At 45.2% G+C, this 144,179-nt stretch overlaps 1 protein-coding gene across 1 annotated transcript; it reads right to left on the minus strand.

Annotated features, from left to right (window-relative positions):
* Positions 1 to 39,388: 39,388 nt before the first annotated feature.
* Positions 39,389 to 120,648, minus strand: LOC135368068 (baculoviral IAP repeat-containing protein 2-like). Its single transcript, XM_064601142.1, has 7 exons — positions 120,567 to 120,648; positions 116,247 to 116,465; positions 104,486 to 104,664; positions 98,425 to 98,671; positions 51,927 to 52,105; positions 43,886 to 44,129; positions 39,389 to 39,745 (listed from the first exon to the last, which is right to left on the minus strand). The coding sequence occupies exons 2-7, from the start codon at positions 116,449 to 116,451 to the stop codon at positions 39,576 to 39,578; spliced, it is 1,224 nt and encodes a 407-aa protein (XP_064457212.1). The 5' UTR covers positions 116,452 to 116,465; positions 120,567 to 120,648; the 3' UTR covers positions 39,389 to 39,575.
* Positions 120,649 to 144,179: the final 23,531 nt, after the last annotated feature.

A 144,179-nucleotide genomic window follows, 5' to 3' on the forward strand; every position in this document is an offset into this window, starting at 1 on the left:
TCGTCACGCTTTCCGCCATGAGGAGGAGTTTTTCCACTGTAATCGGGAGACGTGAGGACTGTCGCGCCATTTGTATTGCACCGGCCACCGAAAAAAGGTGTTCGACGCCACAGGAAGTGGCCGTTATGCCAAAGCAGACCTCGGTTAGACGACCCAGCTATCGACTGGTGTCGTGTTTCCAAAAGGTACAGACATCTTGCTTGTCATAGTTCTCCACACGATACTCGTCAAGCTGAGACGTATGCCCAACTTCAGGCACCAGGAACGCCGTTTCAAGGACACCGTAGATGCCGATGTCTGTGGAAAGGTCCACAGCGTGCGTCGACCGTGCTCGTAATTTCCCACTGCTCTTCTCTTCCCAATCTTTCGCGTCTTACAGTGAACACTAGTTACAGTTTATGTAAAAAAGGCTACCTCCATAGGTAGTTATCTTGCTTGATGACAATACACGCAGTGAAGACGCAGCATAAATGTTTTCTCGCCCTCACTAGAGCTGCGGATGTATTTTGATGTGGTCCTGTAGCCAATCGGGGACAGCGAAGTCACCCATGGTGTGGGGCTCGTCAACGCGTTCAGACATGATTCTTCACTGCAGCAGCAGCGCAACACCTGTTGCCAGCACAACCAGTGCCCAAAAGACCCACACCCGGGCTCGAACAGCTTCTCATTTTCTTTTTTTGCCATTACGATCTTTGATTTGCCTATTTTAGGCCCGAAAGCACAATCACAAGAGGAAATTCACGCCTTCCCTGCCTTTGCTGTGTGCAAGGTGCCATGTGCCAACAGCGCAACTGTATGGTGATCGCGTGAGTGCGATAATGCCTAGATATCACACGAAGGACCTTTGCCTGATATCGCGATCGCATTCATGCAACCACCCTCATGGTGATCGCAGCATGCGCGATCAATTCCCAAGCAGCAAAATGTACTGAAAGTCGAGTGCAATAGGGGTGGACAGGCTCGTGAAACTGAAGTACTCTGATAAAACGAATACCGACCACCCCTATTGCACTCGACTTTCAGTACATGCTGCTTGGGTTCATTCGTTCGACGTTGTGATTGCGATAAACAGTGGCGCGAGTATGAGTGCCCAAGCAGCACAATGTACTGAAAGTCGAGTGCAATAGGGGTGGGCGGTATGTGTCTTATCAATGTTCTTTAGTTTCACGAGTCTGTTCAAGGCCTTCCACCTACCCGTCCAACCCTATTGCACTCGACTTTCAGTACACTGTGCTGCTTGGGTGCGATCCAATATCGCGCTCATCGTGCAGAGCGATCACGCGCCATATCAGCCTGAGCGTGAGTCGCCTTCAGCCTCACGCTCTCCTTATCAGATGATAGTGATCGTGAGTTCTTTCGGGCCGAAATGCCGAGCTCTGGAACTAGGGATGGTGGAAAAATCTAGCGCGGTAAAGTGAAGTGCGCTCCGTATGGAATCGGCTCCGTGGTGCTGTGATCGTACAGGCGAGCAGCACGGACACATATGACGAAAAGCGTCGACTGATAACATCTGCGATTTTCTGCACGAGCACCTAATGTGGGTTTCTTTATTTTAAATATTTACAAGAGTACCTTGCTGGTATCTGCAGGCGTCATTTGCTGCGCGGTAGCGTCGTAAACGCCGATCACGGAGGAATCTGCGCTGTGTTATTATTTAAAACTGTCGGTTCTAGTTTAAATATGTCGAATTTTAAAATCCATCCAGCCTCAGCCGTTGCATTCCCACCAACGTTATGCCAACTAAAAGGACCGTGAAAACAAGGTTGATCAAACGTGATACGTATTTAATCTTCGCACAAATCTGTCATGTATAGTCATCATAATGAAAGACACATAAATGAATTGAATAATAATGAATAAAATAACCTTATTTTAAGATGATTAATGGGGAGTTTCATCGCCAGTGGCCATACTGTACCCCTTGCTGGTGGTTCTTTTTTTATTCCGTGTTAGCGCCGCGGAGCAACTGTGGCTATGAGCGTCGTAACAGAGGTGGATAGATGGGGAGAGGACTGAACAAATGCAATATTTATATAATAAGCCATTGCATTCCCTACGTACAGCCCCTTAATTTCAGGTACCTTGATGTATCGTGCTGTTCACCTTTGTTTCGGTTCAGGGAGTTTACAAAAACGTGCAAGTGGGCAGTAACATAAAAGGCTGTGAGACGGACTCTTCAGGATGGTTTATGATCCGACTGTGCCAAGATGCTTGAGCGCAACATGGATGTTACACGTAAGACTGTCTGTGAGACGCCCACGGTAACTGCCTTCATATTCTTCTTGGCTCGTTACACCAGTACAGAGGGCTGAAGTGTGCTCCGCAGATAACTTCTGCGGCTGTGTCCAGTGTATTCACTGGGATCACTTTTGCCTGTTTCCCACGGTAGTAGATGTGTAAAAAGAAGGACCCTCTCGTGAGAAACCAGAAATGAACTCCTGCTGACACTTCTTGTTGCGAAATCGCATCGATACCTAGCATGTTAAGCATTGTCCGCCTCTTTGCAACGCTGCGATATTGCACAAGGGACTGAAGATCAGTAGGCTCAAAGGCGTTGCCACAAATTGGGATAGAAACGCCATCTTCTTCGTTGTCGCCTGTGTCGTCTCGTCGATACCAAGACGTGACAAACGAGCTTTTTTTTCCTTGGCACAGTTGAATATTCTGCAGCTCGTTTCCCCTGCGGCGTTTTCTGGCGGGCTTCCTTGTATAGGTAACTCGGAAGACCAAGCAAGGCGGTCGGCACCCCGTCGTCAGTTAACGCAGGCTTCTCACGAGGAACTTCCTGTCCATCGACGACACGCACATAGTGCCGCAATATGAAGCGCGGCTGAAGGTGCCTCTCGCGCACGACCGATGTTTCTAAGAAGGGCTTATCGTTTCGGTGCAGGTTCCGTTCCCACTGCTTCCTTCGAGAGTCATCCTTCGGCACTCCAAAAAGAGATAATGTCCGCCCATCCTTTTCCCGAACGCCGGGGTATTCAGTGTTACACCCGGGCAGATAACAGTGCGTTTCATTCTTCTTTTTCTTTGTAACTATATCTTTGAAGCTGATGTTGATGTGACGAAAGATACACCTTACAATGTAATGTCTTGCAGGCAGCACGACTGCTAACGCGACATGAAAAACCTCCGAAGAATCGCAAAAGCATGCCGTCGCCACATGCACTGCTGGTAAACATCATCAGGATCCCTACTACAGCGTCTCTCGGCGGTCTACACTATTGGCTCAGGCCGGCTATGCGGATTGGCCCCCGATTTCTTGACTAACCCTATTTCTAGCTCACTGTTGTCGAGTGGAGTGCTGACACAGCTTTGTGCAAGGGATGCAATTCTACCTGCTTCGATTATCTTCCTTGTAATCATTCTTTCAATTCGGTGACGTTCCGTAACATTACGCTGTATCTAATTAATATTTGTGCTTCAGTTTCATAAGGCGCAGTGTTGTATTTCCTATTTTTGTAAAGCTATTCCCAAAACACTCAAGGACGCTGGTCGATTCGTATACCCTTCTTTGTTCTGTTAATCGGAGGAGCATCCCAGGCGTCTGGCGTCTTCGTGTTGTGTAGTCTTTCGTGTAGTCTGGTCACTTTTGGCATGGGAGTTCCTTTCTAAGAGCAAAAGTGGTTTTCCTCGAGCTTGAACCGTGTCAACAATATTTTTAGCGTCACCATATGTGGTCTGTGACTGTTTGTTCGTGAGGTATGGTTTCAGGAAAGTGTTTGACTGTCGTGTTAATTGTATACATTACTGTGTTCTGGTTCAGGGGGTAGTGATTTATATGATTGGCCCACATGTGTCACGAGGTCCGTGGCACGAACGAGACCTTGTAAGCCGCTACGTGACATCACGAAGAGAAGACCCAGAGCCGGAAGCCGACAGCCGAATCCAGGAACGAGAGTTAAACTAGTAGACGACCAGGAGAACGAGAGCGGGAGCCCAGGTGGTGGCCTGGAGCGAGGCAGACAACGGTGGCACACGAATGCCTGGAACGCAGCTTCAACCGAGAGGTTCGTCGCCGAAGTCATCTTCCACCAGCGCTGACCCAGGCAACTGAAGCTAAGGCTGGGAGCGCCCTGTTTTCGTGGCTGCCCAACGAGTGGCACCTCATGACGATGAGCGTCAGCTCGAGCAGACGAGGGCGGCAGCCGAACTCAAGGGATCCAGTCTCCCTGGAGTTTGGGTCCTTGGACAGCAGGGCGGTAAACTACCGCCGTACTACCGGTAGACTACTGTCGTAGCTACCGGTAGATGGATCGGTAGACTACTCTCGTAGCTACCGATCGACTCCGGTGGTGGACCAGCTAGGGAACCAGCCTTTGATGACTTTTCCAAGTTCCATAGTTGATTCAAACTGATATTTTACTAGGGAGGGTTACTAGGGAGGAAAAAAGCAGGATTATACACTTGGTTCAATGACTTGGTCTCATTGTGTTAACCCTGGCAACCTTCGCCCGTGGTTTTCTATTTCTCTTACAACAGATGGCGCTGGATCTGATCTACATGAAATTGCGTGAGCGACACCACAACCTTTGCTCTAAATAGAGTAACAACACGATCCTGATGGCTCTCACTTGGATTGCTCCTTCGGCTAGCGTTCGTCCCGTGTCATTAGGATTAATAATAATAATTAGGGGCTTACATCACGAGACAACTGAGATCATGAGCGACGCCACTGGGATTAATACTAAAGGGAAATGTTGCATTAGTCCATTCACATCAGCTTCGTTGCTGCTTCTCTCTTACTCCTGTGTTCAACGTATTAGTACGGTTTTGAACGCCGAGACCAGCAAACCACTGGTGTTCGACTCCCGCTACCGGCTGTGCGTGTGTGTGTTCCCCTGACGTTTCTCTACGAGTTTTCGTTTCTTTTTTTTTTACGTATTCTAAAATCTGTCCGCATGAAAGCCAACGAAGGTTCTTGGCTCCATACCATACTCCGATCCTTCAAGTGGCTACTCAAAATAGTATCCTCCTTTTATTGTTTTCAGGGGCGTCTTTTCGGGACACCGTGGCTTTAATGGCGGGCGGCACTTCCTTGGTGGCCAACATTTCACATTCGTGGAAGGGATAGTACGTCGCAGAATTTCTCACGAAGGTTACGTAGAATTTAACCTTATGAGGCGCAAATGTTCTTTCAACGTCGTGTTCCGACACCATCCCCGACACTTAAAACAAAATGATGTGTTGTAACTGCTTTTTGAGGAGTGCACCCTTGCCACATATATCACTCGCTTTGGAGCTTAATGAAGGGAGTGTGGAGAGACCACTTAACGAGGGTAATGGAGAGTAATTGTACACCCCAAAGGGAGTGACACATGTGGCAAGGGTGTACTCTCCAGTACTCTCTACTGAGTTACAACACACCCTTTATTTAAGTGTGTAGATGCACTCAAAGGATGCGATTCTTTTTTCCTGCTGTGCCATATGCTTTAGTAGTAAAATAAAGATGTCAGGTTCGAGTTCAGTTTGGACAGATGCAAACTTAGCGTATAAAGCGGGCATTGCATTCGTTCAAGTCCTCTGCATATCTCTTCTCAACAAGGACCTGTATACTCTTTCTTTCTGTACATGAATAAGCTGTCGCACTGCCAATGCAGTCAGTAGTAGCGTTCCCTCTAAATGCGCTCCTGAAACAAACCTGGAGTATATACGTTTGGAGGCATTTTTAGTGTTATCAAGAGGCGCGGCATACACTAGACAAATGTATCAAACGTACGATAAATTGTTGGGATCATGAACCCTATATAGTTTTGATGTCAAATACACAGGTTTTGAGATATCAGTGCACCAAATCAACACGTCATCAATCACAAATGTCACAAGGACCAGATGCAGTAGTGCAGCCTCACCTGGTGTGTGTGTTCTTGAGTGCTTTCAAGCCTGACGTCGACGCCTATACATTTGGTCCCTATTGACTCTTCCATCAGGTTTTAAAGAGGCTTACAAATATTCTCATCAACAACAACATATATGTTATCCTTTTGATGAAGTGTGGAGGTTTTCTACTCTAGGAGTCGAACGCTACCCCATAGCTATGGGGTCTAGTATGAGTGGTGACAATGATGAGTGATGACGATGAGAGATGACGGGAATGATCGGAGCGGCGATGGCGATGGCTGAGCGTGATCGTGATGGTGGGAATGTCCGAGAGCTATGCTGGGGTCATAATGAGTCCTTTAGGCCTCTCGCCTCAAAAAAGCCAAGTACATGACGTAAGGCCGCCCTGTTGTGGGCCGCGGTGTTCAAGGGCCGAGGATGGTCGACAAGTTGAAGGGGCGGCAGCCAAGGGTGGCAAGCTGTGGCTGCAGTGTACGCCTCTAGTTGATGTAGGTCCGGCAGCGGTGGAGTATGTGTTCTACGTTGGCAAGTTCACCACACTCGTTGCACTTAGGGCTAGCCTCACAGCCTGCTAGCGAGAGAACGGAGTGAAGGCCACTTTCAGATGTAGCCCGTGGATGAGCGACTTCAGAGGACGAGGAAGCTTTGCAGGCAGCCGGTATGACAGCGTTGGGTCTACACTTCCCAAAGAGGACCTAGTTGGAATGTCGTGTTGCCACTGTAGGGTAGACCAGGAATCGGACAAATGCCTGAGGAGGGATCTTATGTCTCCTCTCGAGAGTATAATAGGCATAGAAGGCCGTTGTTGGTGCGCAGCGGCAGCCGCAGCGTCGGCCCCTCAATGCACCAAATGGTGTTGGAGATTACATGAAGTATACTTGGATCGAGGATTCGAAGCTGTCTGAGCATTCAGCGTGAGAGCTGCCTCCTACGGCGCCCATCTGCATGTATACGATCTTTTGGCGTCTTTGAAAAGTAGCGATGGCGTGGAAGTCATGCGCTTCTTTTGGTTCACTTCAGTGGCGTATAGGGAGAGAAGCGGCCCCAGGGTGAAATCCTCCAGGATACGCGTATAGTTGGTAGTGCATTTACGAAGGTGAACGGTACGGTACATATGGTTGTTTTTCGGCTTTCTTTGTAACTATTTTGGGCGAGGGAACGTTATAAAAGTACGTAAGTACGGGAGTGCGGTGCTAGTTTCCGTCAGTTCCGCACCATTCACATTGGCATCCATTCTCGGCCCTGGGTCTAACCAGACTGACCATCGTCAAGTTCTTGAGTATTTCAAGATTTTTCTGTTGAGCCCGTGTTCAGAGCCTATGGATAACATCAGGATAGCTCTTTTTGTTGTTCTTGAGGCCGTGTATGGAGACAGTGACAGGCGGCGATGGCAACGTCCATGGAGGCACTTTGGGTGCCGTCGGGCCGACTATGAATTTGGGGGATTTGAGGTCTGAATGATGTCACAGCAGCATGAACCGCCGCGTTCCGTCTAGCGTGAAGCTTGCGAATCAGAGAGTGGCGGTTAGGATGGGCAACGTAGACGCAGGTAGTGGCGTGCAGTTTCCCGAGTTTGGAGAACCTCAATGGGGATGTCCCTGGCCTCAGCCAGTACTAGGGTTTCAGCGCCTCGTGGGACCCCGAGACATACCCGAAGGCTTTGCGCGAGCAAGGCTGGAATCCTTTGGATCAGTGTCTGAGGAAGTTCGTGCAGGACGAGAAGACTGTACGTCACTCAGCCAGCACGCTCGTGCTCGTGGACAGCAGCATGCTCGTGCGGCATGACGAGCTCCTTCTCGTCTCGCCCCCATCTCATACCTGCGGAGTGACGAATGGCGTTGACGCAGAGTTGGAATTTCTTTTCAATAACGTCTATGTGACGCTTCCACGACAAATTCCATGATAGAGTCACGCCGAGAAACTTGTGATGTGTCACCTGCTCCAGTGGGCTTCCACCAATATACAGGCAACATCAATGCAGGTCTTTGCGCGTGAAGGCTAGAACTGCGTTTTTCTCTACGGATATCTCCATTCCTGCCTGGAGTAAATAGAGGCGAATGGCATCTAACGTGCGCTGAAGACGCTGACGGAGTGCTGGACGGGAAGTGCATGGACCTCTGCAGCGCGCCGTGATGCCGTCCAGCATCGTCTGCAACATGCCTTAGACCCTGTTGTGGCGATCCTTGCTGACCATGGGTTGTCTGTCTCGCCGGCTAAGACAGTAGCTATGGCATTCACGCGCCGCTCCTTCACCAAATACCTTCTACTGCTAGCTGGCTCTGGACTGAACTACGTCTCGCATCATCGGTACCTAGGCATAATCCTTGATAGGGGACTAACATGGTCGCGGCAGATCAACTCCCTCTCTGCTAGCGCCCGCATCTGCTGTAATGTGCTCCGACACCTCTGTGGATCCGCATGGGGCCCGTCCTGTGCAGACCTCCATCGAGTCCATTGCTCCCTGTTGCTTGGCGTTATGCGCTATAGCCTGCCTGTCCTTTATGGCATCTCCCACACTCACGAGGGGGAGTTGCTAAATATTCAGGCCAGAAGCCTCCATCTCTGTTTGGGAGTGCCAAAGACAACGGAAACCTATTCTGTCTTGGCGAAGGCACGCGAGCCCTCGGTGCATATTCTTCGCGCCTTACACGCATACACACGCTATCATGCCCGCCATCCAGCCCATTACCTCTGTGACATTGCGCAACGTTATTCCACATTTGCATTCGCTCAATCTATTTGCCGTTTAGGAAGCAACATCTCCTCAACCTCAACCTCAGCCTTGCCCTCCTATGCGCCACCCATGTGGACGCTTCACTATCCCACTGTACTCCGGATCTTAGGGAAAAAAAGGTTGTGCCAACAGCTGTGGCCTGCCAACTGACCTTGCACCACATCTACAGTCACCGCCGGCATCGAACCCAATTATACATCGATGCTTCAGTTCCTCTAGTTGGGTCGTCTGCTGCCTTCTGCATCCCAGAGGATGGCGCTGAACACGGCTTCAAGCTCCCTCTCATGTCATCTGCTGAGGCTGAGGCATTCTCACTACTGACCGCGTTGAGATATGCCTCCTCGTTGGCGCCCAGGGCCTGAACGATCCTCACCGACAGTAAAGCGGCTCTTGAGGCGCTGGCCTCTTATTCTGCTGCAGCCTGCTGCAGTCATCAGTGACACCTACACCACGATCATCGCCCAGCACTCTGAACTTGTATCCCTGGGACACGGCGTGGTGTTCGAATGGATTCCGAGCCATGTCGGAATTTCAGGCACTGATCGTGCTGACGCTCTTGCTCGGCAAACCCACGACACTGAGTAACCAACTGTCCTTCCCCTTGCGCACTCTAGGTGCCAGCTGGAAATCCGCCGCTTCATTGCCAACCGCACACAGCTGCTTCTGCAAGAAGCTATACGAACGAATGCCTTCCTTAAATCCATTAACCCTTTAATGATAGATGCTGTGCCTGGCCACATCTCGCGCATCGAGGAATCGTTGCTTCATTGGCTGCGGCTGAATGTGGCACGAACTCCACTCCTCCTCTTTAAGATGAGTCTGCATCCATCGCCTCTTTGCCCCACGTGCCATGTAGAAGCTGACGTACCATGCATACTCCTTGACTGCCAGCGGTACGAAGATCACCGGTCGAGTCTCCAGCGCCGCCTTGCTCATCTAGGCTACCCAGAGCTCCCCCCCCTCCCGGTGGCGTATTTCCAAAACATATCGCGCACAGCCGGCGAGGCTCCTCCTCACCCTCTGCCAGGGTGTCGAACCGAAACGTTTTTCGTTCCGGTTTTCGTTCCGGTTACATCATAAACGATCCGGTACCGGTTCTGCTCCGGAGCAAAACAATAACGGTTCATACCGGTTTTTAACCGGTTCCGCTTCTGCTGGGAATATTCATCCCCTAAAAAAAATCAATGTTACAAAATGTAAACCCGTTTATTCCGCATACATGGTATTTAATATTAATAAACAGCTGTGAAATTGGTAGCTCCTGGTTCCTGTAGGTTGCTGTCTGTTCAAATGCGCTTTCTCCTTTCTTGAAGCACATGCTACAAACGGACTTGTTTGTCGTGATGCCATACGTAAAGTACTTTCTTGCTGGATTGGAGCGATCGCGTCCCATCCGAATGTCTGTGGCTACTGTCTAGCCAGCAAGCACCACCGCACGAGTAGGCCGCAAATCGGGATCACCTACACTCACAAACGCGCTCGACGGCTCCGTTTTATTTTCTTCGTGTCCTGTCCACAAAAGAGTTGCCACATCGCACGGGCTTGCCTTCGTGTATACGTAAATGTATTCAACTTAGCTGCTCTCCAACAAGGGACGCGTTGCGCGACATTACTGATAAAGAAGCCGTTATGCAGCCCCCTTGGGTCGCTGTTTAGTTGAGGAGAGTTTGCGGGGATCAAATTAAAACGAACACTACGGCACATTGCTAGAGAGTCACATGTACCTCTAAGTCTGTGTGCGTGCGCGAACGATAAACCATTACAAAGGGAGCCTAAGAGTCATAGTATACCGACATACATTCCACCGTAACCGTAACCCTCGTATAGTATCCATGACATGACTTCAGAGCACACGACGTCTGTTTCATTCGCCTATCCGTAGTCCAAACCGGCGAAGTTTTTTCTTGGACCGTGTGGTGAATCCGGCCACCACACATAGATGGCACCAGGCAAAACCTGTGTCTAGGTCAGATGTTAGCCTCACGCGCTGTGGGAGGGGCCTTGGCTTGGACAGATCAAAAACCGTGAGCGCGTGTGAGCGAGACCAGAGCCTGGAGCGGCTGGCCTCGGATACGGTGCTTGGAACGACTGGCTTAGGAGAACATTCTAGGTGTAAAGATTATGTGAGTTATTAAATATCACGTTTCTTCCTGTATTTTGACTTTGTCTCTGTGTCTCGCTTTCCACGGGAGTCGAATGGACGGGCTTTGCCCCCGAGAGTGGGAATAGGCTCCCACAACCGAAAACCGTTAAATATATTTTTCGGTTTCCCTCCTGAGCGAAAAAAACGTATACGGTTTCGATTCCGTTCCGGTTCGCACCAAAATAGCGGTTTTTTTTCGGTTTTCGGTTTCGGTTTTCGGTTCGCTCCGACACCCTGCCCTCTGCTGCGCCGGGATCACAAGGCGCATGCGCCTGTTCGCACGGTGATTCATGTGTTTGAGTGGCACGGCCGAGTGCATCCGAAAGATGAGAACACCTCTTGCTGTTTGTGCCGTTCTTTGTGGCATCGAAGCTATGGAATAGCTCGCGAATGAATAGTCAAGTTACGCGCTGATGCTGTAGCAACACGTGAATGGTGCACCTGTGGTGTAACACAGACCAAATCATTTCTGCAACGTTGCAGTTGACTTAATTCTTTGGCACACTTTGCACCATTCGAGCTGCATATATGCTGTTTCATGGTTTGCTATTTTGAACACATAATAAAGGGTCTATTCAAACGTTCCTGCAATGCACTTCTTTGTAGTCGTAGTGCAAGTTACAAAACAAATCAAGAGTTAAACTCACCAATATCACTCTTGCTGTCATATATGACACAGCTAATTGCGCGACATGTAATAAACGTCAGCGGCAAAACACGTTATAATGGCTGTCCATATCAACAGGCAGTGCAGTCAACCCACAATTTGCGAACCGTGAGCATTATATTATTGCTATCGAGGAATTCACGTTTGGAATAATTGCAAGAGTAGACATGCAGTAAAATAACACGAGATGCCCCTTAACATGTGATGATATGCATTTAATTTAGTCAGTTAACGTCTTTATATATATATATATATATATATATATATATATAGTTTCTAATGATGTTCTAAAATTGATTCGCCCTTGCCTGTCTTGCTCAATGTTAGTAGTGCAGCTCTACCTCTTCGTTCCTGTCGAAAGCTCAATTAAATTGTCCGAGGGCTACTAACTGTACTCTGGACACGATTCCACACAGATCCAGCTCTAACATGCTATTCATGAATCACATTGAGGGCTATCGTCAGAACTGTTTTCTTTTAGGGAAGACGCATCTTTTTCTCGTTTGCCCTTTTCGCTGTGCCCCTATTTCAAAGTGCTCCTCCAAAGTGACATATAACTGTTAGTGATGTAACTGATGGCATTCACCACCTTCATAAATCAAAGTAAGAAAAAGGTAGGACATTGATTGATTTGTAAAAGAAAAAAAATGGATCTGTTAGTCCCAGACTCCCAGGTAGGATATTTAAAACGGGCAGCAGCTCGTTGTGACAACAATTCATAAAATGCATAATTGGAAAAAAAAAAAGAGCGTGTTTTATGAAGAGTTACACACCAAAATAACGGAACGTTAGTACAATAGCACAAGATACAAAGGCTTCTGCAGTATCACATGGCAAAGTATTGACGGGGTAACACTTGATGTCCGCTGTCCGTTCGTGTTTGGTCATCCGACCTGTGCGAAGAGGGTTCGGTCTTCGGTGTCAGAATGTAGCATTGCTTAGTTTGTACGGAAAAGCTCTGTCAAGTGCGGCTAGAAAAAAAAAAGCACTAGACAACACCAACACACACACTGAGTTAACTGGTGCGTAAGTGCCAGATTAAGAAGTGATGCTATTACATTGAGCAAAAAAGATGGCAATAGGAGCGACGACATTTTCTGAAACGTAAGGTGAGCTGACACTCCGAAGAAGCGTGCACTATTGAGGGTTTTCATGCGTAATATTGCACAACAGAGGAAATTCATTATTATAAATACTATAAAACATTTGTAGCTGGTGACAAACAAAGAACACACGTGTTTGTTCATTGTTTAGACACAAGACCGTACATCCCCATTTTTTCCTAGCTTCAGTTATCATCGATAGCACCACATACAAAACCGTGTCCAACAAAAACATAAGCACAAGTCGGCACGAATCACCTTCAACTCGTCCATCGAGGGTTTGTCTCTTTCCTACATGACATGACCCAGTATTGTTCGATGATTGAGGTGTTTTCACCGGAAAAAGCAAAGATTTGGTGCGCAGAGGCAGACGAAGTCTACAAGTAATTCACGAAAAAGCCAATGAGTGCCAGCGCCAGGGGCTAGCACTTCGGCTTGTTTGTTTATCTGAGGCAGAGGAGTCGGATATCAGATACGCAGTCTACGCGAGGGCGTTAAAAAGCGCGCGGAATTTCTGTGAGCACTGCCGTTTACACTGCGCATGCGCGCGGGTCAAGCGTGGACGGCGGAGTTGTTGCTGCGCTGACGCGACCACTTGGCGTCGTCGTCTCCATGGTTACAAAGAGCATGCGCACTGCGGCAAGAGGAGCGATGTGCGAGAAGGAAGGCCGCGCTGGCTGTGCGCGACATGTTTTGGAAATACGCCTCCCGGTGCTACTTGGCCCTACTCAGCAGGCTGAAGTCACGTCTGCGCTGACACGATTCCTTCGGGAATCTGAATTTCTGGGCATGCTCTGATACGTCCCGTGCACACTGATTAGAGTAGGAGCTGTTTATTTTGTGTTGTTTTTCATAATTTTTTGTGTGTCAGTCGCATTATCCTCTTTTGTTTGCTTGATAACTTTTTCAGAATATCAAGCCTACACCGTGGCTAACTTTTCCCTTTTCTTTTTTCAGTTACTTCGCATTAAACATATCCCCCCTCCCGTTGCTGAAGCAACGAGCATAATGGCGACCAACGGTACATCAAAATTATCAACTTAACTAATGATATGCTTAAGAAGAACCCGTACGTCCGTGTAGGAAGTTAACTAATTCGATGAACTCGTTCAATTCTAATGACATTCCAGAATACGCACGGTATCGAAAACTATTGAAAGTGAAAACTGCAAGAAAATCTATAATGAACATTTATTCTCCACTGAGCAGGCCGTTGGCCGATGTTGCCGAAGGCTGGCCTGCTCGCCGGAGCCAATCGCCAAGTCCGAACCAGTCGTAGTCCTCCTCAAGTACCCGCGGACGCGGATGTAAAGTATGTTCCACTGCGCTCATACACCATGTTGCAAGGCCATTGGCCGAAACTGCGTGCGCGCTCCGATTGGTCTGCAAAGTTTACCAATTTTTTGCAATACAAAATTTTAGAATTTCTTCAAACTTTTTTGTCATATAGGCCCGGTGTTGCACTTTCAACGCAAAAAATATCCAACACCGCCGGTGCACTGTAAGCCGCAGTAAAAAATTGGGAAGTTGTAAAAATTCGACAAAATGCACATTTTTGACGGAAAAGTTCGGCGTGAGGAGGTCGGGATAGAAGCGTGATCAAGGTGTCATCCGATGCACCGTCTTCCTGACAAGACGTAGCAAAAAAATCCCAGAGATTGTTTTTGTTAAACTCAAATAATGAATTTTTAATTGAAGGTAACTTCTCAAACGTGTAATCGACAGCACGCGGTGGTGGTAAGAGCAGGGCCGGCAATAGGTGGGTGGGTGGGGGGGATAAGCCCCGCGCTTGCATATGCCCCGCACACGAAGCCCTCACCCAGGGATTACTTTTTTTTTTAAATATCAAGTATGCACTTAATCGTGTGAAACAGGCCCCGCGGTGTGCCTTTGCCTCAGGCCCCGCACACCCCTAGCACAGGCCCTGAGTAAGAGATAAGTAAAGACATGGATATAGGGGTGCATTCAGGCTTTATGGTACCATATGGTTGATTTTGGGCCGTGTGGCATCCGGTATCCGTCAGTCGAGTCGTTGACATGAGTAGAGTAATCACGACATGCACAGTGATCAAGTACTGCCTGCACTGAACACAAGCGGAGAATGCTTTAACCAGTAAGTTCCTGGTATGGTTCCTTTCATTTTTTTTGCATGTGCATGTTAACTCATTTCAGTATTCGAAACAGATCTCTTTAATTGTCCACTCCTTTTGCACGCATATAAAGCTTACTTAGTAGCTGTGATGTACGATCTTTTTGCTTTGTGCGCCAACAGTTGAGATGAACATATAAGAGAAAATTTTGCCAGTCACGGATGGTATCACTTTGGATACCGGATAAGCTACTTCCGGGCATTTCTGTTGTGTACAGAGCTATGATACTACATGTACTGCGTTATTCGGGTCAGGTCTAAGCGTTTCTTTCATAGTCATCTTGCATACGGGGGATGGTTACTTCAGAGGAACATGGGTGCGTGTACGAAGACATGCACATTTACACCGCTTGCCAAGTGAAGACTGACTTCAAGGAGATTTGGGACTTTTCGACTTGTTCCTTGGCTTAGATCTTGACTTTCGCAGTTCAACACACACACACACACACAAAAACGCTAACTTAACCCCTTGTTAAACCCGTGTTTCATGTTAACACCTTAAACCCGTTGTTTCATGGCAGTGATCAGAGTCCGATGAACAAGGAGAAAAGTCCCAGACCTTCCTGAAGTCATTTTTAAGGTCAGGCTTGTACACTAGACCTCACACGGCAAGCAGTATAAATGTGTCTGTTCTCGTACGCTCACCCATGTTTCTCTGAATTAACCATCCCCCGCATGAAAGATGACTAGCAAAGAAACGTTATACCTGACCTGAATAACCCAGTATCATAGCTCTGTACGCAATTGAAATCTCGGAAATAGCGTACCCGATATCATAAGTGACAGAACCCGTGACTGACAAAATTTTTCTCTTTTACGCACGTCTGAACTGCTGGCGCACAAAGCGAAAAGATCGTACGTCAGAGCTACTAAGTAAGTTTTATATACGTGCAAGAGGAGTGGACAGATAAAAGGTTCTGTTCCCAGTACTGGAATGAGTTTACACACATGCAAAAAATGAAAGGAACAATGACACATCCAACGAACCTACTGGTGAAAGCATTCTCCTCTTGTACAGGCAGTACTTGATCACTGTTCATGTCGTGATTACTCTAGTCATGTCAACGACTCGACTGACAGGTGCCGGATGCCACACGGACAAATATCAACCATATGGTAGCATGAAGACTGAATGGACAACTATCCCCATTCTTTACTTATCTCTCACTTAGCACCACTGCGAGCTGGCTAACAATTTTTGTTAGAGCGCAAGATGGGCAGCTTGATGAGCTCTCAGTGCCCAACCATCGGGTCTCGAAGGAAGCAAACACGTGTTTGCAACGATTATTTGCTCTTCAATAATGCGACTGCGTAGTGTTTTCTTTCCGCCTAGAGTTCTGTGAGTGAACCGCTGAGTTGTTCATTTGGTTCGATGCGTCGCAGTGCGTATACACGTTTGCGAAGTTACCTTCAATTAAAAATTATCATCTGGGTTAATAAAAATACCTAGATTTTCTGTGCTACGTCTTGCTACGAAGACGGTGCATCGAATGACACATTCATCACGCTTCTATCCTGACCTCCTCACACCGAATTTTTCGATAAAAAAAATGTGCATTTTGTCGAATTTTTACAACTCCCTCATTTTTTATTGCGGCTTACAGTGCACCGGTAGGGTTGGATTTTCTTGTATTGAAAGTTCAGCATGGGGGATATACGACAAAAAATGTTCAGAAGGAATTCTATAATTTTATATTGCAAAAAAAAGTAAACTTGCCAATAACTTTGCAAATTTCGTGCACGGCACAAACGTCGAGCCCGTCGAGTGCGATAGTGAAAACCGCTTCCATACAGTAAAATGAACTCTCCCTATCAAATAAGACGCTTTGTAACGTGCTCCGTGCCTTACGTGGGTCGTAATGCTTGCTTAAAACGACATAGGTTTTCGCCAAGCACTGCATCTTTGAGGGGCTCTGCACCCCATCAATTTCGTTAGCAAAGCCAAGCAAGACCAAAAGACCAAAAAATTCACATAAAATTCTAGGGGGGGTGTGTCTAGTGGCACCTCAGGATCACTTTGCGTGAAATGGCCCAACTGCAGAACCGGAATCCTTCATGAGTGGGATCGTGAAGAACAAGTTCGGGCGCCGTTAGATTTCGAGGACAGACAACAAAAACAGGACTACGTGCGGTTTCCGCTTTCTGGAATGTATGATGCACTGCAAGCAGTGAAGAAAGATACCCATCATGACATGGTAAGCACTCATGACACTGACTCGGTATTACGAGTTGAACAGTGTTCAGTTCGAATTTTGTCTCAGTGTGTCAGCAACGTAGTGGGCTTTGTACGCAAGGTGCACCCATGTATTAGACCTTTGAATCAGTGCATCAGTGAATAAGTGTTTCTTTTTGTAAAAAAACTCGCTTTAGTTATTTTGAATACCGAATAACGACAACAGACGTGAAATCCAGTAGAAGTTGATGGTAGCCAGGACCGCCCGAAAAACAGCCAAACATTGAGGCTCCTGATTGGCCGACTGGTTTTGCATAATATCCACCACGTTGCAATTTCATTGGTCGTGTGCTCAGTGTTGTGTGAATTATCTCAAAGTATGGGCTCTATGGGGAGCCGTTGGGGCCTGTCCGAAGTCCGAACAGGGCGTTGTAACACAACCCGTTTCTGTGCCGCACACCGTAGTGGTTCGTCCGCGTTGAAAATAGTTCGTGTTATTTCAAATGTTTGTGAACAAACCCCTAAAGGTTTCATGTGCCGTGCTAACCTCGTATTACGCCTCTTACTTTAAGCTATTGTTTCTGCGTTTCGTACAACATTCCACTGCACGTTGGTGGAGCGTTTGCACAGTCGCGAAGGGATTAGTCAGTCTGGTACGAAATGTCGGAGTGTTCGGTTATTCGCTGCGTCTTACAAGCCATTTGCGTCATTCGGGCTGCATTTTGAGTTTTTTTTTTTTCGTTTCTAAGGTATGTAGTTAATGTGTCAAGCATTCCCGCTGCTTCTACGTCGCTCCTCATGGTTTTGCCCCTGCTCGTAGGCTCCTGCTGCGCAGAGTACGTGTTACCGCCCGGGCTATGAGCAACGGTATGTAATGTATTTTGACGCCTACTCACACTGACATCTATGCTGGTCCAGCATCTTTTAGAATTCTATTTCTTGAATGTGATGTTTGTACGACGCAGGTGGGAGGATATATGTTTGTTGAAAAAAAAAGAGAGGAAAGGTTAGTCAGGCGTAGGCCGACTTGCTACGACGCTGCTCGTATAGGTGCGTCGGCATTTGTCAGCAAGTGGTCAAAACGGAATCTCACGGAAGTTGCATGGTGTTAATTTACATGCAAGAAACGCAAGCTGGACGGGCTATCGAGAATCACCTCCGAAACACAGAAGAGCAAAACAGAACTCTGTGCTTCCAGTTCTTTTGTTTTTCGTCAGGACTGTTCAGACATTGGGGACACATCCCAATCAATTTACTTTTACGATGAAGTAGTAATAGGTGGAGTCCAGGCTACATGGGGTCCAGTTAGCAATATGGACCCCTGAGCCCTGCGCGTATTTTTCCCTGCGCGGCTCGTGCGCGGAGGGTTGTCCAAGCGCTTATCGGAGGGGGGAGGGCTGCGTGAGCGCTTACTCGCTCACATTTTTCAGCCTGGGCCGACTTCTTTCGTCAGTTTTCAATCTGTGTCAATTTCAATCGTAATTTTTCCCCGCTACAACAGGTGTGCAGTAGGCTGTTTACATGCAAAGAAGGGTCATACACAAAAAGTACAAGTGAAAATATATTTATTAAAGTGATTAGTGTCAGGAATTATGTTATGACTCCGTGTGAAGGAGAAAAACGCAGCCAAAAAATCTGATGCAATAGCATTGAGGGCTATCATAATTTTTATTAGTGATAATCACGCAAGTTTTCAATTAAGCAGAAGGAGTAGCACATTTTAATAAAAGAAGATATTTTTAGTCAATACGATTACAATCAAAATTAAAAGTTTTATTATAAAAAGTCTAACATGACCACCATAGCGGAGTTTTAATTACAAAGTTCTAATATGTAACTTCATGCGCAACAGCTAATATTCCATTATGATACATTTAATCAAAGAATATATTTTTAATCAATATGACTACAATCAAAATTAAAACTTTTATTACAAAAAGTCTAACATTATTATACGTGACCACCATAGTGGAGCTTTAATTACAAGTGCCGATAGATGTAGTTAATTGCGGACAGCAGAGAACCTGGAAGACCATGGGACACGAATGACACGAACACAAGAGGAAATAAAATCTATAATACTACAAAGAAGATATTCTTAATCAAAACAACAGAGGAGGAGAATAATCTATCATTTTAACTATCATAAAATCATCCTCGTGACTTATCTAGTTGAACCCCATACAATTTTCATTCTAAGAGACACTACAAACCTTACTTTGTTTTATGAATTCAACACAGAAAATATATTAAAAATTGAACTTCAACACATAGCACGCTCCTAGCCAACAATCAGCTCTAATAATATCTGCCCTGATCTGTTGAAGACGGGAGGCGTACGCCGGTTTTGTTGCAGTTATGAACATTTTCGAGCGCAATAGGGAAGATTATTCCAACATTACACAATTAATAAATTTCTTATTAAGTAAACAGCATAGACATACGGAAATAATGAGAAACAAAACGATCAACAACTAATACAGAACCAAACATATGCACCAAAGCAAACAAGATGTACACAGAAGAAAATAATTGAAAAACAATCTATCAAAATGATAAACATGCATGGATGAATAGCAGAGAAACGCTTTGAACGATGCATCTGCCAACATGTAAACAACACACAGGAAAATAATAGCGAAACAAACTATCAAACATTACAATTTAAATTGAAATAATATATCTTTTGAACTATCATAAAATCAACCTTGCGAGCTAACAATATAGAATTTTCATCCTACTCAGGCACTATAAACATTACCTTGACAGAGCTATCCAAACGCGAAGCACAGCTATGCTTTACACAGTACAGCCAGACTCGAGACCTGGTGGGGTCACTCTCTCCCTCTATGCAACCCGGTGGGGCCACACTCTCCATCTATACAGCCCAAAACGAAGAACCTGTTGTCAATCTGTGGGATGGGGAAATCCCCTCTCTTTTTCACATTCTTTCCTTCAAAAGGAAATATTCTTAGGACTGGTGTACAGAGACGAATTTTTTATTGATCGCAAATAGACATTTGAATTATTCGACTCTCAAGGACACAATAAGAATTCGATCAAAAAACAATAGCACGCAAAAAAAATCTAAGAATAGACTTGTATGTCAGTGCAAAATGATTTTAGAGAAACATTATCTAAGCAAACGAGAAACTATTATCGGCGCAAACAATACTCAACCAAAACGAGAAACATTGCATTTAATGTATTTCAGATCAGACACAACTATCTGGCATTCATTATTCTCAACTCACAAAATATCAATCGAGTGAAAGGCAAGTTTATTCAGTGATAGAAACAATACTAATTCGAAAACGAGAAACAAATTTAATTACATAATTTCTTATGATAACTTTGCAACAGTAATTTCTACACGCAGAAGCCACAAACAACTCATCTGAAATGCAAAATTATTGTGTTTGCTACAGCGAAAATCAACGCACACAGCTAAAAAAAATACATTCCCAACTAGTAGAATATTTTTAATAATATCAATCGAGTGATCACCTGAAACAAAATCAAAAGCAGTAATTAACTTAGGCAAACATTTTTCGTAACCACGCAGCGCAAATATACATCACAGAAACACATCTTTTTCCTTCAGGACCCACTAGTGGAAATGAAGTGAGAGAGGGAAGCTGAGTTCCCGTACACTTTCGTTAAGGTTACGCCCGCAGGGAGTAGGGGAATCCAACAATGGTCTTGGTACACAATGTATAGTTGACAACCATAAACTTGCTCCTGCAAGTCAAGTTAGGGAAGGAGGGGCGCTAGCGCTGTCTTGTTCGTAGAATCATTGAAAGCACACATTTTTTCATTACACATCACATCTTTTTTTGTAAATTGACTTTCATAATTCTAACGTCAGGTATAACATTATAAACCTGATAATAAAATTTTAATAAATAAAATTAGCACCGATATGATTTAATTAAATGTCGAGGCACACTACAAAACAGAACAGACAATTGCTATACATTGAAGAGATGGACGGATTTTGTACTCGTTACCATACGTCGTGGGAGGACCTGATAAAACGTTGCTTCGAAAAGGAGGAGCCGCGAAACGATTCATTTATTGCTGCATTTCAATACGTCCTAGACATGGTCGTATTCGGAGATATGGTGCAAATTACGGAATTCAAGATGCGAGAACTTGTATGCCGAATCTACAATAGTTATAAACATATTTGCACGTCAACATCAGGAGGACCACTGGGATTGATGGTGGAGTTTTTGAGGTTCGCTAACGAAGAATTGAAATACACTAGACCAAACGTAATTGTAATCATTGCATTGCATTAATCAAGAAGCAATCAGATCAAATTATCATATACAAGCAGTCTATATCGCACGATTCATTACGGATTTGTTGAAATTGCACCTAACGGTTGAAATGGAAAGTACATAAAAAATCTTATCACGTGTTATATTCCACGAGAGCCTCTACACACTTGTTTTCTTCTATCAGTTCGCGCAATGATGTTGAATGAACAGAAGTTCAATATTGTCGTGCAAGGTCTGATGTATCATCACTTATTGAAAATCAACAAACATATCAATTGCGGTGGACCACCGGACGATTTTCATCTAATACTCTCTTGTACGCCATTCAAGATTCTTCATACAAAGAAAGGAAACATCAATAAGAGACTGTGCAAGTTCATCGCAACAAAGTGCAAGTTGTTGAAGCAATACAAACACGGCGACAACATATCACCTGCGTTAATAAACGCTGGATTCAAGCACCCAATAATCAGAATAAACTACTTGATGTCTTCAGAATTCATCTATCAAGACAACAAACGGAAACTTCAGAGTTTGGAATAGAATTGTAATTTATCGAAATAAACAAGTGTATAACTGAAATAATAAACTTATTCTTTGACATCATTGTAATGTATTCTACACATCGCAACGAAAACAGCTGATTGTTTAGATTGAAGATTGCTAAGGAGACGTTTATTGCACACTATGTACAAGGATCTTCGCATGGAATCAGCGCTGGCAATCAAAGAGATTTTACACGACCACACTCTATACAACACCGACACCCGAAGGAAAGAATTGTAGAAGAATCGCTAATTGAAATTTAGAGGTATGTTACATCAATCTTTGTTTACAAAGAGGATCACTAATATTTTGCGAAAGCTTATTTTATGAATTAAATTGCACAGTGTATATATTTTCTCAGACTATTGGACAGTTGACAATACTATATTGAAAGGAATCTATTATCAAATGACGCGAAGGCGGAGTCTACAATATGTCATTATGTCACAGCATATGAGGCACTACAAATAGGAAGAGCATACTTTAATTTTAGATTGTTTTAGCTCATAATGAAAAAAAACACAAACTCCAACACCAAAGGTTCTTGTTTAAATTTTCAAAGTCAAAACTGTACATTATTTCTTATTTTTTTTAATATATATATATATATATATATTAAAAAGCTGTCTATATAGTCACACATTGTATACAAGATATTTGTTTGTACATTAATTGATAAAATTTATCAGTTCACATTCCGGAGCAATGGCGACTGTCATACATCAGTAAGTGTTTAATTAAAATTTGAACTGCTGGTGCAATTTACGAACTGAGTTGCGGAAAGCGTAATTTCACAGCTTTAGCTGGCTCACTATGATACGCGAAGGTTTTAAGAACTCTTTCACGATGACAAAGAATTTAGTCGAGTGTATTGATGTTTTCTATATACTCTACAACGTAATGTGAATTCTCCACGATGTGGATAGTAAAAGTTACGAATATTTTTCGAACTAAATTTACTTAGTTCGATTTCAGATGAGTTGTTTGTGGCTTCTGCGTGTAGAAATTACTGTTGCAAAGTTATCATAAGAAATTATGTAATTAAATTTGTTTCTCGTTTTCGAATTAGTATTGTTTCTATCACTGAATAAACTTGCCTTTCACTCGATTGATATTTTGTGAGTTGAAAATAATGAATGCCATATAGTTGTGTCTGATCTGAAATACATTAAATGCAACGTTTCTCGTTTTGGTTGAGTATTGTTTGCGCAGATAATAGTTTCTCGTTTGCTTAGATAATGTTTCTCTAAAATCATTTTGCACTGACATACAAGTCTATTCTTAGACTTTTTTTGCGTGCTATTGTTTTTTGATAGAATTCTTATTGTGTTCTTGAGAGTCGAATAATTCCAATGTCTATTTGCGATCAATAAAAAATTCGTCTCTGTACACCAGTCCTAAGAATATTTCCTTTTGGAGGAAAGAATGTGAAAAAGAGAGGGGATTTCCCCACCCCACAGATTGACAACAGGTTCTTCGCTTTGGGCTGTATAGATGGAGAGTGTGACCCCACCGGGTTGCATAGAGGGAGAGAGTGACCCCACCGGGTCTCGAGTCTGGCTGTACTGTGTGAAGCATAGCTGTGCTTCGCGTTTGGATAGCTCTGTCAAGGTAATGTTTATAGTGCCTGAGTAGGATGAAAATTCTATATTGTTAGCTCGCAAGGTTGATTTTATGATAGTTCAAAAGATATATTATTTCAATTTAAATTGTAATGTTTGATAGTTTGTTTCGCTATTATTTTCCTGTGTGTTGTTTACATGTTGGCAGATGCAGCGTTCAAAGCGTTTCTCTGCTATTCATCCGTGCATGTTTATCGTTTTGATAGATTGTTTTTCAATTATTTTCTTCTGTGTACCTCTTGTTTGCTTTGGTGCATATGTTTGGTTCTGTATTAGTTGTTGATCGTTTTGTTTCTCATTATTTCCGTATGTCTATGCTGTTTACTTAATAATAAATTTATTAATTGTGTAATGTTGGAATAATCTTCCCTATTGCGCTCGAAAATGTTCATAACTGCAACAAAACCGGCGTACGCCTCCCGTCTTCAACAGATCAGGGCAGATATTATTAGAGCTGATTGTTGGCTAGGAGCGTGCTATGTGTTGAAGTTCATTTTTTAATATATTTTCTGTGTTGAATTCATAAAACAAAGTAAGGTTTGTAGTGTCTTTTAGAATGAAAATTGTACGGGGTTCGACTAGATAAGTCACGAGGATGATTTTATGATAGTTAAAATGATAGATTATTCTCCTCCTTTGTTGTTTGGATTAACCAATGTAGTGTTATAGATATTATTTCCTCTTGTGTTCGTGTTCCATGGTCTTCCAGGTTCTCTGCTTTTCACATACATCTATCGGCAGTTGTAATTAAAGCTCCACTATGGTGGTCACGTATAAAAATGTTAGACTTTTTGTAATAAAACTTTTAATTTTGATTGTAATCATATTGATTAAGAATATATTCTTTGATTAAATGTATCATAATGGAATATTAGCTGTTGCGCATGAAGTTACATATTAGAACTTTGTAATTAAAACTCCAATATGGTGGTCATGTTAGACTTTTTATAATAAAACTTTTAATTTTGTTTGTAATCGTGTCGATTAAAAATATCTTCTTTTATTAAAATGTGCTACTCCTTCTGCTTAATTGAAAACTTACGTGATTATCAATTATAAAAAATTATGATAGCCCTTCAATGCTATTGCATCATATTTTTCGGCTGAGTTTTTCTCCTTCACACGGAGCCATAACATAATTCCTGACACTAACGACTTTAATAAATATATTTTCACTTGTACTTTTGTGTATGGCTATCTTTTGCATGTAAATCGCCTACTGCACACCTGCTGTAACGGGGAAAAATTGCGATTGAAGTCGACACAGATTGAAAAATGATGAAAGAAGTCGGCCCAGGCTGAAAAATGTGAACGAGTAAGCGCGCACGCAGCCCTCCCCTCCGATAAGCGCTCGGACAATCCTCCGCGCACGCGCCGCGCAGGGAAAAATACGCAGGGCTCAGGGCAGGGCCCAGGGGTCCATATTGCTAACTGGACCCCATGTAGCCTGGACCCCACCTATTACTACTACTCGTTGATTTTTACGTAACTTACGTTACTTTTACGTTACGTTACTTACGTTGATTTACGTTGTGTGTGTTGGTGATGGACAGTATGCGTTGAAAACAGTGTTCAAAAAGTGCTGAATCAAGTTTGTACTCTTGTTGTTTCTATGTGTTGCTAGCGATTTTCAACTGCTTGGTGAATATTCACTCATATCAAACTTAAAACATATAAAAACATCTGAAATAACTTGCACCTTTATATGTGCCGCTTGAAATATTTTTAAATCTACTGTGTTGTTATATATGAGAGAGAGCGAGAGAGAGAAATACATGATGACGTTGATATGGGGATTATATATGAAAGAATAAAGGTTCACGCAGAAAACGGCATCAATTGTGATTTCTTTTTACAGCTAAAACAAAGCTTTCTGATCTGTTTCGTTCCCATTGACATTGCCCAATAGTCCAATTCAAAATAGCCCCAAAATACCATTTGGTTAAAGTGGATATTGCATTCACGATTCTCAATGATCAATATTTCCCATTCCCAATCGACGGCCTTGGACAAATACCATATTGAGGAAAATGCTATAAATTTATACATTGCCGTAATGTTGCACATGTACGTTACTGAAACGACACAAAATTTACGTTGAGAGAACATCACAGATTCATACGTTGGTGTGATGTTTACAATGGATGTTGCAGCAATGTCGCAAATAAACATTGCAGATAACGTTGAAGTTGCGGACATTAGCACCATCTGAGCAACGTTACAAGCTCACATTTAGACAACGTTCCTGCAGCTTTGCAACATTTGTGCTGCCTGGGACAGTACTCAGCTCGCCTCAAGAACTCTGCTCAAGTAAACTGCTGAACGTGTGAACTCTGTGAAGGAATTAACCGGATGAACTAAATGACGCCGGACTGAACTGCTTGCTGGGCCGTTCGTTGGTCGTCAGAGCTGTTGCTCGTTCTCAGGGCATGCGCGTAAGGGACAGCGTCTGCGATAGGACTGCACTCTGGCGGAATTTGGTAAGTTAAGCGATGTTCCATTGCTCTTTGCCCGGGAGTGCTGGTATGCGAATGTCAACAGAGCCCTGAATGTCAATGCATAGATCCCAGCAGCACAATGTACTGAAAGTCGAGTGCAATAGGGGTGGGCGGGTAGATGGAAGGCCTTGGACAGACTTGCGAAACTAAATAACATGGATAAGATATACTTACCGTCCGCGTATTTCGAAACCCTGATCGATACAGAAGAGCGGCGGCGGCGGCAGCAGAAAACCCCGAAAACCCGATGCGTTTGCTGTACGGACGCCGACGCCGACGGTGGCTAATTGTAAATTGTACGCATCGCCCACAGGGCAGGGAGGAGGGTGGTGAAATGTACTGGAGAACAAGGTTAGGTTGGAACACGCACTTAATTTTGAAGTTCTTTACTATGTGTTTGGATTACAAGCAAGGGTGGGTCAAATTTGACTACCCCTTGGACTGTAGATGAGACGGAACGTTACGAAGTTGTAGTTGAAACCAGACAGATATTCGGAGAATGTGTTACGCCATATGAAGCAAGAGGGCAACAACTGTTAATTTGAACGTTCGGAAACTGTCACACAAGGAACAGTGTGTCCTGTCGCACTGTTAATGTCAATGTCATTCTTTCCCTGTCTGATTTAGTATGTGCCTCGACCCACATTCGAAGCACATCAAAACAGTCTCTTGCGTCAAAACAGTTGTCATTTAGGAGCCTCCACTGATAATTCATATGCTGTGAGTAAACAGGGTGCGTAGAATTGATCCACTGTACTGAACTGTCAATACGATGTGTCATGCTATGTGTTGCTTTAGAGTGCGTAATGCTAAGGCTGAGACATACACTGAAGGCAGGAACACAAACAGGCTATCTGTATTTCAATGCAAAAGTGAAGACCTTGTTGTACTTATTATATCTCCATACAGATAATAAGTACTTACAAATGTCAGCACACACTAGTAGACAGGTCCCAATAGTTATTATACTCTAGGGAATTTTTGTAAATTTTGTTATATTTTGCAACATCAACAACCGCAACAAACTTGCAGGCGAGTCAATCGAACGACAGATGTGGCGTGACTTGTATTGAAGGAAAATGATATTGTGTCAAATAAAGAATAATGTAATGATTGGATATTTGTAGTAAAGAGACAGATTTTGTAATCGAGCAGCATCGCTTTGGGTGAGACTGACTTTGAGGGCTGGCTGTCGCTGCATCGAGCTCTTCTTCGGAGTGGGCATAGAGGACCTACAGTCAGGAAACAAGTGTGTGTTGTTCACACTTGACACATGTATTTCAATCGAAACTACTTGAAATCTCGTGAGGCGGCCTCACAGCTCGTGACACCCCATATATAAACTCATTATTAAACGTTCAAATATTCTGTATTTTCATCTCTCATCTCGCTGTGTGCGCAAGCATGAGTTTGTGGGCGTACCCAGGATCAGCAGAGGAGGGGGATTTTTTTTTTTTTATGTATCGAGCCCCCTCTACCTTGGAGGTCTGGCTACGCCACTGGAGAAGACGAATGAAAAGCGAAGTGTATCTTCCATGTGACCCTTAATTTCCGCCCCCTATGTGTGAACCACGCGGATGAACACACAACTGACAGCAGCCAAAGAGCACATTTGTACAATGCTTCACGCAAGAAATATGTAAACAGAATCCAACTAATAACTTGAAAAAGTCAATTAGTGTCAATGCAGTTCGTTCTCAGAATACTTTTTGCTGGAGGTACTGGCCCACTTGCACGAAACTTCTGCTAGGATGCTAACCTTGAGGCATTTCCTTTGACACAGCTCTGGCAGTGCATTTCGCTTATAGGAAAGTTTATGTCAGTAGCATGTGACACAAGCACTAGCAAGCCTGCGCCAAAGGGAATTCCTCAAGGTTAGGACCCTAGCAGAAGTCTAGTGCAAGCAGGCCCAGGTACTTACCCAAAAGTGTTCAAAGTAAAATTCAAAAGTTATGATATTTATTTAATTAGTGAGCATATGCAAATAAGCTACTCACTGCACAACTCATCTTTAGCGATAAGAAAGCTCTCCAATAGCGCCAACTGTTTATGAATTCAGTTGTTGTTTATGAACTCAGGCTGCGGCCTCATACTCCCACATTTCATCAGTGTACGAGCAATGTGTCAGTAAATAAAAAAAAATACTCAGACTGGGGACCTTCACGAAAGAAGTCCAAAAGAAATGGGACGTGGACAACAAAAGGAGTAACAATTAAATGGGGTGTTTACACTTTGGCAGTTTATTCCATGTAGCAGCTGCAGTTTTTGAAATCTCATCTGCAATATTGTAAATTGTGGTAAGCAGACTTCTGGTAGGACTCACAGGATGTGAGGCCATATTTAGGTATGTTTGGTATCAGAGGGGTAGTGATTCTATTAGTAAATATATTGATGACACATAACAGAACCTTCTCATTTAATAGACGCTACCTGTAGTAATCAAAATGCATGTAAATCCTGTAAAAATATGCCTTATGAAAGAATATAAGGTGCCCTGTCTAATGCTTATGTACGAAAAGGGGGGCCATTCCCCCAAAGCCCTGAGATCAAGAGGAAAGTCTTCTCCTGCACCCACCTTCCAACACCTGCATACATACAGACATACATTATGTCAATGTAAACAAAGGGGTTGTGTTGATAGGCATGGTGGTTATGATGTTTTCATTGTCATCACGCATACTTGTGTTTGATCAAAAGTTGACTGCATTGAAAAGACAGAGCTTTTGTTAAAAACCTTACACCACTTGTTTTTCTTTGGTTTGTCTTTCCCTTTTCTTTCTTTCCTGGGAATAGGAAGCCGCCATAGCAGAGGCTAACCTTTCCCTACTATTTTTTAATATAATAAACATACCCCCCCCCCACACACACACACCACTATCCCTTGCTTTTACGAAACGTGTGCTTTGTAGCCTGTATGATGGATGAGACCTGCGCTGGGTATCTGCAACCACGTATAAGACTATGCAGTATAATAATAAAACATAATAGTATATAATTAGTTATATTATTAATATTAGTTTAACAATAATAGTATAATAATAAACAACAAATACAACAGAGCTTGTGTGGGCTTGATCATTTCACTCAACAAAATGGTTGCTGTGGCTGCAAGACATGAGCTTTATTAAACACAATTGTGTTACGACATTGTGTTTCTTCATCTATCTTTCAGATAGTATAGCAAAGACAAGTGCTATCTGGTCTTAGAAGCAGGACGCATGACAGTAACAAACAAACAATAATGTATTTTTATGTATTTGTCCTTTCTATGTCTCAGAGCATCAGTTCTCTCATGTTCAACAGTTGCCGCTTGCGTCGATACTGTCGTATGAATGTGTGTATGAGTGAGCAAAAATGTAAGAGTGAAAGGAGGATGACTGAGAGAGAGTGGCTGGTTTGTCCCTTCAGATGACGCACCCTTGGAAGTCGCTGGGGAGGTGTGTTAGCTTAGCTCAATTGGTAGAGCCCTGGACCGGTAATCCAGAAGATGTGGGTTCGAGTCCTACAGCTCACTAGCCTTTTCAGTGACTTCCATCAATAATGTGGTTGCATGACAATAACTTGACCTACAATCACTGATAGAACAGCATAAATGCAGGCAAGCTGGTGGACAAACTGCATGGCGAACTACCCTGAGCAATGGGCAAATGTTGAAGACAACACGAAAAGACTGCATCCTGTCATGTTGTTTTCAGAGTACGTTTTTTGCGGGTTTCAAAAAATGGTGCAGTACAAAAGCAATTGCCAAAGTTCATCAAGCATCACATTGCTCTGCCCTGAAGGCATAAATAAACAAATCAGAAGGAAGCAGCTTAACGAAGCAAAACGAATGGACTGGCCCTGCATGCAACTTTTTCATATGGGCATAACGCAATGGGCATAATTGCAAGACGTTGTGAAGAACACCAAATTACAGTAGACTCATTAATTCAAACCCCAGGTCATTACATATTTTTGTTCAAATTGTCATAAATTACTCCAAATATATGATGCAGCTCACATTTTTTAGCCTTTCCTCTAAAGAAGCACTATTACGAGTGGGGACACAAGAAAGCAGGCATAAGTTAATAACTGCAGAGATATTCAAAAGAAGCATGTCGATGGTTACTAGCTTAACACGTCAGTCCTCAAAACTAAATGTCTGATGTCAGCTAAAGCCCAAGCAGTAAGGGTGCCTTCTTTAGGAGACAGGCATCTGGAGGTGAGCATTATGTTCAAAGGAGGGTGTCTCAAGAGGTGGCGTCGGCAACATGCGGAAGCCATCTTCTGCCAGTAGGAGGGTTTCACAAGGGAATGAAAATTGTTGATTAGGCAAAAATGCCGTTCAGTTAATAAGCTTTTCAATACACTGAAAACTGTGAGCTAAACATGGAGGTGACATGAAGTATACAAAAGTATGAATTATCGTAGCTCGAGGTAATGAGAAAACACCTACATTAAAATGTAGCAGGTACCAGACAAGTTTTTGTCGGTTGTTTGAGGTCTATCTTATTAACTGCTGTGAACTTGCCTCGGCTATGCTTGTATGGCATTAGCACCATACATCATAAAACGCAATATATTTACCCTTTCTTGTGCAACGATGGCCCGCTTAAAGACACGTCCTGAAGCTCACTAACACAACTGTTACCTGATAGCCATACACATGCCAGAACTGTACATGTTCATCGCATTGCCCTTGGTGGTTTGTTTTTCGTTTTGTTTGCCTTTCTTTGCTGGGAATAGCAACCCGCCATGGCGCAAGCTAACCTTTCCCTCCTATTTTTTTTACATAATAAAGATACCTCCCCCCCCCCCCCCGGTGACCTTTTACGACTAACCAATAGATGTTTTTGTGTTGTTGAGGCTGTGTGTTCTTCGAGTTTCCCCCTACAATCTGAACGTTATAGCAGTGAGTGGGACCAGAATTCATCAAAACCATGCTCTTAAGCACAGCAAAATCAACACTTTTCAAAATAAAATCTCATCGATTTAAAGCTTTCTGGCAGGTGTTTACACAGCCTATAGGAAAACCAAAAAGTTGTAACTCTAGCGATATGATGATATGTTGATATGTTGTTTGTGCACAGCAAACTGAAATATTAAAAGGCCATTATTAGCGGCAAAACATGTGGAATACAGTTGTAATGTTTTTGTATTACACGGAATTACGGACTTCACTGATGCCGTCCAACTGCAACGACATGCATGAAGCCCAAGCAAGTAATTTATCCTGCAACATGTGGGGGTTTCGTGGAAACGACATTGCTGTGTGACATTGCAAGTATTACTCTAGTGACATGAATAAATAATCCCTTTTGTTTGCTTGTAATGAAAAAAAGAGGAGAAATTGAACTTGTCTCCAGACTTGTTATGCTGCTCCTAATATAAATTCTCATCCCCCCCGCTCCCTAAAAATACTGCTCATGTACTCTGCTCGCAAGTTTGCTATTCACTATGCACATGGTCGCTGTTCAGAAGTCCACTAGGCATACGTTCACTAGCAGTCCACTATTCACAATTACCCCAGGATCATGCACAGAGAATCCTAAAAGGTATCCATCCCACAGCTCTGAACACAAGTGCCTCCAAGGCAGCATCCCTAGTGTTCGGTGCCCAAAGTCCCAACACCTTCACTATATTGAAGACACTGCTGTCTAGTCGAGCCCTTTTTGTTTCATAACCTGGCAGTGCATGTTACTGTTTTACAGAGCTGCAGTGCCTTTGCATTTGTGAGCAACATGTTGTACTTAAAGCTTAATTTATGTGCATACATACGTACAGCATGTGATGGCGTGGGTATGATCAAGATTGGGTCAAGTGGGTGCAAACACTGGCACTGTATTTTTTTAGTTAACCCACTCCCTTTCCTTGATCAGTAAACATATGAACCTAGACACCTTCCCATTCCCATCCTGGTTTGATAAGTTAACGAATTTCTAAGTTTGCTAGATACCCCCTTGTAGAAACCATTGTATGACAGCTTTCCTAAATAATAAAAACAAGAGCAATGTGTCATGTGTTAGTTGCCAAAACAGAGGGCTCCCAGTAATACCCAGCCAGCAGTGGCCCCAGCCAAACATGAAAAGCAAGTTGTAAGCATCTCATGGCCATGTCGAATACATCTTGTCACTATTCCTAACCAAATTCACTTAGACATGTTTTTCTGGAGCTACAATTCTAGTTATGACTGGTAATGGTCAATGGTTGTCTCCAATGAACAATTCCGTGGTGAATCTGGTATGTGAATGAGGTATTGCATAAACAGGTGACGGGTGAAACTGATGATCTTTCGTCCTGAAGTGATAACCACTTTTGTCTCTTTGTCCATTACCATCACAGTCATGAGCAGAGATGAGAGTTGACCATGAGACACAGAGACTATCATAGCCATGGGATACAGAGTAAAAAATGAAATCATATAATATAATTTACACCACAAATGGCGATTTCAATATTCCTCATGGAACGTGCAATTGCTAAGTCACAAAGTTACCGAAGTAATGTCTTGTTGAGCTGCGTAGTAATGAACTAATCTAAAACAAGTAACGTAACTAATGCGTTCAGTTTGTGCAGTTCAAATGAGAAAACAAACATTTCAGGAATAAATGTGTGATAAAATTGGTCAGTTCTGGTTGATTGATATCAAGTGAGACACAAGTAGCTATACCTAAATGTTCCAACTCGAAGCATCCCTTCTCTCTCCAGAAAACAAACAATGTGAATGCCATTCCTCATCATAAGATGACCAATGCAGTGATACTGACTTCATTATTGTTTTTGCTTTTACTGGTAGCTTTTGTAGAAGTATGCTTTTCATTCATTTTAGTCTTGCTATTATGGCGCACTTGCCTCTTTAGGTATGCATGTGTATATTATGCATAATGTTTTCTCAAGTTCAGGCCACAGTTCCCTGTTAGCAGTCAGAAACACTGAATAAAGGACAAAATATAGCAATATAAAAACCTGTGTACATTCTTTGTCATGCTGTGTACATTTATCCACAACATTTAGTAATGAAAGGCAAGTGTAGTCGACTTTTTGCCAACATGTAACCACAAAAGTAAGCTGTATCAACACTATGGTCATAAAAGCTTATAAATATTGGTACAGAAAGATATGTGAAGTGCACTGAAATGCACCATAAATACAGCCTGATTACGTGTTATACCCGATTCCACCCCAGAGTCTGAAGAGTTCGTGTTAAACCAAGTATCGCCCTGAATTCAATCACGTTTCAATCATGAACTAAACTGGGTGCACATTAATTGGATTTGACGCTCAAGACCACTACATGCAACTTTCTCTGCGAGAGAAAAAAAGACAAAAGGAATATAACCTGAAAACGTCAGAGTGACTCTAGTCGGAACCACACACACAGTCTTTGTGCACGCACTACGCACAGACTTCAGTACGGCGCCTTTGCTTTTGCAGATTCACTTCAAACTTCTCTACACGCCGCAAGGACCCATTTTCAGTTTCTGTCCCACTTTTACATTCGAACATTTTCAACTTCCATGCCGTGTATTAATGGCAACGACCACCCAAGTAGCAGCACAACATCGCTCTCATACACTGAAAACACCGACTCTCTGCGGACTCACGCTTCCAAACACAAGGAGCATAAATGTTGGAAGAACTTGCGCGTTACTTAACGCGTAATCTCAAGGCACGTCAACCAGCAAGCCAAATCTCTCTGTTTCTTTTCGCTCAACTCATCTGTCCCAACCCAACACCACAAAACGTAACACCGCCTACAGCCGCCATCAGGCTCCAACAGCTCCCCATAGAGCCCATAGTTTGAGATAATTCACACAACACTGGGCACACGACCAATGAAATTGCGACGTGGTGGATATTATGCACAACCAGTCGGCCAATCAGGAGCCCCCATGTCTGGCTGGCTTTTCGGTCGGTCCTGGCTACCATCGACTTCTACTGGATTTCAAGCCTGCCGCCGTTACTCGGTACTCAAAATAACTAAAGCGATTTTGGGGTAAAATAAAGATTTATTTGATACAAAGCACTAATTCAAAGATCTGATACATGGGTGTCCTGTGCGTACAAAGCCCACTGCGTTGCTGACACACTGGGACAAAGTTCGAACATGAAGCAGAACGAACACACCGTTCAACTCCTAATACCGAGAGCCGGTCTCATGAGTGCGTACCATTTCATGATGAGCATCTTCTTTCGCTGCCTGCGGTACATCCATTATAGCGAAGCGAAAAGCGCTTCTGTGGCACGTAATCCTGTGTTTGTTGACAGTGCTCGAAATCCAACGGCGCCCGAACTTTTTCTTCACGCTCAAACTCATGAAGCATTCCGGTACCGCAGTTGACAAATTGTTCGTGGGATAATAGTTGTGTCCAGGAACAGCACAGCACGCGTAGACTCACAATAACGCACGAATAAATCCGCGAACATATTTCTGCAAACTGTTCTGTCGATTGACACCACCGAACACAGGAGGACGACATGCCGGCCATGCTATTTCGAAACTATGCTGAAACGGCCGAGACGCTGTACGCACATGCGCGCGTACAAAATGCGATTTCAAAACGTTCTCGACCAATCGGAGCGCGCGCACAGTCTAGGCCAATGGGCTTGCAACATGGTGTATGGGCGCAGTGGTACATACTCTACAGCCGCGTCCGCGGGTACCTGAGGAGGACTGCCGCCATTATGTCAGCAGCGTCCTGCGCCAACGCGATGCATCGGCATCGGGTTTTCAGGGTTTTCTGCCGCCGCCGCCGCCGCTCTTCTGTATCGGTCAAGGTTTCGAAATACGCTTACCGTCCACCGGTATTGCACGCGACTTTCAGTACATTGTCCTGCTGGCGGAATGCCATACGAACAAGCGACGACGAGCGACAAGCGAGACACTCGTCCCTTCGTGATCAGTTTGTTTGTCTGTTTGTTATTCGCTCTTCTTTTTTTTTTTTTCGTTTGCTTTCCCAATCAGTCATCCCGGAGAAGTGAAAAACCCTGCAGTCGCCACACAACTTTCTAGCCCAAAATAACCAAGCTACCTTATTCGCGGGGTCTTCCTTTGGCAAGCGGCTGCACTTAGCTTGCGGGACGCAACAGCGGGGTGAACCCTGAAGTACACATACTAAGTGTTGTGCCTTTGTTGAAAAGGTTATGCCTTCGCCAGGGAGAGAAGTCCAGGCACTTAACAAAGGGGCATTGACTTGGGAAGTAGCCGTTATGCAGGCTTTCCGTAAAAAAGCCCGGTGTCCCGTTTGGCTGACCTATCCCCCTTTTTCCCCTTTGTTCTAATAAATATATCGCCCCTCCCCAGGTGTTATAAACGCCGAAAAAGTGACCCCAACGAAATAAGGAAAGCTTGCTAGTGCCCCCACGAGCAGTATTGCAGTTCGACAAGAAACATTTACATGCATCCTTACATGACGTCCTTTTGCATACTCTCTTTCTTTTTCTTTCATGGACCATTCAACTCAACATTTAGACATGGATAAAACTGGCGGCCCATAGGCTCTTGAAGAAGGAATGATACAAATATTTTTACCAGTGCAATATCATGCTGTGAGAACCCGTTCGTTTTACGCATATCAAAGCAAGAAGTAGACAAGATAACGTTTCTTTTTATTTCCGTTATTTCTATTCCTGTTCACCGAACTGGGGAAACAAGGCATGCACGCGCCCATGCCGCTTTACTGGTAAGATGACGAACGGCCATCATGGCACATGTTACCGCATCGAGCTGTTCAGGTGTCTGGTAGGCACTCTCGTCTGCCATTGTCACGTGACAGTCTCGATGTCACTCTCCCCTAATAGGCAACCACAAATGGAAGCAGAAAGGGACAGCTGCTACTGAAGAAAACTTCGGCGAACAAAAATGGTTCATTGCTTACACGAAGGTTTACAGGATTTACACGAGTTTTATACGAAGATTTACACGAGATTTAGCTTTCCCCTGTAGTTCGTGGCGAATCCGCATAGTTCGCTGCGAGCGACGACTCGATCTGTCCTTCATTTGAGGGACCCTCTCCCCTTCCCACGCACTGGTTAAGCCGATAAGCATACCACATGGTTATTCTAGCTTACCACAATGGGTGTGTACGAAATGCATGGAGGAAGGAAACACAGGAGCGGCCCTTCCAATTTTTTGCCATTGGGGCGGGCGTGCCAGCTTCGCACTGCATGCTGGGATGCTCCTGTCTACCATGTGACCGCTCACGTGACCCCAAGAGCATGCGCAGGCCAGCTCCCAAAGCAGACGACGGGAGTCGTGGTTGTCTTGCAGTTCAGATATCTGCATTGTGATGAACGCCGCGCGTCCATCTTTATTTGTGTGTGTTCGGAGGTTTACTCTTGGTTTACCCTTTTACTACAAGACCGGTGAGGTTCTGCAGGACAACCACGCAGGACTAGAAACATCATTCGCGGTAGCGATGTTTGTGTGACGACGTGGCCGCGTATTGTGTGTTGCTGAAGTGGTAAAGCATGCCAGTCATCAAATTTGTACAACGATGGAGGAAATCAATTCAATCTGCAGCTGTAGCACAGCGCCAGCTTGCAAAGGAAGGGTTCAAGATGACTCTCTCACAGACAGGGGTACGCCTGTATGCCGAAACAGCCTGTCAAGTACGTGTTTATAGGAAACGTTATTTCCGTGACAGAGCTGCTTTCTGTTGAAAGACAGCCGCAACCGCGGTTCGAACACGTTAACAAAACGTTGTTTCCGCAGTGGTGCTCACATTTTAAGAGTAAATCACTTTGGAAAAGCGTAAAAGCATGAAAAGCAGCGAGAGCAACAAAGGGTTGCCAAACCGAAACTTTAGAGAGGATCACGTGGTGGACAGGAAGTAATGGCGGTTTTGACAGGAGCGATCGCCAGAGGGGTGCCACGGAAATCTGCTCGAAACGGCCGCTCCTGTGTTTCTTTCCTCCATGAAGAAATGTCATATTTGCGAACTCTAAAAGTCACCTCGCTGCACACAAGTCTCGCATTTGTTCCGGTTATGACTTATGGCCCATATGATTTCGCGTGTTGACATGTTTGAGTTATGCACATCTTTCCAGCGGAAACTGCAGTTATACTCACTTAAACGCCATAAACGCACAATGTTGTCATTGACGCACTATTAGCAGGAGTCACTCCAGCATATATGGAAAAGTCTGACGCCTCCACCTGTGCCTGAATAAAGCACATGACGTTCGTAGCACATCATTCTGCATTCGCTTGTCGTCACCCCCCAGAGCATAAAAGCCATCCCAGGCAAAAATCTGGACTGGCCCCAGAATGGTTCCAGTTGAATCTGGACTGGTTCCAGTTGAATGTGAATGGTCCCAGCTGGATTCCCACTGACTGGTTTCACTTTGGTGACATCAGTGGTACCACTCTGGTCTCAGATGGTTGCAGAAATTACAGCTGGAGCCTCACAGGTACCATTTTGTTTCCAGAATAGTCAATTAACCTACTTGAGACCAAGCTGGGCGGCTTCCCGGCCTCCCATTTGAGATTTCGTCTTGTCTACACTTACCATATATCCTTACGGTTTTGTTTGATCTATTACTCTATGTATTTTTGGCACGTGCATGATCTCTTTTATTGCTTTTGATCCAGGTGCGCACTTCTGCGATCAAATATATGATTTAACCAATTCGTGCGCACAGCATATTCTCATCTGAAGGTGAATATCATTACACGATACTAAGTACCAGCGAAATGTAAAAAAATACATTCCAACAGTGACAAAAAACAAGTTAAAGAATTAGAAGAAAGAAAACGAAAAACTAAGAAAAGGTAACTGCAGAGGTTGACGCAATGCAGAACCATGAAGGCGCCACGGCGGCTACATATTCAAACAGCGAGGTGCGAGAGCGAGAGGGTGAGAGGCGAGAGTGACAGGTTACAGATGACAAGCCGCATAGCCCCGGGGACAACGAGCAGCCTCCAGGTCACGTCACACTGCAATACCGCGCACAGGCTGAGGTCCAGAGACGGAGGAAAACGTGGTAGAAGGATTCTGTAATCAGTAAGCACGGGCATTGCAGTATAGGGAGAATACTAGACCAGGGCAGAGAGACAGACAGAATCTTTGGTAACCTGGCCTTTGATCATTGGACCATTCTTGGAAGAGCACAAGGCTTTTAACTGGTTGAGACATTCTGAAGGTTATGTTTTCGGAACGAACGCTGAACAATTCACTGTTATACATGATGCGCACGTCTTAAACGATTAGGCCATTGGTGAAAACCGTGAGATGCGTCGGATATGAGAGGCGGAGAAGAAAAATAAAGAATGGTGGCTGTTTAATTGTAGTTAACAATTCCTTAACACTAGGTTGACGTTAATTCAGTACTTTCGTGAGATATGGCGAGCCTTGAATCCTCAAGGTAACCATAGCATTTTGTGTCTTTCAGCGAGTGGGCCAGGGCGCAGAGCGCAGTTCTAGTTGATCAGGCCATTCCATCACCGCCTCCTCCACGTTGAGTGGTCGACGGTTTTGCTCATCCAAGGCACTCTTCAGAGACTGTCGACTTCATGTGAACCATACACCGATGTGTGCTTTGCGTCCCCCGGTGTTCCACAGATTGGACAGTTCTATTGAATTGGTTTGATTTGTAAACGAAAAAAAAATGGAGATGTTAGTCCCGATCCACTACAGACTACTGACCCGGACTGACTACTCCAGGAGGTGTTATTCAGAGAAGAAAAGGAAACTACACAAATCTATGCAATTTGAAACGGAATACATGAAAACACCACCACAAAACTTGGCACCATAGGCAACACTGTAGGAGAGTTCATGTGTGAACATCAATGTTCAAAAACGAAGAGCGCCACAGAATGTCAAAGAAGTCCGTCGAGACAAGGAATCGCACAAGGGCGCGTATGGCAGGTATGAGCTGATTTCCAGGCCAGCAACCAAGAATTTTTTGGTGGAGTTTAGACGATTGTCCAGGCGGGCCAGCGATGACACACCGGTACAACGGTGTGCACTGTACCTCGGGCAGTATTGGAGTGTATGATCCACGTCTTCAACAACATCACGCAGACCACAGTTTGGGGACGAAACCTTGCCGAGCTTAAAGAATAATCGGCCACTGTATGGCACGTTGAGGCGGAGCCCTTAGATGAGCGACGTGATGGATCGAGGAAGCGTTGAGGGCATAGAAAAACGGATGTCTGGGCCTACCCTGCGCAGGAATGACGTAGAAGGAACAGAAGCCAGTGTTCAGGAACAGGGAGCCAGTGTTCACTGCACAGACGCCTCATTAGAATACCAACTGCTTGCTTCGCGTCCGCTTGGGACGTAGATTGGGTCGGTACACCACGTGGCCACATGAGCCCGTGTCGCAGGTAGGCTAGGTGTTGACGGGATGGAATGTAGCTCAGCCACAGCAGCTGACGTCGGGTGCGGCAGCCTAGCTTTTCTTTTAATCGACAGCTCAGCAATTACGAATGCACAGGCGCAACAGGTTTGTGTCGATGAGCCGCCAGTAGAGATTTTTTTGACAGTACGACGTTCCTGCGACTCCTATATCTTGTGCAGGAATAGTTCTTTTAGAGAAGGATTGAGCTGCTGACGACGAAATATGAACCCTATGAACTTTGGTATCTTATACGCGAGGCGATATGTGGTGGTGACAATTAACGACAACCCAACGGAAGCGTGTTGGTTATAGATATACATTGTGGGAGAAAGCGAACAGAACAGCAATGACAGACAGCTAGACATCGAAGTACATGGCGAAGTAGACGGCGAAGTTTGAGGCGAGTACATGCCGACACTACATACCCTCTACTGCACCGGAGGAACAATAACTGTGTAGTAAATGTACGCATACATTTCATCAGGCATCAGAAGTACACAATGCTTCTCGAGATGACCCGGCTGTAGCACACTGGGCAACAGCGGCTCATAAAAGCACAGTTTTCGCATGTGAGTAAATGACTGCAAGGTAGAAAGACGACGTTGCGGTCGCCCCTCAAGCACAGCACGCACTTTGTTACGCCTTCCTGCTTCGGCTCTGAAAAGTGCAAATAAAGACACTGTGAGCTGAACACATAACATTCCTCGAAAAATTTATGTCTACTTGGCTGTGCTATACTGATATGACTGTAACTGTTATGGCTGCCCATCTGCCCCACATGGAGGTCATATGTGTGACACCATAAAATAACAACAAACAAGTTGCATTGATATATTTTTTCTTTAATGTTTACGTACATCATAAAAGCGTCTTTAGTGCTGATTATTAACGGAGATTAGGTTGCCCTCTGTGTCTCTTACTAATTTGAGGTTATCCGGATGTTTCGCGACAGCAAACATACCAGACCACGTATGTAAATACAGGGGTTGATCCGTTCATGCACTGTAGTGTCCCCTAGCTTACAGAATATTCTTGAATGATTCCTTCACACATTTCCAGATAATTCCAAATTAGGCATCGCTTCGAAACGCCGTGTGGTTCTACAATGCCAAATACCGCCATTGCGCCCGTCTCGATGTTATCAGTGCTATACACACTAAAGTGGAACAGTGAAATGGAACCTCAGCAAGTTGCAAGTTAGGTCGCGGCCGAGGCAGGTAGCAATGTGGAGTAGGTAAGCATTGCTTCCCGCACCGTGCGTCTGCTATTTACGCGCGTGTTAAGGTACGTTCGCATGCGTTCCAGTCGATTTCGAAATTGAGGTGTCAGTTTGTTCCTCGGAGACCACTGACCACGGTGTGGAAAATCCCACGCCAAATGGTGGAGCGTCTTTGACTGCTATTCGATGGAATACACGACAAGAGCACACCCCGGATGTTGGGAGTATGCCGGAATTCCCTTTCTGGAAAAACGAGAAAACTTCATTCCCTGCACCAGCAATCAGAGCACGGCCTTGAGAAAAGAAATCCTATGGCGATGTGGGCGCCTGGGCAGCGAGCGACCCAAGCAGCACAATGTACTGAAAGTCGAGTGCAATTCGCGTTTTCGACGACCTGTAGGTGGCGCATCTTAACTCCAACATGGCGAACGTATCCAGGTTGTCACTTAGTTTCGATTTTGAGATTGCTGAACTGCAATGTTGATTCTCGACGCGTTGAAGGCGAACGAGTATTAAACGCTGCTGATATACTTCTGGCAGGCGTAACCGAGTTGTCCAAAGAGAAGGCTATAGTTGTCGCGTATTATTTGCGAAGTTCCGGCGTGTTTGATCAACCACACTTCGTGAAGATGAATTTCACGTTTACCTGTTGTGAGGCCGAAATAGCAAGCAGCGAGTGTCCTGTGCTGCAGGAATGTCAGAGACATGCAAGCACACGATATCTGTACTGATGCTCTCTTACAGATAAGATCTTCTAAGTGTGTAGCGCGTGTACGAATGTAGTTTAGAATTTATAGGGTAATGTTGCCACATCCGTGTGTCACTGATGCGTATGTTTTTGGGAAACCTTAACGAAACGTCGCATTCTTTCTGCATTCTTTCCCAAGTGGTTTGACGCGCTGATTCAAATGCACAGTTACAAAACTGACTTGATATACGTTTTCGCGCTATCCCTTGTACTTTATTGCACATAATGGCTACTCAAGTTTGAAAAATATTGTTGTGTTTTGCCTAGACTAGGTTTTGCTTCCCTTCCTGACGTGAGTTGCACAGAAGTGTGCTTCAGAAAAAAAAGAAAAAAGAAGAAAGAAAGAAAAGAAAAAGAACGTTCATCAGATATGTAGGCAGTACCGCTCCAAGAGCTCTGCCATACACACATAAGCATTGCTGATGTAACAGGTTTGCTGATTTTGCGTCGCTCAATCCATCTCTTCCGAGGATGCGTCAAAGTAGGCGGTGTTCCATGTGTGGAAAGAAGAAAACGTGGAAAGACAAACTGCATGCTGTCCCCTCGGCGCGCATAGTGGCGTTGTGGCACAGAACAAAAGTCGTTTGGTTTAGTTTGCTGGTCGTTGTCTGCAATGTTTCCTTCATTCATGATTTCAACAGCAAAATACAAGTGCAGCTCAGCGACCCATGCGAAAAGCAGCAAGTTTTCCGCAAGTGAACGCGGGGTCGTCGGCCGTGTGTACCTGGATCGGCTAGTCCCGAGTTTCACCGCTGTGCGGCGTCGATTTGGCGAAAAACGCGAATAGGAGTGGACGGTATGTGGCTTATCAGTGTTCCGTAGTTTCAAGAGTCTGTTCAAGGTCTTCCACCTACCCGTCCACCCCTATTGCACTGGGCTTTCAGGACATTGTGCTGCTTGGGGAGGATCTCTGATTCATCCTGTTAGAGAGTGACGTCACGGTGATCTCATTGTTGCGCGAGCCTCCGCAGCTGCGGAAGCAGCGTTGATGTACATAATTCGTTTATTTAATATCGAGGTCGGCTTCAGACGCAAAAATTAGAAAAAGCAACAACAAACAACTAAGTCGATTGTCAGCGGATGCTGAACATGGTCGTTTACTTTGTTTCATAGATGTATTTGTAAAAATGCGACTGTCCCTTCAAAGAACCCTAGGTGGTCGAAATTATCCTCTGTCCTACCAGGCTGCGCGTGCAGCATGTAGCCACACAAATGTGGGCGGACTTCCGTTCACAATGAGCAAGAAGGCAGTTTACCGCCACAGCGGTGGTGAATCACCCACCTTATCGTCATGCAATATGCCTGCGTGTGTGTTTGTCCGTTGAGAAGTTCACGGTTTATCAGAATCGGACTTGATTGATACTGTCTTCAGGCGGCATTCGGGCTCATAGATAGGGGATTTCTGAATATGTTCAACCTGATTCCGGCCATCCGTCTATCGGAACTTTCCTTAACATCACCGCTACATAAACCTGTACTGCGGCTGATGAAACATATCGCAACTATAATTGGTCGAGTTTAGAACAATTTCAAGTGTTACTATGGTGCGTTTGTTTTCTTCATGAAATGGGGCTCGCGGTAAGACCACTCTACTGTACCTCTCGTCTACGGTGCAACTCCGCCTTCTCAGTATCGTTCGTCCTGCCTGTGCCTCAGTTTGAAATCGTGAACTCTCTTCTTGAACAGAAGAACAGTCTCTATTCTTCTTCCACAAGAAGAGCAGCCTCTGTACGAAATATCGGCGTCTCTCGTCATGGGGCAACTCCCTTATTCCCACGCTAAATAGTTTGGCTATTATGTGAATTGATCACAAGAACGATGAAGAGAGTATGCCGGCATTCCCTCTCTCCAAAAACGAGAAAATGTCATTCCCTCAGACTCACTGAGGGCGCGACCTTGACAAAGGGAATGTCGTGGCCATGCGCGCGTCTCATAGAGTAAAGCCTAATTTCCACCTGCGGGAGACGTACACCTATTGCGGTCCCGCACCGCCCGCAAGGTGGACAGCGGTGACACTCGCGCCTCAGCCACGTTGCTCAACTTGTCGTTATGAGACGTGAATGCGCGGGACGTCACTCAACATCCACAACGGATGCAGCCTACATGCCACGCCCACAAAGCGCCGCCGCAGCGCTCGGCTGATAAATCCTACTGGCCACCGCGCCCGCGATTAGTGGCGCACAGCTCGACTGATCGAGGTGGCTCGGCAGAAGAGTCCTCGGGGCTGTGTCAAGGACGCCATTCACGCTGCGGTGCGTGCCCGCGGGTGCCCGCACGGCAGCTCCCCGCAAATGAGAACGAAGGTTTACAGGGAGTCTGGGCTGCATCTTTCTCGTATGCGCGCCACAGCCGTTTATTGGGCCGTGTGCTGAGGTTTCGGCGCATGGTCGAGGACCTATACGGTCCTACTAGGGGTCGGGCTATACGGCTGCCACTAGGGGTCGGGTGTGTGCAGTTGGTGTATTTAAGCTGTGTCTCTGCCATTAAAGTTGTTTGTCAGTCAGTGCTTCGTCTGTTTTGTCTCTCTGTGTCCCCTGCACCGGGGTTTTATCGCTCCTAGGATATACCACCAAACAGCCCGGTTTTTATCGCTTTTTGACCTATAAGTGTTCGCAATGAATCTCCACGGCTCCACTGTGGTGTCGCTTATGATCAGAGATGCCTCGCGACGTTATGCCATCAATTATCGTAGAAATACAGAGCCACGTAGATGCAAATGCGTCTTTTATGTGTATATAAATATGTCTTTTATGTGTATCTAGGACAACGTGAGACGAATTGCTGTGACCCCTTTATACACTGTCGTACAAGGAGGAAGACGTTTACTTACTGAAGCCTCTGGTTATTCCCACGTTGCTGGACAAGGGAACGACGTCTGCCAGTGCTCTACGTACGTCTTCCTCATCAAGCACGTCAATTAACCCTGTGGAATTTAGCCTTCTCAGTATCGCCACCTTGATGATGACGATGTCAAAGCCCCGCTGGACTAGACGTTGAATGGCGGGTGTGCTCATGAGGTGACGTAGGACGTTCTGAGTCGAGTCGTCCACGAGGGTAGATTCTACTACTTCGCGCTGAAACATGAATCGTTAGTTCAGGCAAAACCCAAAGCATGACAAAATACCCTCAGCTCTTTAAAAAAAAAGACATACGAAGAAGAAAAACACTATTCGAATAGTAAGCTTCATTGGGGTGAGGAGTGAAAGAATGCGAAGCTAGACATTCCACGTCATATATTTATATACAGGGCGTTTCTTTTTAGCTACCACAAATTTTCATAAAAAGGGGAGTTGTCTTAGGACGCTTTTACCCTTGCGACATACCACAGCATACCACAGTGTCAAAGACAACCGTGAAGACCCCCGGAGAACTGCTGTTTGGTCTTCCCTTCACAACAGCTTCGAATATACAGCATCCTCAGGAGCATTCAGACAACATGCTCAACGACCAGGTTGTCGGAGCGAACCGAAAACCAGAACCGAAAACTGAAAAAAAAAAAACGCTATTTTGGTGCGAACCGGAACGGAATCGAAACTGTATACGTTTTTTTTTTTCGCTCAGGAGGGAAACCTAACAATTCATTTAACGGTTTTCGGTCGAATAAAAAACTTCGCCGGTTTGGACTACGGATAGGCGAATGAAACAGACGTCGTGTGCTCTGAAGTCATGTCATGGATACTATACGAGGGTTACGGTTACGGTGGAATGTATGTCGGTATACTGTGACCCTTAGGCTCCCTTTCTAGCATTTTATTGTTCGCGCAAATAGACTTAGAGGTACATATGACCGGTTGTGACTCTCTATACCAATGTGCCGTAGTGTTCGTTTTAATTTCATCCGCCCAAACTCTCCTGAACCCTCCTGCGACCCAAGGAGGCTGCGTATCGGCTTCTCTATCCTATCGATAATGTCGCGCAACGCGTTCCTTGTTTGAAAGCAACAAAGTTGAATACATTTACGTACCCGTGATGGCAGGCGCGTTCGAACTGGCGCCTCTTTTGTGGACAGGACACGAAGAAAAGAAAACGGAGCCGTCGAGCGCATTTGTGAGTGAAAGTGTTCCTCGATTTGCTTGGTACACGTGCGGTGGTTCTTGCCTGCTAGGAAGCAGCAACAGACGTTCGGATGGGACGCGATCGCACCAATCCAGCAAGAAAGTACTTTACGTATGACGTCGCGACAAACAAGTCCGGGTATGTCATGCGCTTCAAGAAAGGAGAACGCCTATTTGAACAGACAGTCACCTACAGGAACCAGGAGCTGCCGATTTCACTGCTGCCTATTAATATTAAATACCATGTATGCGGAATAAAGGGGTTTACATTTTGCAATTTTTTTTTTTTAGTGAATATGCACACCACAAGCGGAACCGGTTAAAACCGGTATGAACCGTTATTTTTTTGCTCCGGAGCAGAACCAGTACCGGATCGTTTATGATAGGACCAGAACGAAAACCGGAACGAAAAACGTTTCGGTTCGACGCCCTATCAACGACTCAAGCCAAGCGACTGCGAAATACAAAGTACGACAGCCAGTTTACATTCGGATGTTCCACAGCGGGCCGAATCCTTCACAAAACGGATATAACTGGTGATACTGCAGCCATGGTAACTGCACCCAGCCTTTTGAATTTCCCTCCGTCCACGGAGACGTTGGACATTTTTGTCCGACACGTTCTCGTCCATCCAGGCATTCGGGGTCCCGATACCGGGCGGTGGGGCCATTAAGGTATCTGCGTATGCAGACGATGTCACACTCTTTCTGCGGGATTTGGAGTCTATACATAATATCTGTAACGCTTTTCACCTGTACTCTCTCCTTTCAGGCGCTCAGCTGAACTCATCAAAGAGAAAGATCATGGTATTGGGTTCTTTCTCTGTGCCAGCCGTGGTTCCGTTCTCTCAGTGTACGGCGCTGCGCGTTCTGGAGATCCTTTTTGACAGGCGAGGGATCCAAGCTGCAAACTGGGACTCTGGTATTACTGCTGTGAATGCGAAAGTTCGATCGGCGCAATGTTCGCTGAGCAGAGTTATTTCATTCGCTCTCTCCTTTGCGCTCGTTTGTGGCACTTGGGGCAGATCTTGCCTGCTCCTCCTCGAATTGTCATTCGCTTGCCATCTTGTTTTCGTTCTTTTGGCCTGGAAGGCAAGCAGTGGTTAACCGCCCAACGTTGATGCTTTCAGTTTCTTTGGGTGGCTGGAGTATACCAAACATCTCGGTTATCTGGTCAATGTCTGGCGTTTAAGGTTCTATTAAGGGTACTTCGTGATGTCACGTGTGCAGCGAACCCACTGGCAGTGTACTTTTGTTCTGAACAGACGCGCTTCGTACCAGGTCTTCCTCCACTGGACAGTCAAGTAAGCGCTGCAGCACCTCTTCAGCCGCATGGCTCGTTGGTGGACTTTCTGTGTCGGATACAGCACCACTTGCGGGACAGGGACGTCTTGGAAGTGCCAACTGTCCGGACTTCTGAGCGCCTAGCACTGACGGCGGACGAGGCTCGTGCCCGCCTTCGTAACTTGCGTCTTCCCTTCCGGAGTCACATGTTTAACGACCTCTCCGGTTCGTCACGTGACTTGATGTGGCAAGCCTGGTGGGATGCCCTGCCTACCCTCGGGCGCCTCTCTCGAATGGGTGCAACAAGAAACTCCTCTTGTTGCTTCTGTAATCAAGAAGAAACCTTGCACCACATATTTTACGAATGCCGGGTTTCAAAATGTTTCTGGTCGCGAACTGCGCCTGTCTTCTCGTGGCGGTGCCCGTTAGAGTGGAGTGCCCTCCGTGTCGCACCGCGATCGGTAACGCATCGGCTATGCCGCTTGGTTACGTTTTTAGGGTTTCATGTTTTCTGGAGGACCCGTAACAGGGCGGTGGTGAGACGTGCGAGGTTCCTTCCGGTCCGGGCATCAGTGGCATCCCTTCATGGTGAGGTGCGAAACTTCTTGATCCGTGAGGCACCACTTGGACCTCTCTGCTTTCTCATTGACGTGACTAGCCACGAACGTTTTCACCGTGAAAAATTCCTTAATATTTTTCACGCACTGTTGAGTCGTCTTACCAGTCACCTCTATACAGTGTTAAAACATCAAATGAAAGCTGGTCTTATCTCTCCTTCTTAGTTCTCTCTCTTCACGATTTTAGCACTGTACAGGTTTTCTTCCTCATAGTCCACTGGTTCATCGTATGTAATGTTCTTCACTTTTTCGTTGTATGCACTGTTCTTCACTGTCTCTTTTTATCTACCACTGATATTCGTTGTGTGTTATTCACTGCTTTCACTGTACATATCATCAGGTTAATGTAATAAATTTGGTTTCTTTATATATATTGATTTGTATGTCAAAATTCGGGGATGGATATTGTGCTACTGATACATTAACGCAAGTGCGTGTTTCAGGATTTGTTCCATGACCAGAATTCAGGGACACCGACTGCAAAGCTCGCTTCGCCGTATACTAAAGTAACATGCAGGGCAGCCAGCTTGATAGGCCGGCACGAGGATATGCGATGAGGAATAAAATGCGAAGCGGTGTGGAAGGGAGATAAGAGGGAACTTCTGCGTCACATAGTCACGAGCGCCGGCCTTTAGGACGTTACAACAATGAAGCGCACACGCGAGGCCTCGTGCTTAGATCTAAAATCAAAGCCGTAAGGCATGGACTCCAGCAGGCTTCTGCTCTGGTTGAATGTCGTGGAACAATTGAAATTGAAATTTGCGGTTGAGGGGGGGGGAAGTACGTGAAGTGACATGATTTGTCGGCATGGAGAGAGGTATGGGGGGCATCCAATATGGATCTTCCATGGACATGCGAAGAGTGACGATAATTACATTCGTGTTTTAATGCTGCAGAAGCAGTCACAGCGTTGATAAACTAACTTTTAGAGCAAAAACAACAAGAAAAATAAGCAAGGCGAGGCAGTCGTTAAGGTGATATTTTGCGGTCAACGAACACGGGACAACGGCATACAAGGAGTGTTACGGCGTAAGTTCGTCGAGAAGCACAGTAACAATAACAATAATTAATCAGGGATACTGAGGAGCATCGTAAAAAATAGCCGAGCATCACGCTGTGCGCAGCTCCCACAGGACAGCACGCGACGAATTTTTCAGCGCAATCGTTGTCAGTCCGACGAGAGGAAGTTGAAAACTCAGACCACACAGGAATCGTATAAAGAGATAACACAGGCATGGCTTATCGCGCCCGGCTTCCACTGGGATCATGCTTCCCCTCTCGCAATTTCAGAAACAGTAACTTTTTCTACTATCACTCCTGTAACCTGTGTTATTATTATTTTTTTGCAACCTCTTTTCGTCGGACTGACATCGATTGCGCCCAAAAAATAGCGCGTTATGCTGGGGAGATCCAAAAAGAGATCCGTTTTCGGTCTTTTTTTGACGAGATAGCTCATCGCTGTCACATCATGAATTTGAGTAAATTCAGCGTGCCCTTCATATTGGTGGGGTAAAAGATTGACCTTGACTAGGGAAATTTCCGAGTTCAGTTCGCAAATATTTACGTAGCTAAACTTACCTTACATGACATTGACATCATGAGGCGGCAAAAGTCTACTAAGAACAAACGCCGTTGAGCGAATGATTCTTAGTTGCGTTATTGTCTCACATTGTCTATTCAATGTCACGTTCTCATGGGCACCCCTGCGTAAGCAGCACAATACACCGAAAGTCGAGTGCAATAGGGGTGGACGGTATGTGTCTTATCAATGTTCTTTTGTTTCACGAGTCTGTTCAAGGGCTTCCACCTACACGTCCACCCCAATTGCACTCGGCTTTCAGCACATTGTGCTGCTTGGGTGCATACAGGGGGAATGGGAAACCTTATAAATTAAAATGGGAAATCTTCAGCATGACATTTGTGAGGGTTTTTGTCACCCGAACAGGCTGTTTGGATGGCTGTACCTCATTAATTAGGCTCATTATCTTAATTGTTGTATGACGTCATAACTGTTCCGAACACGTCCACGGGCGATTGACCCTCGTGCAAGGGGTTGTGCCTGCAGTCATACATAGTGCAGTCACTCCGCAGCTTACGAGAGCAGTGGTGGTACAGTTGTCAAGCCAAGTTGTAAAGCTCTGGCGTCGACGACTTCAGCGACGCCGAGCGAACGGTGACGTCTGCTATAGCTCAAGTGGGACTACAGACGGCTCTTCAATTCTTGGAGGACAATGAGCAGCGAACTCCACGTGTTGCCGACGTTTTGCTAATGTGCAACAAATTAGGCCTTCAAGCAGGCAGTAATTCGGGAACTGTTTCAGAAAACCTACCGCGTTTTTGTTATTTCCCTGGGATACGATAATATGGACGATTCGCTTTATGGACGATATTGGTTGGAGACGAAAGTGTCCATATTAACGAGGCACGACTGTATTTCCTCTTTCACTCGCATATGCGGTACCTATCGTTCAAAGGCCTTCACTATTTTTTAAAACCCAGTGGTCTTTATAACGCACGTGTTGACAAGCGACTCTTCTGGCAGTTGTTACGGGTTTTGGGTGTCAAATTTTCGTGGAAACATTCTGAAAGCTCTTGTATTAGGCACTGAAATGGTGTGTTGCGGCCATGGGCTTTCTAGTTAACGAAAAACAAAACAACGTTGCCTTCCCTTGACGAAATTCTTAGTCCAATTAGGCTAATTAGACTAATTAATGATATACACTTAAAGAAAATACCTGTTTGGGAAGCAAAAATCGTCACAAGTGTCGTGCAGAAGGTTTCGAATTTTTATCCCACGTAGATTTTCTTTTAATAGTTGGGCGTCGCCCTTTCGTGCTACACCCCGTATATTTGCTTGACGCCACAGGAAAAATCGTATCTTCATGACTGAAGGTTAAAAGCTCGCCAAGATAGGTTGCGTTCATGTACTCATTTTTCTTTTGACGTGTGCGATGGTGCTGCGGTTTACGAGCCCAGTATGTCAAATCAAACTCGCAATCTTTCTGTTGATTTATCTAGCCAGATTTGCGAATAATATAGGCCCTCTGGGTTTTCCGGTTTTGAGGACGAACAACTTGACTGGAGTATGGACATGACGGGGCTTTGCGCGACGGTGTATCATTTTGAAAATCATAAGTAAGTGGCTTTATTGCTAGTTCATGATGTATTTCTCTCGAACACACCTGCAGAGGTGTCACAAAAGACGCGTCCCCTTAACCAATCAGGCGTCAAAACGATGTTATTTGGGATGGTCGTTCGTAAGAGCGTACTATGCGGTGATGTGTTTATTTTTCGTATGTCGGCACAGTTCCCTCAGAAGTCGGCCCAGGACGCACATTCTCCCAGGGCATCAGTCGTGACGTTGCCCATCTCTGTAGGGCCGACAACGGCGAGCCCTTTCACCACCACCACCGTTTATTTTTCAAAACAAAAGCAAAAAGAAAAATTGACGTTCATTTTGTCTTATCTTACCTTAAAGGAGCATGGAATTAACATTTAAAATGGCTCGAATCCCTGCTTCATCTGTGGAGCTGTCCACCAGGAGCCACCATGCAAAATATTTTCGCTCTGTGGTGTACTGCGACTGCGCAATAAAATTTACAAAAGAAAATCAGAGAAAGTAGTCGCAGACGAGAGACACGAGCCTCGCGTGGAGTAGAAACTGCCTCAGTGCTTTTTCTCTTCTTACTTTTTTTTTTCTTCTCGGCTCACGGGCGGCTTATACATACTGGAGCTGCGCTGTTGGACGTCACTGGTTACGTGCCGGAGCCAGACATGTAGAAGATACTCGAAAAACGTATTTAAAATAAGGTACTAAATACTGTGATCGTAAAGTAATTAAAATACAGTTTAAATATTCATAAAATTTATGTATTTAGAGTAGAGTAGTAAACACTTCGAAAAGTATTTACGATACATTCAATATACTAGAGTCAGAATTAAGGCTTCAGCAAGGCCGCGGACAACCTTCTGAGAAGCAAGCTGAACTCAATGGCGAAATGTTCCTTGGGGCGATGACCTTTCTTTGTAACCCTTAGTTTACCTCTTCGTTTCCTCTTTGTCACCCAATAGTTTGCCTCGGCTTTCTGGAATTGTAACATGCAAGTTGATAGCCAGCCCTGTTCGCCCCTCTTCTCCGTGGTCGTCGCACGACACGTGGTGCGTGGTTGGCGAACGGAGGTATTGTAAAGAAAGCTCAATATTTGCCAATGGCCCCATGAAAATCAAACCAGTCTGCATACTCCCCGAAAAGGTAAAAGTAATTGGAGTAGCAAATACGAAAAAAAAGTATTTTAAATAGAGTACGAAATACCTTTTTGTAAAAGTACTGAGTAAGACATTTAAATACCAACAAAAGTATTTAAGATACAGTGTTTGAAGTACGATACTCCAAATACCTACATGTGTGGCCGGAGCCTGTGAGACGTCACGACGTCTTCTCGTTCGCCGATGCGCTCTTTGGATGTGGAGAGGGTTTTTTAAAGATGTGCGGACACAGCCTTGCGCGTGCTCTGTAGGTCACCGGCGCTCATCGTTATTTCGCAGGAGCCCATTTTGTTTGTTGCAGAAGACGCCGCAGCGAAAAAAAAAAAGAATCGGGAGATGACTTCCATGCTCCTTTACTTCATTACCCGCGTGCTTTGCGTGAGAATCAAGCGTCCAATAAAACAATTAATTCCTATCTCTCTCGAAATGACATATATCGAGTAATATTGACAGACGTGATGGAAAACACATTAATACTTTTGTGGGCTGCAGAACAGTCGTACATGTCCGTCATTTCGTGCAGGCGAACGCGCTGCCAACTGCGTGTTTGTGTGTGTGTGTGTTTTTCTTTTTTCCTTTTTTAAATTTCTAACAAGTGACACAAACTTCGAGCATGTTTTTCTCTTTGAGCCTGTGTAGTAGCAACTCACCTGCAAAGTGCTGAGTATCTGCATCTGTCTCACATTGGTAGCGGCACCGTCATCCAACATACGTTGGACATAACAGCGGCACGGGGAGAATTTAGTGTGATCTGCACATGCATCGTCCTCATCGCCTCGCCAGGCCCTGGGTCGGCCGCACTGGAAGCACGTGGCGCAATCATCATAGCCTGTAGAAATAGAAGAGAATTTTACAACTCTTGCTACAAAGGCAATGCCTGCTACACGTGAGTAATGCCGCCATATTTTCGATCCACCATCAGGAACCTCAAGAGCATAGCCCACCTCTCAATGGACGACCTGCACCCCTATGTCGCCGATCATATTTCACTTCAGAGCATGCTGCAACTTCGTAACTTTTATGATTAAAAATGTAATTAACAATTTTTATGTAATTAGTCATTTGACGGTTGAGCCTGGCCCCATCGTAGGACGCGGACCACGCAGATCATGACAAGGATAACGTAGCCGAAAAGCGTAGTCGAGGGACCAATACAGAAGAAGTGTTGATTCTCTTTTTTTGCTTTTCTTTTCTCCTAAACACGGACACTTCTGATATAGATATCACTGAGGACGACCCCTTAGGTACATTTCGGGATGCTGCAAACGAACTTCATTTCATACACAAACTCCCAAATGTGGTAGCGTTACAGTTTCTGTTCACCTTACGTGTACACCTAGCCACAATTTTTATAATATTATTACAGCTTCTGGATGTCAACATCAGTTATGCACCCACGGAACTGCCCCGGCTGTACCTGCCAAGGTAAAGGCAACGCCCACAGAACCATTAACCGCCCACCAACATCCAGCGAACGTCGGCTACGTTTTAACTACGCCCGTCCCAGGCAGAAATCTAGAGTGGGACCCTTTCAAAATGGTTTAACGAACTGGTCCCACTCTGGCCCCACTCTGGTAATGGTGCCACTCTGGTACCACCCTGGTAATGGTCCCACTCTGGTCCCACTTGCCAAGTGGTCCCATGGGGGACCAGTTCGTTAAACCACTTCATAATGGGACCACTCTGGAGTGGGACCACTTCAAAGTGGTTTATTGGACAGGTACTACCGCCCTAATCAAGAGAAAATTATGCGAAATGGACGTCGCAGGACCGCCGATGCGGACCTTCGAGGGACCTGTGGAGGATCTCTATTCCGGCCCCATAGGTATCGCGCGCCTATGGAAATATCGAAATTTCAATCATGAGATAAACACAAGGACGCAAGCATGCAGTCAAAATATTTTATTTCTATGTGGACTTTATTTACATGTGCATTCGCACATGCCTGCCATCACATCAGCAGTATAAATAATGAAAGAACGTGACAAGGTGCCATATCCAGATCATTCCCGTTCATACAGATCGTGATTATAATAATAATAACAATAATAATAATAATAATAATTTTTATTAGTGCCCAAGAACGGCCGCTAAGGCCATGGTGTTGGCGCACACAATACACATAACTCACAGTGGATACAATACAGACATAAACGCACAAATAATTATGTACAGACATATATATAATAGATATACAGTGGGATACTAGCAGAGGTACATTACAAACATAACAGGCATACGTACTTACATATTTACAGACAATTTACAGACAAACACTGAGATATTTGTCTTGCGTGTGAACGAGACAACCTTCGTCTTTGCGCTGTTAACTTTGAGACCGTTGGCACTGCACCATGACAGTATATTGGATATATCAGCCTGTAGCTGTAAGCAGTCGGAAACCGAAGAGATCACTTTCACTAATTTGAAATCATCCGCATACTGAAGTAGAGTAGAATGTTTGAGGCAGGATGACATGTCATTCACAAAAATATTAAAAAGCAGGGGACCTAGGTTATGTTACCGCCATGTTATGTAAACAAGAAAAAAAAGACATCCATGTTGCTCGCCGTATCGTTAGTTGGAATCGTGCATGGAATCGACGCAACTGCATCCTCACGCTCCTTCATGGCTTATGAATGGCTACCAGTCTATATTGTTCCTTTCTGTGTCTTCCGGCCTCTGGAACTCAGTGGCCAAGTTCTGCCGCTGAGGCACACTGATAAAAACGACAGAAATAGTACAGACATCATCGGTCTCTACCTTTGGCACGTACGCATACGAGCGTTCAGCCATACTTCCCGTTTACCTAGCATTCTTATCTGTAACGCATAAGACAGTAAATCATTCCAAGACAGCTCACAGAAGAAAACATCCCACACTCTCTGGGAGACGCTGAGGCGCACACAGCAATGAATGGCCGATGTGAGCGGTATAGCCGTTTAAGCCTGAAAGAACATCAAGAACACAGTGAGTGGATTACAAAATAAAACTAGCACACACGCGCTAATATTCCAATATTACAAGTTCAGCTAGGATCGATTGATTTTTTTTTTTTCACTAGACAGTGGGCTAAAGCGACTTGATGAACAAAGGAGTCTAAAACGCGAGCGCTAACAAACAAAGGCACCACGGCCGTTTACCTCTTTCGGTCATAGATAGTGGCCCCCGATGGAGAATCCGTTACCTACAAGGCATATTCACCTAACTCTCCACAAAATTCAAGCTGTACTGGTGCTGTTCGCGTTGAAAATTACCGTATTACTATCGTGAGCTAGAATGACTGGTGTGGTTACCGGCCTATCCAATGCATGGGAGCGCTTGGTCGCGGCCTTGGCACTCGACCACGTGCGATTGTTTACATGGATGCGCTGAAGCTCGCTGCGCGCCTTGTGGAAGGATTTTTGTGGGGATCCGAGGTACTCTTCTGTTTCGTATCACGTGCCCTTTCCGTTAAATTCAGAGGATCGCATCGCGCAGGCCGAGAAACGGAACAGTGTCGATGGGTGGTTTATCAAGAGCATCACGAGCTCAGTGCAAGGTCGTTGCTTGCTGAGGCTATCTCTCACTCTCTTGCAATTGATAATTTGTTGCTTACAACAATGATCATTAGCGATGCAACAGTCTTTGCATATTGCCGTATTTTCGCTCAGACTTGAGGGATATTTGCGCTTCGGGGAACCCTTCGAGTAGAATTGGCAATGTGTTGGGCGTTCGCTCGCACCGCGTGCACAATCTATAAGCAACTTGTACAACTTGTACCCCGCCGAAAAGCTGATAGCTTCCTCAGCCGGAATTGAATCCACAACTTGACCCCAAGCAACTGAGGGTTTTAGTAAGGGGGCCTCCATAAATCAATGATTAAATATGCGTACAGTTCGTTAAACGAAGTGCAATGGCTATTCCTTGCAATCTAACTGTGCTTGTTTTCTCGCATATTTAAATGGGCTATCGCATAAGGACCGCGTCCAGGCGCAAGTATGCAAGGATTGTGTATCGAAGGCAAGGGAAGGGCCACTAGAGGACCTCACAGTATTACCCGAGGCAGCGCGGTTTCAATAGAGAAAGCAGCAGATAAAAATCGTACATTTTCTCATTTCACACAGTTTTCAGAAACCGTTTGTCGCAGTGATTCACAGGTTAGAGCGCAGGAGTCGGACTCGTGCGTAGTGCAAGAATTAAGGGTTTGTGATGCGTATTCTTTCGCGTTTTATTAGGCCGGTAAGTGGCCGGATAAGTAGGGAAGCGCACCAACTGTGAGTAGTATAGAAATGTGTCCTATAGCCGAGAGTTTTCTCTAATCCAATTCCAATCCAATTCTGAGCCATAATCCAGTTCTAATCCAACACAATCCAGTTCTAATCCAACACATGCCAAATCCAAAGCCATGTGATTGGCCGCCATTAGCTCCGCCCACTTCACGTTGATTGGCCCATGCTAAGCCTACTGATCTTTGATTGGCTGAACGTAGCTCCGCTCCTTTATGCTAATTAGTTGGCTTGGCTCCGCCCAGTTCACTCTGAATGGCCCGTGCTAAGGCTACTGATCATTGATTGGTTGACTGTAGCTCCGCCCCTTTATGCTAATTACTCGGCTCCGCCCACTTTTACGCTGATTGGTGCATGCATATCGCTGAGCACAGCTCCACCCCTTTATGCTAATTAACCGGCTCCGCTGATTGATCTATTCTAAGCTTACTGATCACTCTCCCAGACTTTCTAAGCCCTCTGATTGGCCGTCCCCAATTTAAGCCTACTGATTGGCCCATTCTAAGCCCACTGATTGGTCCGCTGAACATAGCCTTTGTTAGCGCCCGCCAGATGGCAGCGGCCCCGCTGCGGCTTTATCTCAGATGTTCAAACTTACCTATTTACTGGCTCCACCCACTTCATGCTGATTGGTTCATTCTAGGCCTACTGATTCAGGCGTCTAAGCCAAAGCCTACTTATCACCCTCCCAGCGCTCTGATTGGCTGTCCCCAATGTAAGCCTACCGATTAGCCCTCGCTGGCCCGTTCTAAACCCACTGACACCAGATGGCGCAACTCTTTACTGGCTCCGCCTACTTTACGCTGATAGGCCCTTCACAACGATTGGTCCATTCTAAGCCTACCGATGGCTGGCCCTGATTGGTCCACGCTACGCCTACTGAATGGTGATTGGCTTACCTGAATTTCTCGCTGCTAAGCCAGGCAGCAGCTTCAGACAAGACACACGACAATTGTTGATTTCAACCTTTATTTGGTACAACAGCCTCCTAGTCCAGCTGGGGGTTGGTTCAGCTGCATCAGAGAGATCATTGGTCCATAATTCTATGCGGTCATCTCTCGCGCTCATTGCTCACTCAGCTCCCTCGGTAGATTCCAACTGTTATTGGTTCATCTAACTGCAAGTGGTCTGCTCGTTTGTCCATCTGACTGCAAGTGGCCGCTCACCCACCTCCTTATTGGTTCTAGTTGGTCACAGCTCCCTCATAGGCTCCAACTCCGATTGGTCCATCTAACAGCAAGTGGTCACTCACCCACTCCTATTGATCCATTGAACTGCAAGCCACTCATTGCTCACTCACACTCATCTCTAGATGAGATAAATTTAACTGTGGGAGATTGTAACTTTTACCATAAGATAAGTTTAGCGGGGGTCATACGCTAGTAGGCTCCAACTGCTATTGGCCCGTGCTAACCGCATGCCTCCACCCTGCTGCTCATTGGTTCACAACGTTTCTGCGCATGCTCTGGCGGCGCCGAAGAAGCTTCCCTACACATTTAATACAAATTATGCTATTGGCCCAGCTGCGTCATAGGGCACGGCTTGTTTCTGCTGTGGCTCGCCCTGATTGGTCCATGCTACTTACCTCGTGATGCAACTCTTTAATGGCTCTACCCACTTCGCGTTGATTGGTCCATTCTAAGCCTACTGACTTCTAACCCAGTCCACGCTAAGCCTACTGATCACTTTACCAGACTTTCTAAACGCTCTAATTGGCTGCTACCGATTGGCCCTCACTGGCCCGTTCTAAGCCCACTGACACCAGATGGGGCAACTCTTCACCAGCTCTGCCTACTTCATGCTGATTGGTCCAATCTAAGCCTACTGACTTCTAAGCCGAACCACGCTAAGCCTACTGATTGTCCCTTCACACCGAAGCCTACCGATGTCGGGCGCTGATTGGTCCACGCTAAGCCTACTGAACAGTGATTGGCTAGCCTGTCGCTCCTAAACCACACTGCAGCAGCTTCAGACGAGACACACGACAATTGTTGATTTCAACCTTTATTTGGTACAACAGCCTCCTGGTCCAGCTGTGGGATGGTTCAGCTGCATCCAGAGAGATCATTAGTCCCGGTCATCTCTTGCGCTCATTGGTCACTCAGCTCCCTCAATAGACACCAACTGCTATCGGTTCATCTAACTGCAAGTGGTCTGCTCATTGGCCCATCTGACTACAAGCCTCTCATTGGTCACTTATGTCTAGGGCTCCCTAACAGGCTCCAACCTTTTCACATGCTCTGCCCTACACATACAAGTGATGGTGCCGCTTGTGATTACAGCAGCTTGTGATTGTGATGGACAGCTTCCATTGCATTGGTGACTCATTTCTATCCAACTGGTTCATACTTCTAGAGAGCCAGCGTTAGAAGGCTGAACAGCTTACATGCTGCCGCCTCCCGCTGTTCACATAGACACAGTTGGAAATGAATTGGAATCTGGAATTGTGTTCCTTCATACTCAGCTTGGGTTGAGTACGGGCGTGCATAGCACCAACCAATTTCGGTTTAATAAGCGTTGGAGCCTTATCACATAGCATCACTGTGCTCTATCATTCTGCTTGATTTAGATAATTTCTTATGTTGAACGCACACTGTCTAAAACTGCATGGGCAGGTTAAAGTCGCGTGAGCTGTCCAGGCGGCCGAAATTCGCGCGCTGCTGTACCGCTAGTTTATGAATCCATGTGCCAGTCAGTGACGCTCTTAAGGTGAGCCCATATTTTTTTTATGAGATGAACTTGTTCATAATGCGACGCCGTGCGATTATCCTCAATTTATGTTTCTAATGGTGCTTCCAGTTACGCTCTCTTTCGAAGTTACATGTGCGAGTTAGGTTTGCGTGCGCTGGCTATGTTTGCACATAATGTTCTGGGAGAGCAATTGTGTTTCTTCATACTCAGCTTGGGTTGAGTGTTCTTTTTAACATTGAGTACGTGCGAAGCTTCACCGCATAGCATTGTTTAATAAGCGTTGGGGCGTCAGTGAGAGCCTTATCACATAGCGCCACTATGCTCTATCATTCTGCTTGATTTAGATAATTTCTTATGTTGAACGGACACTGTCTAAAACTGCATGGGCAGGCTAAAGTCGCGTGAGCTGCCCACGCGCCGTCGGAAATTTGTATTTCAGATATTGCTGCATGGTGCTCGTGAACCTATGTGCCCGTCTGCGAAGGTGAGCACATCCTTTTTTTTTCGAGATGAAGTTGTTCATAATGCGACGTTGTGTCCTGAGCTTATATTTCTAATGGTGCTTCTTACTGTTCAGTAGTGCTCGTGCGAACGCAGGGGTGTGTCGCGTGAAATGTACGCTGGCTTTGTTTGAACAGAAAATTCTGAGAGGAGCAATGTAAAATTGTGTTTCTTCATACTCAGCTTGGGTTGAGTCCTCTTTTTTTAAGCTTGAGTACGTGCGAAGCTTCACTGCATAGCATTGTTTAATAAGCGTTGGAGCGTCAGTGCGTCAGTGCGTCTTGAGCTTCACCACATAGCGCCACTATGCTATTGTCATTCTGCTCGATTTATTTAATTTCGTGTGTTGAATGCGCGCTGTCTAAAATAAAAACGGACCCAAGCTCTATAGGGTTTATTGATCATTCAAGTTGTTTTTCTCTCAAGCCAGCTTCTCTGCACAGCATCAACTATCGATGTTTTCTCCATCATGTGCTTCTTCCTGCTTATTTCAAACGCGAGCTGGCTTCCCTGATTAGCATCACGATGAGTTTTTTGCACTTTGTTTTGTAGCAGCAGCGTCATAATCATCACCAGCACCGCCATCGGTTACGCGCAGCACTGCGCGTGACCCGAGCTTTCGTTTTCGGTTCATCGCCATTAACCGTCATTAAACCCATCAACCTCAGTAGAGCCTGGTCGCCTCATTTCTCGCTCTACAACTGGTGACCCGGACGTGATGTCTTAGCGTTCCACCATCATGAACGGTGACCAGCACTCCACCAGCCCTTCGCCTCCCAGCCGGCCACCGCCACTTCCACCGCTTGAGGCTTCTGTGGCACCGCTCCGCCTGCCGCCTTTCTCCATCTCCGACCCTCAGCTGTGGTTTGCGCAGGCGGAGGTTCTCTTCGACGGACGCCGCGTCACTTCTCAAGCCTCAAGGTTTGGCCACGCCATCGCAAACCTTCCTCCCGAAGCTGCGGCGGAAGTCCGCGACCTAATCATCCACCCTCACCCCGAATTACCCTACGACACCTTAAGGGACGAGTTAATCCGCCGCACGTCTGCTTCGGAGGAGCGGCGATTGCAGCAGCTTCTAAACAGGGAAGAGCTCGGCGATCGACGGCCCACCCAGCTCCTACGCCGCATGCGCGACCTCGCCGGCAACCCTACCACGGACGACTCGCTACTACGCGAACTCTTCCTACAACGTTTGCCCCACAACGTACGCATGATCCTGGCCGCCGGCGAAAATTCCCGCCTGGATGACTTGGCGAAGATGGCGGACCGTATTATGGATTTTGCTGGCCTTCCATCTCCAGGAGCAGTTGCCGCCCTGGCCCCCCGCACCTCCCCTCCACCGGTGGACGTTGCAATCACTGCCATCAGCACGTCGCTCCAGCAACTCCAGACTACGGTGGCGGCCCTGGTGAACCGGGTGGACGCCATTCCCCCGCAGCGACCACGTTCCCCTCGGCGCCCGTTTTGCCGTCGCTGCTCGCCATCCCGTCAACGGTCTCCTTCGCCCTCTCAGAACCACTTCTGCTGGTATCATCGAAAATTCGGCGATGCCGCAAGGAACTGCCAGGCCCCTTGCTCGTGGCCGGGAAACGCTCCCCCCAACCATTAACGGCTGGCATGGCTGGGGGCGACAACAGCCGGCTCTTCCGGATCACGGACCGCGTGTCCGGCTGTCGCTTCCTGGTGGACACCGGGGCTGACGTGAGCGTCGTTCCACCAACCCCCGCAGAAAAACGACACCGACAACCAGTCTTGGCTTTGCAGGCCGTCAACAAGTCCACCATCTCAACTTACGGTCAACGCTCCGTCACCCTTGACCTCGGCCTGCGCAGAGTATTTCGTTGGGTTTTTACCATCGCCGACCTCCCCTTCGCAATCCTTGGCGCCGACTTCCTCCACCATTTCGACCTTCTTGTGGATATTAGACGCCAGCGCCTCGTCGACAACACTACTTCTTTGCACGTTTATGGAGCTCCAGCGCATATAGCCGCCATTAGTCCCACCATACGGCTACCGTTGCCCACTGCTTTCGCCGACATTGTCACGGAGTTCCCCGCTGTCCTGCGCCAATCGCACGCCTCTTGCCCACCTCGCCACAGCGTCACTCACCACATCGTGACACGAGGCCCCCCTGTCTTCGCTCGCCCCAGACGGCTGGCTCCGGAGCGCCTCGTCATTGCCAAGAGGGAATTCGAGCACATGCTCGAACTGGGGATCATTCGGCCTTCCTCCAGCCCGTGGTCTTCCGCTCTCCACATGGTGCCCAAAGCAACACCTGGTGATTGGCGCCCATGTGGGGACTACCGTGCACTCAACATCGTCACGGTACCGGACAGATACCCGCTTCCCCATATTCAGGACTTCACCGCGAATCTTGACGGAGCGACCATCTTCTCCAAGATAGACCTCATCAAAGCCTATCACCAAATTCCCGTCCATCCCCCTGACATCCCGAAGACTGCTATAACCACCCCTTTTGGCCTCTTTGAATACGTGCGGATGCCCTTTGGCCTGCGTAATGCTGCGCAGACATTCCAACGATTCATCAACGAAGTGCTCCGCGGCCTGGACTTCGCATTCGCATACATGGATGACATCCTCGTCGCAAGTCCTTCTCCGGAGGCTCATCGCGCCCACCTGCGCGCCCTGTTCTCGCGCCTGGAGGACTACGGAGTCTCCATCAATGCCGCGAAGTGCGAGTTTGGCGTTACCACCCTTACCTTCCTGGGACACACCATCACCCCGCAAGGCATCCGGCCACTCGCATCCAAGGTCCAGGCCATCCGAGACTTTCCTGCCCCCACTTCTCGCAAAGGACTTCGTTCATTCCTTGGCCTCGTGACTTTCTACCGACGTTTTGTGCCTCGCTGTGCTGCCTTGCTCCAGCCTCTCTACGCAGCTCTCGGCGCTGACCATCCGAAAGAGGCCCGTGCTGCCCCTCTGGAGTGGACACCGGCAGCAGAACGCGCGTTCGTAGAAGTCAAGCAGGCCCTGGCAGATGCTGTGCTGCTCCACCATCCTCGTCCTGACGCCAAGACAGCGTTGTTCGTCGACGCCTCCACTGCTGCTGTCGGCGCGGTCTTGCAACAGCGTCAGGATGGCAACTGGAAACCTCTCGGTTTCTTTTCCCAGCGCCTCTCGCCAGCAGAAACCCGCTACAGCACCTTCGGGCGTGAGCTCCTCGCCGCCTACCTGGCATGCAGACACTACCGCCATTTTCTCGAGGGCCGCCCGTTTGTGCTGTACACCGACCACAAGCCTCTCATGTTCGCCTGCGATCGCCCTCCCTCAACCACTCGCCTCGTGAAACCCGCCACATGTGCTACCTCTTGGGGTTCACGACCGATGTGCGACACGTCGCAGGCGAAGACAATGCCGCTGCCGACGCACTCTCGCGGCCGGACGTCAATGCTCTCCATCCGCCCCCCGCGGTCGATTTGGACGGCATCGCCCAGGCGCAACACGCTGATCAAGATCTCGCCAATCTTCGTTCCTCCCCCGCCTCATCCACCACTTTTCGGGAGATCTCGCTCCCCGGTTCGACGGCAAGTCTATGGTGCGACACCTCTACTGGTACCCCGCGCCCTTTCGTTCCCCTGGCCTTCCGCCGGCATGTTTTCAACGCCCTCCACTCGCTGTCCCACCCTGGCGTGCGCGGCTCGCAAAAGATCGTCGCAGAGCGCTACATATGGCCTCGCATGAATGCCGATGTCCGTGACTGGGCGCGGGCCTGCCTGGCCTGCCAGCGGTCCAAAATCTACCGCCACACCATCTCGCCTCCATCGCGGTTCCTTCCGCCAGATGCACGTTTCGACCAGGTCCACATCGACTTGGTCGGCCCGCTTCCTCTGGCCAAAGGCTACCGCTACCTGCTCTCGTGCATCGACCGCTTTACCCGCTGGCCGGAGGTAACGCCGATTCCTGACATCACGGCAGAGACGGTGGCCCACGCATTCCTCTTCTCCTGGGTTTCACGATTCGGCGTCCCGTCCACTGTAACCACGGACAGAGGACGCCAGTTTGAATCGTCCCTCTTCCGTCACCTGTGCAGCGCCCTCGGAACCCATCACATCCGAACCACGGCCTACCATCCGGCTGCCAACGGCCTGGTCGAGCGCCTTCATCGGCAGCTGAAGGCGTCCCTCCGCGCCACTGACCACGGCGACACAACCTGGCCCGAGCGTCTACCCTTCGTCCTGCTTGGCCTTCGCGCCGCGATCCGCCAGGATGACTGCAGCGCGGCCCACATGGTCTACGGCTGCCCGCTCCGCCTTCCCGGAGCATTCTTCAGCCCATCGGCCCCGCTCGTGCACGACCCTTCCTCCTACATCGACCGTCTCCGCCAGCTCTTCCGAGACCTCAAGCCCACGCCTACCCGCTCCGCTCCCGCAACACGCGTGTTCGTGAGCCCCGACCTTAATCAAGCCACCCACGTCTTCATCCGCCGGGACTCTGTGCGCTCCAGCTTGCAGCCTCCCTATGACGGCCCCTACAGGGTCATCTCGCGAGCCGCGAAGTTTTTCCGCCTCGATCTTCCACGGGGACCTGACACTGTGGCCGTCGACAGGCTTAAGCCCGCATTCCTGGAGTCTGCACCTCTGGTATCGCCCGACCCGCCCTACCTAGGTCCGTGCTCAGCTCCTGTCTCCAGCATTCCTTCCCCTCCACGTCGGGTGCATTGGGCGCCGCAGCTCGCACACTACGAGCCGCCCGCCGCCTCGGGTCCGGCTCCTCCACTCCTTGGCCTCGGCGCCCGACCTTTCTGCCAACCTCGGCCCTCCTCGCCAGCCTTGTCATCCGCCACGGGGGGGAGCCCTGTAGCAGCAGCGTCATAATCATCACCAGCACCGCCATCGGTTACGCGCAGCACTGCGCGTGACCCGAGCTTTCGTTTTCGGTTCATCGCCATTAACCGTCATTAAACCCATCAACCTCAGTAGAGCCTGGTCGCCTCATTTCTCGCTCTACAGTTTAATACACATTGAAACGTTTTTTGTTTTGTTTTTTTTTTTGTTCTGTCACAAAATTCGTTCTCAAGAATGAACGCGCTCTATTGCATCATTTGCCATTCTGCTTGATTGAAACAATTTTTAGGTTGAACTGCAAAGCACACACATCCTAAACGATTCTATCAGCTTGTTCTCAGGGGTGGGCTTGACCTAGCGCACGCATGCAACCAGGTGAAGCCAACTTTACTCGTGTATAGTGTGTTTTGAGATGTGTACCCTAAACACGTTTTTTTAAATTTATTTTCCATTAGCAACTGTGGCTATGTGAACAGCGGGAGGCGGCGGCATGTAAGCGGTTCATCCTTCTAACGCTGGCTCTCTAGAAGTATGAACCAGTTGGATAGAAATGAGTCACCAATGCAATGGCAGCTGTCCATCTTTGCAAAGAGGGTAATCACAAGCGGCGCCGTCTCTTCTATGTGTAGGGAACCTTCTTCGGCGCCGTCAGAGCATGTGAAAAAGTTTCATTGTGAATCAGTGAGGAGCCAGATGGGGTGGGCCTCACCTAACGCACGCGTGCAACCGGGGGAAGCCAACTTTACTTGTGTAGAGCGTGTTTTGAGATGTGTACCCTGAAAATGTTTTTTTTTTTTTCATTTCCAACTGTGTCTATGTGAACAGCGGGAGGCGGCGGCATGTAAGCTGTTCAGCCTTCTAACGCTGGCTCTCTAGAAGTATGAACCAGTTGGATAGAAATGAGTCACCAATGCAATGGAAGCTGTCCATCTTTACAAAGAGGGTAATCACAAGCGGCGCCATCTCTTGTATGTGTAGGGCAGAGCATGTGAAAAAGTTTCATTGTGAACCAGTGAGCAGCCGCGGATGGAGGCATGGGCCAACAGCAGTTGGAGCCTACCAGCCCCAGGCTAAATCTATCTTATGGCAAAAGTTTCAGTATCCCACAGTTAAACTTATATTATCTCATCTAGAGATTAGCGGGAGTAGCAGTTGGGTCTAATGATGAGTGGAAGTGACCAATTGCAGTTGGAGCCTGTTAGGGAGGTCTAGACATAAGTGACCAATGAGAGGCTTGTAGTCAGATGGGCCAATGAGCAGACCACTTGCAGTTAGATGAACCGATAGCAGTTGATGTCTATTGAGGGAGCTGAGTGACCAATGAGCGCAAGAGATGACCGGGACTAATGATCTCTCTGGATGCAGCTGAACCATCCCACAGCTGGACCAGGAGGCTGTTGTACCAAATAAAGGTTGAAATCAACAATTGTCGTGTGTCTCGTCTGAAGCTGCTGCAGTGTGGTTTAGGAGCGACAGGCTAGCCAATCACTGTTCAGTAGGCTTAGCGTGGACCAATCAGCGCCCGACATCGGTAGGCTTCCGTGTGAAGGGACAATCAGTAGGCTTAGCGTGGTTCGGCTTAGAAGTCAGTAGGCTTAGATTGGACCAATCACCATGAAGTAGGCAGAGCTGGTGAAGAGTTGCCCCATCTGGTGTCAGTGGGCTTAGAACGGGCCAGTGAGGGCCAATCGGTAGCAGCCAATTAGAGCGTTTAGAAAGTCTGGTAAAGTGATCAGTAGGCTTAGCGTGGACTGGGTTAGAAGTCAGTAGGCTTAGAATGGACCAATCAACGCGAAGTGGGTAGAGCCATTAAAGAGTTGCGCCACGAGGTAAGTAGCATGGACCAATCAGGGCGAGCCACAGCAGAACCAAGCCGTGCCCTATGACGCAGCTGGACCAATAGCATAATTTGTATTAAATGTGTAGGGAAGCTTCTTCGGCGCCGTCAGAGCATGCGTAGAAACGTTGTGAACCAATGAGCAGCAGGGTGGAGGCATACGGTTAGCACGGGCCAATAGCAGTTGGAGCCTACCAGCGTATGACCCCCGCTAAACTTATCTTATGGTAAAAGTTACAATGTCCCACAGTTAAATTTATCTCATCTAGAGATGAGTGTGAGTGAGTAATGAGTGGCTTGCAGTTCAATGGATCAATAGGAGTGGGTGAGTGACCACTTGCTGTTAGATGGACCAATCAGAGTTGGAGCCTATGAGGGAGCTGTGACCAACTAGAACCAATAAGGAGCTGGGTGAGCGGCCACTTGCAGTCAGATGGACAAACGAGCAGACCACTTGCAGTTAGATGAACCAATAACAGTTGGAATCTACCGAGGGAGCTGAGTGAGCAATGAGCGCGAGAGATGACCGCAAAGAATTATGGACCAATGATCTCTCTGATGCAGATGAACCAACCCACAGCTGGACTAGGAGGCTGTTGTACCAAATAAAGGTTGAAATCAACAATTGTTGTGTGTCTTGTCTGAAGCTGCTGCCTGGCTTAGGAGCGACAAATTCAGGTAAGCCAATCAGCGTTCAGTAGGCTTAGCGTGGACCAATCAGGGCCAGCCATCGGTAGGCTTAGAATGGACCAATCGTTGTGAAGGGCCAATCAGCGTAAAGTAGGCGGAGCCAGTAAAGAGTTGCGCCATCTGGTGTCAGTGGGCTTAGAACGGGCCAGCGAGGGCTAATCGGTAGGCTTACATTGGGGACAGTCAATCAGAGCGCTGGGAGGGTGATCAGTAGGCTTTGGCTTAGACGCCTGAATCAGTAGGCCTAGAATGAACCAATCAGCATGAAGTGGATGGAGCCAGTAAATAGGTAAGTTTGAACATCTGAGATAAAGCCGCAGCGGGGCCGTTGCCATCTGGCGGGTGCTAACGAAGGCTATGTTCAGCGGACCAATCAGTGGGCTTAGAATGGGCCAATCAGTAGGCTTAAATTGGGGACGGCCAATCAGAGGGCTTACAAAGTCTGGGAGAGTGATCAGTAGGCTTAGAATGGACCAATCAGCGGAGCCGGTTAATTAGCATAAAGGGGTGGAGCTGTGCTCAGCGATATGCATGCACCAATCAGCGTGAAGTGGGCGGAGCCGAGTAATTAGCATAAAGGGGCAGAGCTACAGTCAACCAATCAATGATCAGTAGGCTTAGCACAGGCCATTCAGCGTGAACTGGGCGGAGCCAAGTCAACTAATTAGCACAAAGGAGCGGAGCTAAGGTCAGCCAATCAAAGATCAGTAGGCTTAGCATGGGCCAATCAACGTGAAGTGGGCGGAGCGAATGGCGGCCAATCAGATGGCTTTGGATTTGGCTTGTGTTGGATTAGAACTGAATTGTGTTGGATTAGAACTGGATTGTGGCTCAGAATTGGATTGGAATTGGATTAGAATTGGATTGGAATTGGATTAGAGAAAACTCTTGGCTATAGGACACATTTCTATACTACTACTGTGCGGATAAACAGTTTTCCACGGTTTAGTCACGGGTCAGATAAACCCTCGTCGCTTCAGACACTGACCGGGTGACAAACGTAGGACCGTGCAGTGCTTTACAGACGATTGGCTCATCAAATACCGCGATCATATGTACTATACCGCAATGTATTTTATGCGATATAAATTACATCTAAGCATGTGACATTATCTTCACTTGTTATCCCTTAACAATAAGCAACCCGACGTTTCGTTGCTTTTCTATACATCCTGTTCTGATCCCCTTAGCTGGTGTACGTACAAGTGGAAAGAACTTCGGCGATAATGTGCCTGCTGTTCACAGTCACATCATACCTACTGCTTGTTGCTCGCTATTTTCAAGAAATGAGACTCCATGTATGAACCGAAGGAAGTGTCTTTGGGGAACAGCGCGACGATGTCTTTTTGGAAATTATAAAGATTAGTGAAATTACGGGTGTAACCCTGAATGCTGTATCTAAATAGGACGGTATACACTGTCTGCGTAGCATAAAAGGTGGTGGATACTTCCGAGCGATCTGCCTGCCTATCTGGCGGCACATGCTGCTCGGGCGGGGGGGGGGACGTTCTGGACTGACTTCATAGGTAACTGTGCTGACATTTGTCTTAAAGTGTACGAGGAAAGCCCAGCCTCAGACAGCACAGCTTCCTCCGAGATTCGAACCCGGGTCACCTCCCAGTCTCGGCATGCCATGTCAGCATAAAAGGGCACCTCACATTCTAACACATAGTGACCCCCAGCACCAGGAGGGCCGTCGCAGATTTACCAGCGTTCACGGAGTGGCCCGGACTTCACCCCCTTTGGTATTGTTGGTTCTGCTGAAGCTATCTTCCAAAATTTGGGCGGATTTGTTAGGAGGACATCTGCTCCTGAGCACAAAAGTTATGAAAGTTCTCTCTCTCTCTCTCTTTATCAGTCATGATGTACTTTGCGAACTTGGCTGCTCTGGGGTGGCGTCCATGAAAACAAAGTACAGGTCACTGCTCAGCATGTAGCGAACACTAAGAACTGTTGCGCTGAGAATGGCGCCCTCGTTTTGAGAGACGCTTACCTCAGCCAGTAGGAAGAGTCTATTCTGCTGGACCTGTTTTTGTTTTCCCCTTTGGTACGGGTACCAAAGAGGAAAACAAAACAAGGTATCTACACTGTGTCACTGCTCTCCCCCTTTCCCGCCTTTTCGCAGAACTGCGTATCACTGCTGTCCCCCTTTCAATAATTTTAAAGAATATGAAGACCAATACACAAACATGATCCTGAAATTCTGTTTCACAGTTGATATATAATCAGAATGAGTCAGCTCGACTAGAAACCGTACCATGCTTTCTAGTCCAGCTGATTCATTGTGATTATATATCAACTATGAACTAGAAAGCTTGTTGCATCGCAAAAAGCCGGGAAAGGGAGAGAGTAGTGACATAGTGTATAAACCCTGTTCTGAAATCGTAAGCAAAAACCATTGCTTCTACGACGAAGGTATAAAAGAGACAGTGTTCCTACAGGATGTGACTTTCTGTCTAAACAGGATCTCACCTTCTACTGCCTCTAGTACGATGTTCGCGACAAATACATAGTACACCCCCGACTTTTGCTTGTCAAACGACACGATTACATGTTATGAGGCAAATAATGAGATGTTCTTCAGCTTGCATAATTTGATGTCAAGAATTGGCTGAGGTATCTGACTGATTTTCTAAATACTCTGCATCTATTAGTACATGACGCTGTTTTTGGAAATGGCGTCTTAAACAAAACTTCAGGGGCATGAGTATGGAAGGATTTGTGCGACTTTCAGAGCGTGTGTCACGATGGTCAGTCTGTCGCGCACAAAACTTTATACATTGTACACCAGTGTATCATTGCATTATACCACAAGCGCACCATGTTGGGTTGTACAACAATGGCGTGTAAAAAATCCTGCAGCCAAAATTTTTGCAGCCTTCCAACATGTCTCAAAACGGAGGTAAACAGGGGCTGGGCATATACAGACAAGCAGCAAGCAGCAAACGACTATGTACTCTGCTGTGAATGCAAACTACCTGAAGTATACTTTTATGACTATCGAAGCCACTTCCATATGCATTAATTTATACATAACGTATCTGTGTGATGTACCCAGGGAGACTGGAATGGAATGCCTTTGTGCTACCTCACAAAACATGTGAGAGCTTCACACAGAATTGTACACAACAAAAATACTCTACTCAAGTTGCTTTACCTTAAGTGCTTTTGGGAGTAACTTGGTATCTAACAAACACTTTTAAAAGGCAGTGATTAGTATCTTGACTTGAATGCTTTTTTAGTATCGTCTACAAGCTTGCAGCAGTGAAAGTCCACTCCATTCCTCCCTTTGATTTATTTATTTATTTTTATTTCTTTGAGTTATATATGGCTAGGCGAACACCCTCTCGAAGAAAGTATGTATCTACAATGTCACCAATTACCTAATTCATTAATTGACCTCTTTAATTAGGGGATTTCGCGCAGAAGCGATGTAGCAGAACCAAAGATATACCTTATCCCCTGAAGAAAATTATCCCCCGATTATCCCAAGAAGCATTGAAACACTACCTTTACCACAACATCCCAAGACGCGAACTCCTCCGTCCGTCGTAATCATATCTCCGAAGCGTGAGGTATCAGCACGCCCACATTTTTTTCTCTCTCCTCCGTATCTGCCAGATTGCTTCAATTTCGGCCATCGCGGGAACTCCCAGGCGCTCCCAGGTGCTCTTTGCGCATGCGGTCACGTGGCCTTGAGGGCGCAAGAAGCGGCAGCGGGCCGAGCCCTTGGTAGCCACCTATCGGCAGGCCCGTCGTCACGACCCGGTTTCAGTCGCCGTTCAGCACACCATTCATTCTAGCTCACCATAGTATTACTCCAAGCCATTGCAGAGCCGCCATGTTTGTCGAGCCTCTCCAGCGGCGTTTGAATCATCCGCACAACGTGCTATGGCATCACGTGACTCTCTCTTCTGCGTGTCGCGAAAAAACAAGCCTTCTGCGCAGGTTTCTCCTTTCGCGGCGACGCAGTCAGACGGCAGAGCGGGACAGAAGAAGGAGGCGGAGGGTGAAGAGCGAAAAGGGGTGCTCAAACGGCTCCTTGTAGACACAGTGCGGGTGGGGTGCGCATGGTGTCCACAGGGTGATATATGTGGGACGTCTGCTGCGTATACTCGTTGGAGCATCCTAACTAACGCGTCGAGGAGGCGTTCAATGGATGTTCACGTTAGGCTGCGGATGTTCGGACCCTTGTCGGATGTCTAGGGGCGGTTACTGGTTCTGTGGGCGTGTTTCACAATACCGTCCATCCCACACCAAAAAGGTATCTGCATTCCCTTGGAGATGCCTCTAGACAGATGATCTGAACACCATGCAAAAGTTTTTGTTCGCAGCTCTGTAGGATGATTGAATCTGGATACCTCAGTGATCTTTATAACATAATATAGGGCAATGAGATATAACAAAATAACACGTACAAAAAATTGTGGACGATTAATCTAATTAACGCGATGACAATCCGTTAACATTAGACGTTCGTCTTCTTTCTAATTGCTTTTCTTATGCTTCGTATATTTATATATACTTTGACAAGTATTCTGACTTGTAGAAGGACCGGGATCCACTGGAGAACGTTGCAGTTTAAACTGCCACACGACATGAGATACAAACTCAGCCGCTTGCGAAACTCTCAGAGAATGCACGACACACGTCCGAACACGTCCAGCGGCGAGGCGCAACTGACCATAGAGTTAATATTGGAAGACTCTAGAGAATGTACTTGGCGCGCCGTCAATGGGGTTCTCCTATCCCCGAGCGTGACCGCCCGCGTGCACCCATTCGTTGGTCATGGACAGTGTTAGTGGACGAATTTCAGCCCCCTAACTACAACGGAGCTGCTCCGTTTGTTGCCAACCCTGCGCAGTCACGTGGGATGACAAACGGGGGAACGAGCCGATGGAAGCAACGGTGGCAACGGCGTCCACCGTAGGAAGTGAGGCCAGCCGTGTAATTGCATTGAGTACGCACGAACCTTCGGGATACATGCAGAATTTAGTACTGCTATCGGAATCTCAGAGTGAACGTTGCCATATCAATCGTGAATCATATATTATCGATGTGATATACCTGCGACACCACCAACCCTTTGCTTTCCACCGACACGGATGAAGATGTTTACCGCCTATGACCTGTTGAAGTGGCGTTTGTATGCTTTGCGAGCGAAATCAATAAATCGTTACTCATCGTAACAAATGTAGACATGTATTTCCGAAGGCAACAGAATTCCAAAGATGAATACACACAGTAAACCGCCATTTTCATGCTGCTCTGCGAACCAACGGGAACCGGAAATGGCAAAAACGAAACCACCCGCCATTCCATGCTCTGGTCTGTCGAGTTTCGTGATAATAAGGTGATGAACGAACGGCAGCACATAAGCAAATGATGTAGTGGGAAAATATTCGCTGCTTATTTGTTTAACGAATACATATGAGATACGTACATGGTACGCCGAATTTAGATAGCAAGTGATGAGTTTAGGAAAACGGGCACGTCAAGATTAGCGGAATGAAGCAGCCAACGGAAGGCAACACCTTCCATGACCAACGGATGGCAGCTCCCGCGTGGTCACGTTTTTTTGAGCGAGTCCGACTCTCCTGCAACTGACGACGGCTCCAGCTCCAGCTGACGAGCTCTACAATGGCTGCGCCGCCACTTCACGCTTACACATGGCGAAGAAGAGCAAATCAGCTTGTGGAGCGCAGCCTGATTCGCTCTTTGACACCTGCTGCGCTGTACACGGACATCTCACTTTGCTTAGGTTTTTCCTGGGTTTTCCTCAGACGCTTTCAGACATATGTCGGCACAGTTCCCTTAGAAGTCGGCCCAGGACGCACATTCCCCTAGGGCGTCAGTCGTGACGTTGCCCACATACGTGAGGCCGACAACGGCAAGCCCTATCACCACCACCACCACCACCACCACCGACATCTCACTTAACCCGCTGCGACGCCGGCTTTTCTTCAAAATGGGGCTTCTAATGCTGACATAATAAAAATTGAGAGTGTGCAAGAAAGACAGAAAACCCTGGAGCCGTGGTCTGAATATCCCCATACATAAAGATGTAGTGTGTAATACACAGAAAAAGCAGGCAGAGGATATAGTGCGCCTGTGCTGGTGTGTGCTTCAGGAGTTTATGCAGCATTACATCAGCAGCCCATCCTTGGCCCTACCTTCTCCTGAACTCTGCTATTTGGGACCAGAGGTCAGCGCATGTGGCTCACGCTCGTTCACGTCCGGAACAGCGCCTTGTTTTCTCAGAGTACACGGGAAAACTGGTAAAATATAACATGCTTACTAGCATAAGCAGGGGAAGTAAAAAACCCTTTATATTTCTCTTATTTTCTTTGTTTCAGCTCTTTGAAGTATTGCAAAGCATAACAAAGGCTGAAGACCTCACTCTGTCCCCAACAGCTCAGAACAATAAAAATAAAAAATGTGTAGGTATATTGTCAACACTGTTGCTGCTGCAGTGCTATTATATAAACTAAATGGTTTGACAAGTTCGTTGTGTGAACAGAAGCGCTTTATTTCGTACAGTTTCTATTTACAGGAGTGGGAGAACATATCTTTACTTAAAAAACGAGGCAAAGGTTAGCCTGTTGGAGCTACTGTTGAAAAGTATATCAGTCACAGTATCAGATAACTTAAACAAGAATAATGGGTGCAATAATTCCCAGAGACTCTCCAAGCTAGTTTGGTTGTTACATGGTTTTGCAGTGTGGAAAAGTATCAACAGATGTGATGTTAAAAAATTACAATGTTAAGGAAAAGAATTCCAGAGTATCTGCAATTTTATTGCATTAGTTAGTTTGCCTGGACATCCACCTGATGTCACCAGGTGTCTAAAAGGGTGACCTCCTCTGTTCACCTAACCACACTGACGAAAATGTATCCAACCAAGTTATTCAAGAAGTGAGTATGTGTCAGATACACTTATGTACTTACATGTCTAGGCACAAATTAGTAATAATAGTTAGAAATCTGCAGTCATCAAAAGCCGGACAGCAGTAGGATTTCAGCCATTTGAGGCTTCTGTTCTGTTTGTCCTTCTGTATGTTCCAGCCTCGGAAGAGTTACTTTCCATTGTAATAATAATAATTTATGTCATGTAAACATCTGAATAGAAAATAAAAAATCAATGAGACAATAAACTTGCAGCAAGAAAAAAATGAAAATGTGCTGGCGAATAGTAGTTACTGACCTGAAGTTTTACACAGAATAATGACCTCAAGGTCAGCACATTTCAATTTACATTACTGAGTTCAAAGGGGGCAGTGCACAATCTGAGGCAAGTTTAAATTAAAGCAGTGCATCATCTGAGTCAATTCTGAAACGGTGGACGTCTTCCTGTGCAAAAGTTGGGGCTTTAGAATATAAAAAATATGCAAGTGAATAGATGCACAGTGGACACAGATAAACAATTTATTGAAAAATCAATGACACCATCTTGAAGAAAGCGGTGTGGAGCGACTACTGATCATCCCCGCCATGATGGTTGCAGAGACTGACGACATGTGGCTACCTAGTTGGAAAGTGTCACACCAGGTTTCGCCACCGTTTTCCTCTTGGCAGTTTGCGTGGAAAGCACAAAAACAAAACACTTGTGGCAGGCAAGTATTTCAACGAGAACAGGCACTACTAAACACGTAGACACACCTCTAAGCACGCAAGAGCACGAACAAACACTGCTCAGCGGGAGGTAGTCAACAGGAAAATGCTCACGGCAAGCAGGCGGTGCTCAGACCCAATCGTAAACATGTTCACTCATGCATGAATCAAACACTGCCAAACGCGAATTCGTAAACAATAACAAATACTCCTAAACATGCAAGAGTGCATACAAACACCGCTTAGTGCGAGCTAGTCATCAGAAAGAGTCAAGACGAACGGACAGTGCTCAGGCCAAATCACAAACATGTTCAGGGCACGAAGTGAATATGAAAATTCGTAAGTAACTCTAGACACTGCTAATCGCAAGGACACACGCGAACATGCATCGATACGAAGCTCAATGAATGGCTAACACAAGATGATACGCACGAGGATCACAGGGTACGCAGTGTTATTTTTCTGGATGAGTGTCAGTATATGTATACTATAAAATGAATCGCCGTCCTCACCTCACCTTACCCAAAGTGCTCTTCACTCTACCCCCTCTGTGTAGTCGCGACGTGTTGAGATGCTCTCCCTTGTCCAACATTAAACACTTCTCTGAAATTTGTCTCAATATATTGGACAGAAAGGTGTCATTGGCTCCAGATACATTCGCACGCTTGATGCTTTTTACAATGGCTTCCACACCAGGGGATTCTTAAGAATCTGCAATGTTTGAAGTGATATACCAGGCTGCACAGAATACTGGAGCCACCTTGGCTGGTCATTGGCACTACGGGTCCAACATGGGACCCGCTTTGCCAATATTTGCCTCATTGGCTCAAACCTGACAATACGGGCCCCATATTGCCAAGTTTGAACCAATATACGAAAAATATCAGCAATATGAGCCCCATATTGCCCGTGTGCACCAGATATTGACAGGAAATGAGGAAAATGGGACACATCCGTATTGGTACTTGTACCAAATGCTCATGCAGCACAGCAAGATTGGACATTGAAGCGTGTGAAATGCCCAACTCACTATATGTTGATACATCCAACAACTTCCTGCAGATCTGATGATACACATTGTTCGAAACAGTCAAGATATCTCGTAACCCCATTGTAACATGCACTGTAGCTCACCTGGTACACCTGCTGCAAACCATGGCCATCTTGCTGGTCGAACCGTCTCAGAGCGTGACCGTTTGAGCGAAATCACGCATCCAACAACTAATACGCATATACAACACTCGAATGGGACGTTTCATTCGGGGAAGACGTCGCTTGTCCCTCTAATGACAAACGACGCGGCAGGGGAAGCAAATAACACAATGTTGAACAGGAAGGGTTGTCTGTTGTGTAACACAAGATGCCTTCAAGCAGGAAAGGATAACGGACGTATTTTGATTACCGTTACCATTTTGTTACTGCTATATTTTCATTTCCGCTATTCGTTTCTGATTCCGGCCTTTCCGTTACGTTTCCGTTACTGTTTCCGGTAATGGAACGGTTACAGAGCTGCGGGAGGGTGGCCCTTCCTGCTCTCTCAGCACACTGTTTTGCCCAAGCGCTGCTTCGGTGTCACGCGTACATACTACACAAGTAATTTTACGTCGCTGGGATGCGCACATCTTGCAAGATTTAAAAAAAAAATGAAGGAACACGTCTTCAGCCTTCAGTCACTCGGAGTCCAACAACTCCACATGGGCGTAACCTTCGTGTCGCATTTATGAGCGGACGCTCTAAGTAGTAAATAATACTGCCATGGCCACGGTGAAATGAAAAAAAAAAAAGAGTACAAAACAAGTAACGCAAAATCGTGGACTGTCTGTCACCCAATATTCGAGATCCTATCGAGATCCAATATTGCGCTTTCTTTCCATGCTCTCGTGTAGTACTTAGAGCATTACACGGAATGGAGTAATCAATATACAGAAACAAAATATGAAAAGTCACTCAAATGTCATCGCACAACAGGAATAGCCATTACCAGAATTCAATACCGGACGACAAATTCGTTTCCGTTTTTGTTTCCAGTAATGGAGGGCCGTGGTATGTGTTTCCGTTTCTGTTATCGTACTATCTCCAATTTCGGTAATATACCGTTTCTGTTTCCGTTACCATTACCGTTACCCCTCCCTGCCTTCAATTACTGCAGAGGCAGGGTGACTTGCTGAGGCATATGTCCGTGACCGTCATGACAGTTTTTTTCTTTTGTGCTTCTTTGCACTCTAGGAGCGAGTTCGAAATTTCTGGTTCATACACTATTGTGATGCCAATGAAGGCATCTGAGGGATGTTTGGCATTGGTAGTTCCGTGGGAGTGCCTGGGTCCTTGAGCAACATGGGCACAGCACCTGGTTCTTCATTTTTAGGGCGATGCAGTGTTGTTTTTGTAACACGATGAAACATCGATTAATAAGATCTGCAGAAATAAAAAAGGAAAGAAGACAGGAGTAATATCACTGTTATTGGTGGGTATTACACAGGATAATGCCTTATTATTACGCTGACTCACCATTAGCGTTATCACGGAAATATTGGCGCAATGTGGGTGAAATCGGCTTGCCAATATAGGAAGCCCACATTGCTCCAATATGGAGCATGGTTGCACTTTCCCTATTGGTCTGATATTGGTAGCCCATATGGAGCCGATATTGGCGAACCTGGCAGTCCATATTGGTCTAATATCGGACCAATATTGCAATGCTACTTGGGATGTCTCAGGACTCGGCGTTCATTTGTTGTTGATTCCTCTCCTGCTTTCCACTGTATCAGACCTTTTTGCCCACTTCAATATCCAAGAGAATTGAAGTTACCACCTCCATTGGAAATATTCTTTCCTTGAGGGAGAGTGACAACGTAAAAGTTCAGCTCATACTGCAGGCACTCTATCATATACTCAAACAGTACGGATTCAATCCTTATGCCAATAAAAACAAGACGTAAGACACTAGATGACTTTAACTTTGCTCACCTCCCCAGATGTTGATGAAGAGGAAGAGAGAAGGGTCGCCTCGGAATTTAAAAAACGGATAAAGAAGGTTGTGTCTCCGTGTCGAGCAAGCTCATTGGGTACTTCTCCGTTTCAATTATTTGATGCAACGTAAGACAGAGAAGAAACTTCCCTGGTTTCCCAAAGTCTTGAAACTATTGCAACTAATCTCCTTGCCCAAACCTCGCGAACCTCAACAGCAGGTCTAAAATAACGTGGTCGGCTTGTGGAATAATATGATAAACCTAAGGGGGGACTGGGTGGCGTGGAATGTTACAGAAAAGCGCATCACCTGAGCAAAAAGCAGGCTCTCGCTGTTCTCAGGAAGTTGGATGCGTACACCCTCCGTCATACAGTGAGGAGAACGTCTAGCGGCACATCATCTCCCTCAAGATAAACGACCGTCCGGCAAATCAATCTCGCATACTTTTCAAAGTACAAGCGATTCAACGATGGTTACCGTTTCGTTCTCATGGCGATAGACTTCTTCTCCCGATTTGTGCGCACCCTCCTGTGATATGTCCTGCCGAGACGAAAAAGGCGATGATATGACTTTTCGGGGAGGTAATGTTCCTACACGTATCTTTTGCAATACAGGAGGGGAATTCTACAACAAGGCCGTCAAGGGGTATCTCGCACAGAAAACGGTCATCTGCTGTTCCGTGTTTTCACCCATTACGGCATCACAAGCTGAGTATTTTGTCAGAACACTGCGTGAGAGGATATTTAGCTATTTTAGGGGACCAGAAAATGCCACATTGTTCATGTACTTCCCTAAACCCTACGTGACTACAACAACAAACACAGAACGTTAGCTATCAGTTCATCTGAAGCAACGCGTGAAAAGAAATCAGAATTGTTCAATAAAATAAATGGTAACCCTATCGTATTCTTCGCGAAAAACAAAAAAGTCACAGATAAAATCGCGGTCACACATAACAGTCGCAGGTAAAATGAGGGTCCTGCTGCACAGAAAAGTTTTTCAAACAAGCACCGAAGGTAGTTCATCACCTCCAATTTTCACCGTCTCTCGCCTGAGAGTCACCCCCTCTCCCATCATTCATCTGAAAGATTACCAGGGTAAGGAACTAGATGGATGTCTCTATCCGGAGGAAGCCCTCGCGGTGACCCGGGATGAAAACCAGCCATGGCCCATAGGATGGCATTTCCAGGAAACTTCATTGAACAGCCCATCATATCATAGCCCATCATTTGACATCACCATCACAGCCCATTGTCTCTCTCTATTGTACTTTTTTTCTTTTTTTGTTATATTTCCAGATGGCCAGGTGTGAGAGCTTTCTGCTCCTTTCCCCATTGAATGCTTTGCTGTTTTCGAGATGGATTTAGGTCCTGTTTCGCGAGAATTTCGGTCACTGTAGAATATGTTATCAATGTTTCGGTGGGATGTGGAGTTCAGCCCCACCCTGGCTGCTTTATTAAAAACTAAGAGGGGATATTCGACGTTTCGACAGCAGCGCTATCTTCAACAAGAATTGGATATTATGGTGACGCAAGACAATTCCAAAGAATGAGAGGGAATATGTAGAAGGGGAGAGGGCAGCACAACCTGCTTCGTCAAACGAAGGTAAAAGGGTACAATGAATCACAGGCAGTCATATTCTTCCCCGGAGGGCAATGACTTCCTTGGGTGACCAACCGGGGAGTCTGAAAGAGATACAAAATAGTGTATGTATTCTGAGAGAATTAGGAATTTAGGTTGCGAACAGTTGAGGGGACGCCGGGGTCCTTGTTAATCTGGCTTTTAAATTTGTAAATCAAGAACGATTCGCTTTATTATCTAAGGCGTTGGGATGGAAAACCCGATTGCAGAACGAAAATGGCTATGTCGTTAATTGAGTGTCCGGGTTTACTAAAATGTCGAGACACTGGCAGATTAGGTTACTTTGATACGTCGGACCTATGGTTGTTGAAACGGATTCTGAAGGATGTAGCTGTTTGACCGATATATTGGGCCTTGCACTCATTATATTGAAGGAGATAAAGGACGTTAAAAGAGTTACAGTTAAATAGACCATTAATTTTTGTGCGATAGTTAGAATTTGTGCTTTCTACTCTCGTTGCAGTTTGCATTAATTTACAGATCTGTCACCTGCGTCCGTTGCATGGTTGACAACCGTTATGTTCCGACGGCTAGTTTAACTTGGCGTTCACAAGTCTACTTGGATGTTCCTTGCTCGGCGATAAGTAACGTGAGGTGGTTCCGAGAACACCTGACTCATACGATCAGATTGGGTGAGGATTGCATAGTGCCGTATGCGCTAAGTATGCGGTTTACGTCCGGGGCATAACCGTTGAAGCTAATAGTGCGGTTTACTGAAGAATTCTTATCGGCACGGGGCTGTCTTTGGAATAGGTTTTCTCGATCGGTTGATTTAGCTCTGGCTTGATCTGGTTGATCTTTTACAACCTGACTAGGATATTTTCTATCTGCGAATGTTTCTTCAAGGCTCTCAAGATGATTGTCTAGTTCATCATCGTTAGAACATATTCTCCGGTAACGCAGTGCTTGACTATAAGGGATAGCTAGCTTAGCGTGTCTGGGGTGACAACTCGGTTAGATACTCTGGCAACTCTCTGATAGATACTGTTGGGAGTCGGTAGGCTTTCGATACAGACTGGTGATTATGATTCCATTATGTAGTTTAGCTTCCACATCCAGAAAATTAACAACTGAGGAAGAGTAATTGAATGTAAATTTAATACTGGGATGCACTTGGTTAAAATCGTTGACAAACAACTGAAGGTCGCATTCGGAGCGGGGACAAATAATGAATATATCATCTAGGAATCGCTTATATAGGGGTGGCTTCAGTGCACAATTTCTGAGGAACCCATGGATGCCATGAAGATATTTGCATAGTTCGGGGCCATTTTTGTTCCCATTGCTGTACCATTGACCTGTATGTAGTGTTTGTCGTCGAATTCGAAGTTATTGCATGTTAGAATCAGATTCAGGAGTTCCGTGAGGACGGACGTATCATAACCCTGGTCGGGTTGATTGCACACTCTCCCGCTGCTATTCCATCTGAGTGGGGAATGTTAGTGTACAGGGAAGTGACATATAGGGTTGCTTACAGAGTTAGGGGGAACGTTTATTTTACGTATATCTTGAAGGAAATGGTTGGTGTCCTTAACGTATGAGTCGAATTTAGACGGGATGGGCTTGAGGAGATGATCCACGAATGATGAAAGATTCTCAGTGGCTGTACCATTACAGGAAACAATCGGCCTTCCGGGGTTACCCGGCTTATGTATCTTGGCGAGCATGTAAAATCTACCAGCCCTTGGGTCCTTTGGGAGTAATTACTGGTACAAGCTCTCGTCAATCTTTTTAGCGTTTCTTAACCTTGTTAGGACTTTGGTTACATTGGCACTAATTTCGGGGGGTGGGGTCCGTTTGTCAGAAGCACTAATTTGGGGTTAGTCGTGTCAGAAGCACTGTTTCCACTTCTGATCCTTATTGAATATCTTTATTTTTCGTGGTCAACCGCATTCGCTTATGGGCAGCACTACTCAATGACAACAGTTTCAACTTTATATATATATATATATGTTGAGGTAAAAGGATTATCAAACGGCCACGAAGTTTTACAGAAGTTCAAAAAAATACGCGGAAACAGATTTTAGGGCAGTTACAAACACAATTTATTACATATGGAGATGTTAAAAAGTAAAATGGGCAAGGGGTCGACGTTTCCACAGTGGCACTGTCTTCGTCAGGACAAAAGATGCGTAGCTGGTTACACATTATTTAAATAGGTTTCGTACATGACGTCATAATCGGTACGAACAAGTGTAGAAAGTTGGGCTAGTTGGTGAGACAGCATACTGCAGATGTTGGGACGCGGAAGACAGGGACTGAAGGAAGCACACAAACACAAGCGTCACTCGCAACTAATATGTATTGCAGGCAAATGATTGCTTTTAAAACACAACCGGTAGGCGACACGTGCCGGGTTATAAGCCTCAAACCGTGCTGATAGACGCACGGCAGCCAGTAGATAGTAAGGACGTAATTAGGTACTTAGGAAGGCAAGTTCTTTATCAGAAAGTGTTAGAGATGGTTGACTGACACACTTGCCTTCCCCCGCCAAAAGTATGTGATGCGCTTCTATTATCTCCCGGGTAATTTGAGATCTGGCCCTCCCCAGGACAGTTGTATCCCGGAAATCCGTAACACAACCACATCTATCGCAATGGTATGCCAGATTGCCCGAAGGCACAAAAAAGAAAGTAGAATCAAGAAAGTAGCCAATAGGTACCAGGTCCCTACGGTCCTTTCGGCCCCTCACAAGGTTGGTGGCCTCTGTGGCATGGTCAAAAAAGTTGAACGTGGGGTGGTGTGTGATATTGCTCATTCCCAGCAATTCGTGGCCTGTTCTTCTGGTGTTATATACAAAATAACTCTGTCGTGTAATAGAGTTTACATTGGCCAGACGGGCAGGTGCCTAAATACTAGACTACGTGAGCACTCCTGCAGCCTCAGAAATGTGCCTTCGGGCAATCTGGCATACCATTGCGATAGATGTGGTTGTGTTCCGGATTTTCGGGGTACAACTGTCCTGGGGAGGGCCAGATCTCAAATTACCCGGGAGATAATAGAAGCGCATCACATACTTTTGGCGGGGGAAGGCAAGTGTGTCAGTCAACCATCTCTAACACTTTCTGATAAAGAACTTGCCTTCCTAAGTACCTAATTACGTCCTTACCATCTACTGGCTGCCGTGCGTCTATCAGCACGGTTTGAGGCTTATAACCCGGGACGTGTCGCCTACCGGTGCAATCCCAAAATTCGCTGTCATCCCCCAGCCGGCGCACTCCGTCACTATACTCAGCCGCTATGCGGGAAGCTGCCTTACAGGATGTTAATTCAATGGGAGACAGCGTTCATGCCAATTAACAGCAAAACAGAATAAATTTTTTAAGATGTCATCGCCTAATAGAGAAGAACACCATGTAAAGAACCCCTGGAGACATGAAAGGCACCAGCAGAATGTAAGCCTAGTGCACCCTGGCCAAATGAATTTTAATGCATTGCGCCTATGGGGATTCCGTAGATTTTTGCACATCGCCCATGTTTAGACTAGGATTTTTCGACAAAGGCAGTCAAATTCTGCAAATGTCATCGCCTATTTTCGTTCAGTACGTCCTCCAGGCCACATACCAACCACGGCACGATGTGTGAGTGTTAATCCTGATGCACCGAGGGCCTTCAAAGTTGCGACTCAGACAGGGTTCCCCTCCTAGGCGCTCGACGGACTAAGTCCCAGTATTATCGTAATAGGCATGCGCTGAGACTGTACGGCCGGTCTGAAGGAGTTCGAAACGAGAACTGTTATGTTTTCCAGAACTCGAAGTGGCTGACAGAACAGACAACTTTATTTTCAGTGAGTAATATAGAAATGATACCGTCTTGTATTTTATATCGCTTTTATATTAAACTATACAACTTGATAAAGCTGTCCATTTCGAGTGCCGTTTTGGAAGTGATCTTGTCAAACGCGACCTATCAGGGTGCAACAGGAGAACAAGGTACGGGGCTCAAACCCCGTGGTCGTACTTTCACATATACATACCCATATACATTACATTATATAATCAGCTTAGGATGATGAAATTCGCCATTTAGCCGTTTTGGAAGCGATTTTGTCAAACGCGACCTCTCAGGGAGCAACAGGGGAAGATACGGGGTTCTAACCCCGTGATCTTACTTTCACATATACATATTATAATATCAGCTTAGGACATCTTTAATATTAATTTTATATCAAATGATAATAAGCCCCGACATTTACGAAATTGGCCACTTGGCCATTTCGAGTGCCGCTTTGGAAACGATTTTGTCAAACGCGACTTCTCAGGGTTCAACAGGGGAACAACGTACGGGTTTAAACACCGTGATCATACTTTCACGTATACATATTACAAAATTAGTTTAGGACATTTTTAATATTTTTATATCGAATGATATTGAGCCCCGAAGTTGACGAAATTCGCCACTTTGCCATTTCGAGTGCCGTTTTGGAAGCCATTTTGTGAAACCCGACCTCACAGGGTGCAACAGGGGAACAAGATACGGAGTTCAAACCCCGTGATCTTACTGTCACATACACATACTACAAAATCAGCTTAGGACATCTTTAATATTATTTTTATATCAAATAATATTAAGCCTCGAAGTTGACGAAATTCGCCACTTGGCCATTTCGAGTGCCGTTTTGGAAGCGATTTTGTCAAACCCGACCTCTCAGGGTGCAACAGGGGAACAAGATACGGGGTTCAAACCCCGTGATCTTATGTTCACATATACGTACTACAAAATCAGCTTAGGACATATTTAATATTATTTTTATATCAAATGATATTAAGTCTCAAAGTTGACGAAATTGGCCACTTGGCCATTTCGAGTGCCGTTTTGGAAGCGATTTTGTCAAACGCGACCTCTCAGGGTGCAACAGGGGAACAAGGTACGGGGTTCAAACGCCGTGATCTTCCTTTCACATATACATATTACAAAATTAGCTTAGGACATCTTTAGTATTATTGTTATATCGAATGATATTAAGTCCCGAAGTTGATGAAATTGGCCAATGGCCATTTCGAACGCCGGTTTGGAAGCGATTTTGTCAAACTCGACCTGTCATGGTGCAACAGGGGAACAAGATACGGTGTTCAAACCCCGTGATCTTACTTTCACATATACATATTACAAAATGAGCTTAGGACATCTCTAATATTATTTTTATATCAAATAATATTAAGCCTCGAAGTTGACGAAATTCGCCACTTGGCCATTTCGAGTGCCGTTTTGGAAGCGATTTTGTCAAACCCGACCTCTCAGGGTGCAACAGGGGAACAAGGTACCGGGTTTAAACACCGTGATCTTACTTTCACATATACATATTACAAAACTAGTTTAGGACATCTTTAATATTATTTTTATATCAAATGATATTAAGTCTCAAAGTTGACGAAATTGGCCACTTGGCCATTTCGAGTGCCGTTTTGGAAGCGATTTTGTCAAACGCGACCTCTCAGGGTGCAACAGGGGAACAAGGTACGGGGTTCAAACGCCGTGATCTTCCTTTCACATATACATATTACAAAATTAGCTTAGGACATCTTTAGTATTATTGTTATATCGAATGATATTAAGTCCCGAAGTTGATGAAATTGGCCAATGGCCATTTCGAACGCCGGTTTGGAAGCGATTTTGTCAAACTCGACCTGTCATGGTGCAACAGGGGAACAAGATACGGTGTTCAAACCCCGTGATCTTACTTTCACATATACATATTACAAAATGAGCTTAGGACATCTCTAATATTATTTTTATATCAAATGATATTAATCCCCGAAGTTGACGAAATTGGCCATTTGGCCATTTCGAGTGCCAGTTTGGAAGCCATTTTGTCAAACCCGACCTCTCAGGGTGCAACAGGGGAACAAGGTACCGGGTTTAAACACCGTGATCTTACTTTCACATATACATATTACAAAACTAGTTTAGGACATCTTTAATATTATTTTTATATCAAATGATATTAAGCCCCGAAGTTGAGGAAATTGGCCATTTGGTCATTTCGAGTGCCGGTTTGGAAGCCATTTTGTCAAACCCGACATCTCAGGGTGCAACAGGGGAACAAGATACGGGGTTCAAACCCCGTGATCTTCCTTTCACATATACATATTACGAAATTAGCTTTGGACATCTTTAGTATTATTGTTATATAAAAATATATTAAGCCCCGAAGTTGATGAAATAGGCCATTTGGCCATTTCGAGTGCCATTTTGGAAGCGATTTTTAAAACGCGCCCTCTCAGGGTGCAACAGGGGAACAAGATACGGGGTTCAAACCCCGTGATCTTACTTTCTCATATACATACTACAAAATCAGCTTGAGACGCTTTTTGCTTAGGGAGTGTCGTTTCGGAAGCAGTTTCTTCAAACGCGACCTCTCCATGTACGGCCTGGCACCAGGATTAAAGGGGCTTCGCACGTTTTAAAGGGCTCGATCTGCTGCCGAGCGTTGCGGTATCCTCTGTTACAACCCCAGTACAAGCCGTTCATAGTATCTGTTTGGCACAATGATATAAGTCATTTGAGTCATTGTAAAGGGCCCTGCTGCCGCCTTTTCCAAATTTTGCGGTGGTTTCCGATGCAATCACAGGAGAGGGGCATAACATAAGCCGTCGCGTCTTTATAGGTGTGTAAAATGTCGGCCACCATGATTAAAGGGGTTTTTGTCCGTTTTAAAGGGCTCTGCTGTAGCCTTTTATGGAGTTTGCGGCCGCATTCGTTATAATTCCAGTAGAACGGCAATAGCATGCATAACCCGTTGCGTATACTTATATGACTTTGGAACTATGATACAACGGGTATCGACCGTTTTAAAGGGCTCTGCTGCCGCATTTTCTTTATTTTTGCGGTAGTCTCTGTTCCAATCCCAGTAGAACGGCATTGCACAAGCCATTGATGACATGTCATCGGCAGCATGATACAAGAAGTCTCGCCCGTTCTGAAGGGCTATGCTGCATCCTTTTCTCGATATGTGCGGTCGCCTGTGTTATGATCTCGGTAGAATGACATAGTATAAGTTGTTGATAATATGACTGTGACAGCATGGCACAAGGGGTTTTGCTCGTTTAAGAGGGCTCTGCTGCCACGTTTGCCGAATTTGGCGATCGCCTGTGTTATAACTCCAGCAGAATAGGATTGCACAAGACACTGGTAACTTTCTTTCTTTCGCTCCATGATACAGGGAGTTCCGCCCGTTTTATAAGGCCTTGCTGCTGCCGTATCCAAATTATGCGGTCTCCTCTTGCGCAATTCCGGTAGAAAGGCACAGCGTAAGCCGTCATTAATATGCCTTTGGTACCATGATACAAGGGGTTTCGTACGTTTTAAAGGACTCTGTTGCTGCCTTTTCCGCATTTGGTGGTCGCTTCTGTTGCGGTCCCTGTAGAAGAGCGTCATAAGCCGTTGATAATATCTGTTTGGAACCATGATTAAAGAGGTTTTGCCCGTTCTAAAGGGCTCTCCTGCGGTCTTTTACGGATTTTGCGGTCGCCTCCGTTACAATCCCAGTGGGAAGGGCAATAGCATAAGCCGTCTCGAATATGCCTTTGACACCATGATACAAAGGGTTTTGCCCGTTTTAGAGGGCTTTGCCGGCGCCTCTTCCAAATTTTGCGGTCACCACTGTCAAAATCCCAGTACAAGGGCCTAGTATAAGTCGTTGATAATTGCTTCGCTATGCAGAATACACCAGTGACTCTTTGTGGTGTATTCCATTGGTGCCCCTGCCATCATCGGGATTGCAGAAAGGTTACTTTTTACTTTTCTCAAAGAAGTTGGCAAGTGATGCAATGTTTCAGAAGGATACTGTGGTGGTGGTGGTGGTGATGGTGAAAGGGCTTGCCGTTGTCGGCCTCACGTATATGGGCTACGTCACGACTGACGCCTTGGGGAAATGTGGGTCCTGGGCAGACGTCTAGGGTCACTGTGGGTCATTTCTTGCAGGTCGAGGTGTAAGCATACCATGGACTTGTTTATGTGTGCTGCACTTCGAGAAAAATTGGTTGATTACCATGAACAGTGAAATTCAAACGGCTTCGTAACGGATATGTTCTCAAGCGGTGAACCACCCCAGGCCATAGTCATGAACTATTTGTTGTTGTTGTTGTAACGGATATGTATTTTCATATATGATGTCTTTTCCTCAGACTTTAGCACCAGTGCTCGTAGGTGTCTATTGCCGTGTAAATGTTCGGACTGCCGGCGATTTGCTGTGCAAGTTCACTTTTGTGCCCCGTATCTTGGCAAGTTTTTTTCCTTGCCGTCGCGGCTCTCTCACGCTGAATTCAAACGGAAGGTATCAGCCTTTGGTCCGTTGCGCAACTCGTATCAGCAGCGAAGAGGAACGACAATTTCTTCTTTGTCATTGTTGTTGCGGCTGGCACTATCATCAATGCGCATAGAAGCCAAGATGCGGTACCCGGCGTGATAAGATGTCTGCGTGATTTCGAGTGGAGAGAACCATAGGGTGGTATATCTATATGGATACATATCTGTGCGTATATGCATTGGTGGCCAAGGTGTATCGGGAAATCTCATGAATTACAAGGGGAGTGGTTGGAAAAATTCAGGGGGAGTGTACACCTCCCTGGGGGGTGGGGGTAATCACCCTGGAGAGGACCGCAATTATAGCAAAGTACCTTAGCGTAAACAGCTGAGCGGTATAGTTATTAGGCATTCGCATCTACAATTCGTCAATGAGAAACTTCACTTGACACACCAGCAGAGACAAATGAGCTTCTTTTCCAAATTAGACATTGAAAATTTGAAAGGCGTTGCAAGTTCTTCGTACATAGTTCTTCACGAACGATTATCCCAACGTCCAGGAGCACTGAAATTGTCGGTTTACACACTGTATTGCTGATTTTGCTTGCATTTTCAACGTGAAAAAGAAAAAGGAAATCAGGGAAAGAGAAATAATTAAAAATATTCACACAATGACCCTCGAACATAACTACTCTATCTATTTTTTTTCTTTTTTTTTCACTGCGCCTCTCTGTGCTCAGTATACAGTTTTTCGCGCGTGATATCCGGAGAGGCTGCTGCTATGCTGTAAGCCCATAAACTTAGTGTAATAATTAAGATGATGTCATTCTCTGCACTTGTCTCCACTATAACTTCTCAATTATCATATTACTTACAGTGTAGCTTATCAAAATGCACGTTCAGACCAGATCGCTAATCGCTATAACTACTAGCTGAGGTTCATGAGTCACAAGAACTGCTCGAATGTGAATGTACTTCCTGACGTCGACAGGAGCAACACTACATCGAGCAAGGGTAAAAACAATGCCTGAAAACCTGGTTGCATTCCCACTTCTTCATTATTGGTGTGCGTGTGGGGGGGGGGGGGGGCAGCTTTATTCTATTTAGTGGTCAAGAGCCCTCGGGACACAGAATAGCTGACTGCAAGCCATGCACATGCGGCCCGCGTGTGTGAGAGCCCTGATTGCCCTGATCTAAGCATTACTTCATCTTAAGCGAGAAATAAATAATGTACTCGAGGGCGCGTAGCACTTGTTTAGCGTTATCTCCAAATCTGGTATTTAGTTCTGCTCCAAAATATCTGGTCCAAAGAAGTCGCATTTGATCAAACTATTGCCACTCGCATCGCCACAACACTCGCAGACGCCAAACTGTCCGTATCTTCCATTTCATTTAGTAATAATTCTGGATATACACGTGATATCGAAGATGTCATCACTTAATTACGTAGTCTGTGTATCCATGCTTAATTGCTATGAGTCCGCGACCCATACCTGATTCCCTTGCCAGAGCCCGCGAAGTAGCGTTTGGTCAAATCATTCATTTTCAAGCGACCAAAGAACAAACAGGAGACAAGATCAGACACAAGTCGCTCTGTTGTTGTTTCGTGTTTGTTCTTTGGTCGCTTGTGGATTTACACCAACCAGCCCAATCTATATACTTCAGACATTTTGCCAAATCGTCGCCCAAGAGGCACTCACTGGCACCAATTTGTCAGTTTCCTCTATATTAGCTCGTAATAACTCTTGATACCATACTGCTGCTGAGCGCTATAACCAACAAGCCCAGATTTCGTCACTCTTGATACCAATTTGATACTGATGGTATCATCATAAAATTACGTAGTCTGTGTATCGTCTGCGGACCGTAGCTGCTGTCCTTGCTGCACTCTTAGAACTCGCATTTAGTGAATTTGTCGTCCAGAAGGCTATCACAGGCGCCAACCTGCCAATTTCATCCGGCAATCTCCCGATATCTGGAAAGTCTCATGCTCGTTCCCACAGTTATACATCACGTCTTATTCTTTATCTTATGCGAATGCTCCCGGGCGTGTTATTGGTGTTGTTATCAGGTCGGGGCGCGAAAAGGGAATTGTTCGCCTCAGATATATCCTCCTCTCCCTGCACAGATCTGTTCCTCCTCACGTACTCACGCACCGCCCTGTAAACTTAGCTTCCTTGCGTTGTCCTCTGCTATCAGGTCAAGCCGGGTTTCAGAGGGGGTGTCCCTGAATGCTGCTCTTGGTTTTAAAAGCATTCTTTTGCCTGCAATACATATTAGTTGCGAGTGACGCTTGTGTTTGTGTGCTTCCTTCAGTCCCTGTCTTCCGCGTCCCAACATCTGCAGTATGATAATCGGTACGGGCACGCCACAGGCATTTGTCAGGGAGTCAGATTCGCCCGTCAAGGTTCGTCATTCGGTCAGGGTGACGTCATTCGCAGTAGGTCACTGTCCGCTTTGAGGAAAATTCCGGGGCAGGGTGAGCGCTGCTTCAAACTTTGCTGAAGAAAAAAAGGACAGGGAAGAAACGAAAAGTGTAGCTTATCTAGGCGGCCAGATTTCTTACCGTTGAAAGTGCTCCCAGATCTTCGTTAATGGTTGATTGGAATTTGTAAATGAGATAAGATTCGCGTTGTTCCCTGCACCGATCTGAGCTAAAATTTGACTGGAAAATAAAAAGTGACACATTATTTAGTGAATGACCTGGTTGTTTGAAATAGCGAGAGACCGGGAGGTTTGGCTTTTTTGTAACGTCAGATCGGTGGTTGTTGAACCTGATGCGAAATGATGTTTTAGTCTGACCTACGTATTGTGCTTGGCACATGCCGCACTGAATGACATAAACGACGTTAGAAGAATTACAGTCGAAGTCGCCATTAATTTTGACCGAAAAATTGGAATTAGTACTTTTAAGTACTTGGGTGCTTTGTATTAATTTGCATATTTGACACCTGCGACCATCGCACGGGTGACAGCCGTTTCCTGGATGCGCTGCTCCGATTGGAGAAGGATACTATGGTGACGGTTTAGTATACTGTTAACGCTTGGAATATTGCTGCTAAATGTTAAGATGAGGTTTACGGAACCATTATCTAACATGCGTTTGTGGTTTTGGAACAGAGCTTTGCGATCTGCTTTGCGGGCTTTGTTTAGTGCGTCGTCAACTAAGCTAGGTGGAAATGGACCTGACCGAATGAGGAACCTTGACGGGCGAATGACTTGGCCTTCTGGAATCTTCCCGAATCTGACTCACTGATAAACGCCTGTGGCATGCCCGTACCGATTATGACGTCATGTACGAAACCTATTTGAGTAATGTGTAACCAGCTACGCATCTTTTGTCCTGACGAAGACAGTGCCACTGTCGAAACGTCGACCCCTTGCCCATTTTACATTTTTAACGTCTCCCTATGAAATAAACTAGTGTTTGTAACTTCCCTAAAATCTGTTTCCGCGTCTTTTTTTGAACTTCTGTAAAACTTCGTGGCCGTTTGATAATCCTTTTACCTCAACCTACGTTCCCACAATGGCCGCCGCAAGACAAGGACGGATTGTCAGGAAGTACCCCTCTCTTGCCCCCCTTATTGCTGTTCTTGGCGACTCAATACTTACATCATCATTTTAATCCCTTGTCTCGACTGATGCCAACGATGTTTGTATCCCGCAGCAGAGGAAAGATCATGGATTTCCTGGAGGTAGTAGACTTGCTGCCACCAACTGTGTGTGTCGTGGTTCTACAATGTGGAACCACCCATATGCCACTTTTGGACCCCCAGGAGACATTCTCCCACTACCAGCGACTCCTCAACAAGATCCGGGCCCGTGGTGGAATTGAAATGACGCTTTGTACGTTAGTGCTCCCTCGCTCTCATAACAGGCGCCGCCATTTCATTGACAGGCGAAGGGAGTTCCAGTGCAACCCGCGGGCCTTCGACTTCAACCGCCGACTGGATCAGCTTTGCCGGAACTCGACAGACCTCTGCTACCTGGACTACGGATTCCACCGACGACGACCAACCCAGGTTCTTGCAGCTGACGGCCTCCATTCAAACTTCGAGGGAGTTCGGATGATCAGCCGACACCTGCTGGACCTGCTTCCACGACTTCGGCGGCTCCTACCATCACGCCGACCTAACGTGACTGCTGTTACGGATTCAGTGTGGCATACCCCTCAGGAGGCAGCTGCCCTGGAACGACGATGGCAGAATACAAGACTGTGGCGGCCCGTGGACGACGATGACAACGACGTGCCTCTGCTGGCGCGCGCCACTGCGCCTGGCAGGCAGTTCTACCGGCACTGTCCTAGCGTGATGCCACGCACATCTGCCCGCTGGGACATTCCATCATCGCCGGTCAGGACTCATGTAGAGGGACACCACCTCCTCTACATTTGGTGACCCGAACCGTGGCAGCGTACCAGCGAACCCGTGGTGGCAGCGAACCCATTTAAGTAATGTGTAACCAGCTACGCATCTTTTGTCCTGACGAATACAATGCCACTGTCGAAACGTCGACCCCTTGCCCATTTTACTTTTTAACGTCTCCCTAACTTCCCTAAAATCTGTTTCCGCGTCTTTTTTGAACTTATATATATATCGAAGCAAAATAATAAGACATCGACGACAGATTACAGGAAAGTTAACAAAACAAAGTTAACAAACAAAGAAAGTTAACAAACTAAATTTAATGGATAATTTCACACACAGATCATAAAAGAACAGTCGACGTTTCGACAGTGCTGTCGAAACGTTGACTGTTATTTTATAATCTGTGTGTTAAATTACCCATTAAATAAATTAGTTTATTTTTAACTTTCCTAAAATCTGTCGTCCACGTCTTATGATTTTACTTACTTACTTACTTCTGATATATTTACCTCTTTGACCTATATATATATATATATATAATGCAGGAAAAAAAGCCATTAAATAAACAAGTATATTACACTAGACGTGTTTGAAATTCAAAATTGCAGATTAAGATCTCGCGTCGCTCATGATCTCAGTTGTCTCGCGACGTAAACCTCCAATTAAAAAAAAACAGATGAAGATGGCTTCTATGGCTGCACGCAGAGAAGCAGATACTCATGGAACGGTGCGACAGCACCACAGGATACGTATTTCGCCGTGTGTGCGGATCGTCAGCTCTGGGTAGCTGCGTGGTATATATATATATATATATATATATATATATATATAAAGAGGGGTAAAAGCCATTAAAAAATAATAAGTAAATGATGCTAGACGTGTTTGAAATTCAAACTTACAGATTAAAATGGCTTCTATATATATATATATATATCTTGAAAAGTTGGAGTTGGATCGGACGGCTACGTAACTATAGTTGAAATAAATGGGAGACAGAAGACGAAAGTAGGGGAAGTAACAAAAAAGGGGTTTATATAAGATAGCTTCTGTGGCTGTACGCAGAGAAACAAATATTCATGGAACGATGCGATAGCACCAGAGGACACGTGTTTCGCCGTGTTTGAGGCTCGTCAGCTCTAGGTAGCTGCGCATCAATCGGAATTGGCAAACCAGGGGTCGCTCAGCGACAGATATACACTTGGGAGGGTGACTGAGTTCTCCTCAATGTCACAGTGCAAGCCAGTGAATTATAATGAAGAGAAAAAAAGCCATTAAATAAACAGGTAGATGACACTAGAAGTGTTTGAAATTCAAAATTACATATTAAGATGGCTTCTATGGCTGCACGCAGTGAAACAGATACTGATGGAACGATGCGACAGCGCCAGAGGACACGTGTTTCGCCGTGTTTGCGGCTCGTCAGGCGGCTGGGTAGCTGCGCATCGTTCGGGATTGGCAAACCAGGGGTCACTCAGCGAGCGATATACACCTGGGAGGGTGACTGAGCACTCCTCAATGCCACAGTGCAAGCCAGTGAATTATAATGACGAGAAAAAAAGGCTATTAAAGAAACAACTAACAACAACTTTATTTTTGGCTTTGGAGAGTGGGGAGGTTCATCGCCACAGGCGATACTCTACCCCATTGTCCGATGGCGTTTAGAAATGTCAGAAGAGCTTTGAGAGCAGAGCGTTGCTGCGCTGGACTACGCCAGAGACTACGCAATTTCGATAGGGACAAGGGGCGAGTGTCCAGCTGACGAAGAGACTCGGAGAGTGTGGTTCGGAAAGGTTGGTAGTGGGAGCAATGAAGAAGAATATGCTCCAGATCCTCAAGAACACCACAGTGGCAGCAGGTGGGAGAGTCAACTTGTCTCAAGCGGTAACGCCACTGAGCTGTAAAGGCCACATCGAGGCGCATTCGGTGGATTAATGCAGCATCTTGACGAGAGGTTTCGTGGCATGCGGAAAGCGAGCGTTGGATCAACCCTGCTCAACATAGAGGGGGCAAGAATGTCGGTCGTCCATTGGCGGGAAGCCACGGGTGTTACTAGGCGTCGCAGAATTGAACGGCGGTCTCCTCTCAGCAGAACAATACTGGTCCGTTTCCGATACGAGAGTGCTGCTTCTGCGGCGCTGTCGGCCTGCTCGTTCCCCACGACACCACAATAGGCTGAAACCCATTGGAGAACTAGCCTGTGGCCTGCTGCGTAGGTAGTGGGGTAAGCCATTAACACATCTGTGACGAGGGGTGCGGATGGGCCTCGTATGCCGGAATTTTCAATTGCTTGAAGTGCAGATTTGGAGTCTGTGAAGACTGCCCATTCCCGCGGTGTAAAATCAGGGATGCGTTGTAGAAAGAAAAGGATGGCATAGAGTTCCGCAGCTGTGGAGGAGGTTGGATGTGAAAGGCGTCTTCCGTGCACTACGCCTTCGGATTTATATGACGAATGCTGAGGCGCACTTGTGTCGGGATGCGCCATCGGTATATGCTGCCGTAAACGTAGAAAACTTCTCGTCTACCAGAGCATGAAAATGGTCTCGGAGGACTTGAAGAAACAAGTAAATGACACTAGACATATTTGAAATTAAAAATTGCAGATTAAGATGGCTTCTATGGCTGCACGCAGAGAGACAGATACTCATGGAACGATGCGACAGCACCAGAGGGCACGTGTTTCGCCGTGTTTGCGGCTCGTCAGCTCTTGGTAGCTGCGCATCGTTAAGAATTGGCAAACCAGGGGTCGCTCAGCTAGCGATATACACCTACACTGTTAGAAAAAAAGATATAAATAAGGTACAATAATGTGCTCTTTTACCTCTTTTATACCTTCTGCTTCAGATATATACCTTTGGAGGGTATAGAAAAGGTACAAATTTCCTATTTATACCTCCAACCCTTCTGAAGGGTATGAAAGAGGTATGAGAGGTATGAAAGGAGGGCTAATATACCATATTTATACCTCATCACCACGCGTTTATATCCGGTACCAGGAATATAGATCACCAGGCTATGCCTTTCACGGTATAGATGAGGCTGCTATACCTTGTTTCTTTATACCTTTATGGTTTTTTATACCTTTACTTCCGCAACGTGCTGTATCACATCATTATTATTTTTTCTTGAGACGGTATCAACTGAGTTAAACGGATATTTAATTAAGAAACACAGACATCCGTACAGTACTATCTGAATCCACATGGTTAGTTTATGGCTGTATAACATCTGTATTGCTGGAATGTTGAATCTAGATGTCCTCACCCTTAGGGTTGCGTACCAGACGAAAGCTGCTCCACAGGTTGTCAAGTTGACACCGGTATATCAGTATTTGTTGCTCTGTAAATGTCTATCTCGCGATACATCGTGATGTATCCTACAGTTGGCTATACGATACATCGTGATACACACTTGATGACTGCGCGGAGCGATCCTGCTCCTCGAAAATTTTCTTTAGTTTTTAACTCCATATTTTCTTTTTCTTTTTTACATGGGGAATAATGTACACGAGCTTTGCTTTCTACTTCACAACCATATGCGTTTGCGTGTGTTTGTAGTACGTTTGTGTGTGTATGTCAGACTTTTCTTCCCTCCAAAGGTGATTTTTCTAGTTTCCTCCTCTAAAAATGCCTATGCCTAGGTGTGATTTAATACCATGATGGTACTCTTGCAGACTCTCACAGCTGTACCCCTAAAAATATGGCATATAGCCCTTTGTTGAGGACTATTTTATTATACCTGTAAGTGGGGTATAAAATAATACCTAAGAAGGGCTAAGTTATTGAGCAGGCGATCTATACCTCTAAAGGTATAGATTTTTCTCTGAGTGTAGGAGTGTGACTGACCACTCCTCAATGCCACAGTGCGAGCCAATGAATCATAACGAAGGGGAAAAAGCCATTTGGGGGTGTAAGGGGGAGGAAACATAGGTGGAAACCTGAATGATTTAAAAGATTATTGCAGTACGTATGTCCTTGAGGTATTTCGCCAGTGCACACATTGCAGCGAAAATCCACAAGACAAGGCCGATTGCATTAGTTGTTGCAATAGGATGTAACTGTGGTCACGGATTCAGTTGGGAGGTTCGGCGATACGTGAACAGCGACCCATCGATAATCAATAAATGAGCTCTGATAAATATGCACTCAAAACTCCAGAAGTATGCATACAGCTATGCATGAAAATATATGCTCTAATTATGCACCTCAAAATATTCATTAGAAAGGTTGAAGTATTGTTTTTCCTCGCTTTTGGTGTGAAAGTATACAACAAAGAAGGTATGCACCTCAGACATCGTCGCCTTTTGGCACTGTGCCACAGTGCACATTGAATAATAATATAATTGGGAGTGAATTTACGCGCATCGTGAGTCAGCCCATTTGTGTGACGAGATGCTGTACCTGCCGCTGGGTAGGACTACTAATAATTTCGACCACCTGGGGTATTTAGACGTGCCCCAGAAATATTTAACACGTCGGTGCTGGAAGCAATGTTTATTTTTCCCACATTGCTACCGTTCTCGATCAGGATTGAACCCGCGATCGTGAGCTCAGCAAGTGAACACGTTACCAACAGAGCAACCGAGGCCGGCAGTGCGAACGCTGCAGTTTTCCTAACTGTATACAGAAATTGAAGAAGCAGAGTACGGCCTACTAGACTCAGACGCCATGCAGCAAATTCTCGCGTAAGAGGACATAAGGCATTCCCGAAGCCAGTAAAGTCTTCAATGGGAAAGGATCAGGAAGCTGTTACACCAGTCCATCTAGAAATACAGCAAAACACGCGCGCACACACACGCACGCACGCACAAAGGCAATTGGAGCAGGAAGAAATATGCCAAAATAAGCATTGTGCGAGTATTTCCCGTATATGCCGTAACCTACGAAACATTCATTTATCTGCACTATAGAATCCCCTAATCGGCCAAACCATGACCAAGTGGTATAGATAAAAAAACACTCGAACAGGCAAAGAAAAAAAATGGAGATCTCAACGGGCGCAGAAAAACAGGGTCGAAGTCACTATTCTCCCCTGCACCCTCTATTGGCACATGCCTCCGTCCCGCCATGGAATCCCGGTCATTGCCCAGTGCAGCGTGGCAGACTACCGAGTGCCGACGAGCAGTTTCATCACCCCCCCCACACACACACACACACACACACACATGCACACACAACCACCACCTTCCACATACGTAGCAGAAGACTGAAACATGCCAGCTCTATAAGCAGCAGTGCAGAACCAAGAAAGTTGTTACCATAAAGCCAGCGGAGGCCAAGGCCAAGACCTCCTATGCCTTTTCGAGTGTAACTATATTGTTAGGCAGAAAACTGAGACAGGTGTAGCCAATGGAGGAGCGGTTTTTAATGACAGCCGGAAAGGACGGAAGCCGAGACCCGAATGAATTGGGCACGGTCTCGCGCGATGGTCAGAGCGATGGGGATGATTGCGATCTTCTTCACAATATCGTAGTCGATCGGCGCGTTGCGCAACAACCCGCAAACTAGTAGGATAGCCAGTCCTCCTCAGGTACCCGCGGACGCGGCTGTAGAGTATGTACCACTGCGCCCATACACCATGTTGCAAGCCCATTGGCCTAGACTGTGCGCGCGCTTCGATTGGTCGAGAACGTTTTGAAATCGCATTATTTAGCGCGCATGTGCGTACAGCGTCTCGGCCGTTTCAGCGTAGTTTCGAAATAGCGTGGCCGGCACGTTGTCCTCCTGTGTTCGGTGGTGTCTATCGACAGAACAGTTTGCAGAAATACGTTCGCGAGTTTATTAGTTCGTCCTTGTGAGTCTACGCGTGTTGTGCTGTTTCTGGACACAACTATTATCCCACGAACAATTTGTCAACTGCGGTACCGGAATGCTTCATGAGTTGGAGCGTGAAGAACAAGTTCGAGCGCCGTTGGACTTCGAGGGCTGTCAACAAAGACAGGATTACGTGCCACACAAGCGCTTTTCACTTCGCTATGATGGATGCACCGCAGGCAGCGAAAGAAGATGCTCATCATGAAATGGTACGCACTCATGAGACTGGCTCGATAATAGGAGTTGAACGGTGTGCTCGTTCGGCTCGTTCTGCTTCGTGTTCGAACTTTGTCCCAGTGTGTCAGCAACGCAGTGGACTTTGTACGCACAGTGCACCCATGTATCAGATCTTTGAATTAGTGCTTTGTATCAAATAAATCTTTATTTTACCCCAAAATCGCTTTAGTTATTTTGAATACCGAGTAACGGCGGCAGGCCTGAAATCCAGGAGAAGTCGATGGTAGCCAGGACCGACCGAAAAGCCAGCCAGGCATGGAGGCTCCTGATTGGCCGACTGGTTTTGCATAATATCCACCACGTCACAATTTAATTGGTCGTGTGCCCAGTGTTGTGTGAGTTATCTCAAACTATGGGCTCTATGGGGAGCTGTTGGAGCCTGGGATAGCCGCATACTAGCCGCCACGCCACTCGCCAATCCTCACCCTACGCATCTGGTATTCGCATTCACGGTTTCAGTACAGCCTATCGCCACCCCGCCCCACCAAGGCTTGCTCCGGGCAGTGGGCAGGCGATCCGCCAAGCCCCGCCCACCATTGCGGCATCACAAACAACATAACACCTGCTTAATTTACGAATGTCACTGTAAACGGCCGCCACCTAAAAAATGGCATCTGCCTAGGAGTCGGGTCGCACGATCGTCAATACCCCGAAACCAAGCCGTCGCTGAAACGCAAGCATGCGCAGTACGCAAGGCCCTCAGTCTCATAACGTTCAGATTCAAAGCCAACCATACACAATAAAATTGAACTACGAACGAGTTCAGGAGTTGAATTCTGACCTATAATATAATGGACTGTGATGTCAAATGATGAGTAATGATGTCATGGGGTGTGATGTCGAATGTTGGTAATGATCTGATGAGATGTAATGTTGATGTTGAATGATGGGCAATCATGTGACGAGCTGTGATGTTGATGTTGAATGATGGGTTATGATGTGATGAGCTGTGATGGTGATGTTGAATGATGGGTTATGATGTGATGAGCTGTGATGGTGATGCCGAATGTTGGGTTATGATGTGGTAGGCTGTGATGGTGATGTCATTTTATGGGCTGTGGGGTAAGGCCGGACATGATGTGATGTTGAATGAATATTACGAAAAATGCCGACCTATGATTATGACTATTCCCAGTTCATGACGAGCCCAGCTGCCTTTCATTTTTTGTGTTCAAGTCGGTTCGCATCTTCATTTATGCTCTGAATATTTAGTTTTAAACCCCTTTGAACTGAATTAATTTGCCATCGGTCCAACAAGACGGAATTATGTCCTACAGCGCTTGTTCAGTACCTGACGCTTAGACGGGCACAGTGTCTCGGGTACTACTTTACGAGACGGAATTTAAACTGACAAATCTATTACTAGTCACGTGAGTGGCAGACTATTATACCACGCATTGCTTAGTGCAGGAATGTTTTGAGTCTTGGACGGAACGTTGAATAGCGTTGTCCAGAGCACAAATTATTGTCATACATACCCGACATTTCCCTGCCTCCGGTGGTTTTAGGTAGCCTAGTGACATCTGCCAGAGCATTTATTAAGTCATCTTCGTTCTTCACATCAATATTTCTTGCTGTGTTGATCCGGTGACGGATTGCCAGCTCAACCATGTCACGGCTCACGGCTTCTGATAGAACAGGGTTGGAAGATGCGTACAGAGACATCAGTTCGAGAGTCCTTGTTTCGGCCACCGCGTCGCCAGTGCGCCTCTCTTCCGCTAGTCGCTGAAAGATCGGTCAGATAGATAATGGTTAAGTAATTGCCTCCATTTTATCGGTGTCTCGTCGACAGCAAGCCGGTACATGAAGTGGCTCTTTACTGCTGCTCTACAAAGCGTTTGCACATAATGTCCAGTACCGCTAATCAGTAATGGTGAATACTTGAAGTACTTTCATGGCGTAAAAGCGCTAAGAACGGGACAAACAGAAGACAGGCACAACAGCGAGCGCTCACTTTCAACAACTTTGCTGACATGCCACATGGAAGGTGCTTATAATCATTGCAACAGGAACTCCCTTTCACTGGGGAAAGGGATAGGATAGGAAAGGAAGTGTATTGCGCCTGAAATGTAGGTCTGTAACACGTGGTGCTGCTGTGGACCACCGCTGCGTCGGCAACAACAACAACAGTACATTTGTTAGTTGAGAATCGTAAGGATGTTGAATTAAAAACAATTAAAAAACCCCAGTGCTGGGTAGGACAAGGACAGAGAATAAAAGGACAAGGACTGGCACTGAACAGTGCCGGTACATGTAAGGATGTGCTTGCTTTAACCCATGGCGCCCTGCTCAAAATTCACTTTCTCGAACCGGTTCGAACCGGTATTTTGCACTGCTGCGGAGCTCAACCCGAACCGACCTAATACGCCTGAACATGAACCCGAACCGAACGAAAAAAAGAGACATGAGAGAACATGAGAGAAACTGATGTTCTGAGGCTGGAACAACATAGAAGGGACAAGCCTACAGCTGGCTAACCTTTTCAGTGACTTTCATCTTTCATCGAAAAAAAGAGGTTCGGATTTCTGCCCAAAATACACAACTGTTTCTCCTAGTCTGCACTAGTTAGTTTCCTTTATACGGACGATATTGGTTCACATGGGTACGATCTTTAACGCTTACACTGCCATAAACGCAACGTTTGTGAGGCAAGATAGACCAAGGGAAAGGGGTGAAGAAAGGTGTTAACGCTGGTGATGGACCCGATGTCCCTGGCTATCTGCCAAACTCTGTCAAACTGTAAAAATAAATGAGTCCAGGGTGGAGTATTACACGCATGTGCTTCGGGATTTCATGACGAATGAGCCATCCAGGTTTTGGCGCTTCTTATCTGAAAAAAACATGGTATTGAAGCCTTGAGGGTTGATTCCCGTGTAGTTACTGATAGCAAGGAAATAGCGGAACATTGTAACAAGTACTTTCAGTCTGTTTTCAATTTCGATGTACAGGATCAAGTATTTGAGCATGTTAATGTTATTCCACCAAGTGATAACATTGTATCTTACCAGGGTGTGCTTAATATGTTGTTGCGACTAAAGGAAAAAAAGGCAGTGGGGCCGGATGGCATAGCCAATTTTTTCCTTAAAAGGTATGCGGATGTCATTGCAAAGTACTTGCAAGTAATTTTTGAGGCGTCTTTGTTCACATCATCCGTGCCCCAGGACTGGGTAATGGCACGCGTAATCCCTGTGCACAAAAAAGGTGACCCTCAATGTGTCTCAAACTATAGGCCAATTTCTTTGACCTGCTGTAGTTGTAAACTCATTGAACATATAATTGCAAGTGTTATCCGTGAATTCTTAGAAACGAATGACTTACTTTCACAAGAGCAACATGGCTTTCGGAAAGGAGTTTCAACAGTAACACAACTTGTGACCACAGTTCATAATTGTTTGGAAGTGCTAGATAACGGCGGCCAGGTTGACATGGTGTTTCTCGACTTTACGAAGGCCTTTGACACGGTGGTCCATTCTAAACTACTGCGGAAGTTAACAAGCTTGGGTATCCCATCATATTTGGCGGCATGGGTTAGGGCATATCTAACAGACAGGAAGCAGTTCGTAGATGTAAGAGGATCAGTGTCAGATAATTTAGAAGTAAGCTCCGGTGTACCCCAAGGCTCTGTCCTGGGACCACTACTCTTTTTAGTGTACATTAATGATATTGTTGAGAGTGTCGAACCCGGCGTGAGTATTAAGCTCTTCGCGGATGACTGTGTCATGTTTACAACTGTGAACGATAAAAGAGATCAGGAAAGACTAAATAAGGGATTGGACCAAATCTTGCTGTGGTGTACCGAGTGGGGCATGACGTTGAACTCTGAGAAAACTGTATGTATGCCTATAACTCGTAAAAGGACTCCAGAAAGGTTTGTGTACACATTGGGGGGTGTGCCGATTACTGAGGTTTCTGAGTATGAGTACTTGGGAGTAACTCTGACTAGTACATTAAAGTGGACGAGCCATATTGAAAAGATATGTTCAAAGGCATTAAGAAAGCTGTACTTTATGCGCCGGAAACTTAAGGAAGCACCGACTGATGTTAAGCTAAATGCATACAAAACACTCATCAGACCAAAACTAGAATATGCGTCAATAGTTTGGGATCCATATACTAAAGTTGATATTGCGAAGCTCGAAAGGGTTCAACGCCTTGCCATTCGCTTCGTGCACAGTTCTTATGATCGGAGACGCTCGGTTTCTGAACTTCTTGCTAGATCGGGGCTTTCGACGTTAGCGGAAAGAAGGAAAGAACATAGGCTGAGATTCTTGCACATGCTCTATAACCGCAAACTTCTTTTAAATCCTGATGATTACATTTCACAAAGGCAAAGCCGACCACTGCGATCTACACACATACATAAACTTGAACCATTTTTCTGCAGAACTCAATCCTTCAAGCATTCATATTTTCCTAAAACTGTTCACGAATGGAACGCCTTGCCAAGAGAATACTTCTTAACGTAGTTGGTGGTTATCGTGTGTGGCTGGTATCCTATGGCTCTGGCTGCTCTGCTTGCTCTGCATATATTATACGGACTCAGTATTGATTGTTTAATATCTGTGCTGTCTCGACATATGATTATTACAAATGCAATGTATTTTTCTTTAGTTTTTCCACTCCTGCTTGGGCCAGGAGCCTGCAGTATTCATAAATATAAAATAAAACTCAAAATAAGATTCAGGAATACGGCATTTGGATAACACACAGACAGTTCACTAGCACTCTGGTATCAGCAATTTGGGTGATGAAGGGCCGAATGAGCTAAAGCGAGGATCCAACAGACTAACGACGTATGATGAACGTCGTACGATGAAAGAACGCACAACAGCACGTGGCGCGCGCTTATAAGCATGTAGCGGCGTCACTGCTGGCTCATGACAATGACGGTGAGGCCGAATTGAACAGATTGGCTCTCACACGTTGTTGAACTAAACAGCCGTAACAGCGCTGCAGTTTGTCGGAGTGTTATCGTCTACGTGGCGCTGATAACAGGTGGGTAATTCCATTTCAAAAAGACCAAGGTCCGCCAATGATATTTTTGATTTCAGTGAAAAAAATATATGTTGGACACGACCTTAAGTGAAGACAAAAGCAGGTGCGCGGAGCTTCCTACGATCAACCTGTCCAGAGATGGAGAGGGGGTAAAGTGGCACCGTCTTCCCGACGTGATTTTTTCTCATGACTTTGCAGCCTTGCTGACGCTATTTCGGTCGCTTCACAACCCTCATAGTTGGCACACGTAAATTCTGGGCGCTCTAGTGTACCTGTACGGAGTTCAAACGGTCACACTTTAAAGGGACGCTGAAGAAAAAGTGCCAAAATTAGCAGGTACAGCAAAAATTGCACATTTTATAATGCTCATAGCTCCTTGACAGCAGGTCAGATATCCGTAAATGACGTATCTTTTTAATGTGCAATCTTTCCTTCTTTCCTCTATCGTTCAATATGTAGAACACTATTATACCCCGTTTCGTTGCCGAAACAGATGTGAGTAAAGTTAGGTGAGAGCGGAAAATTGCCGATGTTTGGTACGGCATACCCCAGCCTCTGCAATACTTATTCCAATAATTTTGTGGTACGCCATACCAAACATCGGCAATTTTCTTCTCTCATCTAACTTTACTGACATCTGTTTCGGCAACGAAACGGGGTAGAATGGTCTTCTATATGTTGAACGATGGAGCAAAGACTTAACAATTTACTTTATTTACGGATATGTGACTTGCCGTCGAGGAGTTATGAGGGCTAAAAATATGCAATTTTTGCCATTTCTGCTAATTTCGGCATTTTTTCTTCACCGTCCCTTTAAAGTGCGACGTTTAAACTGCGGACAGGTATACTAGAATGCCCAGACTTTACGAGAGTTGTGACGCGAACGAAATGGTGCCAGTAAGAATGCAAAGTTGCGAGAAAAAATCACTTCGCGAAGACGGCGCCACCTTACCCCCTCTCCATCTGTGGACTAGCTGATCGTAGGAAGCTTCAGGGACCTGCTTTCGTCTTCACTGAAGGTCGTTTCCAACATATATTGTTCTAACTGAAATTTAAAAAAATGTCATTGACGGACCTTGGTCGGCTTAAAATGGACCCACGTCTGTGAGAACGGGCATTGGCGCTTCTGTACACTCTAAACCTGGTACCTTCTAGTAAAGGGTAAAAATTTCAAAATTTTTACCCTCTATTTCAGAAGTTACCTTGTAACCTATGTGCAATACCCTCTATAAACGTTACACAGATCACCTATAAATAGAGGTTACTGTCTCCTAACCGCCACACCGACGTAGAAGTTAGTTTCGCCGGCCATGGCTGTCTACGCTCGCCTCTTCACAGACGCTACAGAACAAATGGTACTCAAAATGAGCTCTCATCAGTGCAGAACGCATACTGTCACTCGAAACATATAGCTATAATATACGTAATTCATCTAAGGGCATCCAGTGGCGAAAAGTGAGTGATCACTACATGTACATATTCACATGCACAACAAATGAAAGCAAGAAATAATTGCAACTGGAGCATATGTATTATTTAATTGGCAAACCTGGAACTACAGCTCAGGCAAGAGCACGAGGACGTCACAATACCAACACTTCAGCTGTGGTGGACGACATTGTTTCAAGGAGGTATACTCTTTGCAGTCCTTACGTTGTTGCAACTTCCTCTCCAGTACGCCGAAAACATTTCTATTCCTTTCTGATATGTCAGAGTGACACATCAGCGACGTGGCTATGGTTAATCAGAATCACACGAAGAAGTAAAACACAAGGATGACAAAGGACTAAGCAAATAACGGACGTAAGACACACTCGTACACACTGTGTTGAACCGTGTTAGAGAGACAGACTGTGCTGTGATTAGAGTTCCTAGACTGTCCAGCAAAAATGTAACCACGTAAACTTTCTAGTGAACATACCGTAGAAATACCCTGATAAAGATCCGTCACTTGACTCTTGTGCATTCTTCACAGTTCTGAACACAAAACGCAGTTCGTACAAACGCAGAGATACAATAACGTAACGCACACTGATCCGACACTCTCGTACCGAATGATTGAATGTGCGGCTTGAACGAGAACACAGTGACTTTTGAGCAGTACCTTTTATACAGGTTACCTTGCAAAGGAACAAGAACAACAAACGAAGGAAATTCAAACGCGGAATTCGTTTAGAAGTTACAACGTTCCTATAAAGGGTACATTTATAAGTTACGACGATTGAATTTCCATTGAACACTGAAGTAACCTCTATTGCTCCTCCAGTGTCACGTTACAAGTCGTGTTTAACCTCTAAATAGAGGTATCGGACGTGTAACCTCTACGATATTTGGAAATCTACGTCTATATAAAGGTTACACATTGCTAAAAGTTACAATAAAGGGTACCGAGTTAAGGGTGTAACCTCTAAATAGAGGTATCGAACGTGTAACCTCTACGATATTTCGAAATCTACGTCTACATAAAGGTTACACATTGCTAAAAGTTACAATAAAGGGTACCTAAGGGTAATTAAGAGTGTATGTCAGGACAAAGAAACCCACCTGAGAAATTAGTGCTTGGTGCATTTGTTTAATGGAACGAACGTGTTCGTCACCGAGCAAGATTCTGACGAACACGCAGTCCGGGTTCCATCGAGCGTGCTCGACAGCCGGGGCGTCATCACCATCCCAGTGACATTGCTCGTAGCCGCAATGAAAGCACGTTACAATATCGTCTCTCCCTGTCGAGAAGAATAATTGGCACAGGTCATTGTTGAACTCGTTAAGAGACGATGTGGCTAGCTAATAAGGGCCTGCAACATATCCTCGACCACGAGGAGGATCAAGATGAATACAAAAAAAAAAAAGCAGGCAGGGCAATTTCGGGGTCACATCCATCACGTAGAACACGTCAGTGTCGTTCTTCGTGATAGTAGTGAGTTTTAGTAAGGCGTATGCTGCCGCTTTTGTGTCCGAAAGGGATAACGTGGTGGTTGTGAGCAATGCGTAAAGCTCGGCTTATGTCTTGCGCGTGCGCAGAACCACCAACACTATACATTACAGACGCAAAGACATACGTTCTACTGAAACTCAGTGCACAGAAAATCATTTTACACCGTTTTCGCTAAAAATAGACGTATTTTTATAAAAATACCATTTTCTACCCCGCAAACAAAGTAAATCATGTAAAAGAGCATTACAAAGGTGCACTATCGAAATACACCACGTTTCATCCCATGTCGGTCATTAAGGGTGTAAAGTGAGGTGTCGAAAGAGGTGTTTACGTCCTATATGCCTTTTTTACACCCCATTTGAACTGGGAATGTGGGGTTGAAAATGGCGTTTTATTTTTATTTTTTTTAAAGAAAAATTATACTGGTTTCAGAGCTCCTCTCAGCAGTTGATCGCATTAAAACAATAACTTTATTAAAAAACACAGTATTTGACAGCGAAGGATGTCAGGAATTTAGATGGCGTCCTTTAATCGTTGCAGGCATACGTTCTGATTGCAAAGACGAATTCCCGCCACCGTTACAGGCGTTTTCTGCGCTACTACACTTACCGAGTATGCCCCACGCAAATTGTATTTCAGTATATGATCCATCCGATACGCCAATATAGGCTACTGAGGGTGCCCAGGTCCCTTCAAGCTTCGGCACTCACGCATACGGTAACCGGTACCTAACGAGGCGTGCCTGTAGCGCATTGCGCTCCGGGTTAGGGGGTAGGATGGAACCACTGCTGGAGGTTTGCGGTGTTCAGTGTGGTGCTTGCCATAGACACAAGAAGGTAAAAAAACAACTCTGTTGCGGGATGATGACTGGGGCGTCAGAGTACCCAGACACAGTACCTAGTCGTAGCGTTGGTTTTCGAGCTACAGTGTGTAGCGAATGATTTTCACATTTACCCGTTTCACTCTATAGCATTCTTGCAAAAATATGGGTGCTAGGAAATAAATAAAAAAGAAGTCAATTCCCTTCTGTACAGCAATTGCAGCGTAGATGCACGGCACTATTTTCTCTTGAATGTATATAGCGAACACGCATTGTTTTCTTTTTTTTTTTTGGTTCGCGTTTGGTTCCATTATTTCGCATTCGTACACGTATATATGTCTGTACCGCGTTTTGACGATGGTAGGATAATTATTGACCTGAGGAATAATATGAATTTATGTGGTTGTGAATTGACTTTGGGTTTACACTCGATGTAGCTACAAACAATGTGACAGTGTGCGTCCTCGTTTGTGAAGCTGGGACCCCTCTTGACAATAAGTTCTTTGTGTGGGCCTTTTCGTGTGGCACGAGCGATAAATTTATGCACTATTGCGTGAAATATTGGGGTAAAAAAATAAGGGTAAGCGCGTTTGCATAGCTATCTGTAGGATAGGCTGAGCGTGTTTAGTGGAATTGCCTCGCGAACCTGGTGAAGTCCTTGTTTTGGGCAGGCTGTTTTATGAGTGGCCGACGCCGCTCCTGTTGTGGTGCACTTGATATGCTGTCCTGAAGCAGTGTGCTTTGTTCTTGTAGTGTGGTTCAAGACTTTAGCTCCAATTCTATCAGTAGAAAGGAATAGGTGTGTTTGTTTGTTTGTTAGTATGTGTCTGTCACATTCGTAGCGCTGTTCAAGCTACGTTTCCTTTGCAAAATTTCACACTTTATGGTATTATGCTGTCCGAGTAGAAGTGACTTTCCCTGCTCGCTTAAGATAATCTGTATGTCCTTTTTCTGTGCTTTCTCTACGCAGGGACAATGCAATTGTGCATTTAGCATTATGCCATAATTATCTGATAGCTGAAATGGGTGTCTTTGTCCCCGTTTATTAGCGTGTGCCTCGTTATTTTATTTTTTTCTCATAGCTATGCAGGCAAAAGTGCGTGTGATTTTTCGGTGCTCTTTTCTCATTTTCTCTACTTCTACGCAGAAAAAGCCTCTCGGTAGAAGCTAAATAGTGTTCTATCAGTGGAAATGGGGTTGTTTGCTTAATTTTGTTGGGTGGTCGATATGTTTATGAAGTGCTTAATTTTGCAGTCACGGGTTTTTGAGCAAAATGCTGGTATCTAAGCATGGAGTAGAAATTCCAATATGTCTCTGCACCCTAAGAAAATCTGTGCGTCGCTTTCCATGCAGGAAATAGGAAACTGCGTTTAGTTTATGCGAAATAGAAAAATGAATTTGTATATGTTCTATGACTTTCTGTCGCAGACTTAGGCCTTTTCCTCGATGAGTAGTATTTTGTACGCGATGTCGTATGTCTGGACTTGTTCTGTAGTGTCTTTCTTGCTGCAATTTTTACCCTTCGCTAATATCTTGTTGTTGTCATGTTGTGTTAGCCGTTGAGCTTCGTAGCGGTGTGCGGTAACGCTACGTTTATTTCTGAGCGCTGCGTTTTAAGCTCTTTCCCCATCGTGTGTTGGATGTGGTGTCCTGTTTGCGTGTGTGTGTGTGTAATTGCTCAGCAGTGGCTTGCAATTTTCACCCATAAAAATTCAGCGTACATCGCATTCTGCTGCCCGAGTAGAAGTGATTTTCCCTGATCGCGTAAGGGAATTTGTGTATAGCTTTGTCCTGTGCTTTCTTTACGGGGGGACAACGCAGCTGTGTGTATCGCGTTATGCAATAATTTTCTGATAGCAGAAGTGAGCGCCTTTTTCTCAGTTTATTAGCATGCGCTACTGTTTCTTGCAGTTGCAGCTATTGGAGCATAAGTGCGTGTAATTTTTCAGGGCTGTTTTCTTCTATCACTGTTTTTACTCAGAATGTAGATGAGGGAAAACAGACAGCAGCTAGGTAGAGCAGAAGAAAGCCGCTTGGCAGAGCTGAGTTCATGAGAATTGAATTTGTTTGTTGTTTGCTTTTTTGTTGTTGAGTGTCAGTATTCACTTGCTGGATATGTTGAAGGAGTAAGCTGTTTGCAGTTATAAGTATTTGTGCAGAAATGCTGTTATCTGAGCATGGAGGAGAAATTCCTATAAAGCACCTCTCCTTGTGCATTTCTGAGCTGCTGTGTGCGAGCGCGCGCCTGTGCTTTTTCCCTGTTTTGTGACGTCATTATGGCATGTTGGGGCTTGTTTAGCAGTTCCTTTCTAGTTACAATTTTACCCGCCGCTAGTATCTTGTTGTTATCATGTGTTAGCCGTTGAGTTTCGTAGCGATGTGTGGTAACTGCTATTATTCCTGAGCGCTCCGTTTTAAGCCTTTTCCCTGCTCGCTTAAAATAATTTCTGTGCCCTTGTCCTGTGCGTTCTTTACTCAGGGACAATGTAGCTGTGTATGTAGTATTATGCAAGAATTATCTGATGGCAGAAATGGGTGTCTTTTTCTTAGTTTATTAGCGTATGCTTCAATTTTTGAAGTCAAAGCAATTCCAGCACAAGTGCGCAAAATTTTTTATTGTCCTTTCCATTTTGCACCGATTTTACGCAGAAGAAAGCAGCATGGTAAAGACGAATTCGTGAGAAGAGTGTTTGTATGTTTTTGTTTGTTAGATGTCATTAGGAGCTCGGTCTGTTGAAGAAGTCAGCTGTTCGCAGTTATCGGTATTAGTGCAGAAATGCTTGCATCTCAGCGCAGGACAGCAATTCCTAGCACGCCACCCTCAGTGTAAATTAATTATTTTGGATGCGAGCCTGCTTCACTGCATGACAATGCAGAAATAGAGGAAGACAGAAAAAATATGGGCGCTTGATTGATAGTGATCCAAGTAACAGGACGATTATAGTTTCCATAGAAAGCAGAATTTTAAGGCTCCTAAATTATAGTTGAGCATAGTACGGACTTTTTGTGATAGTCTTTCTAAACTGCAATGCAATAATCATTAATATAGTAGGAATGCAATCACATCATATATCTTCTGTCTAGTCCTCCATCGAGCGCGAATGGAACTTTGCCCCCAGGCTTTCCCGCCCTTTTGCTCGCAGGAATAGCCTCAGACGAGTATACGAGCATAGAAAGCGTCATGTATTACATAAGCCTGGTGATGATGTTGAGTGTTCCAGTGCCTCAATTATTATAATTTTAAAAAGCAGTGGTAGTTTACTGGTGTTGTGAGTCTAATGATTGAAAGTACCATGATAAATCTTTGGAGTGAAAATCGCAATATACACGGCGCTTTTTTGTTGAATTTTACTGTAAAAGTGAACATCATTAAGAGTCGGGAAAAGGAAATAACCTTGCGATTCAATAAATAATAGGAGTGTTTTTCTTTGCCGCTGCCTTCTTCAGACAGGATGTGATGACGTCGCACAGTGTTTCAAGTGTCTCTAACAATGCAGTGACCATTACTGTAGAATCGTTCAGCGGCAGAAAATGGGAGGTCGGTCGATGGTGTGCATTGTCCTGGAGGGATTACGATGAGCATTGTTTTTGAATAAGAGGAGTGTGTGTTTAGAAATAGTTTGATACTGGTTTTCTGCTTTGTTCAAGTGCTTCTCTTCACTTCCCCCCCTTGCCATACGACAAACATGCGAGTTTTCCTGGTGTGACAGTGGTCGTTAAGCAATGTCTTGACATGCCCAGACCTGTTCTGTCATGCTTTCCTTGTACATGTAGTGCTGCATTTTTTTCTTTTTGACGAGGAACATTCTTGTCTTGACGATGTCGATAGTGCTACCCTGAATGGGAGTAGAGCTAGGACGATTCTTAATCATTTTGCGATTCAATTAGTTCAGAGAGTAGCCGCAAGGGGGACAGTTGTCTGGCTTTATTCAGGAGGAACAAAGCATCATTATTAAGTTATCTGCCTGGCTCTCGGATGGTACGGACATGTCTCGATTAGCTCGTTGTATGTAGCCATTGACGATGTTAGGATATTTAGTTTTTTCCTGTATTCGTAATTTAATGAGACTTTAGGAATGAAATGCTTAATTCCTACAATCACCAATCATGGGTGGTGTTTTTGTGCAATACTTTATCTGTTTTCTATGTAATCATTATAGTAGAATAAGGGAAATAATCTTGGGATAGTGATTCAATAAATAACAGGTCCCCTGTCTAGAGCGTACCCGTCTTTGAACCATGCAGCTGGATGCTTGGGTGATGACGTCATGCCACGGCTCTATTGTTTCAGGTGGTCCAGGGCAGTTAGGTTGGACATTAGTGGAAAATATATTGTAGCCCTGAGACAATAGGATGACGTCACGACCAGTGAGCAAAGCCTGCAGTGGGCGCAAGGATTCACTTCTTTCTTGGACACTGACGGGTGTGGACGCGTTAATTCTGTTCCTAGCAATTGCGTTGGCCGTTAGTGGAAGAGCATAGCTTCGGTGGGATTCTGTTTGCCTCTGATGGGGTGCGTATGTGTGGTTCGTCACTGGTGAATGGTGTGTGACGATTGTGGTGGATTTTGTGTCGAGCAGACTTACAATGAGGAAATGCAGTGTACGTGTCCGATGATGGTGAGTGTCTTTTTCACTCTGTTCAAACGTTTGCTTTCCTCTGTTGCCCAGCGCTCGTGCAATTTTTCCTCGTGTAACAGTGCTCCTGACATGCCCTAACTTGCATGGTTTTCTTTGTTGGTGCTTTGTATTTTTTCTTTTTGGATGAGAAAGATTCATGTTGATCATTTTTGTCTTGACGATGACTCTAGTGCTGCTGCACCCTTGATCTGAGTGGGAATAGTGCTAGAGGGATTCTTAATAATTTTGCGATTAAGTTAGTTCAGAAAGTAACAGCAAGAGGGTCAGATGTGTGATTTTATAGAGGAGAAAAAAGCATTTTGATTCAGTTCTGTGCCTGGCTTTCGGATGGAGCAGACACATCGTTCTGCGCTCTTGTGACTACGGTTGTGGTGGGCTGATTTGTTGTGTAACTAATTTTTTCGCCAACTTTGCCCCCGCTTTGTTTGCGGCTTTCATGCACGCTTTCATGCATGTCGGGTGCTGGTTGCTGTTGTCCAGGCATCTCCGCCATTTTCTATCTTCTTCTGCCTTGGGAACGAAAGTGTAGCCATCAACGGAAGGACGAGGGAACACGTGGAGAAAAAGAGGAGAATAAAGTGATTTTAGAGGCCGTGGCGTAATAGAACGGTTCTCTTACAATTTGGCGCAGCCGACTTTACTGAAATGTGGGTTGAATTCTGCAGTCGTGGCACTGGTGCAGCATGGTCTTCCTCAGGATCTCAGACAGCTGACACAAATCCGCGCGCCCCAGAACCCCGAAGAGCTCTTGCAATGTATCCGGAACTTGGGCATCAGGAGTCAAATGCCCCCAGCTCAACCGACGTCGGGTTCGATGGATCATCACAGAAACTCTCAAGATTTCAGGAGGTTTCAGCCGCAGCGCGCCCCTCAGCCACGCTATTCAACGGCAGCCCTTGTTGAGGATCAGAATGGCAGCGACCGAGGAACAGACGATAAAAAAACTAATAAATGAGGGTGACGGTCTCCACCCTCGGACAAATACCGAGACTGTTTACCTGAATAATTCCAAACTCTTGTACGTCAATCTTCTCCTTAACAACACGGAAGTTCAAGCACTTGTAGACAGTGGGTCATCTGTTATGATTGTGAACCGTCGCCTACTACAATCACAAGAGCTAACTACAGGAAAGCATGTAAAAATCAAAGCGTTTGACGGTACCACTAGAATTTTTAATCAGTGGGCGCAAGTCACACTTCGGTTATCTTCCAATGAGATAGCAACGGAGGCATTGGTCATTGAAGGAGTCGACTACGACCTCTTGTTGTCCCGTCCCGACATGAAGCGACTTCGACTCAACGTATACTGGGACGATACAGTTGGCATAGAAGAAGACCAATCGAAATGCCAAACGACATTAGCTTCCCCTCACGTCCGCACAAGGGAAGACGTTGCTAAGCATTACCCTGAGCTCATCTCACTGTCGGGTTACCCAACGGCGACACCCGCACTGCACGTACCGTTTGAGTTGGTCGATTCAACTCCTGTGCGACGAAAGCCATACAACATGACACGAGAGAAGAAGGAATGGCTCAAATGTGAGTTACAGCAGATGCTAGACGCAGGTATTATACGACCATCGACTTCTACCTTTGCGTCGCCTATCACTATAGCCCCGAAAGCGGATGGATCTTTTTGCTTGTGTACGGACTACAGACTCGTTAACAAGCAAACCGAGCTGTTTCCATTTCCCATGCCTCGGGTGGATGATATCATTAACGACACGGGCGGCAGCATGGTTTTCTCCACCATAGACCTTTGTAAAGGCTTTTGGCAGGTTCCTCTAACGGCGGACACGAAACGCTTCAGCGCTTTCATCACTCCATTTGACCTGTACGAATATAACAGGCTGCCTTTTGGGTGGAAGAACTCCTCGGGCTGGTTTCAGAAGCTTATGACTTCTGTCCTCGAACCTTGCATTGGAAAGTTCGCTCACGACGACATACTGATCTACTCCCGATCACCGGAGGAACATAACGTCCATTTGACACAAGTCCTCCACCTGCTCAGTACAGCCAAACTTAAAGTGAACCTTAAAAAGAGCGTGTTCTTTCAATCAAGTGCTGTGTTCCTCGGCAGGGTCTTTGACGGGCACACTAAAACAAGAAAAAGCAAGATTCCGTACAGAAAATCCAGAGCCTGCGAACGCCGCATGACACCCATTCTCTAAGAGTGTTTCTCGGCATTGCTGGTCATTTTAGAGCTTTCATTAAGGATTATGCCAAACGGACGAAATGTCTGACCACACTTCTGTAGAAGGACGCTTCGTTCAACTGGACCAGCACGTGTGAAGCCACGTACAAAGACATACTGGAAGCCATTTCTTCTAATCCCGTCCTTTCCATCCCTGACTTCCGGCTCCCATTTGAACTTTGCACCGACGCATCCCAATATGGCACTGGCGCAGTTTTGTACCAGCGTGACGTCTCAAAGTGCCGAGCCCAACAGCGTACAGTCATCGGATACTATTCATACACCTTCACAGCAGCTGAACGAAACTACTGCACCACAGAGAAAGAACTGCTCGCTGTTGTTCAAGCAGTCCGGTATTTCATAACATTCCTGGAGGGAGGAAGGTTCACGCTATACACCGACCATCAGCCGGTAGCCCATATCATTACCTCTGCAGACACAAAAGGGAGACTAGCACGGTGGACATCAGAGCTTCAGCATTTCGACATGGACGTACGCTACAAGCCGGGAAAGGAGCTGACTGAAGCTGACGCCCTATCTCGCTTGGGCCTAGAAGTCCACTTGACCAATGCAGTTTACAACATCCGCCTGTGGGAAGGAACAGAACATCTACGTAAAAAGGGCCATCGGTTTGAAGTCCCAGAAACGCTTCGCCCTAGGATCTTGCAGTTGTACCACGACAGTGCAGCGTCTGGTGGCCACGATGGAGTCTGGCGGACTTACCATAAAATTAACAAACGCTTCATGTGGCCTAGAATGAAGCAGGACGTCAAAGAATACGTGCGCTCCTGCGACAGGTGCCAGCGATATAAATTCAAGTACCGTCAGCGAACGGACGAGATGGTCTTACCGGATCACTCGGAAAAGCCCTTCGAGGTAGTGCACATTGACTTCGCCGAGCTAAAGAAAAGGCAGAAGGTGTTAGGAAGACGCAGTCGTTCCTCCTCGCTATAGACCAGTGCACAAGAATGGCCGCCACCCGTCCTGGAGGCGAAGACAGCAACAGCGTCATAACACTTATGGAAAGACGAATGTTTGCGAAAACCAAAGTAATCGTGTGTGATAATGGGCCGGCATTCATAAGCAAGCGCCTGTCGTCGTGGGCCCAAAGAAGGGGCATTCGCCTGAAGTTCACTGCTCCATACCATCCTGCAGCAAACGGTATGGCCGAACGTGCGATACGAGACATCAAGCAATTCATCCACTTGTACCCCAACTTTCCTGGCGGATGGAAACCATGTCTCGCTGCCGCCACGCAACATCACAATCGCTCGCATCACAAAGGAATAGGCTGTTCACCGCACTACGCTCTACATGGCGACTCACCTATCCTTGAGGCAGACAAAGAACTTGGAATAAGCAACGACCTCTGCCTGACAGAAAAGCGGAATACGCCTACTCAGCAACTGAAATACCGGCAGGCTATGAAGAAGTCCTTCGACCGCCGCCACAGCGCAAAGATTCCAGATGTGCAAGTCGGGGACTTCGTCATGGTTCGGACAGGCCTTCCTGGTGCCCAGACATCGTTAATTGGCCCTGTACAAGTGGTGCAGACTGCACACAAACAAGGAATGCTAAAGACAATTGCATACAACCATTCCAATGGGCACTTTCGTCTAGCTACCATCGGCAATGTCTTCAAATATCATCACAGGAGTGATCAAGTCCCCCCCCCCCGCCTATGTAGCCATCAACGGAAGGACGAGGGAACACGTGGAGAAAAAGAGGAGAATAAAGTGATTTTAGAGGCCATGGCGTAATAGAACGGTTCTCTTACAGAAAGTAGCGCTAGCGTGGTTCTTAATAATTTTGTCATAAAATTAGTTGAGAGAGTAACTGCTAGGGGATGCAGATGCGCGACTTTATAGAGCAGAAAAAGCGTTACGATTCAGTTCCGTGCCTGGCTGTCGGATGGAGCAAATGCATCGTTCTGCGCTCCTGTGACTGCTGTTGTGGTGGGCCCATTTGTTGTGTAACTAATTCTTTTTGTTGTTAGCTGTTGATGGTTAGCATATTTACTCTTGCTTTCACAGCCTCTGTATTACGAGTGTTGTTCTCCTTGCATGTCCAGAGCTGTCCTAACTTGCCCAGACATGCCATGATGATGTCACAGCTGTTGTCACCAGATGTCCAGAACTTGTGGTCATAATAAAGATGGTGGCGCCACCTATTGCAATGCTTTGCGATGGTCGCCCAGCAATTGTCAGCGGCCGCTCCGGATTCCTTTCTTCAAGATGGCGTCGTAGATCTTCAACTAAACTCCATCTCTCTTCTCTATTTCTACCTATTTTTTTTTCTTTTTATGGACACAGGTTGCCATCTACTCACAACTGGTCTGGACACGAGTTAGATGCTCTCCAATCAGTGTAATGACTCCTTGGGCCCTATCCTCGTCAAAAGTAATCGACCTCGATTACTTTACGTCACAAGCTGTAGGGCGGGGCTGCCACGGAATACTCCGCCCTTAAATCCCGCCCGTTTCAATTGAAATTTATACCTAGTTTTCCTTCGCAGCCTCTCGGCCCTAATCTCGGACCGCGACCCTACGTCATTTTGACGTAACAATGACGTAAAAGATTAGTTTCAAAGCTGAAAAGTAATCTAGCGAAAGAGGGTCGATTACTTTGAGCGGCGATGGGTTTCGCGATAGGTCCGCATGCGCATTTCCGTTTATTGTGTTGTATAAAGTCTGTATGTGCTCGTCACAACAAAAAATTCATGTCTTTCTTCGTTTGTCTTTAATAATGAGAAAAAAGCACCGCGTAACACCGTTTCTCTGCGCCGATCGCGGCATCGTATGCGTGGAAGCGGCGGGCTTTTCGAAGCGTCGTCCGAGCCGTACGTCGTACAATCAGTTGCAACGTAGCGGTGTGCATACAAAAAACTCATCGATGAAAGTTCACTGTTTCTTGAGTAAAACTATCAATGCTCATTTGCGGTATCATTACCATCCCCACAGCTCACGAACAAAAGAAGCATATTGAAATGCGAATTATCATTTCGCATATCGAGCACACGAACACACAGAAAAATATAAAGAAAAGCTCATAAATAAAGCTCAAGATTTAAAGGACGAACCGATTTCTCATAAACGCGTTTACGGCTCGCGCCACACTGACCGTTCGACCCTTCGCAATGATCCTTCGCGCTTTTATCGTTTTGTCAGTTTTGTTGCGTGCCATCAGCGCCATCTCACGGGTACATACCGAATTATAAATGCCAAGTACAATCACGGTGTCACACATACATTACCGTCTTGCACACCTGTACGTCAAGAAAAATGACAAACAGCAAAAAAGGAAATTACGAGCGTGCTTTTCCACGCATTTTCTACGAAATTCAGTTTTACGCATGTAGAGTTTTCTGTTTCCGACACCTAAGAACCGAAGCAACAAGGCAGGGCAGGCAGATCACAGGTGTGGTCTTCGGATTCTCAGGAGAAAACACCGATAAGGCGGGTCGCTTTCCAAGATAACACGTGGGGCGATTGGTTGATAGAAGGTGTCAACCACTTTTAATATTCACGCCTTTTTCGATTGTGCACCAATGACAGAAGAAATTTCAAGTAATCGAGGTAGATTACTTTGACCAGGATAGGGCCCCTTGAAGGGTGCTGATTAATGTGGGGAGTCCCAATTAGCTCTAATTGCTAATTAAATCATGTTTAGACGAAGTTGTGAGTTGGCGGCAGTGTGTGTCCATTCCATACTACATACCAGTGTAGAAAAATCCAGCTCTTGCCATGTTTTCCCGGTTTCCTCCAGCATTTTCAGGATAGGTGTTGAAAGACCTTATTCTCTCTGATATCACTGCATAATCTGGGGAGTGAGGCCTTGAATAGGGAATGATGGACGTGGTGTTCTGACTAGAGCGCTCTTCAGAGGTACTGTCATCCGGGGCGACATGGTGCTCCATGGTCATCACTGCAGCAAAGCCTGGAATGATTTTTTCTTTGCATGTGAGAGAGATAAAAAAGCACATATTATAGACGAGTAAAAATTTGGGCCTTTGGTCTTTGGGTTGGATTTATCTAAGTGTAAAGTAACAAGGGTAAAGACGTAGACAAGGGGAGTAGAGGGAGACAAATGCACACTGGATGCGCACCCAGCGCCGGATACGCGGCCAGCGTGCGTTTCTCCCCCTCTACATGCCTACGTCCTTAGCGCTGGTTACTTTACACAAAGTCAATATTATTTATTACATATTATAAATCTTTCTCCTTTGTCTCGGTCTGGTTTCTTATACACTATAAAAAATATGGGAGTCAAACCCTGCCACATATATAACCACCCCTCCTGGAGTCACTATGACTCCATCAAGGCAGGGGGTCATGTGATGCCATCAAGAGGAGTCATTTGACTCCCACTGGCATGGATCCGTTTCGACTCCTACCGGCATTCAGTAACTATGTGCTAACAGTGTGCTCTTCCCCCTCTCACATTGGGGGTGAAGGAAAGACGGGTCTCAGAAGATGCGCAATGAAGAAAAAAAGAAAAAAAAGGTCTTCCTTCACCCACCAGTCTGATATTTCTTGTACTGCAGATTCGGAAATGGTACCTGTGGATTTCCGAACTGACACAGAACGAATTCCGATTGCTGGAGAGAAGAATTGGAATGTGATTCAATATGAAAAGCTGCCTAAAAAATGCGCAAAATGGAATAAAAAATGTTTCTGGCAACAGCACGAACGGCTTGCTGATGTGCTGGCTGGTGATGCCGCCGCAGAATTCAAGTAACACTTGAATAATTTCCGTTGATGCTGCCATTGTTACTGTATAAGAAGTATGCTAGTAACAGGGTCATTCCACAAGAACCGTCCCAAAATCGTGGCCCGACCCCCCGGACTTTGATAATATTTTTTTTTCACTACTTCGTATCATTGAACTATGAATGTCACAAAAATATTTCAGAGGAATTCCACGCGGCTTTCACGCGAGGCGGCGATAAAGTCTGCGGGAGAGCCAAAAAGTAGGGTGCGTTTAATGGCTTCTCCGCACGGAGCGGCTCAAGCTATTTGAGGCTTGTCACTTCCAGACTGATCCGGAAGCTCTGCCCCTTAGTTCTAAGTGAAAAAATTCGGGTGACAACGTGTATTTAAGGCGCGCCACAGGCTATAACTGTTGCGTTTTTGTCGCATGATTGGCATGTTTTCCCCATTCACTGGAAGTACGCACAAGTATAAAATTTGGTGTCCTGATAGATGTGGACATGGTTAACGTGTAGAAAAAATTTCATTCCTTCAGTTAAAGGAGAAGGCTGCGAAATATAGCGGGCAATACGCAAATTTTCGAAAATTGCCAATATTGGAAGGAACAAAAGGTGAGGTTCCCATCGTGATACCGACATGCCGTCAAAGCTAAAACTCAGCCTGTCCACTTCAAAATATAAAAAAAATCTCCACGGTGCTTTTTTATTTTTTTGTAATAACTTTTCAAATCTCTGTCCCAGATGCAAGCGGGCGCACGCTCCGCGCGCCCACCCTCTTCAACTTGTAAGACTTGAAACGTCACCGGTGTTTGTCTGTTTGTCCGAGACGCGCTGATTTTGATATTGTCTGATCATGTTGGTAGACGATGCGGTATGCGACACGGAAATTGCCTCATCGCAAAAAATAAGCAAAAGGGTAATAAATCGGGTACGCTTTTGCACTGCCTCTCTCCCTCTCTCTCAGAATAAGCATGCAAACTGTACAGATTCAAGGTAATCTTGATATAATATGGGACACAGAACACACACAGTGTTATGTCACACACAAAATACACAGAAAACATTGACATTTGCATATACACAGTCAATGGTCAACCAGCACGTGTGATATAGTCTTTCCTGACATGCTAAGGTGCGCTTGCTTGTACTTGTCGTAGTCAAGTGTGAAGTTTTTCTTCGGTGGATGCTGATATCACACGTACCTTCACTGTGTTAGTTGAGACGGCTTCAAAGTAATGAAGTTTTCGCGTTCCAGGAATGGCTCGAGCCATTTCATAGCGATCCTGCAACGCAGTCTGCTCCGCCGATACATCTCCAAAGGACACCAATATGGGCGATATGTTCTGAAGGCTTTCTTCAGCCCAAAGGAATAAATACCGTGGATTTAATATCTGACAACCAAAAGGCCTCTGCACACTCGCCTTTGTCGCCAGCCGCTTAACAGTTCCGCCAATCCCATCGCATGCACCTTTCCCATGGGACGTACCAAAAAAGTTCCATGTTGCCGATATTTCAAAATCCTCTTCATGAAAACAAAGGTTCACAAAATCCTTTTTGTTCTTATATTAAGAAGCAGTGCTGTCCGAGAAATAGTGCAACTTTTTTATGTGTGCGTGAGCGGGTAGGAAATGCTGTAGGAACTTCTTTTGCTACAAGTGTACAGAAGCGTTGTCGTGAGTCAGGTATTCGGAAATAATGACGTAAGACAAATGTTGCAAGATTGGGTGAGATTGGCAGCGAAAGTACACCACTATGGGATGCACAGTTGCCTGGGAAGTATTCCAGTAGAACAACTGTGGTGAATTTTGTGCCAGAAAGGAGTAGTTTTCTGAATAATCCAGTTGAAGAATCGCTTCACTGACGGGAAGGTCAGCCTTGAGCTGTCGCAAGTAAGCCGACTGCGACGAACTGACGAAGTGACGTCTCGTTAGTGAATTTAGTTCAAGAATCAGTTTCTCAGAAAATTCCTCTACGCGAAGAAGTACTGTTTGAAGTGATGCTCTATCGCGATGCACACACTGCTGAAATGTGATGGTGTCCTGAAACTCATCAGCATGGCCGAGCTTCTCAGTGAGTTTGGCGCGTAGAGGTTCCAACCCCGGGCACTGGGTGCATCATCCTAGCATGCACTCTTCCTTGTCGATGGCACAGACCATTAGCCGCAAAAGGTCTTTGTAGTTTTCCTGGATTCCCGCAGCATGAAGCATCATTTGATGATAAGAGTACACACAGACTGAATGCGTTCTTGGGTCTCCAGAAAGCACGCACCTGGGGCACCTCAAGGATGCAAATGTAGAAAATCCAGCTTCTAGAGTTGGGTTGCTTGCTTTCCATATGACAAATGCTTCCTTCAAGCCTGTAAGCATGAGCCTCTTCTGATGACCCTTGAGAACATCATTTTGTCCTGGTATGCAGTAGGATATGAAATCATCTTGGTAAAACTTCTCAATTGATTCCTTGGTCACAAGGGACAACGGAGCCCTTCCTCGCACTGAAGATGGCTCGTTCAGGACGTGCATCGTGTTTCTAATTTGTCGTGCTCGGCGAACAAGACGTTCCGAAGCTAAAAAAATTGCATTGTTTGTTGCCTCGACCACGACGATGGGGCCAACGTTAGGATCATGACCTTATTTGATTGGCTCTGTTCAACCGAATATTTCTTCCTCAGCTCCTGAAGCAGGGATTCGTAATCTTCCGCGGTGATAGGCCATGACTCTCCTGAAGTGAATGCCATCGGTATGCCAAACGAAGTTTCCAGGGCTTTCCTGGCTTTGCACTCAATCCTACCGCGCTTCTCCTGTGCATACTTCTGTCTCTGGGGCAGAGCTTTTTTCCGTCTCAACGTTCCAGTGACTCGTTGAACGACTGCAGTGTGTCCTGATCTGCGATCGCCTAATGTGCCATCACACTGTCTTAAAATTGTCCTGAAGGACGGCCCGTGGACATTCTGAGTATACTGTGGGGACGCGGTATAGTGCCATATTGACACATTGAGGACGATTTAAGGATCAGATTTGACTCTCCTGAGGGTGTCACCCCGTCTGTGAATGATACTCTTAGGTTATCCCAAGGATGACAATGTGTTCTTTGGAGGTCTTGTTGCATGAGTGTCCGCGAAGGGTCCCAGGCTGAAGGTTGCACGGAGCATTTTATTTGCGAGGAGACACAAAATGATAGCGTTTTACTGCCCAAGCTTCGCTTACAATGCATGCATCAAACCAAAGCAGTAAGAAACACGGACATTACCTTGATAGCGATTTAATACTCCAAGGCATTTCTCACTTCATTGTTGGATATATCTGAAATCAAGTTAAACTTAGATAGATCACCTTTCACTGCGACTGAGATGCGAACAGGACCCCCGAGTTTGCGGATCTTCGGAAGAAAAGGAATAGGGCGTATCTGCTCTGTTTTGGAAAGGAAATGCAGCTACAGCATATACCTTTCCATTTCATCTCAACTCAGGCTGGGTGGTCCGGACACCATCATCGATTTCCACTGAAAAAATATATATTGTACCGCAACATGCATGCACACAGGAGCAATAAATATTTTGGCTCTATGTGTTGTGGTCTGCCAGAAAAAAAAAGAGAAAAAAAAGAAAGAAATTGACTCGGCGGCGGAGCTTTCAGACGGAGCGACTTTTACATTTTATTCTCCGCCGGCGGACGGTCCCGAACTATAGATTCTTTTTGCGCAATGTGTCAGCTACAACGGCTTTCAGCCTGCGTAAACAGCACGGGTCAGTTCTGTATTGATCTTCAATTAAGAATCGCCAAAGTTGCCACAAAGTTCAGATTTTTGTCGTATTTGTCCTTACGCTGTACTCCTGCTATGCACGAAATTGAGATATATGAAGTACCGGCGTGTAGGTCGAAGCGTGCTCTTTAAATTTATATGAAATTTGCATGTCTCTCCCTTGACCCCTTTCGGTGAGACGGTGTAGAGTATAGCTATGCTCTCAAAAATTTGGTTTTTTGGACTCTCGTTTCTCAAAAACGCCACCTCCGATTTTCTTCATATTTTGTAGTTGTATAGCATGGGCCTACATGTGTGCAAAAAGTGGAAGGTTTCCTCTCATCACAACTCGGAATAGCGAGCAACAAACGTGGTGTGCGGAGCACACGATATATATCTCATGCGGGAGAACCACGCCAGACAGTTAACAGGATTATTTGTGTCTGCTATTTCCGACGTCTCCGGCCTTCAATGATAGAGCTCAGGATGCAGACCTACCGCAAAATCGCGTGCTAGCAATAGTCTTTCCGACTCATTTTTTTCACAGTCGAATTTCCCTGCCGTTCACGTGAAGTGCAGCGACGTTCTGAGTCGGTGACTTCAGTTTCCGACATGAACACCAAGTACATCAGGGATCGCGTGTGCTGTGCCGACTACTCGCTGCAATGGTAGCCATCTTAAGCCAAACAATCGAGAGACCCTTTTGTCATTAGAAGCAAGTTCTCTAGAAACATACTGGGGCTCAAAGAAGGAAGAATGTATGGCAGTGCACGCGGCCGCTGGAATCTGGAATGATTATTTGGACTCTCGTCTCTCAAAAACCCCACCTCCGATCTCCTTCATATTTGGTAGTGACATATGACCGACATGTTTCCGCGAAATGGAAGGTTCCCTTTCAGCACAATTCAGGGTAGCACGCAACAAATTGGGAATGCCGGGCAGCTTGATGCCTTGTTTTACTATTCACGTTTTAAGCAGTGAGTCGTCAAGTACTGGTTTATTTGTACACAATATCTTCCAGAATAACGACAATACAGATCACGTAAGTTCTGAGCATAGGTGGGGAAGTTACTTTTATTTTGTAGTGCACTACCGTTACTCACTACTTTTTCAAAAAGTAACGCGTTACGTTATTCGTTACTGTTGCGGTAGTAGGTAACGCGTTACTAACGCCGTTACTTCTGATAAGTAATGCCGTTACTTTTGCATTACTTCATGAGGTTTTGCTTATCATATGTACCATTTTTGGCTGAATCACATAAGTGCATTCCGCAAATTAATACAAGCAATGTTGGGCACAAACAAGGGTCACGCATGAACATAACTTACATGTGCGATTTATTGTAACGCAGAGGTAGTTGATGTTCAAAATTTTCATCTGTGAGCTTCGCCCGTTGGGCTGAGAGGACGCCTAATGACCAGTGAGTGCTCCTTGTCAAGGTTGATAGAGACGGTGAACTTTTATCTCACACAGTACAAATCCAAACAGCCAATCCCTTGGTACTTTGTTACTTGTTCAGGTAGAGGCTATTTTTCTGCCGCTTTTGCCCCATTCGTCCGAAAAATACCAGAGGGAGTGAAAATTAGAGGTGGTAAGCAAAGGTGACATCTCAACCAGGGTAGGTCAATAACACTTCTTTTGCGTTCTTCGTGGGTGTCGATGTGACCTTCTTCTCATTGTTCCAGATGAATAGAAAAAATCGCGGATTTTCCCGGATTCTGCAGGCACGGTCCTCGCTCAAGCATTCAAATTTCGACGATGAAGCAATGTTCCCGAACACTCAGTAACGCATAACGCCGTTACGCGTTAGTTATTAAAAATGTAATGACGTTACGTTACTCATTACTTTTCTCCCAAATGTAATGCGTTACCATATTTCACTACTCGATTGTAACGCGTTACCGGTAACGCACTACTTTGTAACGCGTTACTCCCCACCTATGGTTCTGAGGTATAACCTGGCTGGATGCTGCCGTTAATGTTTCTTTTCTACCCTGGCTGTTCTACTCGGAAACTGTATGTCTGTCATACTCCCTTTTTCGAGGCTCGGTATGTTTCTAGGGGACTTGCTACTAAAAACAAAATCGTAGCCTTCTCGATTTTTTGGCTTAGTTTGATTACGATAGCACCGCATAGTCGGCAAAGTACACGCGATCCGTACTATACTTAATGTTCATGTTGGAAACACAAGCCACCGACTCAGAACGTCGCTGAACTTCACGTGCACGGTACTGAGATTTGAATGCGGGAAAAACGAGGCACACGATTTGCGGTAGGTCTGAATCCTGAGCTCTGTCATTCAAGACCGGAAATGTCGGAATTAGCAGACGCCAATAATCCTGTTGACTCTCTAGCGCGGTTCTCCCGAACGAGATGTACGCATATCGTGTGCTCCGCAAACCATGTTTGTTGCGTGCTATACCGAGTTGGGTTGAGAGGGAACCTTCCGCACATCCAAGTAGGCCATAGCCTGGGCTATATAACTACAAAATATGAAGGAAATCGGAGGTGGGTTTTTGAGCAACGAGAGTAAAAAAAAAATATTTGAGAGCATAGCTGTACTCTACACCGTCTCGCCAAAACGGGGCAAGGTGCAGACATGCAAATTTGATATCAATTTAAAGAGCACGCTTCGACCTACACGCCGGTACTTCACATATCTCGATGGCGTGCATAGGATGAGTGCAGTGTAAAGACAAATATGACCAAAATCTGAACTTTGTGGCAACTTTGTCGGTTTTTAATTCAAGATCAAATTGACCCGTGCTGTTTACGCAGGCTGAAAGCCGTTGTACCAGACATATTGCGCAAAAAAATCTATAGTTTGGTACCGTCTGCTGGCGAGGAATAAATTGAAATTTTTTTCGCATTTGTTTTCTGAGGGATCACGACACATAGAGCCAAAATATGTATTGCTATTCTGTGCATGCGTGTTGCGGTACAATATATATTTTTTCAAAGGAAATCAGTGACGGTGTCCGCACCACTCTGCCTGAGTTGAGATGGAATCACCCTTTAAATAATTCACAGATTACAGCACGAGATGATTTTGCATTCTCTGCAGAGACAACTATCCCAGCTCATCAAATCATATCAACCCACATGCTGTGGGCTGGTGTGTCCCGCAGCCCAAGCGAGGAAATACTCCATGTAATCAGTCATAGTTAAATTAGTGTTGTTACAAGGTACATGTATTCACGTAAAATGTAAAATAATGAAAACCAGGAGGTCTGAACTGTGAGCCTAAGTATATTAAACATGCAGCCAAACTGCAAGTATGCAAATAGGTAGCATGTGCTTCATAACATTTACATGTATGCGCGTTGTACTGTGTCACTTGACAAGTCACGAGTACGAATGAATAATCTCAATCAACACCCAAATAAAGCTGTTAGGGCGACTGTCGATATTTCCTGACTCTGTACCGCTTGTTGGTAACTATTAGTCAACGCTGAATACGAGGGTGGTTCAAATATAAATGAGGCTTGTGTTGTAGACCGTGTTCTGTCAGTTGGCGCACGCTGCCGCTTGTGCACGTGCTAGGTAGGTGGGACAGTAGTCACGTGAGAAACTGGCCGGTCTCTTTATATTTTTTCAGTAGACCGTCGTACGACGTCTAAAAAGAGGTACACCCATCGATAGCGCAACGTATTGTTATAAAGTTTCTTGCTCGTGGGGGTGTAAAATCGACCGAAATTCTGCACAGATTGCCGGCACAGTTCAGGGATTATACACTGTCAAGGCCGCGTGTGGTTGCCTGGCATAAGTAATTTGTGGAAGACCGTGACGAGGTTGAAAACGAAAGCCATAATCGTCGCCCACGAACGAGCATTACAAAGCAGAAGATTCAAGCCATTCATGATCTTCTGGAGGGCAAACGACGTTTGAAGGTTTCCGAAATTTGCACTAAGGTAGGCATAAGCTATGGAAGTACTCAATCCATAATCACAAAGGACCTACGACTCCGTAAAATGTCTGCCCGATGGGTCCCACGTGTTTTGACTGCAGAACAGAAGTTGGCGTGTTTCCATGTGTGTGAGCGGCTATCAGCGCGGTTTGCACAAGAAGGGACGCATTTTTAGAATGCACTTTTACCTGAGATGAAACTTGGTACACCACTACGTGCCCGAATCGGAATAAACAAGCATGTAGTGGAGCAATTAAGATGAAGCAGCCCCTTTTCTCTTTGCTTTTTTTTTTTTTTTTGTCCAGGGCGACATTTTGTACATTGATTTCTTGCATGATCGTTGCACCATCAGCGCTGCATATTACAGTGAACCTTTGAGTGAGGTTAAACTTGCTTATCGTAGCAAAGGCGTCACCAACCAACACGTAAAGTGATTCAACTGCATGACAACGCCAGACCCCACACTGCAGCCGTCACACGTAAAAAATTAAGGGAAATGGGCTGGTCGCCACTTGAACGACACTATATAGCCCTCACTTATCACCTTGTGACTTTCACCTGTTTGGACCAGTTCGGATGTTTCAGTTTCAAAGAAGCTCTGAGAGACCAACGATTCGAAGACGACGACGAAGTGGAGGAGTTTGCGCGCAACTAGCTGCTGACGCAACCCACTTCTTTCTATGAAGAGGGAATCAAAAAGCTACCGACCCGCTGGGAAAAATGAATTTCTATATCGTGAGATTCTGTAGAGAAATAATGCACACTTGGTTGATTTCTTACTACAAATAAAGAAAGTATAAAATCAAAACCTCGTTTATATTTGATCTGCGCTCATGTATTTGAGGTATGTACATGGTGTCTCAGTTAAATCCCCGGGCTAAGTAGTTCGCGAACGGGTGCACCATTCGAAGAACTTTCTTTTTTACAAGGATCTGTCCCATACCACTTAGAGGCTGCACACCGTGTGAATGAGTGGGAGGCGCTCATTATTTAAACAAAAATTCAAATGTGTTTCTTGAAAAACAACTTCTAAAGCAGGGCGCCGTCAGCATTAAAACCCTCTCACCAAACCCATATCGAGCCATAAAAACAGTTCCTGTGAGGGACTGCGGGCTGAATATACCCTGATGAATATGAATTTCAAGTTTCCGCACATCTGCCGATTTGAGGGGAACTAGGTGGCCATAAGTCCACGCTGGTTGATAATCACATCACACTCATCATCCTTCATCTACCATTGGTTTCTGTTTGTTAAATAAACGGCTGGCTGCAGCCACGCTCACACTCCTTTTCGTTGGTTCACTTGGAATCTTGGAGGAAGGAAAACTAAGGAGGGAGCACGACCGTTTCTTTCCGAATCACAAAAGTGTAGTGGAAGTGACGACATATAGTACGCATCATGAGGACGCCATATCGATCAGGTGACTGGAGGCAGCCAATCTGCGGTGAGACTTCGCCACAACTGGGACAAACAAACTGGGGCAGCTGCCGGCGTGGATGGCGTTTTGTGGCGCCCGGCGAGATGCTAGAGAGCTGGGAGAGGAGAATTGTTTGTCCCAGTTGCTTCTCCTCACCCAAACTTCCGGAATCGTGCAAAATGGCGTCACACTCCCTCCTTATTTTCCTTCCTCCATGCTTGGAACGTAGCCAGCGAAGCGCACGGCCGTGTCTGGGTTATTACATGCCTACAGCTATTCGCCGTGAGATCGACCTATAGGGGGCGACACTGTCACAATTCTAGTGTGGATAACACGTGGACCGATATTCGGAGTTGATGGTTATTTTCCGTAATTCTTGTGTATATTCACTCGCGCCGCGATGGTACGATACTGTTCGGTTCCCCAGTGCTCCACCTACTGCACTGAACGCGGAATAAACGTGTAAAAGCAGACGACGCGTCCACACTGTTGTAGTTCGCCGTTCTCCGCAGCGCGCCGACACCGTTCGATCTCGGAGCGAATAGCAGTTGCCTCAAAGCCCGCGCGGTAACGGCTCTTACTTTGAGCTGCCCAAATCGCGGTTGCAGAACGTACATGATAACATAAACGTGTCAGGACTTCAATAGTCCCTTTCGATTGTGTGATTCCCGATAGCTGTTACCAACTTGCTCCTCATCTTTCGAGATATAGGAACTCTTGTCGTCATCGGCAAAAGACTTAGCAACACCTGGGAAAGTTGGAGCGATTTCCACACTCTCCTTTTGGCATGATCTTTTCGAGCACAGAACGATACGAGGCAGATAAAGCGTCAACTGATTTTATTTAGTTCCCGTTATCTCAATAAACTCCCTTTGGCACTTAGAATGGGGATGCCTGATGTATCGACACAGTTGTTGTTCTAAAGCAGCGTGTATGCCTATTCTTAGAACATCCGTATTTCTTTTGATCACAGGAAACTCAGAAGCGTCGCCACCGTCCCCAGGCACCTTCGGAAGTCGTCTGCTCTCATTGGAGCAAAAGGGTCCGAGAGCAGACGATTTCTGCATTCAGTCACGGATTTTCCATCAGGCCGACGAAGCAGATGTCGCTGTTGCTAACACAGATCGCGGTAAGCTGTGCAGCCATTATCAACTTAATTCGTTTGTTTAATATCTGCGATATCCTTGGTCGAGTAAATTGGCAGCACCCCATTTCTAACAACGGGCAATCGAATGGTAAACTTTATGAGTGGGTAAGCGAGTACGAGACTGTCCCCTTAAGTAGCTTCATAGCCACTCCATTTCCGCAACAACGTACATGAGGCCATGGCACCGTGTTGTTAACCAACACATCCCCTTCCCAACTATACTATTTCACATCTTCTCAGGGTGATCGTCTAGGTTCTGTCTTTACATAACCTTAATAGACGTGACTCATCTTACCTTCCATATGAGGTGCGTCTCTGCAACCACTTTCGTTGTGAGCTCACAGGGAACTGTCTGCTGTGATAGGCTACTGAGTACTGTGATAGGCTACTAGGTGGCTGGACTCCGGCACCCCCGCCAGGGCAGCGCCACCGTCGCGACTGGGCCGACTTCACTCGCGTATTTTTTCCCGCGCCCGGCTGGCGGAGCGAGGGTGGAGGGTTCTCCGTGCGCTTATCGGCGAGGGGGGGGCTGCGTCCGCGCTTACCCTCGCTCATTTTTCAGCCTAGGCCGACTTCTTTCGCCATTTTTCCATCTGTGCCAACTTTAACTGCAAATTTTTTCATGCTACAACATGTGTGCAGTAGGCGGTTTACATGCAAGCGTAGTCATGCAAAGGATAGCCATACACAAAACTACAAGTGAAAATATATTTATTAAAGTCACTAGTGTCGGAAATTATCTTATGACTCTGTGTGAATGACAAAAACCTAGCCAGAAAACCTTATACAGAAGAAACACAATACGATACACACGTAACAAAGGTTATACTTGTTACAAGTATGATGCTATAGCATTGGAGGGGTATCACACATCATACACAATATTTTTTTGGTAATGGTCGTCACACAAGTTTTTGATTAATCAGACCTAAAATGGGATAGCTCATTTAATCAAAGAAGATATTTTTAATCAATATGATTACAATCAAAATTACAAGTTTTATTATAAAAAGTCTCACAATATTATACGTGAGCACCATAGTGGAGTTTTAATTACGAAGTTCTGATAGATGTATGCAACTTCAAGCACAACAGCCAATATTCCAATATGGCACAACTAATCACGTTCTTATGAAGTGATCGGTGGAGTTGGTGGAGGGCTTCGTTTATCCGTCGGGCATTTTGCAACCTGGCCGACTTCTCTCAGGAATTTTTTTCCCAGCGCGCGGTGGGTGGTGCGCGGGTGAGGGGCTGTCCGGGAGCCTACCAGTGGTCCGAAGGGTTGGGCGTGCCCTTATCGTTGTGTATTTTTCACCCTGGGCCGACATCTCTTGCGATTTTTTCGCCTGGGCCGACTTCGTTCGCAATTTTTCAGGCGGCGCGGGAGTGGTTTACATGCAAGTAGGGACATGCACACTGTCATCCCAGCCAGGCAATGATACCGTCGCACTTGGGCCGACTTCTTCTTGGGCAATTTTTACGCCTGGGCTGACTTCTTTCATAATTTTTTCGCTACAGCAGCGGTGCGATGGGCATTTTACACGGAAGTAGGGGCATGCAAACTGACAACACCTGGGCTGAATTCATTCACATTTTTTCACTTTGGGCGGACTTCATTTGTAATTTTTTCAGTTACAACAGCTGAGCAGTGGATGGTTTCCATAGAAGCAGGAACATGCACACCAGCACCAAGCAATGGTGCCGTCATACCTGGGCCGACTTCATTCGCCATTTTCAGCCTCGGCCGAGTTTATTCGTAATTTCTTTCGCTTCAACAGGTGCGCAGTGGACAGTTTATATGCAAGTATAGCTTTACAAAGGACAGCCATACACAAAAGTACAAGATGAAATATATTAAAGCCAATAATGGCAGAAATTATGTTGTGACTCTGCGTGAAGAAGAAAAACCCAATCAAAAACATTAAACGAAAGAAACACAATACACATAATAAGGAGTATGGGAAGCTAAGTTTGTAGAAAAACTCAACCAAAAGAAAGAAAGCTGAATAAACGCAATACACATAATAGAGAATATTGGAAGCTAAGTTGAATATTCCAACATGACACAATTAATCAATTTCTTATGAAGTGAATAGCGCACATGCAAGGAAATAAAAAGAAACACGATCATCAGCTAATAGACAGGCAAACCCGTGCATCATTTAAACAAGAGATATGTACAGAAAAATAATTGAAAAAAAAAACAATCTATCAAAACGAGAAACATGACGAATCTAATGCAGCGACGAGCACAGAGGTAACGCTGAACAGCAGAGAAACACTTTGAACGGCGTATCATCCACACGTAAACAATAGATACACGCAAGGAAATAATGAGAAACATGATCAACAGCTAATAGAGAGTCAAAACAATGCACCATCCAACATGTGAACCAGAGGTACACAAAGGAAAAATAATTGAAAAACAGTCTATCGAAACGATAAACATGCCCAAACTTAACACTGAATAGCAGAGGAACACTCTAATCAGCACATCTGCCAACGGGTAAACAACAGACACATGCAGGAAAATAATATCTAAACAAACTATCAAATAAGAAACATTACAAATTTAATAAATTGAAATGAAAATAATATATCTTTTGAACTATCATAAAATCATCCTTGCGACCTGATTTAGCCGAACAATATATAATTTTCACTCCACTCAGGCACTATAAACATTACCTTGACAGAGGTATACAACATGCAGTCAACCAAGCCAGCTATCTTTGCTACTTGAGCCTGATTGGGTCACCCTCTCTCTATATATACAGTATACAGCCAAAAGCGAAGAAACCGCACATCCTTTGTCAATCTATGGGGTGGGGGCTCTCTCTCTTTCACATTCTTTCCTCCAAAGGGGAATATTCTTAGGACTGGTCAAGTTTGCACAGCTGCGACATTTTTTATTGATCAACTATCGCAAATAGATGTTAGTATTATTCGATTCTCAAGAACAGAATAAGAATTCTCTCAAAACAAACAGCAGCAAGCAAAAAAATCTACGAAGAGACATCAATATCACTGCAAACTGGTTTTAGACAAACATTATCTAAGTAAGCGAGAAATATTGTGTTATCTTCAGTGGAAACAATACTCAATGAAAACGAGAAACATTGTAGTTCAGACTATTGTTAATCAATTAAGAAATCAACAGACACAACTAATAAATCAACAACTATTATCACATCATTTCAATACATCTTAGACATATTGAAATACCTTCTGCTGAGATCGATGGTGGAGTTTTTTAGGTTTGCTAACGAAGAATTGAAATACATTAGATCAGATGTAATTGTAATCATTGCAATGGGCATTGCATTAATCAAGAAATCAATCAGATCAAATTATTATATACAAGTAGTCTATATCGCAGGATTCATTATGGATTTGTTGAAATTACACCTAACAGTTGAAATATAAAGTACATAAAGAATCTTATCACGTGATATATTCCACTAGAGCGTCTACACAATTTTCTTCTTCTACCAGTTCTTGTAATGATGTCGAATGAGCAGAAGTTCAATATTGTCGTACAAGGTTTGATATGTCATCACTTATTGAAACTCAACAAACATCTAAATTGCGGTAAACCACCGGACGATTTTCATCTAATACTCTCTTGTACGTCATTCAAGAATCTTCATACAAAGAAAGAAAACGTCAATAAGAGACTGTGCAAGTTCATCGCAACAAAGTGCAAATTGCTGAAGCAATACAAACACGGCGACATCATATCGCCTGCGTTAATCAAGGCTGGATTCAAGCGCCCAATAATAAGATTAGACTATTTGATGTATTCGGAATCCATCAATCAAGACAACAAACGAAAACTTCTGAGTTTAGAATAGAACTGTAATTTATTGAAATAAACAAGTGTATAACTGAAATAATCAATGTAATATTCGTCATGACTGTAATGTATTCTACACATCACAATGAAAACAGCTTATTAGTGTGGCTAGATTGAAGATTGCTAAGGAGCGTTTAATCCGCACGACGTACAAGGATCCTAGCATGGAATCAGCGTTGACAGTCAAAAAGATTTTACACAATTATACTCTAAACAACACCGACGTCTGAAGGATAGAATTCTAGAAGAAGAATCGCTAATCAAAATTTAGAGGCATGTTACACCAATCTTTGTTTACAAAAGAGGATCACTAATATATTGCAAAAGCTTGTTTTATGAATTAAATTAAACTTGACTTTCTCTCTTTGCTTCAGATGTTCACTTGATTGATACTTTGTGAGTTGGAAATTATGTATGCATGATTTATTAGTTGTGTCTGTTGATTTCTTGATTGATTAACAATAGTCTGAAATACAATTTGCAATGTTTCTTGTTTTGATTGAGTGTTGCTTCCACTGAAGATAACATAATAATTCTCGCTTGCTTAGATAATGTTTGTCTAAAACCAGTTTGCAGTGATATTGATGTCTGTTCGTAGATTTTTTTGCTTGCTGCTGTTTGTTTTGATAGAATTCTTATTCTGTTCTTGAGAATCGAATCATACTAACATCTATGTGCGATAGTTGATCAATAAAAAATGTCGCAGCTGTGCAAACTTGACCAGTCCTAAGAATATTCCCCTTTGGAGGAAAGAATGTGAAAGAGAGAGAGAGAGCCCCCACCCCATAGATTGAGAAAGGACGTGCGGTTTCTTCGCTTTTGGCTGTATACTGTATATATAGAGAGAGGGTGACCCAATCAGGCTCAAGTAGCAAAGATAGCTGGCTTGGTTGACTGCATGTTGTATACCTCTGTCAAGGTAATGTTTATAGTGCCTGAGTGGAGTGAAAAGTATATATTGTTCGACTAAATCAGGTCGCAAGGATGATTTTATGATAGTTCAAAAGATATATTATTTTCATTTCAATTTATTAAATTTGTAATGTTTCTTATTTGATAGTTTGTTTAGATATTATTTTCCTGCATGTGTCTGTTGTTTACCCGTTGGCAGATGCGCCGTTTAGAGTGTTCCTCTGCTATTCAGTGTTAAGTATGTACATGTTTATCGTTTCGATAGACTGTTTTTCAATTATTTTTCCTTTGTGTACCTCTGGTTCACGTGTTGGATGGTGCATTGTTTTGACCCTCTATTAGCTGTTGATCATGTTTCTCATTATTTCCTTGCGTGTATTTATTGTTTACGTGTGGATGATAGGCCGTTCAAAGTGTTTCCCTGCTGTTCAGCGTTACCTCTGTGCTCGTCGCTGCATTAAATTCGTCATGTGTCTCGTTTTGATAGATTGTTTTTGTTTCAGTTATTTTCCTATACGTATCTCTTGTTTTGATGATCATGGGTTTGCCTCTCTATTAGCTGATGATCGTGTTTCTCCTTATTTCCTTGCTTGTGTGCTATTGTCGTCATAAGAAATTGATTAATTGTGTCGTGTTGGACTATTCAACTTAGCTTCCCATATTCTTTATTATGTGTATTGTGTTTCTTCTGTTTAATGTTTGTGGTTGGGTTTTTCTTCACGCAGAGTCAGAACATAATTTCTGCCATTATTGGCTTTTTTATATTTCATCTTGTACTTTTATGTATGGCTATCCTTTGTATAACAATACTTGCATGTAAACCGTCCACCGCACAGCTGTTGTAGCGGGGAAAAAATTATGAATTAAGTCAGCCCAGGCTGAAAATCGCGAATTAAGTCGGCCCAGGTGTGACGGCACCATCGCTTGGTGGGGTTGCCAGTGTGCATGTTCCTACTTCTATGTAAACCATCCACCGCTCAGCTGTTGTAGTGGAAAAAGTTATGAATGAAGTCGGCCCAAAGTGAAAAAATGTGAATGAATTCGGCCCAGGTGTTGTCAGTTTGCATGGCCCTACTTGCGCGTAAACCGCCTACCGCACCGTTGTTGTCACGAAAAAACTATGACAGAAGTCAGCCCACGCGGAAAAATTGCCAAAGTCGGCCCAGGCGTGACGGTATCATCGCTTGGCTGGGATGACAGTGTATATGTCCCTACTTGCATGTAAACCACTCCGGCGCCGCCTGAAAAAGTTGCTAACGAAGTCGACCTAGGCGGAAAAATCGCCAGAGAAGTCGGCCCAGGGTGAAAAATACACAACGATAACGGCACGCCCAACCCTTCGGACCACTGGTAAGCTCCCGGACAGCCCCTCAACCGCGCACCACCCACCGCGCGCTGGGAAAAAAAATCTTGAGAGAAGTCGGCCAGGTTGCAAAATGCCCGACGGATAAACGAAACCCTCCACCAACCCCACCGAACACTTCATAAGAACGTGATTAATTGTGCCATATTTGAATATTGGCTGTTGTGCTTGAAGTTGCATACATCTATCAGAACTTTGTAGTTAATACTCCACTATAGTGCTCACGTATAATATTGTGAGACATTTTATAATAAAACTTGTAATTTTGATTGTAATCATATTGATTAAAAATATCTTCTTTGATTAAATGAGGTATCCCATTTTAGGTCTGATTAATCAAAATCTTGTGTGATGACCATTAATAAAAAATATTGTGTATGATGTGTGATACCCCTCCAATGCTATAGCATCATACTTGTAACAAGTATAACCTTTGTTACGTGTGTATCGTATTGTGTTTCTTCTGTATAAGGTTTTCTGGCTTGGTTATTTGTCATTCACACAGAGTCATAACATAATTAACAAAATATATACACATAAAACAAAATATATTACCACAATCAGGCTTTAAAACGTTTATTACTTACAAGTTCATCGTACACATCATCGAGAGTGGATCATCGACAAAAGGTCGGCGTCGCCTTTTGCGCTAAGAAAACCTATTTTGACTCATTTGTACCAAAGACATCACATGAATGGAACCATCTTCCTAGTCATATCACCTCCATCACTGACAGCGCACAGTTTAGAAAATCGCTGTTTGATCACTTTAATGTAACATAACCTGCATACCGGGTTTCCAGTAGAGTAGTGGTGATATTTGTTCATTCAGTATTATTGTTAATTCTTTTTCTTCTTTTTTTTTCTTTTATTGAACTTGTTCCTGTTCCACTACTGTTTACCCGCTTTGTATTATCCTGCTCCCCTCTTTAATGCTGTAAAGCCCTGAGGGTACTCAAATAAATAAATAATTCCAGACAGTATTGACTTTAATAAATAAATTTTCACTTGTACTTTTGTGTATGGCTATCCTTTGCATGTCTACGATTGCATGTAAACCGCCTACTGCACACATGTTGTAGCATGAAAAAATTTGCGGTTGAAGTCGGCACAGATGGAAAAATGGCGAAAGAAGTCGGCCGAGGCTGAAAAATGTGCGAGGGTAAGCGCGCACGCAGCCCTCCCCTCGCCTATAAGCGCACGGAGAACCCTCCATCCTCGCACCGCCAGCTGGGCGCGGGAAAAAATACGCGAGTGAAGTAGGCCCAGACGCGACGGTGGCGCTGCCCTAGCGGGGGTGCCGGAGTCCTGCCACCTATCTATACTACTCTGCTGGTTTAGGACCTTAAAGCACTGTGAACTTCCGTGAGTGCTGCTCTGCTCAGTTCTCATTATGTGGGTGCATTAGCTTCAGCTGAAGTTTCTGTTTAGAGCACAGGAGAGGAGCTGAACAAGTTTTACGTCCTGGTTAGAATATAAGCCTAAAATGGTCTGACCATAATTGTGACCATAATTGTGAGTGAGGGATGGACCTTTCACCCGAAAAGTGTGTCGAGTTCCCTTTCACGCGCAAAGCTATGGCCAATTTCCGTCTTTGGCTTGGTACAAAGAAGCTTGAGCCGGTACGCTTCCACCGCTTCCTTGACGTGGTAATCGACTCGGACTTGCGCTGGGCTCGGCACATTAAACACCTTGAAAACCCAAGAAGAAAACTTCTATTGGAGAGTGTTTTGAAGCAGAATATGATATACATTTGTTTAACGAAAAAAAAAAGAATAAAGAGGAAACAGTTCAGTTTCGGGAGAAAGTGTACCCATATAGTTTACTTAACATATTTTACATATTGTTCATCGACTACAAGAAATACATAAATGCTCGTGTCTGAATTATTTCCATAAATCTAAAGCAACAATCAAAAGCAAAACCATATTACATTTAAACTTGCTATGTAACAGTTCCTGCCTGAACTCTTTCAGTCCAGAGCAATGTAAACAAACAAACAAACAAGAAAACACCCGTCGGTCAATGAGGCTTTCGGCGGACTCCATCTGCGACAATTTAAAAAAAAAAAAGAAAGGAACAAACGTGGTCGGTGGATTCGAAAGATTCGATTCGCCGTTTTGGGCACTAGGATTCGGATTCCCGAATCTCGAATCCCTGCCTAGGATTCGTGGATTCGGTTGGCACATCCCTACTTTATAGGTATGATATCTTATATCTAATTGATGATATATTATTCATAGATATATTTATAAATATGCAATATCTTTTGAGATTTCAGTTTATGGTTGAATGCATATTTCAGGAGCTTTTAGTGCACATTTATCCGCATTATAGTGAATGCACTATGTACACGGTATTAAAACTGAGTTGCCAACAAGCGCAAACCAATAAAGGAGCAGGCAAGAAACAATTTTTCTGGGATGTACTTTTGAGGGGACCTTTTCTCCGAGGACCGTTCTTCCTGAACCCCTTACGAAGCAATCGAGCATTCTCGTTGATTTTCCTCGTTTCGAGAACGTGAATTTGGGTTCCGGAAACAATGGTCCCTACATGAGCTAAAATACTGCTCCCGCGGGGTTCCGTGCGGCGAAAAACACAGGATGATCGTTGTGAACATCTGAGGAAACGAACCATAGCCGATCATCATTCGCCCTCATTATCTGTTGAAATTGGGACACAGGCTTTTTTTAAACTTACCACTTAAAATTTAATGAACAATAAAAGCTGCTGCAAGCCGTTGAACGAGGGACATAAAAGTGGTTACATTCGCTGCACCGCTTCTATTGTGCGTATTGCATCTGTTCTTTCTGTTCCTCTCTCGCTGTATTTTGCTTTGTTGAGTACATATACCCCGGCAAGATTAGGAAGCCATTCTTCAACAAGAAATAGGTCTTGAGTATGACACGAGCCGTTTGACCGAACGCGGGACATTTGGTCGAAAGCCGTTTGATCGATTTCTTATTGGTTCACCTGGAGCGTTGATAAAAAAAGAGTAAAGAAAGAAAGAAAACAAACCACGAAAGCTACAGTTCTAAATGCCGTTATCCTAAGGAACATTTCACTGTGTGTAATCCGCGTGCTCGTAAACACATTCCTAGTGCTAACCCACTGTTTCACATCCAAAAAGCGGTCCAGGGGACAGGTGGTTCACCATAGCCCGTTCAGCAAGTTGGTAGGTTCTTCCGCTCTGACATATAGTGACTAAACATGCCATACATGTCTTTCACCCCTAATCCCCAACCCTTTTTCAAGTAATAATTGATGTCAAATAATAAACATTTTTGACTAATAAAAAAATCAAATAAAGAAATGACATATTTGGATGATTTGGACTATGATGGGTGGTGCTCTCGCATAACGTATCTCCTATATCGTATTTTCCTATTGTTGATCAGACACAGACTTTGCAATTGTTCTCTCATACTTTCTTTGTCGATGAACTGTATATTCAGCAGAAGCGGAGTTATACGGGCAATGAAACAATGAATACATGGCTCTCCAGCTTTTATTGTCCATAAACACCGTGTCTGGCCAACAGTAGAAAAATACTAGCATCCGGAGAATGATATCACTAGCGAACTTGTGCAGCGAATTAATGTTGCTGATTGAAGGGAATTTCAACAAATCGAGACATCAAATAATAGCACTCGGTCGGCTGTGATGTGTTTCATCGGCTATCTGCAACTACGCCCCTGTACTTTTTGCAGCACAGGCGCTTGCGGGACCATTTTTCCCTGCACCCCGTGAATTTCGAGATGGGGGATTCGAGACCGGTAGTATCGACGTCCTCCCGAAACCTTCATAAATTCGGAGATGACTGAGACGTGCACTCTTAGCGAAAGGAAACGGCGAATTACCGTTATGGGAGGCGACGGTAGAATTTCCAGGCATTATGACAAAGCTGCAACCCGAGGCAGGGAAATAAATAACAGACAACAAATTCCTCAGGCATTGTTTCAGCATTACGAACATTACAGGACCGTCCTGTTGAACGTTACTGGAATCACTGTAAAGCCCGGCTTGCACTAACTGGAAATGCGAGAAATTCTCATTAGCCTTATGAGACAGTTCAAACAGTTGGCTGTGTCAGCGCAAACTCGAACGGGCATAATTGGGCAAATTGCCGTTTCATGTGAAGCTCATAAATTCGTCTCACTTCTCTTTACACGCACCGTGCACAGCGAGAACAAAAAAGAAGAGGATTGTTGGTCTCAGTGTGCTATCTTTTTACATTACACGGGCCACAACTATGCAGGCTCAGACCAGCTTTACGAGCAGCTTTACGAGCAGCCATGACATATTTGGATGATTTGGGCTATGATGGGTGGTGCTCTCGCATAGCGTATCTCCTATATCGTATTTTCCTATTGTTGATCAGACACAGACTTTGCAATTGTTCTCTCATACTTTCTATGTCGATGAACCGTATCTTCAGCAGAAGCGGACACAATTGCCGTATATCAGTGGGCCATGAAGTAAAGGAGGGAGAGAGAGAGAATGCAGGAAACCAGGCACCTCCAGTCTAGTGCGCGCCTGCGCAATGCGTATTCAGGGGAAGGATACCGCCAAGTGCAGCTTTCCCTATGCAACACCAGATGGCGACATATGGCAACATGGCCCCAAAGGCATTTAGCGGTTGAGTAGCGAACGTTAGTTTTTAAGGTTTTGCGTGAAAGATGAAAGTCGTAGTTATGTAATTTTGGTGTCTATAGTTTCCTGAAATATGTTTAAGTCGGTTATGACCAATAGTTCTTTCCTGCTCGCAGTAGAAATGGAAAAATACGCCTTTAAAGACACGTCACGAAAATAATGCTTTTGTTTCTTTTTTTTTTATCTTTACGAGACCATCACAAAAAAAAAAGGCAAACCTCGGAGTTCTTTTTTTGAGAACTGACCCATCCCGGCTTCCTCTATCCAATGAGACCGCCAGTGTTAATATCCTCAATTGTCTCGTGACGTAAAGCCCCAATTATTAAATTATGTCAGTGTTAATACCTGTCGATTAGTTTTCGAGATAAAGCATCAATCGAGCTCCATAGAAAATACATGTGACGGAGAGCTCTTGAGACCGAGATTATGAGACGTCTGATATCCACGGTGGACTACCGTGGCGTGTAGCCCGCGCCGATTACTTTTGTTGACATAGATACGCCATATATCACACAAAGGTCAGCATCACAGCTCATCGGGATGTGCTTTGTGTGTATATTTCAAGTCGAATGGTGCTTAGGGCTCACGAGAAAGCACACGGGAGCTAAACCGGTATCGGTTACATCGTGCTTCTAAGCAACACAGGAGCAGGCGGTGTACATTGCTTTCATAGTCTCCAGAAAGAGTTCTGTGATGTGTAAAGTAAAATGCATATCCCAGGATATCACTCCTGCTGTACCGTATCAGCATGAATTCTGATTACTCCATAGGTTACGATTTTTTAAGTACCATGAATATGTTTACTCGTGAATTTACGTCGCGGCTCTACGCCGTGAGACAATGTAGCATCACTACTTCTCTAAGAAACACATTCCCAACCTAAACATAGCTATATCTGATTCACCTGATCATGTGAAGCAGCAGATACAGAGGAGACTGGTCATTGACCATGGAAATGAATGCAGTACGGTGAAGCTGTTTTTGAGTATAGTTCCGTACACGCACCCATAGACTTAAAAAAATAATGTACTCGTAGAAAACTCGAATACTGCATGTGAGTCAAACAGCGTTGCATTCGGAATGGAAAAATGACGCCAAAAATGGTATCCAGCACCTGTTTTACAGGGTGTCGGAGCGAACCGAAAACCGGAACCGAAAACCGAAAAAAAACGCTATTTTGGTGCAAACCGGAACGGAATCGAAACCGTATACGTTTTTTTCGCTCAGGAGGGAAACCGAAAAATATATTTAACGGTTTTCGGTCCAAGAAAAAACTTCGCCGGTTTGGACTCCGGATAGGCGAATGAAACAGACGTCGTGTGCTCCGAAGTCATGTCATGGATACTGTAGGGTTACGGTTACTGTGGAATGTATGTCGGTATACTATGACCCTTACGCTCCCTTTGTAATGGTTTATCGTTCGCGCACGCACACAGACTTAGAGGTACATGTGACTCTCTAGCAATGTGCCGTAGTGTTCGTTTTAATTTGATCCCCGCAAACTCTCCTCAACTAAACAGCGACCCAAGGGGGCTGCATAACGGCTTGTTTATCGATAATGTCGCGCAACGCGTCCCTTGTTTGAGAGCAGCTAAGTTGAATACATTTACGTATACGCGAGGGCAAGCCCGTGCGAAGTGGCAACTCTTTTGTGGACAGGACACGAAGAAAATAAAACGGTGCTGTCGAGCGCGTTTGTGAGTGAAGGTGTTCCTCGATTTGCGTCGTACTCGTGTGGTGGTGCTTGCTGGCTAGACAGTAGCAACAGACATTCGGATGGGACGCGATGGCTCCAATCCAGCAAGAAAGTACTTTACGTATGACATCACGACAAACAAGTCCGTTTGTAGCATGTGCTTCAAGAAAGGAGAAAGCCCATTTGAACAGACAGTAACCTACAGGAACCAGGAGCTACCAATTTCACAGCTGTTTATGAATATTAAATACCATGTATGCGGAATAAACGGGTTTACATTTTGTAACATTGATTTTTTTTTGTGGGGATGAATATTCCCAGCAGAAGCGGAACAGGCTAAAAACCGGTATGAACCGTTATTTTTTTGCTCCGGAGCAGAACCGGTACCGGATCGTTTATGATGTAACCGGAACGAAAACCGGAATGAAAAACGTTTCGGTTCGACACCCTGGTTTTATGTCGATTTGGAAGACTGCAAAGCGTTTCAAGGAGCACAAGCGAAACGGCACAGCTAAGCCTAACGCCGCCATCTTGTGACACGTAGGTGTACGCTCTGGACGGAGCAAGATCGTCCAGTCAGCGAGTACATATAAAGGGGATTCGACGGTACCAAGTTAGCGGCACACAATCACATTGCTGTACAAAACCAAAACTAAAGACCTCACCTGCAAGAGAACCGACGACAATGTGCCCGCACGACGCCTGCGAGCACTACCAAGTGCTTTTGCACAAGGCTACCGAATATCAAAGGCGCAGATAAACTCATAGAGCGCGCTGGCGGCGTCACAGATCAGATAACAAAGCAGGAATGCAGGGCTAATTTCACAGAGATATAACTCCTAGCAGATCATACGCAAAACCGTCCCTGTGTAAACCTAGAAGTTCAGGAAAAGTGAAATTTTTCACATTCATATGAGGTCTGTCTAGAAAGTTCTGTCTAGAAAGTTCGTGCAGTGAGTTTGCTGAGCGGCGGTAGGTGAACTGGTGACGCCCTTCTCCGGCTTTCCACATTCGACTATATGTGTTTGACATTCGCTAGCGGTCTAGCGTCTCTAGGAGAAGGCCTGGCTTTGTCCATCCTTGTTTTGTAGAAACGTTTCTTGCTTATTGTCAAAACTAAGATAGACCAATGGCTCGAACAGCGAATTTAATCAAATCTCTTATAAAACTCGGCAGGAATGGCCTCGGAATTCATAAAATGTTGCAGCGGGCATACGGAGAGAGTGCACCAAAGGAAAAAAAAAAAACGGTTTTCAAGAGGGTTGAGCGTTTTCGGGGAGGCCATGAAGACATTAAACACGATTCAAGGTCGGGATGCTCCTTCACCTCAACCGATAATGAAAAACATGGAGTCCGTGTGCTCGTGTGCTCTCTTGTGTTGAGTGACCTGCGACTGACTGTCAGAAAAATAGGAGAGGAGTGTGGTTGGGGAAAATCGTCCGTCCACAGGATTTTAACGGATCATTTGGCAATGAAAAAGGTTTGCGCCAAGGTTGCGCCGAAACTGCTCAACCCTGAGCAGAGGTTTCGACGGAAGAAATGTTGCCTGGACTGGAGATCGTCACAGGACAATGTCGATTTCGTGGATACGGTGGTTACAGGTGACGACTCAAGGATCTACGAGTACGACATTGAGTTGAAGTCCCAGAGCAGAGAGTGGAAACAGAATGATGAGTCAAGGCCGAAAAAATCACGAAAAAGCAAATCAATGATCAAGGTCACGTTCTGTACGATTCAGCACAACGACAACGCCCCCGCCCACAATGCACTAATTGTGTGTGAGTTTCTGGCTCCAACTCGATTTCCGTGCTTGAGCACCCACCTTACTGCCCTGATTTAGCGTCCACCGACTTTTTCCCTATTCCCAAAATGCAAAATGGCGCTGCGAGGTCGCCACCTGGGAGGTGTGGCGACAATCAAGAAAAAAACGACATCCCTGCTGAAGGGCTTCACAGAAGATAGCTTGCAAATGTACTTCCAGCAATGGCAACGGAGGTGAGACATGTGCGTCATCTCTAACGGAGTGTACTTTGAAGAGGACCACAGTGACGTATCCTAAAATTTGTAAATTAAAAGTTTTATAAACGTACTGCACGAACTTTTTGGACAAACCTCGTATTTAAGTTTCATCATAATCATCAAATTATTACGAACCTGTACAGCTCACCCTTCAGGTTGTACAGTGGAATTGAAGTATGTAGATGCCGAAGTCCCTGCTTGACACTGTGCAGTGCTGATGTGCTGTGAGTAGCATTTGTTTCCAGTTGCCGCACTCCTGTACAAGTGTCCTTTATGCTATAAATTACCAGGGCACTGAGCTGATCCGATATTAGGGAGAGTATACACAGGAAGGATTGAGAGTCAAGTCACTCTGTGTTAAGGCGTTGAATGAAGCTAGTTTGAGCAGCTGGTGAAAAAAAAAAGGACTGACATAGTGTAATTGATATTGCATAAATCGCAATCAAATGGCAGGTTAGGAACTGCTGTTTGTGTTGTCTTGTGCACTTGCTTTGCTTTTTCATGTTGCTGATGCGACACAAGTGTGCTGAGGAATCTACGCTGGCTTACAGTTTCGTCTAGTGCGACAACTAAATCTACACTAAAAAACGAAAATAAGAGGCGCAAGGTAATCATTTCATGCGCCGGGAAACGAAAACAGCAACTGGGAGTGACCGCGTCAAAGTACATACTCGGGTCAATGACTCGGTATCATAACTAACGTTGTAGCTTTAATTCAGTTAGTGTCCACTACCATAGTGTCCACGAAACCTCGAACTCATGTTCTGCAGAAAGCCTAATGCTTATAACCTGCCATTGTGTCACAAGTGCGAATGTCCATCAATGTGCTTGGAATAATTCATGTTTCATTCTGAAAGCAAAAGAAAGCAACACCAGTTTACAGCTACTATTCGTTGAACGCTACGTCATATTTATCTCGTGAACGTAAGCAGCACGGGATCATATTACAACTGTGTGGTAATCTTACATTCATATCTTCTCCACAGGAGCTATAAATACACGGTTGCCACAGTATCGACCTTTGGAGACTTTTTCTTTTCTTCTTCGTCAGTAGCACACTCACGCTTGCTTTGAAGATGTCACTATTTCGTACTATATGTATGCGCCGCCCTGCTGGAAACAGTAGAATCCAAAACAGCCCGGAAATCTCATTCTGTTTAGGTGGATATCGAATTCACAATTCTCATTGAAAGTGAAAAAAATTTATTATTCCAAATCGACAATTTTGGACAAATACCATATTGAAATCAACGAGAATTTAGTCGGTTTCAATGAGAAATCATTGCAAATGCCAATGGGAACGAAGTGGAACCAAGCTCGGTCGCACCCATTGGAGGCCAGCCTAGTTTCCTATTGGCCAAATGTACCGCAGCAAGGATTTTCCCATTAAAGTTCCCATCTGTTATCACATCATCTCATCTCATCCTGGCTACAGTCTTGACGCAGCCCACATTCGTGAGGCCAACAACGGCAAGCCGGTTTTCGCCACCACCACCACCACCCATTAAAGTCAGAGTGAGTTAAAGTTTAAAGTGTGAGGCCGACAACGGCGAGCCCTTTCCTTCGCCACCACCATTGAAAGTCTCGTTGCCGGTGCTCTTTTGAATGTATAGTAACGATTCTGTTGCATCAAATGATCAGAAAGCATGTTTTTGCTGTACAAGTGAATTACACTCGGTACTGTTTCTGCGTGAACATTTATTCTTACACAGCACAGAATACCGTAGATGTGAAAATATTGCAAGTGGCAGGTACAAAGGTGAAATTTATTTGTGATGCTTTTTATGATAGATTTATTATTCATCAAGCGGCTGAAAATCACTTGGAAAACATAATAAACCCCAAGAATAGAAACCTAACTGAACACTTACATGTTGTGAAAGCATTCTGTCCATCATTAACACACGCATCATAAATCCACAATGAGAAAATTCATAGAGATGTATCGCTATGTCCGAACAGTGCTGACGAAAAAAAAAAACTCTTGATGTACTGAGCTTCATGGCATAATGCTCTTCTGTGTTTTTGGAAAACCGGAAGTTGATTTTTTCCAACTGCCACTGAGGCTTTCATGCTGTGTGGAAAGTTTCAGGTCGGAAAATGGCGTCGTTTTTGAGACACCGAATAAAAACTACTTTTCTGAAGACGTCCTGTTTCGTTTTTCTCTCTCGCATACTATCCTCTATGTGCGTCATGCGTCACGTGAGCATGACGTCCCCAATGGACACAGTG

Source organism: Ornithodoros turicata, chromosome 9, assembly GCF_037126465.1.
Source record: "Ornithodoros turicata isolate Travis chromosome 9, ASM3712646v1, whole genome shotgun sequence".
Lineage (NCBI taxonomy): Eukaryota > Metazoa > Arthropoda > Arachnida > Ixodida > Argasidae > Ornithodoros > Ornithodoros turicata.

Coding starts and splice junctions, on each gene's coding strand:
- LOC135368068 (XM_064601142.1), bottom strand. CDS start 116,451: ATGACCATGGAGCACCATGTCGCCCCGGATGACAGTACCTCTGAAGAG. Junction 98,672..104,485: donor ACCAAGCACTAATTTCTCAG/GTGGGTTTCTTT, acceptor CCGATCTTTCAG/CGACTAGCGGAAGAGAGGCG. Junction 39,746..43,885: donor GGGAATAACCAGAGGCTTCA/GTAAGTAAACGT, acceptor TGCACTTTTCAG/AGCCGAAGCAGGAAGGCGTA.